Here is a 143379-nt window from a genome sequence, read left to right as displayed (position 1 = left end):
ACTTATTGATCCGGATCAAAGAGACAATAGCTAACAAAGTGGTGTTTTTGTAACTTCAGTGTAGATGACTGTGATTCACTGCAACCTTTTCTTTTGATGTCTATGGGACAGTGCTCTTCCACAGGAAGTTGATTTACACAGCGGCCCCATCTTGTGAAATGGGCTAATTTAGGCCTAATAGTGCTTTAGAATTGAAATATCATGGCATGTCCAATCATTATAGTTTTGGTATCATTAAGGAAAACAGATTAATTACCCTAAAATATATTTTAGTCTATATATTCTAGATGTGATATTATGTGCATTGAGACATCTCCCAACTTCCTCCATACCATTATACCTTAGTTCTGTAATGTATTTTGCATTACATTGAAATGCATTGATTTTCAATGGACAGCTATTAGTTATGGGTCTAAAATAGCTGTGTAAAGTGTATTCAGCTATCTAACCCATATATTTTCTAAAAGCCTATACTCTTTAGATGCGATATAGCAAGAGTTTGGATTTGACCCACCCACTTTTAGTCTTTTGCCTCTATCTAATCCTATATTATATAGGTGAAAAAGTGTATGACGGATACATTTTAGCCTATGTAATTCATGTAAAGCTAAATTATCCATCTAAACTGTATATTTTCTAAAAGCCTATGCCATCTACATATGATATAACATAGATTAAGATATATCACATCATCCCACACACTTGCATACACCTATACCTACACATAGGCATGTATTGTGAATTGTACTGGGTATGGGTATAAAAGCCAGTAAAAAAACAACTAAGCTACCACTTAGAAAAGGTTATCATACCAAAACATATCTCTCAGACATAGAGGATTGTGAAAATCATTGCTAGATTTTGCCACCTTTGGTGATACCAACTTCTGCTCTGGCCCATGGACTAATCGTAGCCTACAGATAAGCGCGAGATCTCACCACTTAAAAAAAAACATACTACCCAGGTAGATGGACTTATTATTATTTTGTGGTTATTTTATCAGAGCTCTGAGGTCATTTTACTTTATATTTTTCTCAACATGTGTTTAAAAGGTTGAAAACTAAGAGAAATACTGATTTTCACAACTAAAAGGACAGAAAAGAGAAACAAGGTCATACTGTTTGATATTTGGTGTTTAAAGGAGAATTCCGGTGTGATATTGACCTAAAGTGTGTTGAAACATGATACCGAGTGTGAACGTATGTCTCATAGCCCATCTCGGCTTGTCCCCTGCACTCCAAAATCTGGCGCTAGTTAGCCGATGCTAACAATGGTGGTGCTCCGGCATCGGCCTAGCCATGCAAATAAATCACTGTTTTACACCATTTATGAGGCTCAATGTATCTCCACACTTCATTGGTAGACTTCCGAGGGTCCTGACATTTAAAACGAGACATTGAGAACTTTGAAAAAGCACTGGTAGTTTACTTACAAGACGATTTATACAGACAGGTCCTTCACGAAGTTTAGCGTTTGCAGCCATCTTGAATTTAGTCACGATTAGTCGAGCGACGAGTAAGAATGAACAGGTATGATAAGGGATCAGATTCCAAAAATAATTCCATGGAAATGCATGGATTCCAGTTGCTGCTACTGGAAGAAACTGGAATCCATGCATTTCCACAGAATTATTTTTGGAATCTGATCCCTTATCATACCTGTTCATTCTTATAATAAATGCCGGCTATATGTTCTGGGTAAACTATTTTGGTACTTTCATTTGTCTACTCTTGTGAAAAGTTCCTTAGAAAGGCAGCACTTCACTCTACATTAAAATAAGTGCCCCTTACACAGACAAATATGGCGTCTCAGGGGGAATCGAACACCTCAGTCCCTCAAAACACACCTTAAAACCTAGGAATCCGTCATCGTAATGGTGTGTTGGGTAGACTCGTGCATGATTTGAAAAAGCTGCAGAAATGATGGCAATGAAATGGTGCTTAAAGACTAGTATGTGAATAGTTGAATGCATGTTCCACATGCACAGTTAGGTTAGCTGACATGGTACCATGTCCATGATTATGGTTTTGCAAAATGCATTGCTGAAATAAACTCTTAAGTCATGACTGAGTATGGTATTTGTTGTCATTATAGTTGAAATTAGACTCAATGTTACAGAAATGTAAAATGTACAGAAATAGGACCTACATGATAGTGTAATGACACTTAATGACATGTTCAGGAAACATATCAGATGGTTCACTGTACTTTACGTCAAAGTAAGTATTCATGACACTGTCAGGAAACTATTTTGGTGTGTAATAGTTGTTTGTGACAGCTTAATGACAAGTCAAAACTGTACCACTGTAGTTGAGGTCAAGAAAAGTATTCATGACCAATTTATAATGGCATCATGACAGCCAATTGTTCAGGCCCATCACTTCACAAACCTAGAAGATAATTGAGGCCAAACACAGTTATATGAACTTGTTCATGTAATAATTAAACAATTATGTCAAGTTGTCATGACAATTCATGACACTGTCAGGAAACTATTTTGATGTGTAATAGTTCTTTGTGACAGCTTAATGACAAGTCAAAACTGTACCACTGTAGTTGAGGTCAAGGAAAGTATTCATGACACAATTATAAGTGTCATGACAGTCAATTGTTCAGGCCCTTCACTTTACAAACCTAGAAGATAAGTCAGGCCAAACACAGTTATATGTCAAGTTGTCATGACAATATAATGCCAAACACCTTGCATTTCTTTCTTGGCTATGTCAAGTCGTCATGACAATATTGTAAATGGGTTACATTTTCTTGGCTAATCCGTCAAATAATGTCATCTTGGATAATGTCAAGTTGTCATAATGATGACACCCTAACAATGTCAACTTGACATTCCAAAAAACGAATTACACATTATGACAACAGTCATAAACATCAATAATGTGTCATTAATGTACATGACATGTGTCATGTCATTCTTATGACGGTTACATGTCACCCTTATGTAGACCCCTTCAAATAAAGTGTTACCAAAGAAAGAAAGAAAACACTGACCAAACGTACAGTTGCGCACCCTTCGCGCACAGTCTCAAGCTAGTCACAGGTCAAAGCAAGCGCTCAGACCTCAGAGATGTTCTAGAATGCCCATATTTCTGGTCTGCTATTTCGGTTAGTGGAGTAGCAGCGCGGTAGAATCTTTGAAATGCAGTGTTGGGAGTAATGCATTAAAAAAGTAATGTAATTAAAGTAATGCATTGCTTTTTGCTGTAATGCAGTAATGTAAGGCATTACCAATACAATTTCAGTAATATTTTACTCGGTACAATTCTCAGTAACTGAAGTTACTTTGCATTTTAATCCAAAATTGAGAAATGCTCAATTGGCACCAGAGAAGATTATCCAAGAATTAAAAAAGTAATCTATGCTGGTCCTGGAATTTAATTGCCTTGTTTAGATGACTGTAGAAAGGAAATTTGAGTTATCTCTGCCATTCATGCAACATATCTAACATGGTTAGACTATACTTCTCATTTCAAGCAGTGAGAATAACTAAAATTTTGCTTTTACAGACAAAGATCGTTGCCATTATTCTCAAACTATTTGCATTAAGTCTACACCACTGTAAGTGGAAGGAAAGGCAACCAGCAATGTGAACCATTTAAAGTCAACATACAATTTTACTATGGCTATATTTTGCTATATTAAATTGTGAGTGACCTTTGGCCTTTGGGGCCTACATTGTCCCATGAGCCATAACTGCAACCATTATTGTTCTTTTGTTAGCCTTAAGCCTAGCTCAGTCATTATGCCATACCACATCACCTCCTGCCGTGTAATGAGCTGCATTGAACACATGAAGATCTATTGAGAACACCAAATCCATATATCCTCATATTTTGGTGAAAGTAATGTAAACGTAGTGTAATGCAATTCAAAGACAGTAATATTGTAATGTAACAAATTACTTTGAGATGACAGTAACAAGTAATAAATAATGCATTACGCTTTTGAAGTAACTTGCCCAACACTGTTGAAATGAAACCACTTGTGCAGGGGATTTATTAAACTAACGTCATCACGAACGTGCCAGCTGCTAAAATCGAGGTGAAACTAAAATCACACAGACAGCATACATCTTATAATACGCAGATATCACGTGAACGGCCGGAATCTAAGCTTTCCAATGATATTAGCGCCAAGTTGCTGTGATAAATGGTTCGCGAGAAAATTAACAATGAACTTATGTAACAACTCTAGCATCGGTAGGCCTACAAAAGGCCACCAAAGTCAACTCCATGGTCAGATTTAGATAAGAGACGAAACCATGGACGAAACAATGGATGAAGACGCAGGTCCATCCCGGGAATGTGCCAACCTGTGGCCCCACCTTGCCAGACTATTTAAATTTTCTGAACAAGTTAATTATAGTTTTCGCTTCAAGTGTTTCAATTACAAAATAGTATTTTGTATTTGAAATACATATTTTAAATACATGTATTAGAAATACTGCCCATCCCTGGCAACATGGTAAAAAGATGAAAATGACTTGATTTTACTTCCAATTCATTTTACATTCTCCAAGGTGTTAACATTAACATTTTTCATAACTCCATGTAGGACGTTTTTGTACATAAATGTAAGCACTGTGGCAGTAGTAATGCAATATTTAGAAAATGTAGGTTACTCTTACTTCTTGATACTCAAGTACTTTTAAAAACAAGTACTTCAGTACTTTTACTTAAGTAGACATCTGACTGTTGTACTTTTACTTGTACTTGAGTAAAATTTAGCAAAGGGTATCTGTACTTTTACTCAAGTAATGAAGCTGTATACTCTGTCCGCCTCTGGTATTTGATATGTTCCAAACAGTAGTGCGGGTTTTGGGAGAGACTGAGGCAGGGCCCTTTCTCTCGCAGCTGGTGCGCGATCATCTTGTTGCGCTTTCAAATGAGTTTGAGCGTTACTTCCCATCCTCCAAAGATCCACGGCAAACCAATGAGTGGGTCCGCAACCCATTTGTCAATATCCCGAATAGTCCTAACTTGTCAGCGCAGGAGGAAGAGCAGTTGATCGAAATTGCAAATGACAGTGGTCGAGTGTGTATAAGGAAACCTCTCTGGCGGGTTTTTGGATCAAAACCAAAGCAGAATATCCCGAGATAGCCGTAAAAGCGCTGAAAACGTTTCCCACCACGTATCTATGCGAGGCCGGGTCTTCGGCAATGACTGCAACTAAGACCAAATTGCGCAATCGACTGGACATTTCAAACACACTGAGGGGTGTCACTGTCTTCCATCACCCCCAGATGGAAGCTTATTATTGCAGGGAAACAAGCAGGGCTCCCACTGATTATATTCGTAATGCACGTTTAGTTCCCATGTTTTTCCCGCTGTTGTTGCAGGTAGTTAGTGTGTGCTTCACCTCACTGAGTGTGTTTCACTAATTCACGGATTGGGATAAATGCAGAGACCAAATTTCCCTCACGGGATCAAAAGAGTATATATACTTATAGGCCTACTTATACTTATTTTGCGAGAGAGACGCTCATGGCTTTCTCCAATGCAACACACAGGCGCTTCGTAGGACGCATTCAAAGTTTTGACTTTCAATCCAAGGGCGACATATCGGATGCTTTCGGGACAATTTGCTTTTGTTTTAAATTATCCAGTAACCTTCATTTAAACGTGAATATGTGCTTGGTAGGCCTAATCAAAAAGACAATAATATGTGACATGCCCTTGCCATCTATTGCACGCTTATTGGCCGTTTTCCCCGTGCGAGTGGGACGCTCATGGCTTTCTCCAATGCGCCCACAGGCGTTTCACATGACTCATTTGGTACGTGTCCATAATCGCGGCAAAGCCCACCGGCGCACATAGCCCATGTTTTGTTCCCATATTTTGTTAAGCATGTTCACACTTATAGATGTAGCTTCAAGTTGTTTAATATTCATAGTTCATATTGTTCAATTTTCACTTCTTCAAGTTCACGTTTTTCACAAGAGATACCTTCACTGTTCATACATAACTGGAGCTAGTTCTTTTCAAGTAATGCATGCACAACACATATGGAACATGGAACTCCCGAAGTTCCCCGAGTTCCCCCCCTCACTTTTCTCTGCTGTGTACAACGGGTGCTTTATTCTGAATTGCAGTGTAATTGCAGTGTCATTATCCTTCACGTGTGGTGCGTGTCTTCTGGGTCCCTCCTTTTCCCCCTTTTTGGAAATCCTGCTCGCTGTGGTAAGCCCCCTGCCCTGCTCCACTCCCTTTGATTACGGGTCACAGGTTAAGCTACGGCGTAACAGTGTGGTTGCCATCATTAACCATCCAGTAGATCTGACCCAGGCGTCTCCTGTATTTACACCTGATGCATTGTTTTTATGGTTGAATCTGTGTTGAATGTATCAATAAATTATGTTAACTAAACTCTTGTCGCTGGCCTAAGAGTGTACGAATCTGTGTTGCCTTGTGGGTACTATAGGGAATATAGTGTAACTGGTCCTAGGGTGTAACCCCCTAGGTGGCGTGGTCGACTCCAAATTTCCTTGCCACGTCACACTCGTATAAGGTGTGCAACACCAGAAAACAGCTCTTTGTGAAAAATGCACAATACAAGTACAGTATGTAAAACATACACATACCTCTGCCTCAGGACAGTAGCAAAAGAGGCAGAGGAGGGGGCTACATGAACACTTAAGGGGTCTTCAGCGTGGGAACCAACCCCTGTCACACCCAAACCACCCCCCTATACAACCTACTGTACCTCAGAGGCGTGGGAAACTACAAAATATGTCCATAGAACTTGTAGAAACGACGGGGAAATTCAGGGAAGCATAATTAACCCTGCTAAATATGCAAATGAGGCAATATATCGTTAATATGGATACATTATTCTTCACAAAGAACAGATAGTTGGTACACACATAGCACACAGTGAGGTGAAGCACACACTAACCCGGAGCAGAGCTGCCTTGCTATCTGCCGGTGCTCAGGGAGCAGTGAGGGGCTAGGTGCCTTGCTCAATAGCCTACACACAGTTTCGTCTGGGTGCTAGAGATACGACTGTTTCAACAAAAGGTACTTGATAAATCAGACCCCGGTCATGTTTCAGAAATTCACAGTGGAAAGTCGGAATTAAATTATGGGAGTTTTCCTGGAGTCGCGGCACACTCCTGTTATCCAGATTGTTTAATATAAAGTGGTAATCTTACCAGGTTTTAAATCAATATTTTTCTAGTCTAGATGTCACAACAATATCAAACGTGTTTTAGTCTTGGCTCATGCAAATGGTGATGTGGATGATATAAAACCAATTCTAAAAACCAATATTCTACAATGGATAGTTCCGGTCCTTGATTATGATTGGCTGAATCACATTCGATGCTATGATTGGCTGAATCGCATTCGATGCAGTTGTAAAATCCAACATAAACATACACATTGACCGCATTTCATACAAAAGTCAGAGTAGCTGTGTCTTGACGTTGCTTGACATTGGCAACCATTCAGATAGAAGAAATATATTTATTGGCGGATAAATGATTATCTCTGAATAAATCGTTAAATTTCTCATTGCTGTGTCTTTGTTTTGACATCTTGCCAGATATATGTAGCAACCATTTTAGAAAGGCAATAAGCCACTCGAGGCTGTAAGTTCCACTGATTTTAGAACAGTAGGCTACTGGAGAGTAGTAGCCTGACGCAGTCATACTCAATTCTAGTCAGAATATGAGTCTGATACTGCTCCATTTGGACGTAATTATGGGGCGTGTTTCAACCCATACAGGGGGGGGGGATGCCTCTGCACTCAATTGCCTCTGCACTCAATTGGCTACGCACTAGAATCTTTGGACCTAACCAATCAGAGCAACGAAATAGCTTACCGTGAGGTGTAGGAAGAAAACACACGAACCATACTTCTTCTCCACAAATGACAAATGACATAGAGTATTTCTGGCACATTTCCTGCTTGGCCAGATGGTGGCGCTATGCTAGACATGTGAATTACACATGTGAATATCATCACAATAATATCCAATATTTTATAAAGTGTCAGATTAATCAGTTAAGGCATTGTCCATTTCTGGCACATTTCCTGCTTGGCCAGGTGGTGGCGCTATGCCAGGCAGGCCCATTGGGTGTCTGGATATCATCATAATCATAATATCTATTAACCTGAGAAGTTTCAGTGTTCTTGTCATTCTTTTTGTTGCCAGTGGGTGGCACTATACCAAATATGGATTATGGGCTTGTGAATATTGTCATTACCATGGTATTCAATAACCTGTGAAATGTAAAACATTTCAAGCCATGCATGGTGAATTAAGACACGTTTATTGTTTATGTGGAAGGGTATTAACCTGTTAACTGAGAAGTTTCAGACCATTCAGACCATAACCTATCAACCTGAGAAGTTTCAGACCATTCATTCAATGAACTGTGATTTATGACACATTTCCTCTTCATGTGGTGAGATATTAAAATCATATCAAATATATAACATATCAAAAATCCCTTCACAATTTAACATCAGCGACATCTTTGCATAATGTTTGCCAAATTTCACATGAATCTGACAAACCGTCTAGGAGCAGTATGTTAAAATTGATCATGTGACATAAGTGTAATTGTCATTCTTTCTGTTGCCAGTTGGTGGCGCTATGCCAAACATGAATTATGGGCATGTAAATATTATCATTAACATGGTCTTCAATGACCTGTGAAATTTAAAACATTTCAAGCCATGCATGGTGAATTATAACACATTTATTGCTTATGTGGAAGGGTATTAAAATGAATAATTTCGCCATTTCGTCAAATTACAACATATCAAAAAAAGGCTTCACAATTTATAATCAGGAACATCTCGGCGTCATGTATACCAACTTTGACATGAATCAGATCAACCGTCTAGGAGGAGTACTTTAAAATTGATCATGTCCACAATGCACAAAATCTCAATTACCTCACTTCCTGTGGGCGTGGCTAATGGCATGTTAATACAAAAGTTGTTTGTTTTTGGGAGTTACATACACCCACCAAATTTGGTGTGTGTATCTAAAACTATATGCCAACCACAAGTCACAGTGACATAAGGGGGCGCTATGGAGTTCCTGAGCAACGCCCGGTGCCAAGCTTTTATCCCTGTCTATTCACTGTATCACTTGATGTGTGTGCCAAATTTCATGCGTTTTCACCCATGGGAAGCACCTCCTTTGGCATCATGATTCATCACATATTTCATCACATATTAGTCTGCACAAAATCCCAAATACCTCACTTCCTTTTGGGCGTGGCTAATGCATTGTACATACGAAAGTTGTTCATCTTGGGGAGATACAAACACCTACCAAATTTGGTGTGTGTAGCTGAAAGTATATGCCCACCACGGGATCAGTCATCTAAGGGGGCGTAAGGGGGCGCTAGCGAGTCTCTGGGCCATGCCCGGGGCCAAGCTTTTTTACCTAGCTGCTTTGTGTGACACCTGATGTGTGTGCCAAATTTCAAGACTTTTCGATTATGTTAACCACCTCAAAATATTTGCCAACCACGGGATCAATCACCTAAGGGGGCGCTAGCGAGTGCCTGGGCCACGCCCGGGGTCACGCTCTTGTACCTAACTGCGTTGCGTGACACCTGACGTGTGTGCCAAATTTCAAGAGTTTTCGACCATGTTAACCACCTCAAAAACAGGAAAGCAAAAAAGTAGAATAACAATAATAATACTCAAATATAGCCGCAAGCGGCAATGGCGGGCCCGAGCACCTGCGGGCCGCAACCCTTGACATGTCGGAATCCAACAAAGAACCGACGTGGTGCATTTGTGAAATGTACATATTTGATGCGTGTGCTATTTGTTTTTGTATTTTATTTTCTGCCACATTTACTCGCTTGGCCAGGTGGGGGCGTAATGCAAGGCAGGCCCATTGGGTGTCATCATAATCATAATATATATTAACCTGAGAAATTTCAGACCATTCATTTTAAGCAAAGAACATTTCTGATACACTTTTTGGTTGGCCAGATGGTGGCGCTATGTTAGGCATGAAAATTACACATGTGAATATCATCACAATAATGATATCCAAAATGTTTGTAAACTTTCAGATCAATCACTTAAGGCATTGTCCATTTCTGGCACATTTACTGCTTGACCAGGTGGTGGCGCTATGCCAGGCAGGCCCATTGGGTGTCTGGATATCATCATAATCATAATATCTATTAACCTGAAAAGTTTCAGACCATTTATTCAAAGCATAGAGCATTTCTGGCACATTTCCTGCTTGGCCAGAAGGTGGCGCTATGCTAGGCCTGTGAATTACGCACGTGAATATCATCACAATAATGATATCCAATATTTTATAAAGTTTCAGATCAATCACTTAAGGCATTGTCCATTTCTGGCACATTTCCTGCTTGGCCAGGTGGTGGCGCTATGCCAGGCAGGCCCATTGGGTGTCTGGATATCATCATAATCATGATATCTATTAACCTGAGAAGTTTCAGACCATTCATTCAATGCACTGTGATTTATGACACATTTCCTGTTTATGTGGTGAGATATTAAAATCATATCAAATATATTACAACATTCCAAAATCCATTCACAATTTAACATCAGCGACATCTTGGCATAATGTTTGCCAAATTTCAAATGAATCTGACAAACCGTCTAGGAGGAGTATGTTCAAATTGATCATGTGACATCAGTATAATTGTCATTCTTTCTGTTGCCAGTTGGTGGCGCTATGCCAAACATGCATTATGGGCATGTGAATATTATCATTAACATGGTCTTCAATGACCTGTGAAATTTAAAACATTTCAAGCCATGCATGGTGAATTATGACACATTTATTGTTTATGTGGAAGGGTATTAAAATTAATAATTTCGCCATTTCGTCAAATTACAACATATCAAAAAAAAAACATCACAATTTATAATCAGGAACATCTCGGCATCATGTATACCAACTTTGACATGAATCGGATCAACCGTCTAGGAGGAGTACGTTAAAATTGATCATGTCCACAACGCACAAAATCTCAATTACCTCACTTCCTGTGGGCGTGGCTAATGGAATGTTAATAGAAAAGTTGTTTGTTTTTGGGAGTTACATACACCCACCAAATTTGGTGTGTGTATCTAAAACTATATGCCAACCACAAGTCACTGTGACGTAAGGGGGCGCTATGGAGTTCCTGGGCAACGCCCGGTGCCAAGCTTTTATCCCTGTCTATTCACTGTACCACTTGATGTGTGTGCTAAATTTCATGCGTTTTCGACTATGTTAACCACCTCAAAATATTTGCCAACCACGAGATCAGTCACCTAAGGAGGCACTAGCGAGTCCCTGGGCCACGCCCGGGGTCAAGCTCTTGTACCTAACTGCGATGCATGACACCTGACGTGTGTGCCAAATTTCAAGAGGTTTCGACCATGTTAACCACCTCAAAAACAGGAAAGCAAAAAAGTGAAATAACAATAATAATAATAATAATAATAATCCTTACAAAAACAATAGGGCCTTGCGCCCTTCGGCCCTAATAATAATAATAATCCTTACAAAAACAATAGGGCCTTGCGCCCTTCGGTGCTCGGGCCCTAATGATAAATATAACCGCAAGCGGTGATTTACGGGGTCCGAGCAAAACGAACATGATGGCATAGCTTTTTAGTTTTACATGTGCTTTGATTGTTTGGGCACAATTGTTCAAAAGAAACGTGATCGGATTTCGGTTATCGAATTTCAGTTACCGGATTTCAGCTATCGGATTGGATCAAATCTTGAAAATGGGTTGTTCAAAGGGAAACAAGGATCCTGAAATTGGATTAGATCACATAATCTATTCTTGGTTTTGATCTGGATAAAACCTTCACTTTGTGTCGTTCAAAACTTTTGAGTTGGATTGGAATAAATTTGATGCATAAAATTAGGATTACCCTGTGCTGTAACATTATAGTGTGCTAACCTCCACAACCCAACAGTATTCTAACAATACTTGATTCTACAGGACTATTTATTTGTTGTGGATAAGATGAAGGGTTTGATAATGGAAGGCAGTGTTTCCCACAGAATTGAATTGTATTTGTGGTGGTGGGTTCTGTGTCGGAGTCAATAAGATAAACAGCGTATAATTATACAGTTATACTTGCCTTGCACTACAAGTCCATATTGACAAGTAGCTGTAATGCTGTAATGTTATAGTGTGCTAACCTCCACAACCCAACAGCATTCTATTCTAGTATGCTAACCTCCACAACCCAACAGTATTTTAACACTAATGCTTCAGGTGGGATTTGAACACTCAACATAAGGATGACCAGTACAAGGCATTATCCCACTAAGCCACTGTCAATCCTACATCTTTGCCAGTCACATTCACATGGTGAAAATGTGTATTGGTAAACACACAAGAAAAACTCCAAGTATACATTTGACAATAAAATGAAGGGCTTTCCTGAAAGAGTACACCTGAAAACTTTTGGATATTCTGGGGCAATTAGACATTTATAGAGAAGAACAGTAATGGATGAAATATAAATGATAGACTTAATGATGAAGGAAAAATAGTAAACAAAGAAGTTCCCCTATATGTCATAGAGTGTGTCGGCATTCTGATTCTTGGCAACTAATGAGTGTGAATGTTAATTGCCTGATGTCATTCAGGTGCTGTTCAATGGTGTCAATCTTAAATAACCAATAGCATGTGCATCTTGAGCTTCAAGCTCTAGCAGGATTCAAACTCTCAACCTAACAAACACCAGCAGTGTGTAATGAGTGTGAATGTTAATTGCCTGATGTCATTCAGGTGCTGTTCAATGGTGTGACTCAGAAGGCTCAATGGTATGGAGTGATGACACGGAGATGGCAGGTTTCGGTGCAACACAAGTTAACTTTATTTGAGTTTCAATTCATCTGTTCTTTTGTTCTTTACTTGTATGTGTGCTGCATCAAAGAGGAAACAAACAGAAAATGGAGTAATCAGTGAAATGGGGTAAATCAGTACAGATCCCAACTCACAAACAAACCAATTGACATTTGAACAATAAACTGAAATCATATGGCTATATAAGGTACAACTAAACAATACTTGACATCCCAAGTCAACCAACATCACCTAATCATCTCTCACATGGGACTCCAACACACCAAACCAACAAACAAAGACCTTAACTTTACACATGATGGCAGAGCTACTCTACAAACTGATAAACATCACAAAAGTCATAGTGAGGGTGATTAAAGTGATGACTTACGTTAACTCAAAGACAAACACAGAGCAGGACACACTGGAGTGCTGGGTTGAGATGAACAAAAGAGCGAACTGAGGGCGAGCAAACAATTTATCCTGGTCTGAGCCCCTGCTCCGGAGCTACAGGGTTTCCCAGCGGGTAAACTTTGGAAAGATTTGCAAAGATTTGGAAAAGATTTTTGAAAGACTACAGTCTCAGACCCTCTCACATCTAAAGACAAGTAGTAGAGTTTTAAGTCACAGACTATGATTTTGCAATGACTAGGGATCTTGCAGGGTCACTATTTACAAGACTGCAACATGATTCCTTTAAATTATTACCAATTGTGCAATAGATAAACAGGAACTGAAAATTATAGCCTACTAAACTCAAAGTCGTATTTTCATGTTTCTGCAGCATTGTTTCATGCGTGACATCCTTAACCGATATAGAGTTGTTCTGTCAAGTGGAAGAGCCGACTAAATATGTATAAGAAATGACAAATATTATAAGAATAACAAATAATTATAGGCTACAGCTTATAATTATACAGTAATACTTGCCTTGCACTACAAGTCCATATTGACAAGTAGCTGTAATGTTATACTCCACAACCCAACAGCATTCTATTGTAGTATGCTAACATCCACAACCCACTAATGCTTCAAGTGGGATTTGAACTCTCAACCTAAGGATCACCAGTACAAGGCATTATCCCACTGAGCCACTGTCAATCCTACATGTTGGCCAGTCACATTCACATGGTGAAAATGTGTATTGGTAAACACACAAGAAAAACTCCAAGCATGGAGGGGCGATTAGACATTTGTAGAGATGAACACTAATAGATTAAATATAAATATGATAGACTTAATGATGAAGGAAAAATAGTAAACAAAGAAGTTCCCCTGAATGTCATAGAGTGTCTCGGCATTCTGATTCTTGGCAACTGATGAGTGTGAATGTTGATTGCCTGATGTCATTCAGGTGCTGTTCAATGGTGTGAATCTTCAATAACCAATAGTATTCGAGCTAGAGCCTAAAGCACTACCGGGGATTTGAACCCTCAACCCTAACAAACACCAGCACTAGGCATTATCCCACTGAGCCACTGACAATCCTACATATTGGGTAGTCACATTCACATGGTGAAAATGTGTGTTGGTAAACACACAAGAAAAACTCCAAGTATATATTTGACAATAAAATGAAGGGCTTTCCTGAAAAAGTACACCTGAAAACTTTTGGATATTCTGGGGCAATTAGACATTTATAGAGAAGAACAGTAATGGATGAAATATAAATATGATAGACTTAATGATGAAGGAAAAATAGTAAACAAAGAAGTTCCCCTATATGTCATAGAGTGTGTCGGCATTCTGATTCTTGGCAACTAATGAGTGTGAATGTTAATTGTCTGATGTCATTCAGGTGCTGTTCAATAGTGTGAATCTTCAATAACCAATAGCATGTGCATCTTGAGCCTAAAGCTCTAGCAGGAATCAACTCTCAACCTAACAAACACCAGCACTAGACATTATCCCACTCTGCCACTGACAATCATACACATTCAGCAGTCACATTCAAATGGTGAAAATGTGTGTTGCTAAACACACAAGAAAAACTCCAAGTATACATTTGACAAAAAAATGAAGGGCTTTCCTGAAAGAGTACACCTGAAAACTTTTGGATATTCTGGGGCAATTAGACATTTATAGAGAAGAACAGTAATGGATGAAATATAAATATGATAGACTTAATGATGAAGGAAAAATAGTAAACAAAGAAGTTCCCCTATGTGGCATAGAGTGTGTCGGCATTCTGATTCTTGGCAACTAATGAGTGTGAATGTTAATTGCCTGATGTCATTCAGGTGCTGTTCAATGGTGTCAATCTTCAATAACCAATAGCATGTGCATCTTGAGCTTCAAGCTCTAGCAGGATTCGAACTCTCAACCTAACAAACACCAGCAGTGTGTAATGAGTGTGAATGTTAATTGCCTGATGTCATTCAGGTGCTGTTCAATGGTGTGACTCAGAAGGCTCAATGGTATGGAGTGATGACACGGAGATGGCAGGTTTCGGTGCAACACAAGTTAACTTTATTTGAGTTTCAATTCATCTGTTCTTTTGTTCTTTACTTGTATGTGTGCTGCATCAAAGAGGAAACAAACAGAAAATGGAGTAATCAGTGAAATGGGGTAAATCAGTACAGATCCCAACTCACAAACAAACCAATTGACATTTGAACAATAAACTGAAATCATATGGCTATATAAGGTACAACTAAACAATACTTGACATCCTAAGTCAACCAACATCACCTAATCATCTCTCACATGGGACTCCAACACACCAAACCAACAAACAAAGACCTTAACTTTACACATGATGGCAGAGCTACTCTACAAACTGATAAACATCACAAAAGTCATAGTGAGGGTGATTAAAGTGATGACTTACGTTAACTTAAAGACGCACACAGAGCAGGACACACTGGAGTGCTGGGTTGAGATGAACAAAAGAGCGAACTGAGGGCGAGCAAACAATTTATCCTGGTCTGAGCCCCTGCTCCGGAGCTACAGGGTTTCCCAGCGGGTAAACTTTGGAAAGATTTGCAAAGATTTGGAAAAGATTTTTGAAAGACTACAGTCTCAGACCCTCTCACATCTAAAGACAAGTAGTAGAGTTTTAAGTCACAGACTATGATTTTGCAATGACTAGGGATCTTGCAGGGTCACTATTTACAAGACTGCAACATGATTCCTTTAAATTATTACCCATTGTGCAATAGATAAACAGGAACTGAAAATTATAGCCTACTAAACTCAAAGTCGTATTTTCATGTTTCTGCAGCATTGTTTCATGCGTGACATCCTTAACCGATATAGAGTTGTTCTGTCAAGTGGAAGAGCCGACTAAATATGTATAAGAAATGACAAATATTATAAGAATAACAAATAATTATAGGCTACAGCTTATAATTATACAGTAATACTTGCCTTGCACTACAAGTCCATATTGACAAGTAGCTGTAATGTTATACTCCACAACCCAACAGCATTCTATTGTAGTATGCTAACATCCACAACCCACTAATGCTTCAAGTGGGATTTGAACTCTCAACCTAAGGATCACCAGTACAAGGCATTATCCCACTGAGCCACTGTCAATCCTACATGTTGGCCAGTCACATTCACATGGTGAAAATGTGTATTGGTAAACACACAAGAAAAACTCCAAGCATGGAGGGGCGATTAGACATTTGTAGAGATGAACACTAATAGATTAAATATAAATATGATAGACTTAATGATGAAGGAAAAATAGTAAACAAAGAAGTTCCCCTGAATGTCATAGAGTGTCTCGGCATTCTGATTCTTGGCAACTGATGAGTGTGAATGTTGATTGCCTGATGTCATTCAGGTGCTGTTCAATGGTGTGAATCTTCAATAACCAATAGTATTCGAGCTAGAGCCTAAAGCACTACCGGGGATTCGAACCCTCAACCTAACAAACACCAGCACTAGGCATTATCCCACTGAGCCACTGACAATCCTACATATTGGGTAGTCACATTCACATGGTGAAAATGTGTGTTGGTAAACACACAAGAAAAACTCCAAGTATATATCTGACAATAAAATGAAGGGCTTTCCTGAAAAAATACACCTGAAAACTTGTGGATATTCTGGGGCAATTAGACATTTATAGAGAAGAACAGTAATGGATGAAATATAAATATGATAGACTTAATGATGAAGGAAAAATAGTAAACAAAGAAGTTCCCCTATATGTCATAGAGTGTGTCGGCATTCTGATTCTTGGCAACTAATGAGTGTGAATGTTAATTGTCTGATGTCATTCAGGTGCTGTTCAATAGTGTGAATCTTCAATAACCAATAGCATGTGCATCTTGAGCCTAAAGCTCTAGCAGGATTCGAACTCTCAACCTAACAAACACCAGCACTAGGCATTATCCCACTCAGCCACTGACAATCATACACATTCAGCAGTCACATTCACATGGTGAAAATGTGTGTTGGTAAACACACAAGAAAAACTCCAAGTATATATCTGACAATAAAATGAAGGGCTTTCCTGAAAAAATACACCTGAAAACTTGTGGATATTCTGGGGCAATTAGACATTTATAGAGAAGAACAGTAATGGATGAAATATAAATATGATAGACTTAATGATGAAGGAAAAATAGTAAACAAAGAAGTTCCCCTATATGTCATAGAGTGTGTCGGCATTCTGATTCTTGGCAACTAATGAGTGTGAATGTTAATTGTCTGATGTCATTCAGGTGCTGTTCAATAGTGTGAATCTTCAATAACCAATAGCATGTGCTTCTTGAGCCTAAAGCTCTAGCAGGATTCAAACTCTCAACCTAACAAACACCAGCACTAGGCATTATCCCACTCAGCCACTGACAATCATACACATTGAGCAGTCACATTCAAATGGTGAAAATGTGTGTTGGCAAACACACAACATCAAGAAAATTCCTAGCATACATTTGACAATAGAATTAAGGGCTTTATAAAAAAGAGTACATATCTGAAAATGTGCACTGTTAATGGTATCCACCTAATGATGGTTGTATGGTTGTTATCCAAGGATATAGGAATATAGGTGATCTAGGAAAAAAGGCCTAAGTGGTCTAACTTTATTGGCCTATATCTCTGAAATGGAACAAAATATCAAAATTCTGAGCGATAACTTTTGTGAGGCTTGGTCTAAACATTGTCTGTGAGAATTTTGGTGAAGATTCGATTATTTTTGGAGAGTGTGAAACTTTTTATAATGTTTGGCTTTTCCATGAAATTGTGGAAAAAGTAAACATTTGTAGACCATAAGACCAGGGCCAAAAAGATGCATCTGAGTTTAGAGATTAATATTCTGAAAGAATTTTGAGTCTAGGTGAATCTGGTAAGGAGAAATAAGCATAATTAACTTTTTTTTCCAATAGCGCCACCTTTGGGTGCAGTACCCCAAATTTTGGGTTATGGGTAGAGGGGGGTACTGGTAACCATACCTGAAAATTTCAAGAGTTTTGGAGTTACGGTATAGGCTGCAGTATGACTTTTACAGAATTTTGGCCAAAAAATGAACGGTACAGAAACAATAGGGTTCCTGCAGCTACGCTGCTCGGACCCCTAATAATCCTTACAAAAACAATAGGGCCTTGCGCCCTTCGGTGCTCGGGCCCTAAATATAGCCGCAAGCGTCAATGGTGGGCCCGAGCACCTACGGGCCGCAACCCATGACATTTCAGAATCCAACAAAGCACCGACGTGGTGCATTTGTAAAATGTACATATTTGATGTGTGTGTTATTTGTTTTTGCATGTTATTTTCTGGCACATTTTCTTGCTTGGCCAGGTGGGGCAATATGCAAGGCAGGCCCATTGTGTGTCATCATAATCATAATATATATTAACCTGAGAAATTTCAGATCATTCATTTTAAGCAAAGAACATTTTTGATACACTTTTTGGCCAGATGGTGGCGCTATATTAGGCATGTGAATTACATATGGGAATATCATCACAATAATGATATCCAATATTTTGTAAAGTTTCAGATCAACCAATAAAGGCATTACCAATTTCTGGCACATTTTCCTGCTTGGCCAGGTGGTGGCGCTATGCCAGGCAGGCCCATAGGGTGTCTGGATATCATCATAATCATAATATCTATTAACCTGAAAAGTTTCAGACCATTTATTCAAAGCATAGAGCATTTCTGGCACATTTCCTGCTTCGCCAGAAGGTGGCGCTATGCTAGGCCTGTGAATTACGCATGTGAATATCATCACAATAATGATATCCAATATTTTATAAAGTTTCAGATCAATCACTTAAGGCATTGTCCATTTCTGGCACATTTCCTGCTTGGCCAGGTGGTGGCGCTATGCCAGGCAGGCCCATTGGGTGTCTGGATATCATCATAATCATGATATCTATTAACCTGAGAAGTTTCAGACCATTCATTCAATGCACTGTGATTTATGACACATTTCCTGTTTATATGGTGAGATATTAAAATCATATCAAATACATTACAAAATTCAAAAATCCATTCACAATTTAACATCAGCGAAATTTCAAATGAATCTGACAAACCGTCTAGGAGGAGTATGTTCAAATTGATCATGTGAAATCAGCATAATTGCCATTCTTTCTGTTGCCAGTTGGTGGCGCTATGCCAAACATGCATTATGGGCATGTGAATATTATCATTAACATGGTCTTTAATGACCTGTGAAATTTAAAACATTTCAAGCCATGCATGGTGAATTATGACACATTTATTGTTTGTGTGGAACGTTATTAAAATGAACAATTTCGCCATTTTGTCAAATTACAACATATCAAAAAAAGGCTTCACAATTTAGAATCAGTAACATCTCGGCGTCATGTATACCAACTTTGACATGAATCGGATCAACCGTCTAGGAGGAGTACGTTAAAATTGATCATGTCCACAACGCACAAATTCTCAATTACCTCACTTCCTGTGGGCGTGGCTTATAGCATGTTAATACAAAAGTTGTTTGTTTTAGGGAGTTACATACACCCCCCAAATTTGGTGTGTGTATCTAAAACTATATGCCAACCACAAGTCACAGTGACATAAGGGGGCGCTATGGAGTTCCTGGGCAACGCCCGGTGCCAAGCTTGTATCCCTGTCTTTTCACTGTATCACTTAATGTGTGTGCCAAATTTCATGCGTTTTCACCCATGGGAAGCACCTCTTTTGGCATCATGATTCATCACATATTTCATCACATATTAGTCTGCGCAAAATCCCAAATACCTCACTTCCTGTTGGGCGTGGCTAATGCATTTTACATACGAAAGTCATTCATCTTGGGGAGATACAGACACCTACCAAATTTGGTGTGTGTAGCTGAAAGTATATGCCCACCACGGGATCAGTCATCTAAGGGGGCGCTAGCGAGTCTCTGGGCCATACCCGGGGCCAAGCTTTTTTACCTAGCTGCTTTGTGTGACACCTGATGTGTGTGCCAAATTTCAAGACTTTTTGATTATGTTAACCACCTCAAAATATTTTCCAACCACGGGATCAGTCACCTAAGGGGGCGCTAGCGAGTCCCTGGGCCACGCCCGGGGTCAAGCTCTTGTACCTAACTGCGATGCGTGACACCTGACGTGTGTGCCAAATTTCAAGAGTTTTCGACCATGTTAACCACCTCAAAAACAGGAAAGCAAAAAAGTAGAATAACAATAATAATACTCGATAATAATAATCCTTACAAAAACAATAGGGCCTTGCGCCCTTCGGTGCTCGGGCCCTAATAATAATCCTTACAAAAACAATAGGGCCTTGCGCCCTTCGGTGCTCGGGCCCTAAATATAACCGCAAGCGGTGATTTACGGGGTCCGAGCAAAACGAACATGAGGTAGCATAGCTTTTTAGTTTTATTATGCTTTGATTGTTTGGGCCCAATTGTTCAAAAGAAACGTGATCGGATTTCGGTTATCGGATTTTAGTTACCGGATTTCGGCTATCGGATTGGATCAAATCTTGAAAATGGCTTGTTCAAAGGGAAACAAGGATCCTGAAATTGGATTAGATCACATAATCTATTCTTGGTTTTGATCTGGATAAAACCTTCACTTTGTGTTGTTCAAAACTTTTGAGTTGGATTGGAATAAATTTGATGCATAAAATTAGGATTACCTTGTGCTGTAACGTTATAGTGTGCTCCACAACCTAATAGTATTCTAACAATACCCTATTCTAGTGTGCTAACCTCCACAACCCAACAGTATTCTAACCATGGAGGTATTATATATAACTGGAGAGAGTGACTAAGTCCCGCCCTCCATACAAATGAATGGCGGAGGCTAGGCTAGTAAATCCGGCCAATTCATAGTCAACGCCATCTTGAACACTGGGGTTCGGATCCAGCGCCAGTCGGCTCTGACCATGCGCCAAGTTACAAAGCTGGAAATGACGCATGGACCAACGTCGATTTTTATTGGATATTCTGTAAAAAGAGAGTCGTCCTCCAGTAACAGGGTGGCGATAATGCACATAAAGTCCTTGCCTCATAACAAGAAGAAGAAAAAGTTGATCGGGAACGCGCATGGAGTCCGAGTGGAGTCGGCATGAAGCGCAACTTAATTTCATTGGATAACACAGCGGCTCTAACTAAAAGCGGTCTGCCTCACTGATCTATTATAGATCAGTGGGTCTGCCTGCTGTCCTGCTGCAAATATGCATTCGAACATGACGTGAAATATCCGTAGTTGAACTATAAATAAACGATTCGGTTTTTAGTGCCAAGTGTAGCGCATTTTTACAGTCTATGATTAGTTTGTTTTTTATTTTATTGTTTGCCATCTCAGCGGGTGCTCTAAACGTATTTTAGCGTTGGCCCATGACCAAATCAAGCCAATAATAGCCAGTAGCCACAATAATGACTGGAGCCAGAGCCCTCAATAGCCACCCTGTTTTGAAAATAATATTAAAGATAGTATTGAAGATAACGCACAGAACGGTCAGCCTGAGCGGACAATTACGTCCCCAACTCATCTAAAATGTGGTGTCTTTACTTTGAGTTGTACACCGCAGATGGTAAAGTAACGGTTAAAGAGAATGTTGTCTGCGGACTCAGCAAAAAACAGTTTACTTACGCATCCACGACATCCAATCTTCGCGCTCACCTGTGGAGTTACCATCCAAATGAGGCAGCGGTGTCAGAGGCACAGTAGACGGCCAGAGCATCGCCAGGCGTCCAACATCGTATGATTGCATACTTTCCGTATATCCTAAATTATGTCCAGGGTCTGCTATTTACTTTAGCTGCAAAGCACAGGTATTTATTTGAGGTAGACTTATTCGAGGCAGACCTTTATTTCTTACATTGTACGTTATTGTGAGACATGCGTTTTGTTTGGAGCGGCATACCAGGCTATCAAACGCAGACGATTTTCGGTTTTGGTATGGGATTTAATTTACTTTTTGACTTTTATTATATAGTTAAATGTTGAGACCGATGGGCATTTAAATCTAGAGGGTATTTGATGATCACTGTAAAGTTTCGTGTAGTGGAAAAAGTGTTGGAATTTCCAGCTGTTTATTGCGAGACAAGGCCTTTCCTTCATTCATTGAACGTGCGCTGTGATCTAATGGAAACCTTATTGCATAGCGAAGTAGTCTAAATTGAGCTTTTTTTTTAATTATGCATGGTTTACTTTTTATTAAATTCGTAGGCTGGAATGCCTCGCAGCAATAATTGTGTAGTAGCCTAGTGCTTTAGCCTCTGGCAAGCTCCAAAGGGGGCGGCAATAGGTTGAGAGCAACGTGTTGGAGACCCATGGTGTAACGAGACAAGGTCTTTATGCCGCTGTTGTGTAATTTATTGTCTTTAATCATGTTTAGGCTATGTTTGTTCGGGACAAACAACAACGAAACAAGATCAATATAATTTAATTTATTTGTTTATTTGTCATATGATGGATAAACAACCATAATATGCGCGTCTTCTCATAGGATCCTCAAGAAATACGCACTGAATAACGTTTGGCTGTAGCCGCCGGATAGGTACCCGCCCACCAACATGTACGCGCATGAGAGCTCGTGCCCAACACGGATTTTCGTGCATGGAGCTGGTTCCAAATGCTCCATGCAGCGCCATATTTGAAAATGGCGTATGCTAACATGCCGAAGCTAATCTGCACGCTCTTGACCCCCTGATTCTAACAGTAGTATTCTAGTGCGCTAATCTCCACAACTCAATAGTATTCTAACAATACTCTATTCTACAGGACTATGCATTTGTCATGAATAAGATGAAGGGTCTGATAATGGAAGGCAGTGTTTCCCACAGAATGGAATTGTATTTGTGGTGGTAGGTGAAGGGGGTGGGGGTGGGTTCTGTGTTGGAGTCACTAAGATGAACAGCCTATAATTATGCAGTTATACTTGCCTTGCACGACAAGTCCTGACAAGTAGCTGTAACGTTATAGTGTGCTAACCTCCACAACCCAACAGTATTCTTAACAGTATTCTATTCTAGTATGCTAACCTCCACAACCCAACTGAAGGAACTGTAGGGGGCGATGTGGGTCGAGGTAGAGTGAGTGTGTGGCGAGCAGGCAGAGCCTCGGCCAGAAGGCTCAATGGTATGGAGTGATGACACGGAGATGGCAGGTTTCGGTGCAACACAAGTGAACTTTATTTGAGTTTCAATTAATCTGTTCTTTTGTTCTTTACTTGTATGTGTGCTGCATCAAAGAGGAAACAAACAGAAAATGGAGTAATCAGTGAAATGGGGTAAATCAGTACAGATCCCAACTCACAAACAAACCAATTGACATTTGAACAATAAACTGAAATCATATGGCTATATAAGGTACAACTAAATACTAAATACTAAATATCCCAAGTCAACCAACATCACCTAATCATGTCTCACATGGGACTCCAACACACCAAACCAACAAACAAAGACCTTAACTTTACACATGATGGCAGAGCTACTCTACAAACTGATAAACATCACAAAAGTCATAGTGAGGGTCATTAAAGTGATGATTTACGTTAACTCAAAGACGCACACAGAGCAGGACACACTGGAGTGCTGGGTTGAGATGAACAAAAGAGTGAACTGAGGGCGAGCAAACAATTTGTCCTGGTCTGAGCCCCTGCTCCGGAGCTACAGGGTTTCCCAGCAGGTAAACTGGGTGTGGTTAGGTGGCAGAGCCAAACAATCCTGCAATTTCTCCACAGCACTTTCACCTCAAGCCCTCCTTACACTGACAGACTTTGGAAAGATTTGCAAAGATTTGGAAAAGATTTTTGAAATACAGTCTCAGACCCTCTCACATCTAAAGACAAGTAGTAGAGTTTTAAGTCACAGACTATGATTTTGCAATGACTAGGGATCTTGCAGGGTCACTATTTACAAGACTGCAACACGATTCCTTTAAATTATTACCCATCGTGCAATAGATAAACTGAACTGGAACTGAAATTATAGCCCACTAAACTCAAAGTCGTATTTTCGTGTTTCTGCAGCATTGTTTCATGCGTGACATCCTTAACCGATACAGAGTTGTTCTGTCAAGTGGAAGAGCCGACTAAATATGTATAAGAAATGACAAATATTATAAGAATAACAAATAATTATAGACTACAGCTGTGTCGGAGTCAATAAGATAAACAGCCTATAATTATACAGTTATACTTGCCTTGCACTACATGTCCATGTACCAAGTAGCTGTAATGTTATAGTGTGTTAACCTCCACAACCCAACAGCATTCTATTGTAGTATGCTAACATCCACAACCCAACAGTATTCTAACACTAATGCTTCAAGGGGGATTTGAACTCTCAACCTAAGGATCATCAGTGGGGTGTACTACGAATCTCGATTAGTGGGTTAGCGAGGTATGTTGCGCTCAAAGCCAGGGTATGCTGTGACACGAACGTGGATTTGTTTTAGTGTCGCTATATCACCATGGCATCTTATGCTGTCAACCAAACCTGGTCGGGAGGAGGTTATGTGCTAAGTTATAGCTCAAATCGTGTAATCTACCGCCCACTGACCAATCAATTGTCTTAAAAACGAAGTTATCTCACGTGTAGGATTCTGTCATATATCTTACAGGTGGAGCTCCGCCTCTACTAACATTTTGGAGCTCGAATGCGCTTTAATAGTGCTGTGCGTGCAAATATCCAACTATGGACGTGCATACCATACAGCAACTGATGACAATTGATTTATTTGATGTTATAGGTTAGACACAAAAAATGACCGCAGTGTAGATTAAGCTATCGCTCATGAATGCGGAAGTAATTGTTTTTAAATAGAGACGGTCTTGTGCGTCTCCACGTTACACGATTGGCCAAAGTCATCCCAACACCGAGAATGAGATCTGAGCTGAAAGCCTAGTTTGACAAATATATCACATAACTGCAATCGTAGTATCACTTAACGTATACCCCTGAGTCAAGGCTTTGTCAAGCCTTGATATGTCTACATAGCCTAGATATGTCTAACGTGCTTCGTAGTATACCCCACTGTACAAGGCATTATCCCACTGAGCCACTGTCAATCCTACATGTTGGCCAGTCACATTCACATGGTGAAAATGTGTATTGGTAAACACACAACAAGAAAAACTCCAAGCATACATTTGACAATAAAATGAAGGGCTTTCCTAAAAGAGTACACCTGAAAACTTTTTTGAAATTCTGGGGCAATTAGACATTTGTAGAGAAGAATACTAATGGATGAAATATAAATATGATAGACTTAATGATAAAGGAAAAATAGTAAACAAATAAGTTCCCCTGAATGTCAGAGTGTCTCGGAATTCTGATTCTTGGCAACTGATGAGTGTGAATGTTGATTGGCTGATGTCATTCAGGTGCTGTTCAATGGTGTGAATCTTAAATGACCAATAGCATGTGCAGCTTGATCCTAAAGTTCTAACGGGGATTCGAACACTCAACCTAAGAAACACCAGTACAAGGCATTATACCACTCAGACTACGTTTACACGAAGCAGGGTATTTTCCTAAACGAATATCTGGCCATCTACGTTTGCAAATAAAACTGCATGTACACGAGACCGTTTTAAAAAAAAATGTGTTTACACGAACCCGTGTACATACATGCTGTCATGAGCACGCCAAACCACAGTGGCAGTCTAATGATAGCCTCAAGCTCACATTAACCAATCAGAACCCTGAAAAGTCGCACGTGAGAACATGTAAATGTAAACATTGGTTGCACATTTGGTGTACTTCTGTTGCATACTGTGACGTTGGCTGCCCAAAACTCCGGTTACCACAGTTTAGAACCAAACGCATAAACGGAGTTTTCCCAAAAAAACACTTTGGCCGGAGTTTTTTTGGATAACCGTTTTACGGGGCGAATTCTCCGTTTGCGTCTAAATGAAAGGCTCAAACGTAGGGAAATGTCTTCGTTTATAAAAATACACATGCTCGTGTAAACGGGGTCTGAGCCACTAACAATCCTACATATCTGGCAGTCACATTCACATGGTTAAAATGTGTGTTGGCAAACACACAACATCAAGAAAATTCCTACATACATACATTTGACAATAGAATTAAGGGCTTTATAAAAAAGAGTACAGATCTGAAAATGTGCACTGTTAATGGTATCCACATAATGATGGTTGTATGGTTGTTCTCCAAGGAAAAAAAATACTCATATAGGAATATAGGTGATATAGGAGAAATGGGCTGAGTGGTCGAACTTTATTGGCCTATATCTCTGAAATGGAACAACATATCCAAATTATTTTGATAACTTTTGTGAGGCTTTGTCTAAACATTGTCTGTGAGAATTTTGGTGAAGATTTGATAATTTTTGAAGCCTGTAAAACTTTTTATGATGTTTGGCTTTTCTCTGAAATTGTGGCAAAAGTAAACATTTTTAGAGCATAAGACCAGAGTGAAAAAGATGCATCTAAATGTAGAGATTAATATGATGAAAGAATTTTGAGTCTAGGTCAATCTGGTAAGGAGAAATAAGCATTTTTGACAAGAGCGCCACCTTTGGGTGCAGTACTCAAATTTTGGGTTATGGGTAGTGGGGGGTACTGGTAACAATAATTGAAAATGTGAAGTTTCTAGGACTTACGGTTTATAGGAATATAGATGATCTAGGAAAAATGGCCTAAGTGGTCTAACTTTATTGGCCTATATCTCTGAAATGGAACAAAATATCAAAATTCTGAGTGATAACTTTTGTGAGGCTTGGTCTAAACATTGTCTGTGAGAATTTTGGTGAAGTTTGATTATTTTTGAAGAGTGTGAAACTTTTTATAATGTTTCGCTTTTCCATGAAATTGTGTCAAAAGTAAAAATTTTTAGACCATAAGACCAGGGCCAAAAATATGCATCTAAGTTTAGAGATTAATATTATGAAAGAATTTTGAGTCTAGGTCAATCTGGTAAGGAGAAATTAGCATAATTAACTTTTTTTTCCAATAGCGCCAACTTTTGGGTGCAGTACCCCAAATTTTGGGTTATGGGTAGAAGGGGGTACTGATAACCATACCTGAAAATGTGAAGAGTTTAGGAGGAGTGTGAGGAGTTACGGTTTAGGCTGCAGTATGACTTTTACAGAATTTTGGCCTCACAATCAGATACCAAGTCCCTATACCAAGTTTGGACTTCATACATTAAAGCATAGCCGAGATGTTAGCCCACTTCCTGTTAGGCGGCATCGTCGCCATGTGTGATTGGCTGTCACGGGCAAATAAACTTGAAATTAAAAAATCTGACAAGTATCGTTTGTGAGGCTCGGTCTGAAGATCATCTCCGCCAAGTTCTGTGAAAATCGGATGAAATTTGTAACCGCTGAAACTTTTCGTAGTGTTTGGACCAAATGCAATATGGCGGAGGTCCAATATGGCGGAAAGTGACGGGATAGGGGTTGATGAACTCGGGATGGTCCAAGGATTCAGACGCTACCTCAATTTTGAAAATCAGACAAAAGAGTCAAGGATCACGCGCATGAACGCATGTCCAGCATTAAACTGGTGGTGGCGCTAGTGTGTTCAATGTATATGCATGAAAATTGGTGTGAGTGATTGGGACAGTGTCCTGACTAATGGTATCGATTTTTGTTATGTTAACTCAAAGCGTCACCTAGATGTTTGTCCACTTCCTGTTTGGCGGCTTCGTCACCATATTTGATTGGCTGTCATGGGCAAATAAAAATGAAATTGAAAAATCTGAGTAGTATCGTTTGTGCGGCTCGGGCAGAAGATCATCTCTATCAAGTTTCGTGAAAATCAGAAGAAATTTGTAACCGCTGAAACTTTTCGTAGAGTTTGGACTAAATCCAATATGGCGGAGGTCCAATATGGCGGAAAGTGACGTAATAGGAGTCATTGAATTCAGGTCGGTCCAGGGATTACAGCAGTGCCTGATTTGTGAAAATCGGACCCACCGTTCAATGGTCACATGCGTGAATGCAATCCAGGTTTGACCCATTGGTGGCGCTAGAGTGTTGGCCATAGAGTTCTGTAAATTGGTGAGAGTGATCATGGGATGGTTCTGAATCAGTGCGCCGAATTTCATAACTTTAGACCCAGCGGTTCTATATTCGGCCAAATTTTGACCCGTTGGTGGCGCTAGACGGCTGGGTTTAGAGATCCGTAAATGAGCGTGAGTGGTCAGTGGAGTGTCCCGAAACTTTCTGCCAAAAAATCTGCACTTTTTAGCCAGGCGTTCTATGGGCTGCCATAGACTCCAATGGCAGAAGTATAATAGGAAAAGCTAGTAACTCAATGGGTGCCTTCGCAGCTTTGCTGCTTGGCCCCCAAATATAGCTGCAAGCAGCAATGCGGGGGCCAAGCAGTACGCTATAGCAGGAATGGCATTGCCATGCCATGAGCAAGCACTCACAGGAAGTTTGATTGCAATTGGATGAAGAATGACTGAGAAATAAGCTCATTTACTTTGTTACAGCGCCCCTAGAGGCCAAATTACACCAATGTCCTTGTGCGTTCTCACAATAAGCTACCATGTCCCTCTACCAAGTTTGGACTTCATACACCAAAGTGTTGCTGAGATATGAGCTGACTTTCTTTATTACAGCACCCCTAGAGGTCAAATGAGACCACTTTCCTTGCATGTCCTCACAATCAGCTAATATATCCATGTATCAAGTTTGGACTTCATACAACTAAGCGTTGCTGAGGTATGAGCCCACTTCTTGTATTACAGCGCCCCCTATAGAGGCCAAATGATGCAAGCAGCAATGCGGGGGCCAAGCAGTACGCTATAGCAGGAATGGCATTGCCATGCCATGAGCAAGCACTCACAGCAAGTTTGATTGCAATTGGATGAAGAATGACTGAGAAATAAGCTCATTTACTTTGTTACAGCGCCCCTAGAGGCCAAATTACACCAATGTCCTTGTACGTTCTCACAATAAGCTACCATGTCCCTCTACCAAGTTTGGACTTCATACACCAAAGTGTTGCTGAGATATGAGCTGACTTTCTTTATTACAGCACCCCTAGAGGTCAAATGAGACCACTTTCCTTGCATGTCCTCACAATCAGCTAATATATCCATGTATCAAGTTTGGACTTCATACAACTAAGCGTTGCTGAGGTATGAGCCCACTTCTTGTATTACAGCGCCCCCTATAGAGGCCAAATGATGCCAATTTCCTACTGTGTCCTCACAATGAGGTACCAAGTCCCTGTACCAAGTTTGGACTTCATACATCAAAGCGTTGCTAAGATAGGAGCTCACTTCCTGTATTGCAGCGCCCCCTATAGATGCCAAATGATTCCAATTTCCTAGTGCGTCATCATAATCAGGTAACAGGTCCTTATACCAAGTTTGGACTTTTTACACCAAAGCGTTGCTGAGATACAAGCTCATTTCCTGTATTACAGCGCCCCCTATAGAGGCCACATGATGCCAATTTTGTAGTGTGTCCTCACAATCAGATACCAAGTCCCTGTACCAAGTGTGGACTTCATACATTAAAGCATAGCTGAGATGTTAGCCCAATTCCTGTAAGGCGGCATCGTCGCCATGTGTGATTGGCTGTCACAGGCAAATAAACTTGAAAGTAAAAAATCTGACAAGTATCGTTTGTGCGGCTCGGTCTGAAGATCATCTCCGCCAAGATCTGTGAAAATCGGATGAAATTTGTAACCACTGAAACTTTTTGTAGTGTTTGGACCAAATCCAATATGGCGGAGGTCCAATATGGCGGAAAGTGACAGGATAGGAGTCGATGAACTCGGGATGGATAGGAGTCGATGAACTCGGGATGGTCCAAGGACACAGACACTACCTCAATTGTGAAATCAGACAAAAGAGTCAAGGATCACGCGCATGAACGCATGTCCAACATTGAACTGGTGGTGGCGCTAGAGTGTTCAATGTATATGCATAAAAATTGCTGTGAGTGATTGGGACCGCGTCGTGACTAATGGTATCGAGTTTTGTTATGTTAACTCAAAGTGCCACGGAGATGTTAGTCCACTTCCTGTTTGGTGGCTTCATCGCCATATTTGATTGGCTGTTACGGGCAAACAAAAATGAAATTGAAAAATCTGACAAATATCGTTTGTGCGGCTCGGGCAGAAGATCATCTCCGCCAAGTTCTGTGAAAATCGGATGAAATTTGTAAACGCTGAAACTTTTCGTAGAGTTTGGACTAAATCCAAAATGGCGGAGGTCCAATATGGCGAAAAGTGACGTAGTAGGGGTCATTGAACTTAGGTCAGTCCAGGGATAGACGGCTGGGTTTAGAGATCCGTAAATGAGTGTGAGTGGTCAGTGGAGTGTCCCGAAACTTTCTGCCAAATTTCAGCACTTTTTAGCCAGGCGTTCTATGGGCTGCCATAGACTCCAATGGCAGAAGTATAATAGGAAAAGCTAGTAACTCAATGGGTGCCTTCGCAGCTTGGCCCCCAATAATAGGAAAAGCTAGTAACTCAATGGTTGCCTCGCAGCTTCGCTGCTTGGCCCCCAATAATAATCTTTCCAAAAACAATAGGGCTTCGCACCTCTCAGTGCGCGAGGCCGGGACCGTTAGTGCTCGGGCCCTAATTATCAGGGATCCCAGTCACCCCAACAACTGCCTCTTCTCTATCCTACGGTCTGGGAAACGTTACCGCTGCCTGAAGTCCAACACGGAGAGAATGCGGAAAAGTTTTTACCCCCAGGCTATCAGGATTCTAAATGAGGATTGTAGCAGGAGCACCAGCATAGCCTAAACACTTTGCACTTTCTTTCTTTATTCTTCTCCCTTTTTTTATATATCCTTTGCACAGTCTTGGAGTCAGTGGAACAAGCATTTCACTGCATTTATAGGCTACCTGTATAATGTATGTGACAAATAAACATTTGATTTGATTTCATTTAATTGGTTCATTCACTCCTTCACTCTCCACCTGAAAGTGTGTGGTGAACATTCTGGCACATAATGGCTGTTGTGCGTCACTCAGATGGGTGCTACACATTGGTGGTGTTTAGTGAGATTCCGCCTCTCCTGTGAATGCAATTTGAGTGTCAAGAAAAGTGCTATAACTGTAATATGTTGTTGTTACATTAACCCTTCTCACCCCACCTCATTTTACTCCTGTTAAATATATATATCGCGCAGGATCAACACAACACAGGTTACACAGATGTGTGTAGGCTATCTGCTAGGTTTTAGTAAAGCATGGTTTAGTGGAATACCTGTTCCATACAGTCTCATGTGCAAGCAGATTCCTTCAAATGCGCTGCTGACTATCAAAATACCGCTGCGCTGTTTGAAGTTGCACTGCTTGCTGTTGAATGACAAATGTCATTTTCATTGGTTTAAAGCAGGGGTTCCCAACCTTTTTCTTTACATGGACCGGACAATAGTTGTCATATTTCTGACGGACCCATGGTAGGGACGTTGGTAGTATTTGGTGAGAGGTGGTGCTGATCATAATACCGGGGTTTGGGGTTTGTTTCCCCTGGGAAAATTTAGAAATTCTGGCTGTTAAATACACCCTTTTAACGCAGTTTGGAAGGGGCAGAACTATTTTAACAGAGCAAGCAGGGCCCGTCTTCTGTCTGACTCAGGTGATGTGAACTTTGGCTACCTGTATAAGGTTATCACTTCACTGCTGCTTGACACTATCCTGTCTATCCTATCCTACTCCACGTTAACAGTGGAGATGTTAGCAAAACTATAGCATTTGGTAAAGGAGATGCAGATTATCTCTCTAATTCATTTCTTTGCGCAACAGCCCACATTATGCGCTCACTCCAGCAAGACGAGTGAAATAAATGTTTTTAAATCTGTCATTACCATAAGCTATTTGCTACGATAAGCTAGGCCTACATATTGTTTTCCATTTTTTTTATGCAGTGAATTAGACTATCCAATCACTATGCTGTTTTCATGAACATTACATGGATGTACTTCATTGTTTTAATATCGTTGCTTCTAGCCTACCCACGAGTGGTTCAGTTTGTCAGTTCCACTTGCGCAGACATACACATTGAATGGGCAATCATAGTCTACCACTACCACTTAAATGTTATGCCTCTATATTTTATGAATTACAAACTATTTATTTATTGATCAGAGAAACATTTAGTTTATTTTTCTTTCAGTCCGGGGTTCCATAACACCATTCAGTTGTGCCGCAAAACAGATAGAAGCACCGGGATAATCTGGCCTAAATTCGTGGCTCAGCGGACTAATCTACTCGTCGAGGAGGCTCATAGTTGATGAAGATATAGACCATATAGATCATAAAAATGAGAAAGCCTATGCAGTTGCTTTGGACCGGGGGTTGGAGACCCCCGTTTAAAGGATGTTAAGCCTAACCCATAACTGATTAAGAAACATAAGACCAACCTTTTTGTGCCGGGCGCCTGACATTTGATAATAAAACCACCCCCCATGTGGGCTGGACAAACCCATACATTTATATAAGCTATTCGCCAGTGACCATGCGTTTTAGATCAATAGGGGCCTAAGAGTGTTATAGCATAGAGGTGTCCAATTTAGTCTGAAAAGGTGGCAACACTACGCATCACCATCTGAATATTTTGTGGATGGGAAAATATTGTCGGCTCACACTAATAAAATCATGAAAGCTTAAACAGATCAGGACTGGAAGATTTAAAAAAGGCTGACTTAGCATATTCAGGTCTATGTTTATTATTGATAGACAGGCGCGTGCGGTCCATATGGGCAGGTGGGGCAGCGAACTATAAGCATCCTCCACAAAAAATAGTTCCTCAGTAAATCATTGCTCCAAATCTATTTTTAATAATGTGATTCACATTAACTATCTATAGTTTCTGTAGGCTTTCCAACAATTTTTGTCTATTGACATCAACTTTTGGATGATGGCGGTGATTCTCGTTGAGTTTAATGTGTCATGCAATGTTGGGGCAGGGCACCTTGACGATCGCATCCATATATTTATCGCATAACCCTGGCGGCTTCAATAAGGATTGCAATCCGCGCTAAAAGACGCCTGTCTAGACGTCCGTTAGTATTAGGCCAGATAGAACACAGAAAATTAGTTTTGGGCTGATGGGCTTCTACTGACCTACAATTTTAATCCACTTGCATTTCTGACTGTGACATGATTTAAGCATACAGCAAAGTCCTGTAAAATATGTAATTTTAATGTAGCCCAAAATGATAGGCTATTAAAAAAAAGTCAGACAAGGCTTTCTGCCCTACCAAAATGTATGATCACCGCACGCTAGGCCTACTGCTGATAGGCCTACCATGAGAACATATTGTGTGATTTATAACTTTCAGTGGCAAGATTAGATTATAAGAAACATGTCTCCATAAACCTAAACCCCCATAAACGTTGGGCTTGGAGCATAGAAGATTTACAGTACCCTCCAGAATTATTGGCCCCTCTGCTAAAGATGACTAAAACCAGTATGAAAATTAATCTGTTGGTGATTTATTGTAATCTCACAATGAAAAAAAAAATAGGAAAAATCCAACCTTGAAGTAATGCAAATTTATTTTGAGAAAAAGGAAAATCTTATAAATATTTTTAATGAAAACATGTTGCTCACAATTATTTCTATTTATTTAAGTTAATCAGAGTGTCTGTGAACTTTCAGAAGTAGTTCATGACTCTTTTTCACTATGGTATGAAAATAAAGTCACACAGAGGCTAAATCCTCTAGTTATTTTTCAACATCGGAAACAGACAAGAGAATACACTAAATTTAAAAAAAAAGTGTGTTGACATTTGTAAATCAGAGAATGTCTATGAAAACTAGGTACTTTGTTTAAAATGCCTATAAAACAATGATTAAAAGGTTCTAATCATCTGGAAGTGTGACAAACATGCTTGGACAAAGACCCATGGTTATCTTGCCCCCACGTACAGTATGGATAATAAACAAATTCCATAAGAACCACTGTTGGAGAGTTACAGACTGTATCATGTTGGGGTCACCAAGCCCCCCCCCCCCCCAACAAAAAAAAAATCTTTAAAAGTGACCTCACTGCTAATAGATTATTTAGAGGGTATGCCAGGTAAAAGCCTGTCCAGTTTTTTAATTACCAGTGTAAACGCCAGGAGATGGTATAGTGACTTTGTCTGGAAGTGTGGTCTATTGTCAGATTAAATGAAAATGATAGAAACACTTTAGGTGTGTTTGGCATACATAGAATAATGGCTATACTAAAAAGAACTCCATGCCTAATGAGAATTATGGTGAAGGGGCTGTGCTATTTTGGGGCTGTTTTTATTCCCAAAGGCCTTGGGAACCTAATTAAGGTGCATGGTATCATGAACACCAAGGAAAACCTGAACATTTTCAAAGGAAATCTGTCAATCTCTGCCAAGACACTAAAAGTTGGTCATGATTGGATCATTCATCAGGTCAATGAACCAGATTTTTTTGCCAATTGGTTCGTTCTGAACAGAAACAGTATTTTAACGTTTCCGGTTTTGAATCCCACCCTAAAATTGACGTTCCCGAACCGGTTAGAACAAAAAAAATATTGTTCCAGAACCGGTTAATAACGTTCCATGTCAGCTGTCGGGAAAAATATACGTATGCTTTCAAAACGACTATTAATGGTCACAATATTGTCTTTTAGACTCTATCCTACAGCAAACAAACACTAGGCCTCTGCTTTATACAAGCTGCACCAGTGTCTTCCTATAGCCTTTAGCCTGAATAGTTTCCTGGTCAAACAAAAAAAGTATATTTTTGGTGGGTACTGTAATATTTGATTCTTGGATGCCTTCCCATTGTCTAAATGCCAAAATGAGGACTATTATGTTTATCCAAATAAATTAAAGCTGTAGCCTTAATGTTAATGCTAGGTTTTTCCAACAAAGTTCGTCACGGCCTAGTAAAAAGAGAAAACAGGTGAAATGAAATCATTGAGATTTGGAGACTTAATAGGCCTTTTGATTGCCTGCTAGTGGCAAGCTCTGTCTGTCTGCACTCCATGCATTCATTGAATGACAGGTGGTGACCCTCACCATTTCACTGAAGACACAAAACTTTCCCAGGAACAAAAAAAGAACCGGTATTAACCGGTTACCACTATTTTAAAAAATTGTTTTTCTTCCGGAACATAAAATAATCATAAAGTTTCTGGTTTCGTTTCTGTTCCTAGCAAAATGGCAAAAGTTTCTGGTTTTCGTTTTATGAACCGGTTCAAAGCCTTGGATCTAAACAAATATGGTTTGTTGAACACAAAATCAAGTTTCGGGCATTGCCAGTTTCGGGCATTCCCCTGATCTAAACTCCATAGGAAAACAGTGGGGTGAGTCAAAGAGGAGAATGCATGAGTGTGGACCTAGGAATCTGGACGATCTGGGGAGATTTTGTAAAGACGAACAGTCTTAAATCCCTTGCTTTGTATTCTCCAACTTCAAGGGGAGTCATAGGAGAATATTACAAGCTGTTTTATTGGCAAAGGAAGGCTTAAGAAGGTATTACAAGCAGGGGTGCCAATAATTGTGAGCGACGTGTTTTTGTTAAAACATTTTTTATTTCTTTATGAGATTTTCCTTTTACTCAAAATAAAATTTGCTTCCCTTCAAGGTTGGATTTTTCCTATTTGATTTTTATTGTGAGATTACAATAAATCACCAACAGATCATTGTTTATACCAGTTTTAGTCAACTTAAGCAGAGGTGCCAATAATTGGAGGGTACAGTAATAACAGCTTTTAAAAGCATAACCAAAACAAAAATATAATAAATCTGCAGGTGTTGGAACTTTTGACATGGCAATTATACAGCACTAATATTTTTTTTCACAATTGTTAATTTATTTAAAAAACAGATCCAAAGGCAACAACCCATAGAATAGAGTAGTCATAAATCACACATCAAATTGGCCTCAGGTCTCTGGCCCAACAACATGGCCTGTTCATCCTTCAATTCTTGTTTAAGCCTTTCCACCTCATTTTTCTCATTCTGTAGCTTTTCACGCTCTGCTTGGATCTCCTCCTTTTCTTTTTGTAGCATTTTGGCCTCTTCCTGGAGTGCACATCTTTCTGTGTGAAGGGCATGTGTTTCTGCCTGGAGCTCACGGCTCTTTTCCAGTAACTCTCTTTGTTGTTCCAGGCATTTTCCCTCTTCACGCTGGACTCGTCTTAAAGCCTCTGTTAGCTCTCGTTCACGCTGCAGTACATGGCTCTCACTCAATCCTGTGGCAATAGAAAGTCAAATTTACAACATTTCACAGAAAAAGCCTCTACATTTAATGGCATATTTCCCATAACTATGAAGCTAAATGTAAATTACTGAGTTTGTAGGCAGCTTCCATAATGGTACTTCATGCAGCTACAGCAAATTTCAAAATGAACCACTAGCAAACTAAAAAGTGCAAATCTTCACCCTATCTAGCAATGTTAAAGTGAAACCAAATCAGGAAGGAGGACCAAGATATTGTTACCCTCGAAATTGTGTGATCATATTAGGGTCTGCAAGCGGATATTTACTTGGTAGACAACTGTTTTTGTATGTTTGTTTTTTGCTCAGGGAAAGCCATTTCAAAAGTATTTACATATAAAGCGAATACAAGCAAAGCAATAAGATGGTCAGGCAAGTTCTTGACATTTGCACCACAATTTCATTCCAGATAACATTATTATACATTTGCACCACAATTTCATTTCAGATTTCATGAGTTTTGACAAATTTTATCTAAACTTCAAGATTTCTTAGCACGTTTGGGTGACGCCAGTTCTGTTGACGTTTGAAGTATTATCAAACAAAAACAGAGAGGTAGCTCGCCCCTCCCTCCTTTTCCCTCCCGTGCAACTGAAAATATATAATGAAACTAATGAACACGCACGCACGTAGGTGATTGGCTGGAACACTGTTTGTTATGTTTCATGGTCCAGACTGGACCAGGCTGTTTTTGTTGCAGTTTTTGGAGCCTGGGGTGTCCATAGGGGGCCGCATTTTTTTTTACAGCCTATTCAGGGACAGGCAGCTAGCGGATGGTGAGGAGTTGTTTGCTCTATGTGATAAATAAGTTTCTATCTTAGTCAAATTCAAGACTCTTTTCCTCAGGTGGCTCCTTGTTAAAATTATGATACTTGGCAAGACGTGACAACTTCCCATGCTCAATGGCAAACACGTGAAGATTCTCCAATGTTTGAGAGATGAAGCAACAATAACTAAGAGATGTGGGACTTGTGAATAGTCAATTCCTGAAACCTCATTATTGTTCTTTGACACAGGCCTAGTTAAATTTTTTAAAATATTTCCAGTATATTTCTAAATAAAATAATTTCTCCCTTCAAAATTCATAAAGCATTTCGCGGAATTGGTCCAAGCCTTGTAGCCTGGAAAAATTCAAACTCATTCACAAAGTGCAAAGTCTGGTGACTCATGATTGGGATTCCTTTCCAACACTTGCAGTGCGACAAGCACCAATTTTGAAATCATTGGTTCAGCCTGGCCAATCACATGGATCAGAGATTCCTAACGTCATTTCCTACTTTGCCTAAACTTTACAATTCATAGATTTTCACCTTAATATAACATTTCCGATGGTAAATGAACTTGTAATAGGTTCCACCTAGCATAGCTATACAGTAATACACAAGTCGCTACCGAGAAAACCAGCAATGCAACTTCCAAAAACGGTGGCCCTTATATTCCTCTTAGGGAGGTCCATATCCCTACCAACTCTTGGCACTACCACACAGCATGAAACTTTGATCGAAGTATCACTTGGGTCTCTACACATGAACTCGAGCATTGAGAACATTCTTTGTCTACACAGAGTTTACTAAAAGAAAGGTTTTGAACAGCTCACTTGGTTTTTCCACTCGCCACCATCTTGCCAGTCAAGGGAGTTATCCAAAACCTCTCTTTTTTAGTAAACTCTGTGGCGCTTCTGACGTAATTATGCTTTTAAACGAAAGTTTGACTCAGGTAAATTCACAAACTCTTTGGCAAGAGTTATGCTTTAATTAAGAAACATAATAACAACCCTTTTGAACCATGAATGGATGAACTTGACTGGCCTGACCTCAATTCTATAGAACACCTTTGGGATGAATTAGAGCTTCTCGTCCAACATCACAAATGCGCTTCTGGAAGAATGGTCAAAAATTCCTATAAACACACTCCTAAGCCTTCCCAGAAGATTTGAAGCTGCTATAGCTGCAAAGGGTGAACCGACGTCATATTAAACCCTATGGATTAAAAATGGGATGGGTCATTTAAGTTCATATGCGAGTCAAGGCAGATAACCCAATACTTTTGGCAATATAGTGTAGCTGGTCATATACAGTATGACTGTATGACTCTGAAATGTGACATTTTTTTTCTTGTGCAAAGTAAACAAAAGCTAAAAAAAACTGTAGCTTTTGACAATTTTTCATTTAAAAAAACGAAAATTTCATTGAAAAAAACTAATTAATTCTGGCCGCTCGCACAAGTTTTCTGCAAGTAGGCTACAAATACTTTTGAGACTGTTCTGGCACTTCCTGTTGAAAGGCCAATGGCGATGCTCAGGTTTGGCTAGCCAATCAGGAGTCTAAGTTCACTAACTAATTACAGATTCAGGAGGTTGCACACCCCACCCCACGTGGGTTGAAGAGGATCGATTGTCAAGAACTCGAGGATGCACACGGGAGAAACACTGGCAAAACAATGGCAAACAATATAGCCTGCATGGGATTAATTCAACACAGATAGATGGAATATTTGCTTTCAGTCTTGTGATCTATCTATAAATGACGTTAATTAAAATTAGGCTACTTCCTTCTGTGAATAACTGTCCCCTATTCTAAGCAGATTCATGAGTCACAGTGAACCCAATGTAGGCTAAAAGAAGATAAGCACCGGTGTATGTCTAGAGCCCGTCTGTCCTTTTACGTTAGCTAAATGCTAGTTCGAAAAGCATAGTTAGCTAATTATAAGGTAAATGGCAAAGTGGTTAGGCTATGCTTGCGAGTGGCCAGCTATTGGGAGAGAAAAGACCATAGGCCTACGTTTGCTCCGGAAAACATTAATTGTGCTGTGGATTGTCATGACAGAAAAGTCACAGTATGTTAAGCCTAGGTGACTAGCCTATGGCGTTTACTTTTTGATAATTAGGTTATTTTGCTAATCGCTACCAAGGTCCACATTACATGACACTGGCCTGCTATTGCGAGAAAAAAGGACATAATTTCGCCCGGAAACCATTCAATATGATGTGGATGGTCATTATACGTTTGAGATGCAAGAGCAAGCTAAGTTAACAGATCAATGGACTAAAGATAAGAGAGAAGTTTCAGTCATCATGACAGCATCACAGATTCTCTTTAGACCATCATGGAGTTTACGTGCACAGCGCAAGCACAACACACCACCAACACAACCCACGTTGGTACACACTCCTGACTCTGTAATTGGATAGTGAACTTAGATTCCTGATTGGCTAGCCAAACCTGAGCATCGCCATTGCCCTTTTAACAGGAAGTGCCAGAACAGTCTCAAAAGTATTTGTACTTCCAGAAAATTTACTTGTGTGAGCGGCAGAGATTCGTAATGGCAGAATAGCTTCGTAATTGAAAGACAGCAACTGTGGAAGGTTTAGTACCTTTACTTTGTTAAATCACAAATCAGTTTTACAGTTACAAATCCTGATACACACACACACAATACATGAGACACTTCTCATCCCTAAGGTGATGCAAAAGTCTGTGCACCTGCAGAAAAGATTTGTAACTGTAGGACAGCTTTTTGTGCATAGAATATTGATTTGTAATTGTAGAATATATTTGTAATTTGTAAAATATTTTTGGCTGTAGGATGATTTGTAGCTGTAAAACCGATCCGTACCCGTAGAATAGATTTGTAAGTGTAGGGCATATATGTAATATTGACAATTGCTTGTACAGATCATTTTTACAGTTACAAATAATTTGTACAGTTTCAAAACGTGATACACACGTACAAAACATTTGAGTCTGGTATATTCTTCCATAATAAACCAACCTACAATATTTCTCTGCATCTCTTTTGGTTTATAAAATAGTGATATAAAAACGTTCCATCTCTGCCCATTAGGGTGGTCCTTATTTTAAAAGGTTGTACTTTCTGAAGTCTGACCCCCTAAGTGTATTTCTTTTTCATAGAAAAGTAACCAGAAAAAGTTTCATGTAAATCAAATCAATTAAAATTTAGAGATAGTTCAAAGAGGTTGAAATTTCTTATTCATCGCATTTTTACCATTAAATTATGGCTAGCTGCTGATTCTTCTATCAAGTCTCATGAAGCCAGGTAATTTCTGAATGTTGCCTGGTTATAATAGTACTTTAGTGTTTAAACTTTCACTAACGTTTGTCTCATACCATACAGCAAATAGGGGCAGCCGTCGCCTATTGGTTAGGGCTTCGGGCTTGGAACCGAAGGATTGCCGGTTTGATCCCAGTAGGAAAAATGTGGGCGGGGGATATGGTTGAGCACCACTCTCCCATGCCCATATCCACGGCTGAAGTGCCCCTTGATCAAGGCACCTAACCCCTCACTGCTGCCCGAGCGCCGCTGTAGCAAGGCAGCTCACTGCTCCGGGCTAGTGTGTGCTCGATTTGTGTTCACCAATTCACGGATGGGATAAATGCAGAGACCATTCCAATTACTCCACAAGTATACTTGGCCTATAAATCTGATTTACATTTACAAAACTGTTAAACACATTGCTGAGCACATTGAACATTATTACACGGCTCTTCATAATGCTGAAGAATGCTCCATTCACTTGGTCTGCTAATTCACCCTTCGCTAAGCCACACCCGAAAACCGCCACAGGCCAATCGTGGCTTAGCAACCAGTCACTAGGCACGGGAGGTCTGACAAGCTTTTCGAGTTTTGCCATGTTAACCTGTGGAGACTGAAAGCCTGTGGGTCATGAAGGGCACTTATTTGGATGTGTGGTGCCCTAACCCACGTAAAGACACAGTGAAATAACATGTTACACTATAGAAACATGATATAATTGGGAACACATATTGTTCTAACTGTAAAAAATGGCATATTGCATGATATTTCCATAACCACGAGATACACGCTTCACGATAACGGCAAGAAGTTGTTAACAGACGTTCACCAAGATGTATAGCCCATCAGCAATCTATTTAAAATAACACCTATTTAAAGTACCATTCATGATATGTCAAATATTGAAGTTGTGTGAAGTACATAGCTTAAATGGTATGTTTCTTTCGTCCCCCACGCCTGTTCCATTCATTCTGGCCAGGAGAGTCGAATGAAACAAAACGCACATTCGACTTTTGCTTAAATAACTCATGAACGGTTTTGTTCAGAGATGAAATTCCAACTGCATTTGACAGAGGACAGATGTAGGTTGCTAGTGATAAAATATTAGCTTTCAGTGTGGTACGATGTCTTTGTAAATTACATTTCATTGAAAAGTCCCGGTTCTCCCCCTATGTAATAGACGTGCAGGGTGCTAAAGCTTGTCAGACATAGCAACAGTAACTAAGGAGGGCGGGACTTAGCGAAGGGTGAATTCTCAATAACAGACCGTTGCTAAGTATAACAGACAGTATTTCACGTCTTTCATATTACTACGCAAGGACTGGAACTTCATTTAAAAGTGAAAGTGGACGGTTGATCAGCTCTGTTCTAAAGAATGTTTGATTCAAGTTCAGCGTGTGCTGTTGCGAACTATTTGTTTCTCAGCAAAAGTCACGATGAAACGGTAACAAATAGGCTATAGCCTAGGCTGTGTAGGCTAAAGAGTCATATCGTGGGGAGTTTATTGTTTCGGTTTGGCAAGTAGCCGTGTAATAAGCGGGATAATGTATAGAACGCCGGCCATTATTGGGGAAATAAGTCCCTTCAGGGCGGAACAAGACCCCTCCGCTGCGCGTCGGGGTCCGGTTCACCCTGTCGGGACTTATTTTCCCAATAATGACCGGCGTTCTATACATTATCCCTTACGTATTGCACACTGACTCAGACAACTGTTCAGTGGTCATTCCTGTGTGAGATGGCATCAAAGAGAAGAAAGTTGTATTTGATAACCAACCACTCAAGATAATATTACAGGAGCAAAGCTACCTTCTAAACAGCAGGTCCTTAGCTACTTCCTCCATTGTCATTTGCAGCAGAAGGAGACAGTTAGGTTAGCTGCTACTAGAACAGTGGAGGAATTCTGGGATAGGGCTAGAATTCCTCTGTGCCACAAGAAAGATATAATAAAGAAGGTTGAAAAACAGTTCACAGAATGGACGGCTTTGAAAAAGAACGGCAAAAGAGCAAAGCAGAAGAAAGAAAACATGTTACTTCAGACTGTCATTTTTGATGTTGCCCATGAAAATGCCATTGACTTTTATTAACTAATTTTAAGTCAATTCAGCTACCTCTAAATATTCTCCAAAACTCATAAAACTTTGCAAATAATGTTTTTTCAACAAATATAACATTCAGGGGGTCAGAGCATAATAAAATCAGGTATTATTTTTTTCTATCAAAATAAGGACCACCTTAAGGCCCATGTTAATTCAATGTACAATACAAAACAATTCCAAACAAACCTGGGCAAGAGTTGCTACTGTAGCAGGTTGATTGCAGGTGCTGTTCTACAACAAGTTGGCAATTAGGACTGTTGACAGCTGAGCTTGGTGCATTTGTGTGGTTGCTTCGCTGTATATCTGTGTGCGCCTTGCGTCCACCAGTTTGTTTGAGAGAGTGCACCTCCAGCTGGGAAAAATGAGAGGGATGTTTCTTCTGAAGATGACGCAGAAGGTTGCTAGTGCTGCTATGATGTTGAATCTTCTTCTTACATAACAAGCATAAGGCTCTCTTCTCGTCATCTACCTTCCGGTAGTGCACCCACACTGCACTACATTTTCTGGAAGGTGCAGCCGCTGTAACTCCTTCAGCATCAGCTTTGCTACTGTTCTGATCACTGCTAGGCCCCTGTCCAGCTGCAGCACGTAAAATACCCTGGATTGCCCCATGAACTTCCATGTCTTCTATACCATTCTCTTGTGGAGGCTTCTCTGGACTTCCCAGCATCACAGCTTCTGAGCAAAAGATATAAGACACATAAAGATACTTGATACGTAATAAAGAACAATCACCCTGACCAAAATACAAGCATCAATTTTCAGAGTGAACACATTTGAAAAAGATTAAGCCCTCCACATACAGGAATAGACATGTAGCGGTTTAGTCACAAAAACAGAATTTTAACCCACTGGCAGGAAAAACGCCGTTCTGGTTAGTAGCATGCATCTCTATACACTGTATAAACTGGCTTATGCATTGCCAATGCCACTATAAACGCATGGTTGACTTGTTATATTGAACAAAACCTCAGTCTACCAACGATATCTGTGCAACTTGAGTGGTTTCAATTTATTTTGCTCAGACGCGCACACACACTGAATGAACGCCAATACAACTACCACTTTATTGAATGCCTCTATGTTTGATGACGCCAAATTAGCAAGTATTTCCTGATTGGGGAAAAGTTTGCTTTGTTTTTTTTCTATCGGCCCGCGATTCCATGAACCATTATGCCTATCAGAGAAGTGACAAAAGCACCGGACATAGCCAAGAGGAGGGGGGCAAAAACCTAATTCTTGCCTGCTTTAGCTGCGCGGTTCATCGTCCTCGGACTGTTTAGGCCTACCTACCCAGCTTGTCAGGGTGTAGCGTTATCAGATGTGCACTCAGGCTGCTCGCTGCTACATATTCTGCAGATTACAACATAGTTAGGCTAATTATAGTGGATGGAATCCACTATCTTAAAATCTCCTGGCTTCTTATTATTATTATTAGAGTGCATGAAAATGCAATCTACTGTTATCCGATTTCTTCTTATTACAGTGCATGAAAATGCACTGTACTGTTCTTCCTAGGCTTCTTATTCTTCTTATTATAGTGCATGAAAATGCACTATACTGTTCTTTCTAGGCTTCTTATTACAGTGCATGAAAATGCACTGTACTGTTCTTCCTAGGCTTCTTCTTCTTATTATTATTACAGTGCATGAAAATGCACTGTACTGTTCTTCCTAGGCTTCTTATTACAGTGCATGAAAATGCACTGTACTGTTATTCCAAGGCATTTTATTATTATTATTACAGTGCATGAAAATGCACTGTACTGTTATTCCAAGGCATTTTATTATTATTATTACAGTGCATGAAAATGCACTGTACTGTTATTCCAAGGCTTTTTATTACAGTGCATGAAAATGCACTGTACTGTTCTTCCTAGGCATTTTCTTCTTATTCTTCTTTATTTTTTATTTTTTTATTTTTAAAGCGCATTTAAACATGCACAGAGTGCAACCCAAAGCGCTCCACAAACAAGACACATAACAAGACAAAAGATGCCGGATGGAGCGGCGTAGTAGCCAGCGTGCCCATGACATCAAGACATGACAAATACATTTAAAAAATAACAAATACAAAAAATGCTGGACGGAGCGGCGTAGTCGCCAGCGTACCCGTGACACCAAGACATACAAGACAGACAACAAAACAAATAAACAAATAAAAAGTAAAACAAATTATATATTTAAAAAGTGGGAAAAGTGATGTTAAAATTAGTCCAATTTCCAAACCAGCTGAAAAATGTCCAAGGGCAATGATGATCCGTGAAAACTGCGCACAGAGCTGTGTCTTCACATGCAACGGCAACAAAGTTCTTTAGCAACTGACCAACCCGGTGAATTCACTGGCAGTCTGGAGATAACGTTAGGCCTTGTAGACTGCAGTCTGGAGATCACTGGAAGCACAGTCTGAAGTAGTGGGCGATCGTGTAGATGGACTTTTAACAGCGATTTTGTTGCTCCGTGAGATTGTAGCTCTTCACCGTTAACGTTAGTCTGCAGTTGGCATGGCAGCTCGCAGGTCAGCAACAGCTCGGCGGCCACGGCAGATCTTTCGCAGAGTAGCCTACTGTAGGTCCACCTGTCCCGAGAGATCCCCTCGACCAGACAGTGAAGTGCACCGCTCACGGATGGATGGAAGGATGTCAGGCCCAGTTAGTCTGCAGTAATGCACTGTACTGTTATTCCAAGGCATTTTATTATTATTATTACAGTGCATGAAATCTCCTGTTTCATAGACAAGCTGGGTAGGTAGGCCTAAACAGTCCGAGGACGATGGACCGCGCAGCTAGAGGAAACGCAGTTAATGCAGCTTCAACCGTTTAACGTAGAAACTTCATTCAAACTATGTTACGTAGGTCTTACTTAGGACATGTGGGCTATGTATTTTTCATCTTTGTAACTTTTATACTTTTTAAACTATTAATTAAAAACTACTCAAAATTTTCCCATAGACTTAACATGGGCTGATGACATCACAATAGAGCCGTTAAGCAATTAGAATCCTATGGCAGGTGTTCAAGGCCACCTGTTTCAACTGCCATTCTCAGGCTTTAAGCATACAAACGGGCCCTATTTAAGACTACACATCCTTTTCAACTGCTTCCTCTGCCAAAAACTGTTTCAAAATAAGAGTCCTCACTACAATATTTCACTGTTAAACAATTTAACCCTTTAAACTACTGAACTTTTAAACTGTTCAGCCATTGTAACTGTTACTTGTCATCAACTATGACTCCTATCCACTGTAGTTAGTTAGCCTGGTTAGCATAGTCAGCATTGCTAGCATTGTTAGCATTTTTAACAAAACTGCTAAAAATGATTAGCTAAGTTAGCTAAGTAACATAGTTAGCATGCTAGCTAGCATTTTTAACAAAACTGCTAAAAATAATTAGCTAAGTTAGCTAAGTAACATGGTTAAGATAGTTAGCATGCTAACATGTTAGTTAGCATTTTTAGCAAAACTACTAAAAATGATTAGCTAAGTTAGCTAAGTAATATGGTTAGCATAGTTAGCATGTTAGCATGCTAGTAAGAATAGTTAACATAACTACTAAAAATGAAAACATTAGCTAAGTTAACTAAGTTAAGTAACTTGGTTAACATTATTAGAGTGCATGAAAATGTACTCTACTATTATCCGAATTATTCTTATTAGAGTGCATGAAAATGCACTCTACTGTTATCCGAATTATTCTTAATATTATTAATTACAGTGCATGAAAATGCACTCTATTGTTATCCGATTTATTATAGTGCATGAAAATGCACTATATTGTTCTTCCAAGTCTTCTTATTAGAGTGCATGAAAATGCACTCTACTGTTCTTCCTAGGCTTCTTCTTCTTCTTATTACAGTGCATGAAAATGCACTGTACTGTTCTTCCTAGGCTTCTTATTACAGTGCATGAAAATGCACTGTACTGTTCTTCCTAGGCTTCTTATTCTTATTCTTCTTCTAACGCGTTTAATGCAGCTTCAACCGTTTAACGTAGAAACTTCATTCAAACTATGTTACGTAGGTCTTACTTATGACATGGGTGCTATGTATTTTTCATTTTTGTAACTTTTATACTTTTTAAACTATTAATTAAAAACTATCAAAATTTCCCTATTGACTTAACATTGCCCTTTATGACATCACAGCAATTAGAATCCTATGGCAGGTGTTCGGTCCACCTGGACCAACTGCCATTCTCAGGCTTTAAGCATACAAACTGGCCCTATTAAGACTACAAATCCTGTTCAACTGCTTCCTGTGCCAAAAACTGTTTCAAAATAAAAGTCCTCACTACAATATTTCACTGTTAAACAATTTAACCCTTTAAACTACTGAACTTTTTAACTGTTCAGCCATTGTAACTGTTACTTGTCATCAACTATGACTCCTACTCACTGTAGCTAGTTAGCTAAGTTAGCTAAGTAACTTGTTTAACATAGTTAGCATGCTAGCATGTAAGCATGCTAGTTAGCATGCTAGTTAGCATTTTTAGCAAAACTGCTAAAAACGATTAGCTAAGTTAGCTAAGTCACATGGTTAGCATAGTTAGCATGCTAGCATGTTAGCATGCTAGTTAGCATTTTTAGCAAAACTGCTAAAAATGATTAGCTAAGTTAGCTAAGTCACATGGTTAGCATAGTTAGCATGCTAGCATGTTAGCATGCTAGTTAGCATTTTTAGCAAAACTGCTAAAAATGATTAGCTAAGTTAGCTAAGTCACATGGTTAGCATAGTTAGCATGCTAGCATGTTAACATGCTAGTTAGCATGCTAGTTAGCATTTTTAGCAAAACTCCTAAAAACAATTAGCTAAGTTAGCTAAGTCACATGGTTAGCATAGTTAGCATGCTAGCATGTTAGCATGCTAGTTAGCATTTTTAGCAAAACTGCTAAAAATGATTAGCTAAGTTAGCTAAGTCACGTGGTTAGCATAGTTAGCATGCTAACATGTTAACATACTAGTTAGCATTTTTAGCAAAACTGCTAAAAATGATTAGCTAAGTCACATGGTTAGCATAGTTAACATGCTAACATGCTAGTTAGCATAACTACTAAAAATGAAAACATTAGCTAAGTTAAGTAACTTGGTTAACATTATTATCTTTGATAACATAGTTAGCATAACTGCTAGCAAACATTAGAGCCATTCCAACTGTCAGTTATCGTCAATTATCTACCTAAATAATTTAACCATTTAAATTATCCACCTATTTACCCGTTCAATCATTCCAACAATATTAAACCTTATCTACCAAGCAAATCATTTAACTATATAAACTATCCACCTATTTAACTGTTCAGTCATTTCAACTATATTAAACCTCATTTACCTAGTTCAGTCATTCCAACTACATTAAACCTCATCTACCTAGCAAATAATTTAACCAGATGAACTCATCATATTTTTGCATTTTCATGCACTGTATTTCCTTCAGGAAATGCTTTTCTAGTTCTTATTATTCCTCTTCTTCTAACGCAGTTAATGCAGCTTCAACCGTTTAACGTAGAAACTTCATTCAAACATTGACGCGTAGGTCTTAATTAGGACATGTGGGCTTTGTATTTTTCAACTTTGTAACTTTTATACTTTTTAAACTATTAATTAAAAACTATCAAAATTTTCCCATTGACTTAACATTGCCCTTTATGACATCACAGCAATTAGAATCTTATGGCAGGTGTTCAGGCCAGCTGGCCCAACTGCCATTCTCAGGCTTTAAGCATACAAACTGGCCCTATTAAGACTACACATCCTGTTCAACTGCTTCCTCTGCCAAAAACTGTTTCAAAATAAAAGTCCTCACTACAATATTTCACTGTTAAACAATTTAACCCTTTAAACTACTGAACTTTTTAACTGTTCAGCCATTGTAACTGTTACTTGTCATCAACTATGACTCCTACCCACTGTAGCTAGTTAGCATGGTTAGCATAGTTAGCATGCTAACATGTTAGCATGCTAGCATGTTAGCATGCTAGTTAGCATTTTTTACAAAACTGCTAAAAATGATTAGCTAAGTTAGCTAAGTCACATGGTTAGCATAGTTAGCATGCTAACATGTTAGCATGCTAGTTAGCATTTTTTACAAAACTGCTAAAAATGATTAGCTAAGTTAGCTAAGTCACATGGTTAGCATAGTTAGCATGCTAGCATGTTATCATGCTAGTTAGCATTTTTTACAAAACTGCTAAAAATGATTAGCTAAGTTAGCTAAGTCATATGGTTAGCATAGTTAGCATGCTAACATGTTAGCATGCTAGTTAGCATTTTTTACAAAACTGCTAAAAATGATTAGCTAAGTTAGCTAAGTCACATGGTTAGCATAGTTAGCATGCTAGCATGTTAGCATGCTAGTTAGCATTTTTTACAAAACTGCTAAAAATGATTAGCTAAGTTAGCTAAGTCACATGGTTAGCATAGTTAGCATGCTAGCATGTTAGCATGCTAGTTAGCATTTTTTACAAAACTGCTAAAAATGATTAGCTAGATTAGCTAAGTCACATGGTTAACATAGTTAGCATGTTAGCATTGCTAACTACTAAAAATGCATTAGCTAAGTTAACTAAGTTAAGTATTGTCCACCTATTTAACCGTTCAATCATTCCAACTATATTAAACCTTATCTTCCAAGCAAATCATTTAACCATATAAACTATCCACCTATTTAACTGTTCAGTCACTCCAACTATATTAAACCTCATCTACCTAGCAACCAATATAGTTTGTTTTTACTCTGTATGATATTTTACATCATATTTTTTGCATTTTCATGCACTGTATTTCCTTCAGGAAATGCTTTTCTAGTTATTATTATTCTTCTTCTTCTAACGCAGTTAATGCAGCTTCAACCGTTTAACGTAGAAACTTCATTCAAACTGCGTTGCGTAGGTCTTACTTATGACATGTGGGCTTTGTATTTTTCATCTTTGTAACTTTTATACTTTAAAAACTGCTCAAAATTTCCCCATAGACTTAACATGGGCTGATGACATCACAATGGACTAATTAACTTGATTTGCACCTGGTATCATCTTCCAGCTGCTCATCTAGGCCCCATCAAAGAATCAGTTCAACTGATTGCACCTGTATCAACTGCTTTCTACTGAACTAGACCAACTCTTTCTGTGTCTCTACATTCTACAAGGATATAAGACACATTTCATCCAACTTTCTATCCATTCATCCTCTTCAAACCATTCACTCATCCACCCATTAAACTATCCATCAACATCCATTAAACAATCTGCCTATCAACATCCATTCAACTTTCTGTCTATCAACATCCATTACACTATCTACATTTAACTTTTAAACTATATACTCTGTCTCAGGCTTTAAGCATACAATATGGCTCTATTAAGACTGCCGTTGAGCAATTAGAATCCTATGGCAGGTGTTCGGGCCAGCTGCATCAACTGCCAGTCTCAGGCTTTAAGCATACAAACTGGCCCTATTAAGACTACACATCCTGTTCAACTGCTTCCTCTGCCAAAAACTGTTTCAAAATAAAAGTCCTCACTACAATATTTCACTGTTAAACAATTTAACCCTTTAAACTACTGAACTTTTTAACTGTTCAGCCATTGTAACTGTTACTTGTCATCAACTATGACTCCTACCCACTGTAGCTAGTTAGCTAAGTTAGCTAAGTAACTTGGTTAGCATAGTTAGCATGCTAGCATGTTAGCATGCTAGTTAGCATTTTTTGTAAAACTGCTAAAAATGATTAGCTAAGTTAGCTAAGTCACATGGTTAGCATAGTTAGCATGCTAGCATGTTAGCATGCTAGTTAGCATTTTTAACAAAACTGCTAAAAATTATTAGCTAAGTTAGCTAAGTCACATGGTTAGCATAGTTAGCATGCTAGCATGCTAGTTAGCATAGTTAGCATAACTACTAAAAATGATTAGCTAAGTTAGCTAAGTCACGTGGTTAGCATAATTAACATGTTAGTTAGCATAGTTAGCATTACTAATAAAAATGATTAGCTAGGTTAGCTAAGTCATATGGTTAGCATAGTTAACATTTTAACATTGCTAGCATGCTAGTTAGCATAGTAACTTGGTTAGCATTATTATCTTTGTTAACATAGTTAGCATAACTGCTAGCAAACATTGGAGCCATTCCAACTGTTAGTTATCGTCAACTATCTGCCTAAATAATTTAACCATTTCAATTATCAACCTATTTAACTGTTCAGTCATTTCAACTATATTAAACCTTATCTATCAAGCAAATCATTTAGCCATATGAACTCATCATATTTTTGCATTTTCATGCACTATATTTCCTTCAGGAAATGCTTTTCTAGTTGTTATTCTTCTTCTAACGCACTTAATGCAGCTTCAACCGTTTAACGTAGAAACTTCATTCAAACTATGTTACGTAGGTCTTACTTAGGACAAGAGTGCTATGTATTTTTCATCTTTGTAACTTTTATACTTTTTAAACTATTAACTAAAAACTAATCAAAATTTCCCCATTGACTTAACACTATGATTATGACATCACAATATGGCCGTTAAGCAATTAGAATCCTATGGCAGGTGTTCGGGCCACCTGCATCAACTGCCAGTCTCAGGCTTTAAGCATACAAACTGGCCCTATTAAGACTACACATCCTGTCCAACTGCTTCCTCTGCCAAAAACTGTTTCAAAATAAAAGTCCTCACTACAATATTTCACTGTTAAACAATTTAACCCCTTAAACTACTGAACTTTTTAACTGTTCAGCCATTGTTACTGTTACTTGTCATCAACTATGACTCCTACCCACTGTAGCTAGTTAGCATGGTTACCATAGTTAGCATGTTAGCATTGCTAACATTGTTAGCATTTTTAACAAAACTGCTAAAAATGATTAGCTAAGTAACATGGTTAACATTGTTAGCATGTTAACATGCTAGTTAGCATTTTTAGCAAAACTGCTAAAAATGATTAGCTAAGTTAACTAAGTAACATGGTTAGCATAGTTAGCATGCTAACATGTTAATTAGCATAGTTAGCATAACTACTAAAAATGATTAGCTAAGTTAGCTAAGTCACATGGTTAGCATAGTTAGCATGCTAGTTAGCATAATTAGCATAACTATTAAAAATGATTAGTGAAGTTAGCTAAGTCACATGGTTAACATAATTAGCTTGTTAGCATGCTAATTAACATAACTAATAAAAATGATTAGCTAGGTTAGCTAAGTCATATGGTTAGCATAGTTAACATTTTAACATTGTTAGCATGCTAGTTAGCATAGTAACTTGGTTAACATTATTATCTTTGTTAACATAGTTAACATAACTGCTAGCAAACATTGGAGCCATTCCAACTGTTAGTTATCGTCAACTATCTGCCTAAATAATTTAACCATTTCAATTATCAACCTATTTAACTGTTCAGTCATTCTAACTATATTAAACCTTATCTACCAAGCACATAATTTAACCATATGAACTCATCATATTTTTGCATTTTCATGCACTATATTTCCTTCAGGAAATGCTTTTCTAGTTATTATAGCCATTTTTTCTTTTTACCTTTTCAAGAATTAATGCGACTCTAACCGCTTAACGTACAGACATGTTGAAATAACCGTTTTGTAGGTCTGGAGTTGGACAACAGAGTAACTTTTTCAGATTTTCTTAAAAGTTTATACTTTTTGAGAAATAGGGGATTAAAAATGGTAAAAAGCTCATTTTTCCCCCATAGACTTGAATGGCTGTGATGTCATAATGGCCTAAAGCCAGCTGCGCTCGTTAAGCTCCCAGAGCAGTTCCCGGGCTAATTAGAACACTGACACAGGTGTCACCTGTGAAATCAACTCTCAGCTTCTAATGCATACAATCTGGTGCTCCCTAAAACTACACATCCTGTTTAAGTGTTTCCCGTGTGTCAAAATAAAAGTCATAGCCATATCTCATGCTTTGCGCATTATATCTCCAGAACGGTTTGACGCATGTGCTTCAAATTTGGTACAAGTGTTTGTATGGACTCAAAGATGAAGTGAGTTGATGTTGGAGGTCAAAGGTCAAAGGTCAAGTCAATGAACACTCTGAGTGCGATATCTCAAGAATGCCTTGACATACATGCCTGAAATTTGGTATGAGTATTAATATGGATTCAAAGATAAAGTGAATTGATGTTGGAGGTCAAAGGTCAAATGTCAAGGTCAAAAACACCTTGAGTGTTATATCTCAAGAACGCCTTGACACACAAGGTCTTTTGGTATGAGGGTTTGTATGAACTCAAAGATTAAGTGATTTAACTTTTTTTTTCAAGGAATTTCCCCACCAACATTAAGCCAGCAGCTTTCCATCCACTATTGTAATTCCTCTGGCATTACATTCTAGTTGTTATTGTTCCGTTTTCTGATGGAAATCCAAAAACGTTCCACACATCGCTGAAATGATCAGGAGTGGTGATCTCCGTGGGTGCATCGCTTCTGCCATATTTAGATTGTGCATTAGACGTGACAAGCATTTCTTTTTCACATATTCGCTAAAGTTAGCCAACACATAAAAAAACTCCCCAAAACAACACATTCGAATAGTAATTTCCAAATTAGAATAGTATTGATTTTTAAATATTTGATTTATATTTGACTTTAGAAATTTGTTCCAACAGCCCTACTATCAACATCTATTCAACTTTCTGTCTATTAACACCCATTACACTATCTACACTCAACTTTTAAACTATATACTATATACAGTATACTATACAGATCCTCTTCAACTATTTACTCTGCCCACAACTATTTCAAAATAAATGTCCTCACTACAATAATTTACTATTAAATAATTTAACTATTTAAACTACTCTACTATTTAACTGTCAGTTGTCATCAACTATGACTCCCGCCAACTGTTTCCAAAAAAAAGTTTGTTTTGCATTTTATGTTAAAATATGTTTTTGCATTTTCATGCACTGGTAATTTCCTCGAAATTAAATTTTCTAGTTTTAGATAAATATACACTTGAGTCACAAAATTTGACTTCCCCCCTCATCCACGGATATAAAAATGCAAAAGATAGATAGATAGATAGATAGATAATAGATGATAGATAGATAGATAGATAGATAGATAGATACTTTATTGATCCCTAGGGTAAATTCAAGAAGTTTGCTGTCGCTGGAGCGTTGTAATATGTCTGTATCCATAGGATAGAATAAAAACACTCATCAAAGTGTGTAAAAAATCCAAACACAAAGACACAGAGCTACTTGATGTGCTGCCACTTTCGTCGGCGCCGGAACCGGAACATGAAGAAAAAAACACTGTGTGAAGGGCCAGCGAGGGGAGAAAACGTGTTTCCTACATTAGACTACTATGCTGTGATAACCCTGATAGGATGGTACCCTGTCCCAGTGCATTTAGATGTCAAATGCATGCATTTCTAATATTAGAAATGTCTTAATGGCAGTACCAGTGTATTTAAAATGCTCCAACAGTATCTAATAGTTTCTATATGGATGTGTTTGCTACGTTTTGCAACTTTGAAAAAGTCTGTTATGACACAACTCTAGCCAAAGTGATCTAGGCTAACATTAGTATTTTCTAGTTGTCAGGTTTAGTGTTGGTTTAGATTAAATAAAATGGCAAAAAATGCAACAGTGATGAGCCTAGACACCAAAAACGACTTGTTTGAGTCTGCCGCTGGTCGGCGGTTGCGTAAAATGAAAAGTGAGTTAAATGAAGCTAACGAAACATAGGCTTTTAGACAAGGCAAAGTGTGAGCTTGTAGCTGTCTGCATTCCATATATTTCCAATGGCTATATGACCAATGGCTAGGCTACACTGGACATGCAACTTCTGTTTCCAGAGCGTATGCTTTCTCTGTCTATGATGATTTGCAGATTAGGAAATATTTCTTAAATTAATGTTAATTTCATCAAATAAGGAGGCATAGGCCACAATAGGGGGTAGTGATGTGAGTGCTCATTTAATGTGTGCGCGTGTACGTGCAAGTGAAACTGAACCACTGGAGATAACATTATTTAAAACAACGAATGAAGCGGATTTTTGCTGTCCAAGAAGAGACTGGCTAGTCCAATAAAAACAAAAATTGGGGCAGCCATGGCCTCCTGGTTAGGGCTTCGGGCTTGTAACTGAAGGGTTGCCGGTTTGATCCCCGACCAGTAGGAAAAATGTGGGCAGGGGAAGTGGTTGAGCACTGCTCTCCCATGCCCACATCCACGGCTGAAGTGCCCTTGAGCAAGGCACCCTAACCCCTCACTGCTCCCCGAGCGCCGCTGTAGCAGGCAGCTAACTGCGTCGGGATTAGTGTGTGCTTCACCTCACTGTGTGTTCACTGTGTGCTGAGTGTGTCACTAATTCACAGATTAGGAGACCAAATTTCCCTCACGGGATCAAAAGAGTATATATACTTACTATACTTATACTTAAAATGGAAATAACAGGTCTTGGAATTGAAACCTGCTTATATGACACAATTATATTCCCTTTGCAAAAATATTTTATTGAGGCAGGCTTCAAAAGTTTATTTTGAATTTGAGCTTCGAGCCTACAGTTGTCATTAGCCTAATCTATGTCTTACATTCACCTACAAAATAGATATTATAGCGGAGGCCTATCATGCATTAATAGCCCAGTGATACAGACATGGGCTTCACAGGCTAAATTAGGCTGTTGTTAGTTAACCGTTTAATGGGCATAAGTCACAACTTACTGTAACAGAGGTAAATATCACAGAAAATAGCCTATTCACATAAATTAACCATAGGCCCCAGTATTTATAAGCTGTGCTCCAGAAAAATCTCACATTCAACTTTAAAAAAACAAAGGGGCCAGTGCATTCATATAGGTTCGGGGGTTCCATGTTCCATATGTGTTGTGTATGCATAACTTGAAAAGAACTAGCTCCAGTTATGTAGGAACAGTGAAGGTAACGATCTCTTGTGAAAAACGTGAACTTGAAGAAGTGAAAATTGAACAATATGAACTATGAATATTGAACAACTTGAAGCTACATCTATAAGTGTGAACATGCTTAACAAATTATGGGAACAAAACATGGGCTATGTGCGCCACGGTGGGCTTTGCCGCGATTATGGACACGTACCAAATGAGTCATGTAAAACGCCTGTGGGCGCATTGGAGAAAGCCATGAGCGTCCCTCTCGCACGATAAAGGTGTTGAAAACGGCCAATAAACTCTAAGCAGGCAATAGATGGCATGGGCATGTCACATATTATTGTCTTTTTGATTAGGCCTACCAAGCACATATTCACGTTTAAATGAAGGTGGATAATTTAAAACAAAAGCAAATTGTCCTGAAAGCATCCGATATGTCGCTCTTGGATTGAAAGTCAAAACTTTGAATGCGTCTTATGAAGCATTGGAGAAAGCCATATATGCTCTTTTGATCCCGTGAGGGAAATTTGGTCTCTGCATTTATCCCAATCCGTGAATTAGTGAAACACACTCAGCACATAGTGAGGTGAAGCACACACTACCTGCAACAACAGCGGGAAAAAGATGGGGACTAAACGTGCATTATGAATATAATCAGTGGGAGCCCTGTGCTTGTTTCCCTGCAACAAGAAGCTTCCATCTGGGGTGATAGAAGACAGTGACACCCTCAGTGTGTTTGAAATGTCCAGTCGATTGCGCAATTTGGTCTTAGTTGCAGTCATTGCCGAAAACCCGGCCTCGCATAGATACGTGGTGGGAAACGTTTTCAGCGCTTTTACGGCTATCTCGGGATATTCTGCTTTGGTTTTGATCCAAAAACCCGCCAGAGAGGTTTCCTTATACACACTCTTAAGACCACCGTCATTTGCAATTTCGATCAACTGCTCTTCCTCCTGCGCTGACAAGTTAGGACTATTCGGGATATTGACATGGGTTGCGGACCCACTCATTGGTTTGCCAAAACCCCCACTACTGTTTGGAACATATCAAATACACCCCGGTCCACTCGTCGTCCCCACATATCAAGCTTAACTTTAAATGCAGCGACTTTATCTGCCAGTTTAAAGACAGTCGTCATTCTCCCCTGGAGTGACAGGTTTAGGTCATTAAGCAACCCGAATATGTCACACAGGTAATCCTCATCACTAAAATGTGCAGCTAACGGTGACTTTTTTCTGTAAGAAATCTCTGCAGCGGCTCTCGCAACTCTGGCCAGTGACCTGCTAAAGATGCTTGTTTTTTGTTGTTCATTCTAGCAGTTTAGCTAACTTCGTGTGACACTACCGTTCGCCAAAAACTGATCAAGTGAAGTGAGCTGACCTGAGGCTGCGCAGCGCTGAAGGCAATTACTGTATGTAAAAGTGTTGAAGGCAGGACAGACAGACATAAGAAAATAGACCTTGCATAATGCAAACATGCGTGCAATCAAACAACTGCATATAGGCCTATGCCATGTAAAAACGTGACATTATTGCATATTAAATTTAGTTTAGTTTGCATGCATTTTTTTTTAAAACTCATGTCGTAGGCTACGGCCCGGTTAGGAATGTCCTGCGGCCCGGTACCGGGCCGCGGCCCGCTGGTTGGGGACCGCTGATATAGTTGGATAATAGTGAGGACTTTTTCCATGAGAAAACATTTCCAGACTGTTTCAACATTTTCATTCAAATAGTAATTGATAATTCCATACATACGTACAAGTACTCTGAATAGCAATCTTTCCATCTCTGCTCATGTAGGGTATGTTGGGTATAGGGTTGCAAAGGGGCGGAACATTTCCAGTAAATTTCCAGAAACTTACTGGAAACTTTCCATGGGAAGTTAAGATGGGGAATTTTGGAAATATTCCAAATTGGAAACTTTCATGGAATAAAAGGAAATTATGGGAATTAACTGGGATTTTTTAGTAATTCCTACTGTTTCAGACATTAACATTTTGTTTCGTAATAAGCAATATGATTTCTTTGTTCGTATTTTCGCTTAGCATACAAAGATAGCTAAAATGCTAGCGGGAATCCCATTCTCTGTCTATGGTTTACTAGCGTGCTAAGATAGCAACACTGAAACCACTGAACTGCCCAAGATACACCACACCACTCAACAACAAAATCCAATTGGTTGGAACATTGACTGACAATCAGTTTGGTGGTAAAACAAATAGAAATATAATGACACAACATACCACCCCAACCAAACCTTATAGATTATGTAAATTATATATAAATTGTCAAGCTTAATCAGACAGATTAATCGTCCCATTACAGTTCATGCAAAATGACGTACACCCATTTGAATGAGGACAAAAGTGACGACAAGCCCATAACTGGGCAACTCTGTTTGCAAACTTCCCCCAGTTTCACACCAGTTATTCCCACATGAGATGACATTTTCACTGGGAATTTATTTTCCCCATGCACATGAATGCATCATAGGTTTCCTTTATGTCTAGTAGCCTATGCTGATTGCTGTGTGCATGTGATTGACGTATGTGCAGGGTAGAAATTTGACTGAAATTGCATTAAATCAGGTTGTTTTAACTAATATTATGCTGCAAGATGGGGGTTTTGTCCACTACATTTAAGTTCTCTGTTAGACTAACTTGCCATATTAAAAATTCCCAGTTTATTCCCGTTAATTTCCGTATATTCCCGTTAATTCCCATGGAAAGTTTCCACCTTTGAAAATTCCTGGAATTTTGCAACCCTAGTTGGGTACAATATGAAACACTTCCAAACAAACCTGCATTTAGTTGGTGATTAGGTCTGCGGACAGCTGAGTTGACAGATGTTTCTGTTTGGTTGCTTTGATGTGCTTCTGTGTGACAGTTCACAATCAAATCTGTGGATGCCTGAGGTGTATTCATGTGGTAGATCTTTTGTCCACCAGCATGTTGGAGAGTGTTCATTTCTAGCTGGGAAAAATGACATGGATGTTTCTTCCGTAGATGACGTAGTAAGTTACTGGTGCTGCTCTGATGTTGAATCTTCTCTTTACACAGCATGCACAAGGCTTTCTTCTCATCATCTACCTTCTGGTAGTGCATCCACACTGCACTCCGCTTTCTGGAATGTGTGGTCACTATAACTTCGTCAGCATTGCCCAACTCACTTTTCTGATCACTGCTAGGCCCCTGTCCAGCTGAAGCACATAAAATGCCCTCTATCACACCATGCACTTCCATGTCTTCTATACCATTCTCTTGTGGAGCCCTCTCTGGTTCTCCCAGCATCACAGCTACTGAGAAAAAGACATAGAAAAGGACAAGTTAAGATACTTGCTGTATAATTAAAAACAATCACTCTGACCCAAAAAGAAGCAGTAGTTTTCAGAGTAAAAAGATTTCCCAGCAATGGCCCCAAATAGTCAAATCAATGTCATTACGGTATGGACTTTATATTTCTGGTTTACTATTTGAGTCATTCCGTGTCAAATCAGACAAAATCATGGAAAATGGTTGCAGCACTGACTGATTTTCCTCAAAGTTTCTCTACACAATGTTTAGGTTCCATAACAAAAACATGTAAAATATTTTTGTTCAGTTCTATTGTTTTCATAGTATTTTTGCCCTTGATTGTTTACACTCTCTAAAAGGCCTTATCTTAGAGGCCATGTTTAGACATTGTATTATTCCTAACTTGACCAGCCTTTATAGAATGGAAGACAAATGTTCTCTGTACGATTCAATCATTAAAAGTTTGTACCACAGTCTCATTGGTTTTATAGAAGTCCCTAGTTTCAGAAAAAAACTCCTTTATTGTGACACACCTGCCATCAATCAGTATTTTCTCTAGAACTAATCGGTAACACTTTATTTGAAGGGGTCTACACAAGGGTGACATGTAACCGTCATAAGAATGTCATGACACATGTCATGCACACTAATGACATAGTATTGATGTTTATGACTGTTGTCATTAAGTGTCATTCGGTTTTTGGAATGTCAAGTTGACATTGTTTGGGCGTCATCATTATAACAACTTGACATTAGGCAAGATGACATTATTTGAGGGTGTCTGTCATGACAACTTGACATTAGCCAAGAAAATGTAAACCGTTGTCATGACAACTTGACATTAGCCAAGAAAGAAATGCAAAATTGACATATAACTTGGCCTGACTCATCTTCTAGGTTTGTGAAGTGGTGGGCCGGAATAATTGATTGACATGACACCATTATAATTGTGTCATGAATACTTTCCTTGGCATGATATTGTCATGACAACTTGACATATAACTGTGTTTGGCCTGACTTATCTTCTAGGTTTATGAAGTGATGAGCCTGAACAATTGGCTGTCATGACACCATTATAAATTAGATATACTCAACATATTGAAGGTGCATTGCAGATGTAGTCCGCTTTGGACAAAGGCGTCTGCTAAATCAATAACCATCCATAACCATAACCATGTAACCCACTCGAAAATAGCCTACTAATAGGATTACATTATTCTAGTTTAATATCTAATTTCTTGATTACTTTTAGTTATGTTTTCCCTGCACACCGTATTTGTCCAGTAGGTGGCAGTGGTGGCGCTGCATAGAGGGGAAACTGCTACACTGATTCTTAGAGAACAAGACAGAAATCGCAAACAGCAGAAGGACAGCAGAACGATACTATTAGTGAGATTTAGATTTTCCACACTGAGAAGAAAAGTTAAAAATAACATTGAAGAGCTAGTTAAAAGGGGTTTTCCCACCAAACCTACTTCTAAGGAAGGAATAACAGCAAAGGGTCGAAATTACGACAAGGAGTTTACTTACTTGTATGAGTTTTCTCCAGTGAGTGTTTTACACGTGTTCGTCATATATGTTAGTAGCAGACATGGCGTGATAGATGTGTTTAATGAGTTAAGCACGTAAAAGTTTTATTTTGCTGTAACTCAGTTGTTTAATGAATTGTGTGGAAATGTATTGATGGTACTGCATAAGCTAAAAACCAATCAGAGTTGAACATGAGTTTAATGATTTGAATTGCTATTTCATGCTATGTTGAAGCCATGTTAACAACGTGATATGCTAGTGCTGAAGTTTCATGTAGGCTGTAGTGAATGTATAGATTAAAAATAAGAATAAGCTACTACAGTTCATGAATATGAGTTATATTTCCAGATCTGCTAAAATGTATCGAGAGAGTAATTAAATTGAATTGTTGCCCTGCTATGCAGGTTGTTTTTTTGTTTGGATGCATGATTTGAGAGAGTGTTCCATTGAACTGCTTCTACTCAATATTTCTTCATTTCATCGTAGCCTACAGATAAGCGCGAGATCTCACCACTTAAAAAAAAACATACTACCCAGGTAGATGGACTTATTATTATTTTGGGGTTATTTTATCAGAGCTCTGAGGTCATTTTACTATATATTTTTCTCAACGTGTTTAAAAGGTTGAAAACTAAGAGAAATACTGATTTTCACGGAATCGAACCCCTCAGTCCCTCAAAACACACCTTAAAATAATTGAATGGTACTACTGGTTAGGAATCTGTCATCGTAATGGTGTGTTGGGTAAACTCGTGCATGATTTGAAAAAGCTGCAGAAATGATGGCAATGAAATGGTGCTTAAAGACTAGTATGTGAATAGTTGAATGCATGTTCCACATGCACAGTTAGGTTAGCTGGCATGGTAACATGTAGGGCTGGGACAACGCGTCGACGTAATCGATGACGTCGACGCAAAAAATACGTCGACGCAAAATATGAGCGTCGATTTGTCAAGCATAACGTGTGCTGTGTTGCTAAATATTTTTAATTTTACACCTTCAGTGTTTTCCATACGTTCCATACGTTGACTAATCTGTGGCTGGGCACCACGAAATTAAAAACCGGCCACCACACATTGATAGAACACATTGCTCTATGTTGTAGCCTTTCCTCGCCCCGCCCGCTCTCTCTCGTAACGAGCCCGCTGCTCCTCTCCGTGTGCATTTAACAAAATATTCACGATTGTTGTTGCCACATAAAAGCACTGCATAGAACAGTGGGCTAAATTGCTATTAAATCCGCTTAGCATCGTGACCATGCTGTGCAAATTTGTTCAAAACTGCTGCATTAAAAGTTAAAGTAAACTCTAAACTCTGCTAAGATCTTATCACAACATAGTACATTGAGGAGACTAAACTAAGTTAAGTTACAGTATGCAATCAAGCAGTATCTCAAAGCTAACGTTAGAATACTGTTTGGATGTCAAGTTTAGCATGCTTACTTGCAGTTGCTTGTATCATGCAGGGCTCATTTTATTGACTTGGAATGTTTGCAAAATCCCGATGTAAATGGAAAAGTGTTTTCCAAGAGTGCTTGTCCAAAGGAGAAGTATAGGCCCTACGAACCGTTATTTGAACTGACTACGTTATGAATTGCATCCACACATCAGCAGCCTTTTAACTGTGTTAATGTTAATTGCAAGGATTCCCACACGAACGTCTTAAAATGACAGGCACTCAATTGACATACACTACTGAACTTTATTGAATGCTACCTCTGACTAAGAATGCATTACTTTGCACTTGTATAGGCGTAGTCTTATTTTGGAATCTTAAGAGCAATAAACAAATATTGCAATGTTAAAAAATTCATGTTTTTTCATTCAGATATGTAAATAAACATGTATAAGTTGCTATTATAGTGAATTAATGGGGAGATAATCGATAATCGAATCGAAATCGAATCGGACTGAAAAAATGAATCGTTAGATTAATCGATGCATCGAAAAAATAATCGCTAGATTAATCGTTTAAAAAATAATCGTTTATCCCAGCCCTAGTAACATGTCTATGTATTATGGTTTTGCAAATGCATTGCTGAAATAAACTCTTAGGTCATGACTGAGTATGGTATTTGTTGTCATTATAGTTGAAATTAGACTCAAGGTTCCAGAAATGTAAAATGTACAGAAATAGGACCTACATGATAGTGTAATGACACTTAATGACATGTTCAGGAAACATCTCAGATGGTTCACTGTACTTTAGGTCAAAGGTAAGTATTCATGACACTGTCAGGAAACTATTTTGGTGTGTAATAGTTATTTGTGACAGCTTAATGACAAGTCAAAACTGTACCACTGTAGTTGAGGTCAAGAAAAGTATTCATGACCCAATTTATAATGGCGTCATGACGGCCAATTGTTCAGGCCAGTGGCGCAAAAAGTGGGTATGCGCCATATGTGGCGCAGCACCATGGGGGCGCCAAAGCGATGGTAAAAAAAATAAAATAATATATTTGGTATTTTCTATATTTAGCTACTGCTGTTCATTTCTAAATCAGGCGCCTATATCTCATAAGATTCCATCATAGAATTTTGACATAGAAGAGGGAGTGGGGGCGCGTCAGCGCTGAGCGAGCAGATAGGCCTACGAGTAGTGAGTTGCCGTCTATGGAAAAAGATGGATACAGCAAAAAAAAAGCTGTTGGCGGCTAAAAATAGAAAAAGAAAGAGGAAAAAGGAGATGGCATGTCAAGGGATGCAACAGCAGTTAAATAAGTGGACGGTGAAAGGCAACAGGTAGGATTTAAAGTGATGGTCTGTGCTTGGAGGCTTGCAAATACGAATGTTAACAGACTAACTAGCTTTTGTTAAGCATAATGCCGATTGAAACATAGCCTATTCCATTCAGATAGCTAGGTGGCTACCATGCTCATACTGCACTTTTAATGGCCAACTGCAAACAGAAATGTCACCCTAGCAGCAACTCATTACATGTTTCCATATCTTAACAATGAGGCTCCTTGTAATAACTTAATATTGTGTTGTCAATGTGGTGCAAACAAACAAGGCTAGAGTAGGCCTATCAGCCTGTGAACAACAGCTGGCAAAAGGACGTTATGAGAACCGTTTAGACTCTCTTAAAGTGACAATGCATCATTTATCAATACTTATCAAGTATAACATCAAGCTCAACACCAAATTGACAGCATTTCTTTAAAAAACATATTTAATACACACTAATGCACAGTAATAGTGTAAATGATTGGCCTTTTGTTTTGCTTTAGTTGTTTGTGGGGTTTTTTTTTTTTGGGGGGGGGGGGGGGCGCCAATATTGTTGTTGCATACCCCTCAAAAAATGGGTAGCTGCGCCCCTGGTTCAGGCCCATCACTTTACAAACCTAGAAGATAAGTCAGGCCAAACACAGTTATATGATCTTGTTCATGTAATAATTAAACAATTATGTCAAGTTGTCATGACAATTCATGACACTGTCAGGAAACTATTTTGGTGTGTAATAGTTCTTTGTGACAGCTTAATGACCAGTCAAAACTGTACCACTGTAGTTGAGGTCAAGGAAAGTATTCATGACACAATTATAATGGTGTCATGACAGTTAATTGTTCAGGCCCTTCACATTACAAACCTAGAAGATAAGTCAGGCCAAACACAGTTATATGTCAAGTTGTCATGACAATATCATGCCAAACACCTTGCATTCTTGGCTATGTGAAGTCGTCATGACAATATTGTAAATGGGTTACATTTTCTTGGCTAATGTCAAGTTGTCATGACAAAGACCCGTCAAATAAGTTCATCTTGGCTAATGTCAAGTTGTCATAATGATGACACCCAAACAATGTCAACTTGACATTCCAAAAACCGAATGACACATTATGACAACAGTCATAAACATCAATAATGTGTCATTAATGTACATGACATGTGTCATGTCATTCTTATGATGGTTACATGTCACCCTTATGTAGACCCCTTCAAATAAAATAATCCTTTGCTAATGTTGTCCCAAAATGTGAAGTCTCCAAAATAAAAGGCCATGACAATCATAAGGATAAAACAAGGTGTGTTTGTATATTTGTGTCATTTTCATTCAACTGAAATGGTATGTGGGGTAGCTAGTAGGACCATAAAAATTTTGTGTTTCACCTTATTTATTGTACATGTTTATTTTGGTGTTCCCAAAACACCTGTAACTACATGCATTTACTCTGTGAATGGGACTTGGTACAATATTGGTACTTTACACATTAACTCATTGAATGCCAAGCTGTTTTCAGAAGCTTTGTCCTAGAGTGCCAGCAATCTAGACCATTGTTGATGATTTTTGTACAGCCACAGCATATTCTGTGTTATAGCTATGAACACATACAATGGCTCGTTTGAAAGGTGAGACTTTAAGCACTCAGTGGGTGCAAACCGTGTATTTCTACACGCCTCTGTTCCTGAGAAATCCCAAGCTAAACAGTGGCTAGTTTTCATCAAAATCGCTGTTTTTTTTTTTCTAGAAATGGAGATATAACGTCTTTCATGAAATATGAAGTGTTGCCTATAAAGTTTCCGGGAAGTGACCTGGCGAGACTGCTACCTAGTGATAGACCCACGAAAATGGCCGGGTTTTGAGCTGACGTGCATGCGTCACTGATTCGACCCAAAGCGGCAACTGAGTTATGATAAAATGTCCAGATAAAATTTCCAGATTGTGCGTTTTCATGAGTTATGAGTTCATGATATTTCATTTCCATTCATCACAGAGTTTCCAAAATCACATAAAAGGTGTGTTAGAGTGTCTAGTTTCGTAATTAAAAAAAAAAGCTAAAAACGTAATATTACGTTTTTGGCACTCAACGCATGCATGGGAAGGAAAAACGTAATATTACGTTTTTGGCACTCAATGAGTTAAATATCCATATACTTAGCTATATTACACCTGTCCTACACCTGTTTTATTTCGTACGCATATTTCATAAATGAGGGCCAATGTGAATTTGCAGCTTGTTAAACCTACATTTGCAGGCAGATGAAATTACCGTAAAACTCCAAATAATAGCCCAGGCTTTTATTTTCCCAAACTATACCGGCTAGTATTAGAGATTGGAGTCTATATGAGACAGGCCTTTAATTCCCTTCACACAAAACTTTTCCTCTGCAAAGATTGAAAATATTATCAAATTAATTATTGCAAACACACTGAACGCTTACCCATATGACTAAGCTATCTGATGACAATTACGGATCATCATTCATTTAGTGTTGAGATGTTGTTCATTGAGTGAAATAAGATCCAAATGGCAGGGATAGCCAGATGAAAAACGTTTAATCAAACGTAATTTACAAAGAGATTGTATTACACTAACACCTCATATTTTTTCACTAGCAACCTATATCTGTCCTCTGTCAAATACAGTTGCATTTTCAGCCCTGACCAAAACCGTTCAGGAATTATTTATGCAAAAGTGGAACATGCATAATGATTCATTCTCCCTCCTTTATGGCACAAATGAAACAGCATGAGAGAGCATGAACCATATCGTTTCTATCATTTTATTTGGCAAATTTGACAACAGTCAGCTTACATTTCAAATCATTGCCTACTTCTTTTTCTTTATCGCCATGGTGGTACGCATTTAGAATAAAGAATAACGTTCATTAACCATTTTGTTGCCAGCATAAAAACAAGCTTAAAGGACAATTCCGGCGCAAAATGAACCTAGGGGTTAATAACACATGTGTACCGAGTTCGACCGTTCGCTGGGATTTGTTTTCATGCTAGTCGAATGTGACCAGTTTTATTGCAAACCGCTTATTAGCGGTTAACGCTAGCCTTCGGGGCACACGTACAGTAGAAATAAATCACTATTTCTATACCACTAACAAGGCTCAAAATAGCACCACACTTACACAGTAGCATAATGAGGGTCTCTACATGTAAACCGAAGCATTGAGAACTTTGTAAGTGTACAGGCAGTTTATTAAAAAGAAACACATTACCGTTCACGTCTGGTTCACATATACAGGCAGGCGATGTGAACTAAAATCAAACGTAATTTGCTCAATATAGGCCTATCAGAAATAATAGCTCCGATGTAACATAACTTGTGTAGTGTAGGCTACTTACTTAGTGGATCCATGTCCCTCTGGTAGCCTATGGATCGCCGCCGCCTGTGTGTGGTATTGACTACAGCTTCTAGCTCTCTCTCTCATAGCCCTTTCACGGAGCTCCCGCAGCTCTTCGTTGGTATTCCGACTCGAAAAGATAAGGACGTCCAATAAGGGTTCATCCTTGATGTCTTCAAATTCGTTCAAATAACCTGCCATCTCTTATGTCTCCTGTTGCGTTCAGTGCTTCTCTTTTGCACAGTCCTTCTGCAACAACGTTTCACCCGAGATTCACTTCACATCCCAGTTGTAACCAAGGCGCCTGCCTGTATGTGAACCAGACGTCAACGGTAATGTGTTTCTTTTTAATAAACTGCCTGTACACTTACAAAGTTCTCAATGCTTCGGTTTACATGTAGAGACCCTCATTATGCTACTGTGTAAGTGTGGGGCTATTTTGAGCCTTGTTAATGGTATAGAAATAGCGATTTCTTTCTCTGTACGTGTGCCCCGAAGGCTAGCGTTAACGCTAATAAGCGGTTTGCAATAAAACTGGTCACATTCGACTAGCATGAAAACAAATCCCAGCGAACGGTCGAACTCGGTACACATGTGTTATTAACCCCTAGGTTCATTTTGCGCCGGAATTGTCCTTTAACATCTGCCTCTCAAATTTCGCAAATTTCGCAAAAGGGATTAATGATGTCGAAGTCGGACATATATAGGCATAGTTCATATTGAAAAAAGTTACACCATTTGGAACTCTAGCTTTTCCCCACCGCAGTCTTTTAATGCCATCTAATCATAAAGTCAGCGTGCGCAGTCTGCACCATACTGGCTTAAACAGACAATCTGACGGGTTTTAGAAGATGAAATACAACTCGAAACTAAAAAACAGACCAGGCCTCTATTTGATACCGGCCTTTAACCCAAACCTGTAGCCACACCAGGCGTTTAAAAGATACAGGCGTCTATTTGGGACTGGGCTATTATTTGAAGTTTTACGGTAAGCCAACACAAATTAAACTTACTGATAGAAGCGCACATCCAGGGCCGGAGTCGGGCCACTTTTCAGCCCGGGAGTTTCAGGCCCAAGACCGGCCCACGTTTTCCATAGTGGTGGAAATTGGATAAATGAAGCAACATTTCAGCTCTTACTATCCTGTAGTTTTTATTAGTACCATGGTTCAACAAATGTGTAAAGGTTATATTAATTCACTTCAACTGAGAAGTTAACAAAAAATATTCCACTATTCCACAAGCTAACAAAAACAGAAAGAAAGAAAGACAGAAAGAAAGAAAGCCTTAGAAATGTAGCCTATCCCACGCTTCCACAAAGAGGCATGAAAGTATGTTTAGGCTACATGTTTTTTGCATGGGTAAGCTATATTGTTGTTTGGTGATTTAGCCTACTCCTTTACTACATCCTCTTCTAAGCAAACAAGGCATATAGGTTCATCATGTAGCATAAATATTTTGCTCTTTCTTACATTAAATAACTAATTTATCCTCTCTACTTGTCCCTGTAGTCATGGCCTCCTCATCACTAATTTTGGGCTCATCATTTTCAGTGGTCGACTGGTTGATCTGCTGCTCAGAGGCTACAATTTTTACCGCATAGGCCTACACAGATCAAACTTCAGTTTTGTTATTAATATTTGCATACTGCAAAGTCTATGAATCGGATACAAAAGGCTAATATTTTTAGAAATGTAATATGTTGCTTGCAAATAGCTTGACAACGCTACAAACGTCCAATATTAGCCCAATAACTGCTAATTATCATTGCCTATAGGCTATCTCTCTTTACCAGTTGCCACTTTTGTCTGTAGGCCTAATCTAGAAGCTTGGCACATTTAGCAGCATCTACCTGGCCGTTTCAGTCCCTCCTGGCCTCTTTCTACCATCCATCCTTCCTGACGCTTATGGCTACTGTAGGGCCGGCCCAGCTATCCGTATCTGAGAAAACTTTTTGGAAAAGACGAGCTATATGGACCCAACCAACTCTTTTTGGGAGGGGAGAACTCCCTCACACGGTAGGCTACAACCCATGCAGAGGCAACGGTGCCATGCACAGAATGCGGAACGTGTAGCCTACTTTAAGAGAAGTTAGACTAACGTGACAAATGTCAATATTTTTTTCCTCGACCGGCCCAAAAGTGAAGCGGCCCACCGGGAATTCTCCCGATTCTCCCGATTACCCACCCCGGGCCTGCGCACATCCCTCAGGTGTATTTGTGGTTCTAGCAACCAGGCATTTCAAGAGTCTGTAACTGCTGTCATTATCAGAAACTTTCCTTTGACGCTATCTGAGCTATTAGTAAAGGGGACAGACCGGGTTGTTGGATATAGTATAGTATGATCAGTATAGTCTGACCATTTAAATCAAATGCATACCCTAATCATGTCAATGGTGCAGGAAAGCAAACTAGTCATAGCCATTTTTTAGTTTTTAAATCAAGGGGTGACATAGGTTACATGATCCCAACACTGCATTATCATGGACTACAGACTCCAACAGCCAAATAGTTTTCATAGCCTACACAACACTCAGTGAGTAGGCTAATAATTGGATTTAGGTCATTGCTAAATCATCTGCTAAAAAGTATTGCCATAGTCCAATGTTTCCTCTACACTGATATTGGCATGGCGGCCTGCCACGGCAAAATGAATGCCGCCATGGTATCAGAATCAGGACAGACACACAATGTGGTTGCCTTTTAATCCTGCCGACGTATCCTCCCCCGCTGGCTGCCGCATGCATTGCAATTGAACAATAAATAACAATGAAAGTTACAATTAATTTGTGGTTTTTATTCGAATGGAGTGTGTGAAGTCTGTTTAAAACGACTCGGCTAGTTATCTTCTAATCAAGCAAGCAAGCTGGCATTAACGTTAACTGTTAAGCAACAAACTCGTAGTCTAGCTGCTACGTCTAGAGAGGACGTTAAGTTTAACTCTAGCTAGTTTGATAATATTGGTATTACGTCAAGTAAGTTCATAACTTGATTAAGCGATAACCGATAATTCAGTAGGTAAGTTATATTACCTTAGCTAGACCTCGGGAATGTTTCTAGGGTTGTGTGCAGTGGTGGCGGTAGTAAGCCTTCACACTCAAATTGTCAGCCACCTTTCATAGCTGGCCTGACGAGGGAAATGGCCTTCTATGGCAAATAGTCACTGGCTGAAAGTTCAAAACCTTCGTTTTGAACTACGTTTGAATGAGTGGTAGGTTGTGGCGTAAAATTACTTGATTGTAGGCTTATCTGTTAGTTTGTTGTTCAGTTGAACATATTTATCTAACAACTGTCTCTTTTTTTCCCCCTTCTATTTCTGTTAGGTGCTGCTTCACTCTACAACTGGAGGATCAGGCTGACTGCAACTGCTATGGATGGCAGGAAAGCACAGCACACGTGAATTTCTAGATGAAGAGTGAATAAATGCACTTGCTTAACAAGTTTTCAATGGTTATTTATGCAAGCTTGTGTAGTCTAAACCAGACAAATACCTAGGCCTAGCCAAATTTATCCTGGCTGTAGATAAAGCAGGATATGAATTTCACAATATTTTGCCAGATTAGGCTAATAGTGGTTTACTGAGGTTTAATATCAATTGAAATACCATTGAAATCCCGTTGATCTTTAGTTTGGTTGTAATTTCAACATTGTTTCAATATTCATTTTAGTGGAAATACCATTGAAATCCCATTGATCTGTAGATAGAATTTCAATGTTGCTTCAATATTAATGAAGGGTGCAAAAGTGATGCAGAATCAATGTTGCAGTGCAACGCTGATTCAATGATTTTAACGTTGACAAAGTGTTGATTTTAACAGATTCAATGACTAATTGTTATCTAGGTGCAGAATGAGCAGTCATCAACACCAACTGAAAGCCCCATTTTGCAGGTAGCCTTTTGCATTACATACAATTAGGCTTTCTCTGCACGGCAAAAACTGCTTATCTAACAAAATCTAACCAAGTGTTATTAATCTTATATCAAGATAAAAAAAACTAGTTGGTATTGTTTTTAGTATAAAGACACTCACCTAGCACTTTCTTATGAACTCATTTGACTTAAAAGTGCTGTCGCGTGTGTTTGAGCTCCGAGTCGCCTCTTCTTGGAGGAATAGCGCATGTTTGAATCTGCAAGCATGTTCACTAATGAACATTTCTTGACGAAGCTGGCCTATCTTAGCGATATATTTGATATATCTTAGCGATACATTTGAATTAAATGTCCAGTTACAAGGCAAAGACAAGCACCTACCTCACCTAGCAGATAAGATTAGCCTACTGCATTCACCAAAAAAACTTGAGTATGGGACAGGCGCCTGTACTCGTTCGATCGCGACAGTATTATGCCTTTGAGATTTCTGAGCGAAATCGCTGAAACGTCTGATTGGGAGACACTCTTGTGATCCCATGTATTAAACAGTAGGCCTACATCACATCCCTGCAAAGTTTATTTAAAAAATATTTCCCAACCAGCAGTGCTCAGTATGACTGGATTATGGATCCATTTAATGCAGCATGTTGGTATTTCATTGAATATATTGTACAATGCTGTAAACTGTTATGTTGCTGGAAAACAGAAATATGTGTGTTATGTATTTATTTATTATTATTATATCTGCAGCACCAGCTGATTTTAACTCTGTTGAAGAGGATATATTTAGAACTTGTCATTATTTCAATACATTTGACAATTTTAAGCTCGACCTACTACTTTCTTAGAGCGATGAGGGACAGGCATGGGTCTCGAGAATGCCCCCTTGATCAAAGTGGGGAATGAAAGAAAAAGTTTGAGAACCACTGATCTAGTTTGTTAACTACCACAGTCACGAGTTGGGTCGCGATAGTCTGTCATTTTTAAAAAGTGGGTCCCCAGAAAAAAAGTTTGAGAAACACTGCTCTACAGACTGATATTTTAAGTTTACAGGGTTGCAGTTGCATTTCTGTAATCTGACTCTCGACAGATGAATTTTAGTTCCGCCTAGCTCTGCCTAAAATTCATCTGGCGAGAGTCCGGTTAACATTTCTGTTCATTTGAGATCAATGTGTCATTGTCAACAACACAGTTCTTGGGGAACTGTCTTGTAGGCTACTGTTTTAGTATGACATTTACATGTTTATGAAAATATTAGGCTACTAATAAATGTGCCATATTTGAAACTAGATGTACCGCATAGCGGTACAAAATATGAGCCATTCAGTCCTGTACATACGTTCCGCGAAAATAAATCACACTAATCAATTTGTCTCCATCTTTTACTCTATCCCCCACTCTTGAAACTTTTGTGTATGCTTGTTTGGCATGGCTGTGTGTGTGTGTGTGTGCGGCTGCACAGAAAGAAGCCTACTGGCGCTGCAAAGGTGAATAGATTGTAGAATAGCCAAAAAAGTTGTAGCATTGTTATAAAACCTTTAAAATCTCTAAACAATCACAGGTAGGGCAGTTCATCACAGTTCATCCATTGCAACTGGATTGATGAAAGGTCACTTACACCTGTATAGGCTACATTGTATTTGGGAAAAGCAGAAGGCATCAGCATAATGTTATATTTTTATTTATTTATTTATTAATAAACAAAAACATCTTGTCAGTTCCATGCAGTTTTCAACAGCTATAGTTTTCTACAAATGCAATCATTTGGCCTCCATCACTCAACCAATGCTAACGGTAACATTATTGTACCTAGGTCCTTATTGATATCATAAGATTAACGTACCTGCCAAGCATGTTATTTCGGCTTCAAGAAGAAATGGGAATTACATTTCATGTGAAAATCGTCCTATCCTTATTAGACGTTCTCTGCGGTAAACTACAGTCCTTGTAGGAAGCGTCCATTGTTTTTCCAACCCACTTTTATCTTCCAACAAAATTACGTCTAACTGCAACGATGCGCCATCTAGTGGACAAACGACTACGTATCGGCAATCCTGGAAATGCAGCCATGATGATGATTGATGAATATTTGGCTTTCCTTTAATCCTACTGAATTTGTAATTATGTATCAGCCGTTCTAATTGCCGCTAGATAGTATGTGCGTGCCTGTGTGTGTGTGCATGTGTATATGTGTGCACCGCCATCTACAGGCCAATGAGTGTACAGTTTTTAGACCCCCCCATGGATGAAATTCTACGAAACTTGGCATACGCCCAGAGAATGCCAGGTTAATCATACACATAACATTTGGTGCAGTTCTGAACATCTTAACTAAAGATAGGGACGATTAAAGCAGAATGATATTGCATTTTCATTTTTTACCGAGGGGGTGCAAATCACAAATGAATGATTATGGGCCAGGTTGATGTGGGCCCTTGAGACCAACATACCATAAAAAAATTCTTCATCCTCAGTGCCACGGTTCAGGTAGTTATTTAGGAAAAACTGCATTTTTTGGGGGGCCCAGCGTGGTGGGGGAGTGGCCCCCGGGGACCAAACGAAATTTTTCCGTAAAAGTCTAGTGGGGCTACATACTCACCAAATTTCATGTGCCCCGGTGTTTCGAGTATCGTTGACCAAAATTTCAAGAAGGTAAATGACGAAAAAAAAACTAAAAAAAAAACTTTGACAATCCCTATATGACCGCTTCGCTAGCGGCGGTCATAATAATTTAAATATTTTTCACAAGTGAATGTCTATTTGTAAAATGATAGAGGGTTGAATGGCCTAAATGTAATGTCCTGTAGGCCTATCGACAGCAAGTACACAATCATGATAACAGGTTAATTGTAGTAGGCTAGCCTGTTACAGAAGAGACTTTTCAATTAAATTAGAGGTGTATAGGCATATCAGTATCGTCATCCGGCCAAAATGAGCTTGTATCGGCATATCGGCTATAATTCAACATGCCTCCGAAGCCCCTTGTACACCAGTGCAGCTCTAGGTCTGACGCCCATGGGACAGTGTCCCCATTTTATGTTTACCAAGATTAAAACATTACGTTTTGGGTCATTCCACCGAATCGGTGCCTTTTGCGTCCCACAACATATAATCAGTTCTAAAGTTGCTTTAACAACAAATAAATGTGTAATTTAAAAAACTTAATGTTACTATAGATCATATGCATCAATATAAGACCAAGTAAACCCAATAAAATACAAGTTAAAATGATTAAAATCACATAAATATATGCTATGGGTAAGGATTTTGGTTGATTTTGGCCTGTCCCACGCTATGTTTTTTCTTTTTCAACAGCACTTCTCAGTTGTAAAATGTTGGTAAAATGATACAATTTTCACAGTTTTATATTGTCTTAAGTGAAATCTCATTGTTAAGCAATGATTTTGACATAAATAGATATGTTTTCTTAGAAAATATAAGTAATTTATAATTGTCCCTTAATTTTATCTCAGTCCTGTTACTTTCACCAAAACCCCCTATAAAATAATGGTACAAACTAGAAGTGACATAATTTCAAGGAAGTGACATCATTTAGAAGAAGCAGATTCCACAGTGTAAGAAAGGGTAACTTTCTCTCTTCTTAAATGTCCTATTTTTCATGTTTTATCAGGGTTGTTTCGAGAGGGGCAAGCATACAACATCAGTCCTGTTACCATTTTTTAAAGTGTATATATAAACAATTATTTAGCAATACTGATATTACTAATATCTAGAAGTAATAACCTTTCAGATTACATACCATGTGCCTTCCTAACCTTGACCTGTTAGCTAGAAATGAGCAATTTAGCATGAAATCATCAGTCCTGTTACCATCAGTCCTGTTACTATCCTACAATATTCTATGTAATAAGTGAATGGTAAAAAAAAAAATGCATAGCTTGAGATGGCCCAACACAATTTCTTGTCATGTTAAGATGTGTTAATTAAATGGGCATTGAAAAAAATCAGTTTAAAACAATTATATTTTTCACATTTTTAAAGTTGAAAAGGCACCGATTTCATGGAATGACCCTTTTGTAGGTATTTACGCTTCTCAATTAAAAATGTCCCCGGATTTTGTGTTAGAAATCTGGTCAATTACGTTAGTGGCAGCACTACCATGGACGCACCTACAGTCCGTGCAATGTCCCTTAGACGTCCGAGGGACGTAAAAGGAACCATACAGGAACGTTATTTTGTTTGCTGGGTAATCATGGATAAACAGTATCACGATCATAAGAGCATATTTTTTGGCAAGTTAACTCATTTAAAACAAACATTTAACTCTCGCAACAACCAGTGAGTTATGTCAGTAGGTTCCGTATAGTTACGGGTCGCTTAACTCAAGTCAACCAGACACATTTTCGCAAACCAACAAATCAGTTTTAATTCTTACCCTCAACCAACCCGTTGGAAATTTTGTTTTTTGTATTCCTTGCAGTTTTCGCCGTCAGTCCTGTTACGATGCTCTCAAAGTTGAAATCTGAGAACTCGCCAGGGTGCTCTGATCGTAAATGTCGAAGCATGTTTGTGGTTTTTCCAAAATGATGGATAGTCCTCATGCAAATCAAACATACTACTTGCTTATCATCCTCCTCTTTAAAAAAAGACCACACAATACTTCGCTTCCTTGTCGCCATTTTGTTTTTTCTTCTTCTTTTATTTTACTTTTGGCGTTTGGCATAACTTGGTGTGTTACCGCCACCAACTGTTAGGGGTGAGTAGGGGGATTGCAGTAAAACCTAAATCTGCTGGAGCAGCCAAACAAAACCAAAATAATGGTAGGCCTATTTGAAAAGAGATCCAGATCTCAGATACAAAAACATAATTTCACAATCAGAACACACACTATCACACACAAATGACTACAAATATGTAGGCCTAAAAATAACTTCAAATGGAAAATTCAATGTTGCAGTGAATGATCTGAGACAGGGCACACAGGGCTTTCTATGCCATAAAACAGCAGATCCCTGTAGAAATCCCAATCCAATCTGGTTGAAAATCTTTGAATCAATGGTAGCAATTGCCCTTTATGGTAGTGATGTGTGAGGCCCACTTACAAACCAAGATTTCAACAAATGGGAAAAGCACCCTATTGAGACCCTCCATACAGAGTTTTACAAAATCATCTTAAAAGTACACAGATGTACCACAAACAATGCATGCAGAGCTGAACTCGGCCAATGTTCTTTAATTCTAAAAATACAGGAGATGAACAGATGAACAAAGAAAAATGTCCTCTCACTAAGCTGGTCCTGAGTTTGATCTCGTCAGACCCTAACACCCCAGTGACACTGCAGCATCTGAATCTCAAAGCAACTGAAATTAGGATAAACCAAATTACAAAAACTATTAAACAAAATCACATAATCCTACCTGACACACATTCAAGACAAAAATCTGATAACCACACTGACAAAGTACAGACTCAGTGAACACAGCTGGCCATAGAAGTGGGAAGGCACAGACAAACATGGCTGCCGAAAGACACTATAGACTGTGCCACCACTGTGACCTAAACACAGTAGAAACAGAGATACACTTCCTAACACAGTGTGCGAAATATGTACACATTAGGAGAAACTATTTTGAAAAGATGGCAAATGTCCTCCCTGAATTCCTGCAAGCGAGCGCAAACTATGAGAATACAGAACATCAAAGATAAACACTGAGGTCAAGTTCCTCATTCAGGCCTGGATATTTAGTAGCCTGCAAGCGATATATCCAGAAAGCTTCCTGTTGATTTAGCTGCCTTTGTCTATTGCCTTTTCTTAAGGATAGAGGAATGTGGTCAATCCCACAGGCCTGTAAGGTGGAAGGGTTGCTGTTGTGATGTTCCATATAGTGTCTTGCCATGGGATAGTTGATGTTTCCTGTGCCAATTGCGTATTTATGTTCAGCCAGTCTGTCCAGTAAACGCCGCTTTGTTCTTCCTACATAAAAGACTTCACACATAGGACATTCCAATCTATAAATGACAAAGGTAGTTTGACAGTTTATGAAATGGTTAATAGTGAATTCCTTTTGGGCGCCAACATCAAGAAAAGTTTTGGTTTGTCTTACCACAATGGTTACAGCGATGGCATTTGTAAGAACCTCTGGGCCTAGGCCCCAACCATGTTTGTTTGACCTCTGGTTTAAGATAACTGTGAACCAGTCTATCTTGTAGGGTGGGACATCTTCTAAAACGAATGAGAGGTGGTTCAGGGAAGACCTGACTTAGTACCTCTCACTCTCAATAATACCCCAGTTTTTTTGTGATTTGCTTTATCTGTTCAGCCTCTGTACTGTATGTTGTAACAAATACAGGCCTCTCCTTTGATTGTTTTGGTGTATTCTTTTGTAGTAGTGATGACCTGTCTACATGTTTGGCTCTGGTGTAAGCTTTTTGGAGAGTAGAACTTCTATATCCCCTTTCCTTTCCTGCTGAGGTGAAATTTACATTACCTAAATATGAACATACGCAGACACAGACACAAACACACACATGCCCACACAAACATGCAGACACACACACACACGCACACACTGTTCTCCATTGCCATAGTTCATAATTGTAGCCTACAACTAGAAAATGCAATTCCAGGGAATTACCATTGCATGTAAATGCAAAAAGCTGCTGCGTATAACATTATATTACTTACAGTATGATTATTCAGATTACACAGTCTTACAGTATTCTTGAAAACCACTTACTTGGTTAGATGTTAGCTTAGAGTATATGACAGTCAGTAAAAATAAATGGTCAATTCAATATTGATCAACATTCTTTGTTTTAATACAGCAGAATGATACTCAGTATACACTAATGAACACTTACCAATGTAAGCTTGAAGTAAAATCACAGTTGTGTTTATATATACTTGATAATGCCAATCATATTATCCTAAGACAGATCTATATATCAGTGGTAACTCTGAACTGGCAGCAATAGCTAGAGGCCTCAGTTAATGGTATTAGGTCAAATTTGATGGTGGTATATACACTGAAGAATAAAAGAGTCAGCCCTTCAGATGATCAGTTTTAGACAGAACTTAGGTTAGAATCTTATTTTTCACACAGCACAGCTCAGGTCTAAAAAGAGAGGTCTAACAGCACAGCTATGTTCCACAGATGTTACAGCACAGGTATGATTCAAAGGTATGAATGGTTGACAAATATGATTTCACAGGTATACATGTTCCATATAGTTAGTGAGTATAGTACTCACACAACAATAAAGTTCTCAGAATGTCTCAGTGTAGATCTCAGATAAGTCTCAGTATGGTTAAATGGTATGTGCACAGATATGTTGAGATATGGTCACATGTTTGTAAGAATGTATGTTAGTAGGTATGTTGCTAGCAACATTGTCAGAGATGTATGGTTGACAGGTGTGCACACAGACAGGCACACACGTAATGTCATACACGGTCATCACCACTGGTCTGGTCTGGTCTGGAACCTAAAAGGCAAAAGCAAACAAGTTTAACAGTTATACCAAAACAAGGAATGTCTGCAATTGTACAATTGTTCAATACAACTAAGGTATTTAAGTGAAGTTGTTACATTACATTAGGCTGACAGATTATAACCTAACGACTAACATGGTAAACAGTTTAAGCTTTTTAAATAATTCTCTCAACAATTCTAGGACAATTAAAAAAATGTAGAGTAGGCCTACAATACAATTGTTGCACCATCAAGCTACTGGTAGTTAAATACTAGCCTATAATATTAAATTGCAAACAAAGCAGAATTCTGTGTTTTATTGTTTTCAGTTTTAGTATAGGTGATAGCTAATCATATTTTTTAAAATATAAAACGTAAACAGCTTAGAAAACTTTGCAGGCAAAGGGTCTGTTGTTGCTGTTGATAATCATATGAGTAAGGACAGATCATTCTGATACTAAGTATCTTGATAACCAACTGCTATAACTTAAACAGCTTGCTAGGTCTGTCAGCCACATTTTTTCCTACAGATTACAATGTACTACAACTGAAAAGTTTGATTCACGTGCCAGGCTACACTTTAATTTATAGACCAGAACAATGCAGAAATGAGTAGGCCAAGTAAACATTGTAGCCTGTGTTTAAACATTATAAATTAGCTCAACTTCTGTTGTGTGTTTTAACAAGACTTTAGTTGTATTGTCCATTTCCTAACAGTAGCCTATTCATGGCTTTCATAAGGTCCCTTTCCACAGGAGTATTAATAAAGCACCAATGCATTCATAATCTAGGTGCTTGATTGTATACACCTGTGGAAAGGGACCTGATGAAACCCATCAATAGACGAACTATAGTATACCGTGATAAGTGTTTACTTAGGCTAGCTTCTACGTAAGAATCAGGAGCGTAGAATGACACGTAGCCTATTTGATACACAAACAAGCGGTGTACAACGTTAAACATTTGTTAAAATAAAAACAGGAGCATATGTTTGTTAACTTTAACTAAAATGTGAACGGTAACGTTATGAACATAAACAAGTAGCTAACTTGGGTTGGTTTCATCAGGACCCTTCACACAGCCTAGCCCTAGGCTATAATCAAGCACCATGCAATCTGCATTCATAATCTATTCTAGGTGCTTGATTCTATACACCTGTGGAAAGTGACCTGATGTTGAATAGAACCAGAGCCTAGTATCTGTAGGCCTAACGTTACTTCTCTGGTTTACGTTAGCGTTCCATTTGATGTATTTGACCCAAATGCTTTGGCAATACTGTACAACCTTATAGTCATGCTAAAAAAGCTCCTTTTGAATTTAAATTTGACTTTGATTAAACCAGAGAAGGTTATGGGTTACATAGACAGTAAAAGAAAGAAAAAGAAGGGTTACAGCAGAGACGGTTGATAAAGCGAGACGATTCACAGAAGGGTTCTTCCTGTTCCCCTATGACGTAGGGTTCACTAGCGCCACGCCTTTTTAGGAGACTAGCGAGAGATTCTTTACACTGTGGCCCTATGGAAGAAATCATTTTTTCTCGGATTATGCCCCAGCCCTTAATTATACAGCTCGAGATTGGGCATTTTAATGCATTTTCTGTAATTCACATGTGTTCCTTACATTCTGACATCGACATGGCGTTTTTCAGATGAACAGTTAATGAGAAAAACGACTTTGTTTGCCACTTGTCTGTCTGTTTCTGTAACCCACTGGCACGCGATCTACTAAGTAGCCGAAGGTTCTCTGGAATAAGTTACCGTTGCTTACCACTTCGATGTTGATCACTCAATCGCGAAAATGGATTGCGTTCAAATAGGCTGTATAGCAGACGGCCATACACATAAACTAGGGCAGTGGTTTCTCAACCTTTTTTCAGTGATGTACCCCCCTGTGAAATATTTTTTCAGCCAAGTAGCCTTCCCCCTAACCAGCGCAAAGCATTTTTGGTTGAGAAAAAAAAGATTTAAAACAGAGCACTGTGCCATCAGTGTCTAATTTATTAAACTTTGGAACTAATAAACACATACAAAATTCAAACATTTGGATAGTAATCCATGAAATACACCACTTATTTTTTCATTGACATAAGGCTTAAAATATGATGAACACTGGCATTTCTCTTTCAGATACCATATTATTGAACTAGTAGAAGAAAGAGGTAGCTTGTTAATATAAGGAGTGCCGACTTGTCCATCCGATCCAAACAAGTAAACCTGAGGAAAGGAGGGTATAAAGTGTGTGAGGCTAACTTTGAATGGTATGGTTTTATTTGAAATTCACATTTTCAACAAATCCCACAATTTAACACCTGCATACATAGCCACATTCTGCAGTCTACCCACAAGGAAAAGAATAGCACAACTGCCCTAAACCCCCTCCATCAACTGCCAGTAGATGTGTCCTGCATTGAGTGGTAGTTATGCATTTACAAAACTAAATACTGTTATTGTCTTTGAATTAACTAACATCCTGAATGGAGTGTAGGAAAGCAGGATCTCTTCGTTTGGTTGGATGAAGGTTGAAGTCATATGGCCAGCATTTACAGCACCTAAAACAGAGACAACACCACGCAAAGTAAAAAAAACAAAAAAAACATAATGAATTACAATTATGTTCTTATGTTCTTGAAATTAAGTTACTACACCTGCACATTGCTTTGCTTAATATGATCCTTCATACTATAAATGCTGTGATAACACAATAGGACTGAAGACTATGATACAGCTGGAGAGGCTGCCAAGTTAGGCAAATACTACGACTGACTTCTTTGAGGCCATGAACAGGCTTTTTGATGTCTTAAATTCACGGTATAAATGTCCATTCAAATCCCCTACTCCAGTTTTAGCATCAGTCAAATTGTGATTACAGCACTTGATTACAAACACAAACACTTACTTCTCAGGCGCATCTCTGACCCCAATCCATGGCGTCGTCCTATAGGACCACAAAGCAGACATCAGATCCACCATCTTACGGAGAGCCTTCAGTGGATTGAGTCTTGGACCTTCAGGTTGCTAGAGAACAATACATATAGTGCAGCAATCATTCTCAGTGTGTTAACTAATGTTGAATAATAGATCTTTTTTTCCATACAGAGGGAAGTTTAAATCTAGTTACAGAGTTTCATAGTGACAGGCTGTTGGTCGAAACATGTTGGCCAATGCAGCCAAAAAGGCTTTTCCTTTGGAGTGCCTTTTGTAGAATTAGTTTCAACTTTATTTTGGTAGTGTTTCATGAAGTCTTCAGGTCTGATTGTTAGTAGCCTATATGAAATTATATTTGATATGTTTAACTTTGAAAGTCTGTAACTTGTATAGGGCAATTCCACGCAAAACTGTCACATCCATAATGCCAACTAAATACCATGGCATTGTGTTGGTGTTATGGATGTTACAGTTTTGCGTGGAATTGCCCTATACATTTGAATGGCCACAAGAGCGGACAGTTACAGAACACAGTACATAGCATTGACTTATCCTCTGAATAACACAGGTTCAAGTTCATTCCTCCCTGTCATCGCGGGTTCATCCTCACCATCCATAGCGTCCTGCTCGTCCAACAACTGGGGAGAGAATTAGCAAACATGACGTTCATTTTAGTGCTGCTTGATAAGGGTGTGCAAGACCATCCGAGAAAAACTACTCACAACTGATGTAACGTTATTCAACACAATCGTTGAGCGCCACCCTGACTACACATTTGCCATCAGAGACAAACTTAATACAAAAATATGTAATGTGCAGGATCGGGGCAGAGATCAGTAGAGAAAATCGTCGCGTCATCAAGGACAGACAGAGAATATGGCGTAAAACTAAATGTTTCACTAGCTGCTACGCTAGGCGGATAATAAAATTCAGTGCACCAACAACTGTGTACATACGGTAACTACTCATTTTTTACTAGCAACTAAACACATTTCAAAACTGCTAAATCAATGTCGCTTGCAGTAGATCTGATCCACAAGCTATAGTGATGCCGATTTAGGTAGAGCAAATATCAGGTTCGTAAATTATCTTTGTAGCCTAACTACCAAATTAATCTGGTAGCTAGTGCCTCAGCTAGCTCTGCTATCGGTATCAGATGGTTAGCTAGCTAACGTCAACTAACGTTACTCCTCAATGAGCTAATAATAATAATGTTATTACCTAAACTCCGCAGACATTTTACTACATAGATAACTCGTTACACTGACACAGACTAATCACAAATACCTTGCCACATTTCAAACTGCCACTTACCTGGAAATCAGACCGCATCTTGCCACGACGATGTACCAAATTCAGTCACCCAGGCCAGCTCCAGTTGGTCACAGCAAGAGAGAGGCGCGAAAATGAAAAATATTTGACGTTTTCATCAACGAGGTAGCGTCAGCGCATTCTGACCACGCCTTTTTAGGAGGCAGGAACTGTGTACAATTCCATTCCATTGTAGAAGCCTGTGCTGCTTTATCTTTGTATATTAAGGATCTTTGGTTACAGACATACGGAACGCTGCTGGGTGAAGTTTCGCTGCCAGATCTCGCGAGTTTTATTTCAATTTTCGGGCGGGAGTTCCGCGCATAGACAGTTCCGCCTCTGCCATCTATTTACGTTGGCTTGCTACGGACGTAAGGTGCATTTGGATATCTCTTAAATTAACATTAACTTACTCAGAATGGATTCCTTGGAGGACGTCTCCGCTCGTTTAATTCTGAGAAATGTCCTACAAACAGAGAAGGCCAAGTCTCCAGTAAAAGAAAGGTAACGTTAAGGTTAACATAGCAGAACTGTGTTAACAGTTACGTTAAGACCAACTAGAAGCTAGAAGCTAACTGCTCAATTGTAGGAAAACGTTACTTGTCTAGAACGCTGCTTGGGATGTAAATAACATTAGCAGCTAGCAGCTAAAGGAATGTCTTCACTATATTGCAGGGTGACACGCTTACAGTCCCAGCCCGCTACACAACGCCGAATGTCAAGAATTAAAACGGGGCGGAAGACATCTGGCGCCCGGAGCCCTCTGGTTGCACTACAGCAGAAACTAAAGCAACGAGTACGGGAGGTATGATCATACCCAAACATTCTATCGTAACACCCCCAATTATCACCACTTTTGTTCAGAAATTTTAAAACAACGATGTTTTTAACACTTCAAAATAACATTTGCTAAATGAACCTTACATTTTTCACTAGCCACATGTGTGTAGATTTGAATAAAATCTGGTTTGGTTCTTAACGGGAGTATTTACTGCCTGAAATATCCGATTTTGTTTAACGTTACCACGCTCGGAGTTATAGTGCTGGCCTGATGGGTTGACTATTTACACCGTTTCAACGGCACATGAACGGTTAGACCGAGAATTCTCGTCATGAAATTAAAATTCCACTGGAGCTCCAAGCGGTTGTGTACACGCAGCCTTACAACACTGTCATTTTGGTACATAGCTAATTTAGATAGGTGTGGGTGGTTGCGTTTCTTTAGGAGTCCGCCGTCTTGGTTTGTACAGAAATGGATATGGATATTAAGTGATTATACACGCAAGACGGCGGAAATACGGGACCGTAGTGATGGGACATTCGACACTGAGGAACCGAAGCTTGTATCACTCCCGTGAAGCAATTATTCCACACAGTGTGTTGGAGTTTGTATCAAATTGGCATAAGCACGTGACTGGTGACGTCCGAAGCTTCAAACGTCATTGAAGGGTTTTGCTGGATTCAAAAGTTAGCTGCTGCCCTGATACCCAACAGGTAGCCTAGAAATCTACCATAGAAATCTAGACGCACCCTAGCGGTGGCAAATTAATTTGCTCAGCCTATACGTCTAGTATCAAACCATAGGGATTTCTATTGGCTGACGCCGTGGATGTCATCCAATCACAGCGCTCTATTTTGTTAGAGTCTTAAGGCGGGCTTAACAGGATAACGACAGTCCTGTGACTGTGAACAACAAGCAAGGTGGCTATGGCTAACAAAGAGCTGTTGTTTGAATCAGCGTTGGCGTCAACTTTGGAGGAGTTGGACTTGTGCTTTTCTTTGAAAGTTGAGCAACACAATGCACTTAAGTCCTTCCTTTCGAAGAAGGATGTATTTGCCGACCGGATACGGATATGGTCGTAGCGCTGGCCTATTGACCGCCGTCATGCTCTCCGGCAAAAGATTCTTTGGACGCCGCTATTTATGGATTTCCGGCTCCCATTGACTTACATTGAACACATGTAAACAAAACGTCAATTATGTGCTCAAACTAACGCCGCTGACTTATGAAAACCACCATTTCACTTTGATACGAAACTACATAATTGTACAACATTTATACAACAAAAATCACAGAATTTGGATCAAGTAATGTGGGGATATCTTATGCAAAGTGTCAACCCCTAACAATGTGCCCATTGCCCAAATTTATGGTCGACTAATGTCGAATGTCAGAGTAATGACATTGAAAAAGGTACCTTAATGATACACTTTAATTTATAAAGGTACGAAGTATAAAAAGAAAAACACAATTTATCCGATGGATTACCCAAATAATTTGTAACAAAGTACAAACATTTATTCGAGGGCACATCTATTCCCAGAACTATAATGGGTGTTAAATATTCCACAACCACTAGATGGCAGCATGACACAGCACATAAAGTACACCTATGTGTCGCTGCGACCTGAAGGATGGTGTGGTTAATATCCACTTCTCCTGCACTTCGGGTCTAATAGCGGGTGAATTGTATGACCACCAGATGACGCCATTTCACTGCACCTCGGGCCTAATAGCTGCTGTAACTTCGTTTAAAGGAATTATCCGGAGTAAAATGCACTTTAGATCGATTTCCGGATGATTGGGGGTACATACGTTGAGTTGACATCAAAATTATGTCATTCGGATGTGTTTTGAGAAAGTTCGATTGTACCGTTTTCAGTCACAACTCGTAGCCTGGAAGTGAGCGGGGCATTTCAATTGCGCCGCTACAAAACGCTATTTGTATACCTCTTCTACAGTTCCAAACAACATAACACTTACGTGGTAGTGAGTAGAGGGTCCCTAAAGCCAAACCGAAGTATCCCGAGGTCTTTATGTGGTCGAATAGAGAGTCCAGAATGAATTTCATCAAGCCAGTACCTTTCCGGGAATGTTGCCATCTTTGCTGCCACCTTGAGGGGAAAGTCCGTAGGAGTCTTATTGCTGTGTAACACGCTCTGGAAATTCACAATTTCGTCGCCGTTTTAAAAAAAAAAAATAGTCTAGTCCATACAACTTCATTTCAATTTCGAAATTTTTTTTTTTTTTTTTTTAAAACGCCGACGAAATTGTGAATTTCCAGAGCGTGTTACAACACACTCAGCAATAAGACTCCTACGGACTTTCCGTAGGAGTGGCGGCAAAGATGGCAACATTTCTGTAAAGGTACTGGCTTGATGAAATTCATTCTGGACTCTCTATTCGACCACATAAAGACCTCGGGATACTTCAGTTTGGCTTTAGGGACCCTCTACTCACTACCACGTAAGTGTTATGTTGTTTGGAACTGTAGAAGAGGTACAAAAATAGCGTTTTGTAGCGGCGCAATTGAAATGCCCCGCTCACTTCCAGGCTACGAGTTGTGACTGAAAACGGTACAATCGAACTAAAGTGCATTTTACTCCGGATAATTCCTTTAAAGAATAAGCCTCGAGGAGCCGACGGTTACACTTGTTTTAGGGGCGTTGTTAGCCACGCTGCGCAAGCCTGGTAGGCTACAGGAGAAGCCCATAGTCTACAGTCGCGTGTGTTTGTTGTGATTTATTCCATGTATTAACAAAATAATAATGTAACATTAAAGAAATAGCCTACATAGATAAAAAAAATAAATAAATAATAATTACACCAAAAAAGTAAAGAAGCTTTATCATTGATATATAAGCTTACTGAAAATCAAATAGGCCTAGCCTACAATTGTGTTCCACAGACAATATGTCCTACAGATAATAACAACAGTAAGAACATAGGCTAACCTAAGTCATGACGACACGAGGGCTTAAGTCTCATGTTGGCCTATGACTACGTAGCCTAGGCTACCAAGCTGCGACAGTGAAATAGCTCCAATATTAATTGTGTCGCCAATAAATATATGCTAACATGAATCTCATCAGTCACCTATAGATAAGGGTTAGGCTATAACATATGTAGGCTATAATGTAAAAATAGGGTCATATCATATAATGTTGACTTATTAAGATGGGGGAGAGAGCTGGACATATTACACTGAACTAACTGTTCATTGTTGAAAATCAATCAAAAGTTTGTAGTTGATCCGGATGTCATTGGTCGCAAGGACTGTTAATGGGTGTATCCACAATTGGGACCTTGTTACAAGTTGGTCTTTCAGCTGCTAATGCAATCAGTGGCCGTCAGAAAACATGTTAGACAACTGAGGAATGAGATGCCACACATAAAATGTACAGTCAAACAGAACCCACAAACATCAATGGGAATCAACCAAACACTGCAGGGAACCATGTTATTGTCAATCAGCACTCTGCCTCGCTAAATCAGACCCTGCTTATGTTTGTGCAGAGCAGAACAGATATTTGTAGATATGATGCAGGACCTGTTAAGAGAGATTGCCAGCTCAGTCTCCCTCATATTAGTCCCTACGGTGAACGATGTAATAGCATAGTGCTGCTGCTTCTGATGTGCAAGACAAGACAGGGTATATATTCATAATGTGACAGGCAGCATGTATTTATCATTATGTTACAACCTCTGCACAACTACTATTGATGTTAGAAAAACAAAACAATACATCTTCAAATGTTCATTGCTTATTACATGTGTTATAAAAACAAAATCCTTGTCTGCTTTCTGTGTTTTTGCATGCACCTGTCTACAGGGGTGTAAAGACATATTTGTTCACCATGCACTTAGGCTGTTCTGAGTCATTGTTTGTATGTTATAGTATTTGTTGATTTCCATTTATTGCCCATTGATATTGCATTCACATTATTGTTTATTATTGCTATTCTTCTTATTAATGTAGTGTCACCAACATTTAAAATAATATCAACTGACATTGTTATTCATAGCCATATTTATTCTGCTCTTATAAGGTAATACAGTGCACATATTTATATTTAATTTATACTACTCTAAACCACCTTCTGAAAATCAACTGTATAGTACTGTTTCACTGCACCATATTTCTTGACCTGTCTCACCACCTGCCTATACTGTAGGCTACTTACACCACCTTACTTACAACACTTTGAAGAGCCAAAAACAAAGCTCAGCACACCTGTTCTGTGCATCAGCAAAGTTGGAGGGTTAATTTATGAACCATCACTTCTAGCTGAAACATCACTTCTAGTAGGCTACATGTGACGTGTAGGCTAGAATAGAAGTCTTTATTGTCCACTACTGGGGAAATTCATCGGCAACACTTTATTTTAATGTGTCGCTGTTACAGTGTACCTACATGTACCTAATTAGGTACAGTGGTACAACCTGTGTAATAACATGTACTATCAGGTACTGTACTATCATTGTACTTGCATTATGTATTTGTGGGTACCTACATAGGCTATAGTTGTTACATTGTAATACTGAGTGCTTTTACCAAACTTTGCCAATTTGCCTACATTTTCATCAGAGGCAAAGAGCTGACCCGAGACCTGCTGGATGGGGTAAATCTGGTCATGATAGATTTGATATACAAACCATTCTTAGCTCCAGTCAAGGCCTCATTGTCTTCAGTGTACATGTAACAGCTGTGCTGCTACAACCTTGTTACTCTTTGATACAGTGGAATAAACCTATTAAGTGTACCAGTTAATTACTTACATGCACATATGACATGTATGTTGTGTCTTTGATGTCTTGGAACAGGTCTACTAATTCACATGTACTGTGTGGTGTAACAGCAGTCACGTTTCAACACATCAATTACAGGATGCATGACATCATTGACAGGATGTATATAATATGTACATGTATATGTACAAGTACTTAACTGGTACACTTTATTTGAATGGGTTCATTCCACTGTATCAAAAGAGTAATAAATAACACAGTTGATACATGTACTACAGTATGTAGGGTAATGGCAGACATGTTCCAAGACACCAATGACACAACATGTAATGTAATTGTAAGTGGGCAATTCCACGGACAATTGACTTTTTGTCACATCCATAACGCCAGTGAAATGCCTTGGCATTTGTATGATGTGAATGTTACTATTCATTTTTTGTGCATTTTTCTCATGTACATTCTTCAGCCAGAAATAGCAAATGCTCAAATTTCATGTAATCATTCACATCATACCATACCATCACATTTTACTGGCGTTATGGATGTTAGAAAAAACGTAATTTTCCATGGAATTGCCCAAGTACTTAGTACTTATGCCACTGTATCAAAGAGCAATAAGTGTGTACCAACACAGTTGATGTAGTGAATAAGTAGACCTGTTCCAAGACATCGAAGACACAACATACATGTCATATGTACATGTAAGTAATTAACTGGTACACTTAATAGGTTTATTCCACTGTATCAAAGAGTAACAAGGTTGTAGCAGCACAGCTGTTACAAGGATACAAGGATACAAGGAAGTTTATTGTCACATATAGTTACTGGAAGTAAGAAATGGGGGGGGGGGGGTGCAGTAGTAGAAGAGGGGTTTAGTAGATTAAGTGGCAAGGGCTGCATAAGAAAGGAGCACCCAAGAGCAAAAAAACATGTACACTGAAGACAATGAGGCCTTGACTGGAGCTAAGAATGGCTTGTATATCAAATCTATCATGACCAGATTTACCCCATCCAGCAGGTCTCAGGTCAGCTCTTTGCCTCTGATGAAAATGTAGGCCAATTGGCAATATTTTTGTAAAAGCACTCAGTATTACAATGTAACAACTAAGCTTATATGTAGGTACCCACAAATACATAATGCAAGTACAATGATAGTACCTGATAGTATATGTTGTTACACAGGTTATACCACCGTACCTAATTAGGTAGGTACACTGTGACACATTAAAATAAAGTGTTACCTATATATTGTGTGTGTGTGTGTGTGTGTGTGTGTGTGTGTGTGTGTGTGTGTGTGTGTGTGTGTGTGTGTGTGTGTGTGTGTGTGTGTGTGTGTGTGTGTGTGTGTGTGTGTGTGTGTGTGTGTGTGTGTGTGTGTGTGTGTGTGTGTGTGTGTGTGTGTGTGTGTGTGTGTGTGTGTGTGTGTGTGTGTGCGCACATTATATATATATATATATATATATATACAGAGATATATGTAAACACACTTGTCACGCTACATTTATATGTGTATGTATATATGTGTATGTATATATATATTTATATATATATATATATATATATATATATATATATATATATACACACACACACACAGAGAGAGGGCAATACACAAGTTTTTGCTGTATGTAAACACACTTGTCATGCTACATTTATATGTGTATGTATGTAATGTGTGTGTGTGTGTGTGTATGTGTATACATACATACATACATACATACATACATACACACACACACACACACACATATTAGGGCTGTAACGATTTACGATTCGAAACCGAAATCGCGACATTCATATCCACGATACTGTGTCGCGGTGTGAAAAGGCAGAATCGCGACACACCCTTTCTAGTGTTTCACGCAGTGCTTTGCAGCTTATGCGGCCGCAAAAGCAACCCACAACTCCCGCTTTACTTATCGGTAGCCTACGTTGTCCAAAAACAAATAAATAATAATTTCATACCTCCTTGCTTTCTTTGTAGACTATGTGTGCAACTTTACCAAACAGTATAGAAGTAAACCCCCTCTCCTTGCCCCGCTCTCTCTCATGCTCCCTCCCTCTCACTCTCCCTCCCTCTCCTGCTCCCTCCCTCTCCTGCTCAATGAACACGCGCGACTTAAATAAAACATTCACAATCGCGAAAGCAAGGACGCATAGACGACTAGCTAAATTACTATTAAATCCGCTTAGCATCATTAGCATGCTGCACATATTTGTTTAAAACTCTTGCATTGAAGTTGACTGATCATCTCAATACCAACGTTTCCCAAAAGGGCCTGTCCCAAGGAGAACAAGTAGGCTATTACCTTGAAACTTAAACACACATGGGGAAACTGAACAGTCCAATCAGTAGACTATGATAGGCTAAACTATATGCTACTTTGTTTACAATATTTCCAGGCTTCAACCAGACAGCTGAATTAAAGAGGTAGAGTTGTAATAAAAAATAGTAGCCCTAGGCTATAGGCTAATCTGCATAAAGTGTGCTGTCATAAATATCAGTCATTCAGAAAAATATTTTAATATCAGGATATAAAATAATATATATATTATATTGTAATCCTCTGGTGTTCTAAGGGAGGCTATTAAAATGTTATTTAATAAAATGTCTTATTAGAAACATCGAGATTCGTATCGAACCGTGGGTCAAAAATCGTGATACAAACCGAATCGTGAGGTTGGTGTATCGTTACAGCCCTAATATATATTTATAATATATGCACACACACACACACACACACACACACACACATTACATACATACACATAAATGTAGCGTGACAAGTGTGTGTTTACATGCAGCACTAACTTCAGTTCAGACCGACAACCTGTTCTGTATTGCTCTCTCACTACATACACACACACATACAGTATATCCATGCATACATATGTATTGCATTACTAGCCTATTCTAATTTGGTTTGTTCTATTGACATGGAATGAATGAACAGGCACACGTGACTGGAGTAGGTCTACTTCACAATTCAGATTTTCAGATGGTGCGTTATGTTGTGGCTGACAACGGCCCTAAAATCTCGAGTGTCTAAGTTTATTGTTGGTTCCTGGTTGCTGTAGTGCAATGATGTCATCTGCTGGCCGTGCCGCGCAATAGCGCCACAACATATGTAATTTCACTGGACATTACGGTAAAAATCTTGTTTTTCCTTACTAATATTTGTGTCATCCAGCAAACATATTGCTTAATTCTTTTGACATTTCGTTCCTTTATAAATTGTAATGTAATATAAAGGTACGTTTTTGAATGTCATTACTCTGACATGTGAGGGATAACGGCCACCGACGTGACCTGTTATAGGTGACTCATGGACAAGGGGAAATGCCATTAACTCGGCGTCACGCAGCGGCAATTTTCTTAATATCGATATTTCTCCACATTACTTAATCCAAATTCTGTAATTTTTGCTGGATAAATGTTGTACAAAAATGTAGTTTCGTATCAAAGTGGAAGGGTTTTTGTCATAAGTCAGCGGCGTTAGTTTGAGCACATAATTGACGTTTTGTTTACATGTGTTCAATGTAAGTCAATGGGCGCCGGCGTCCAAAGAATCTTTTGCCGGATAGCATGACGGCGGTGGCCTATTGCATGCCTAGGCAGTTTGAAAGACAATTCTCTGCCCGCCCCTTGGATTAAGCGAGGTGAATGGTTCGATTCCAGACTATACATTTCAATGATATAGGATGGCCCGCCAGGCTAACCCAACAGGAGCAACACTGTTGTATTCTCTGTAGCCTACTGCTGTAATTTAACAAAACCTGTGTTACGTGTCTTAGTTACTCAGCAATCGTTGTTGCTAAAGAACTTTTCAAAGTTTTGACGTTAACGGTGAAGAGCTGCAATCTCACGGAGCAACAAACGGTCGCTGTTAAATCCACCGAATTGCGGATCTACACGATCGCCCAGTACTTTAGACTGTGCTTCCAGTCATCTCCAGACTGCAGTCTACAAGGCCTAGCTTCTAACGTTAACGTTATCTCCAGACTGCCAGTGAATTCACCGGGTTGGTCAGTTGCTAAAGAACTTTGTTGGCATTGCATCGGTTGTGAAGACACAGCTCTGTGCGCAGTTTTCACGGATCATCATTGCCCTTGGACATTTTCAGCTGGTTTGGAAATTGGACTAATTTTAACATCTCTTTTCCCCCTTTTTAAATATATTTTCTTTTTTTTTATTTGTTTATTTGTTTTGTTGTCTGTTTTGTATGTCTTGGTGTCACGGGTACGCTGGCGACTACGGCGCTCCGTCCGGCATTTTTTTTGTATTTGTTATTTTTTAAATGTATTTGTCATGTCTTGATGTCATGGGTACGCTGGCTACTACGCCGCTCCATCCGGCATCTTTTGTCTTGTTGTTATGTGTCTTGTTTGTGGAGCGCTTTGGGTTGCACTATGTGCATGTTAAATGCGCTTTAAAAATAAATCTGACTTGACTTGACATTGTCTCATGAGGAAGCTTCTCCAACACCCATATTGCACACTGCCCTCTCCCCACATACACAGCACACTATCCCATCTCCCTTGTCATCCCCCCCCCCAACACACACACCAAGACCCCTGGCAGGGTTAGCCCCTTGAGCCGTGGATCTGCCCAAGGTTTCTTCCTTGGTAAGGGAGTTTTTCCTTGCCCCTGTTGCTCTTGTGTGCTCCTTGTTGCTCTTATGTGCTCCCCCAATCCCAATCCTCCCCCACGTTTCTTATGCAGCCATGCCACTTAATCTACCCCCCCCCCCCCCAGTTCATGTCTATAACATGCATTACTTGCTACCTGGATAATTTCAGCGAATATTCTTAAGGTGAGGTTAATGATAAGATCATTAAACTTCGCTGTGTTCGGTGGGTTGCTAACTAACGACAATACCTACTAGCCAGCCAGCTAGTTACAGCTGTTGAACAATCTCAATTAGGGGTTTGCACGGCGTGTCATCAGATCTGGACATCGCCATATTGGAGATACTCGCCTCATTAGAAAGCATTAGGCACTGAAGTAAATCCCTAACATCGTCAAGGAAAATGGTTAATTATTGCCGTGTTTTAGGTTGTACCAATAGGTCAGACTGATAAAAACATCTGGTGTAGGTATCGACTTCCAAAAGTTATTAAAAAACCAGGGAGAAGGGACAATAATGCCAGAAGTTATCAGAGGAAGGGGGGCGCTTGTGGTTGAACTTGGTACTTCGTCTTCCTCACCCAACTCCTATGGATCTGCGCTGCAATAATCCGTAATTTCTCGAAATATCGCGCCTTTTCTTGTGGTCCAAGTCCTGCCCTATATGCCTTTGCATCTTAGACGCATTTTGATGAGCTTTTCTGTTGTTTAGACACGGCTACAATCACGTAAGATATCCAAAGTGCATAATACTCCATTGTACTTCATTCACTGAGTATCGCCAATATGGCTGCGCGTGCTGGGTTACCATAGTTACCGGCCAGAACGTGACGTCAGTGCAAACCCCTAATAGAATTTAACTTAACTAAGGTTATTATAGGTAATTAAGGTATTCTGTGCAACACCCTTAAATAAACCCCTTACCTAAGGAGAAATTAAGCCTTAAGGGTCATACTTCATGGGGAAAACTTATGGTGTTTTGTGTTTACCCTCACTATGCCTCAGTGGCACCATGCGTGCGTGTGAAAAAAGTCCCGTCTGAAACACTGTCGCGCGGTGCAGCGTTCCAAACGTTGTGTAATCAAATACACCGGTATGGCGGTATATTAAAAATTCATATCATAACGAAAATATACACCGGTATACGGTGTGAACCGGTATATCGCCCAGCACTAATTGAAATCATCAAATTAATAATAGAAAAAAAGTTTAGGCTATTTCCAGCGAATGCGAGGTAGAAGTGTTTATCCGACGAAATGGCAAGAATCTTATGTCTATCATCTGTAATTAATAACAACAAAAAACAGTAGTGGCAGAGTGTAGCAGTGGCTAGCTATAGGGTCAGAGACCGTGGCAGAATTATTGGTCAGTCTGCAATTAGGTTCGCATAACTGGGTTTGATGCATTTGAACCATTACAACACAACTGCATTAATTTAAAAAAACATTAAATCAATCATGTCCAAGTAGGCTACCACGCATCGCGCACTCGAGGTGGAATAAACAAAGTTGATCCAGGCCACATCGCCACAACATTACGATTTCTGGATCATATCCCTATATTTGCACACAAGTGTGACAACAATAATGCGAATGCTTACTCGAGGAAAGTCAAAGTATCCTATGCAGTCAATCGGGAAATGGCTTATATTCGCGCTTATTAGTCAGCCTATCTATTCTATCTATATGTGTAGGCTATAGGTGTCACATTCCCTTTTAATTCGTATCCTCTAATAAGACTACAGTTGTCATTATAGATAGGTTGTTGCATAACTTAGTAGAATTTGAGCATGATGCATGTCCATTTATATAGAAACATAGGCCTACTTTCGAAGTGTTATCATTTTTAATAACCCACAATATACTGTGCAAATAAAGGCCTAGACTCGCAATCAACTAATGTTGTTGCGCTGCATTGCCTCCAAGTGTCGCCAACTGACGATACACATTGGAAATGTGCGTACGCCAGACATGAAGTTTGCGTGGAGGACCGCACATTCTCACGTTCAAGTCAGTCTTCGTACATCCGGACGTGAGCGTGAGAAGTGGCGTACGCAGCATTTTTGTGGATACGCAAGCTTTGTACATGAGGCCCCAGGTACGCCATGTTTTTGGAGGTGCAAACAAACGCTGCATTGCCATTGAGATTACATAGTAAGGAGCTGGCTCAAGGGTTATAAATGTATTGTGTCGTGTTTAGTTGTATAATGAAAGCACAGCTTTTATAGCCATCTATGCGTCTTCCCTTCTGGCTCTTTGGCTATGAATTTGGTAACTAAAGCGGACTATTTGACGTCTTTAGAACACTAAACAGGTGGAGGTGTCAAATGTTGAGTTTCTCCAGTCTAGATTTTTAATAGACGTTAATCATTCCTATGATGTATTGCTATTGTCTATCCAAAGTAAAATACCTGTTTCGAAGTTAACTAATGGTCAAATCAACCAAAACTCTGATTGTTTGCACCTCCAAGTGGTGTGTGACGTTAGCCTAGAAATCTAGACGCACCCTAGCGGCGGCAAATTAATTTGCTCAGCTTGTACGTCTAGTATCGAACCATAGGAATTTCTATTGGCTTAACACCGTGGATGACGGCCAATCACAGCGCTCTATTTCGTTAGTCTTAAGGCGGGCTTAACAGGATAACGACATCCTGCGACGGTGAACAACAAGGAAGGTGGCTATGGCAAACGAAGAGCGGTTGTTTGAATCGGCGTTGGCGTCAACTTTGGAGGAGTTGGACTTGTGCTTTTCTTTGAAAGTAGATCAACACAATGCACTTAAGTCATTCCTTTCGAAGAAGGATGTATTTGCCGTTTTGCCGACCGGATACGGATATGGTCGTAGCGCTGGCCTATTGCATGCCTAGGCAGTTTGAAAGACAATTCTCTGCCCGCCCCTTGGATTAAGCGAGGTGAATGATTCGATGCCAGACTATACATGTCAATGATATAGGATGGCCCGCCAGGCTAGTGTGACGTTGGTCTGTGACGCGAGTTTGTGTGAGTGGAACATATATTTTTTCGAGATTAAAGGCTAAAGTTGTGCCCTACACTCTAAGTAAATTGAGTAGAATAGGGGCAATTTTTTTAATTAATAGCCATCACTATGAAACTTCTCCAGTTAGTGACATAAAAAAAATGTATTCCACGCTTGAGATTGTATGTTTAAAATATGCAAATTGGGCATTCATTCATGTAGATTGATCTTATTATCAGCCTATGATCGCTAAACATTGATTTTTTTTTAATGTTGCAATCGGTTGAATCCGTTCAGCTGCGCTTGTGGTTCAGCTGTGGGCACGCAGCGGCAGGGACGGGCGATGATGAGCGCTGTTTAGCCTAATGAAGTGACCGCTTAGTTAATTCCACGCAAAGCACAGCGTTCGCTTTCTGCGCATAGAAAAACTCGGTATTAGCTCTTTCTTTGTACATCCAGCCTTTGCTAGCTCCTTCAAACTTTGCAAACTCAGATGGGTGATGTTGTTTCAGGTGCGGCCCGCGAGTGCATTTGACCGGCATAAATTCGGCATGTCAGACTTACAGGCCAGTCGCCGATCATGGCCGATGACGTGTAAATCGGCCAATTCCAGTCACCAGCCGGTGCATCTCTAATTGATGTCGATTACATGTCTATCGCAATATATATGGCTATTGTTTTATCGCCCAGCCCTATCTCTACACTTGTATGGCACTTATCTTGTCATCTTGTTTTGTAGTGAGCGCACAATAGATAGGGCGATTGTAGGGAAAGGGATATGGCTTCTCTCCATTTGAGCCCATTTCCCCTCTAGATCCATGCTTTCACTTCTTTGCTTTGACATGGATGATTTTGGGACAATTAAAAGTCCGTTTCAGTGGAGTGAGGTGATGTGAGGTGATCCTGGGTAAAGATCAGTATCGCAGGTATTTCCAGATATTACCAGGGTGCGTCAGCAATAACATACGCTATTCTCCCTGTTGTAAGTATGTGTCAAATGAGTTTGAAACTGTTATTTTAAGGTAAAAACAACATGGTGTTTAACTATAGTCATTTATAGCAAGAAAACATTTAGGGATAATCTTAAAGATGAGCCTTTTTGAGAATCCTTAGTGACAAATGGTGATTCAATAACATTTTCTATAGACTGCAATACAGGAACATGTTTTTTTCACTTAGGGTGCATCATGTTCCCCACCACCTACCAGCAAGCAGAACAAGGAATCGGCCAAAAAGCCTCCTCAGCCACTTCTAGAATATCAGCTTGCTACACCTCGTGTCTTATTGAGGCGCATCATACAAACACGTGAGAGTCATGAAAAGTAACAATAGTACAGTGATCAAGTTCTCTTTGCTTAAATACTGTATGTATGCTAATGATTTGTATGAATGTGTAAGACAGAAGCAGAAGCACCCATGGTGTTAAATCAGCCAGATGCAAAGGGTGTGAACCCTGTGATGTCACACACTCCCTGCACAGAGGAAGTGAGGCCGCTTTCCTCAGAGTCCAATCTGTATTATGACTGTCAGAGGTAAGTCAATAATGATTGATTGAGTTACCAACTATTCGGGACCTTTACAGCCCAAGAAGTCCAGTATTCTGTGATCGTAGCGGTCTAGGTGGGTTGTATGGGGCTAGGAGATCTTTAATACACTGCTCAAAAAAATTAAAGGAACACTTTGAAAACACATCAGATACATCATGCTGGATATCTATGCTGATATGGACTGGTTAATGTGTTACGAAATTAAAGGAGGGTGTTGGATGGACCAAAACATAATGTCCGAGAGGTGTTCTATTGCATTTAAGTCAGGGAAGTGTGGGGGACAGTCAATGGTATGAATTAATTTATCGTCCAGGAATTGCCTGCACAATCTTGCCACATGTGGCCATCGTTGTGCACCATGAGAAACCCAAGGCCCACTGCACCAGTACAGGGTCAGAATATTTCATCACGATACCTAAGAGCAGTGAGGATGCCGTTGTCCTGCCCACAGAGGTCTGTGCATCCCTCCAAGGGTATGCCTCCCCAGACCATCACTGAGCCACCACCAATCCGGTCATGCTGAATGATGTTGCAGGCAGCATCATGTTCTCCACGACATCTCCAGACCCTTTCATGTCTGCCACATGTGCTCAGGGTGAACCTGCTCTCATCTGTGAAAAGCACAGGGTGCTAGTGGCAGACCTGCCAATTTTGTATTCTATGGCAAATGTCAAATGAGCTCCACGGTGCAGGGCAGTGGGCACAGGTCCCTCTAGAGGCCATCGGGCCCTCAGGCCACCTTCATGAAGTCTGTTTCTGACAGTGTGGCCAGAGACATTTACACCAGTGACCTGCTGGAGGTCATTCTGTAGGGCTCTAGCAGGGCTCCTACTGTTCCTCCTTGCATAAAGGAGCAGATACTGGTCCTGCTACTAGGTTAAGGACCTTCTACCACCCTCCTCTGCTCTCCTAGAGCAACTGCCTGTCTCCTGGAATCTCTTCCATGCTCTTGAGACTACGCTGGGAGACACAGCAATCTTTCTGCCAATGGAACATATTGGTGTGCCATTCTGGAGGAGTTGGACTACCTGTGCAACCTCTGTAGGCTCCAGATACTGGCTTATGCTACTAGTAGTAACACTGACACTATCCAAATGCAACACTAGTGAAAAACCAGTCAAGAAGGATAAAGATGAAAAAATTACCAGTTGCCACCACCTGTAAAACCATTCCTGTTTTGGGGGTCATCTCATAGTTGGCCCTCTAGTACACCTGTAGTAAATTTCGTTGACATCAAAGCAGGTGAACCTGATTCACAACCACCTCTGTTGCATAACTGGCCAGATCAATATCCCACAAGTGTCACTGACTTGATTCTATACTCCTATGACCAAGTGTTCCCTTTATTTTTTTGAGCAGTGTATATTCAGGTGCCCGGTCATTTATGGCTTTGTATGTTAGAAGTAGTATTTTGAAGTCAATGTGACTTTTAACAGGTAGCCAGTGACCAAGAAACGACTAGATTTTGGGATTGCTCCTCCCAAAACGCTTAACTCCCTCTATCGTGTGTAAATGACAGACTTAAGTGAAGGGGAGAATTAGCGCAGAGTGAAATGTGCGTAGTTACGTGGTTTTTTTTTTACTTACGCACATGGGAGAATTCCCCCCGTAACTCAAGAGCGCGCACACATACACACATAGAATCACACACTCTAACTCTAGCACACACACACACACACATACATGTACACACACACACACACACACACACACACAGAGCGGTACACCCATGCACACACACACACACACACACACAAGCACCATTACACCATACCTCCCTGCCCGCCCCATACTCACACACCATTTAATCCAATTTCACGTGGTATGACACAACTATCTTCACTTTGTCATATAGTCTATGGGTGTTATTTGGACTGTGAGGCTCTCTGTAAAACCTTTTCTTACAGGTGAATGTTGAATTGCATTGACATTGATTTTAAGCTTCTACTTAACAGAGATCCAGAGGTCCAGTCTGAGCTGGATTTGTCAAACATTACCTTGGAGCTGATGCAGCCTATCCCAAAGGGGTTGAGCCGCAAGAGAGCCCCGACCTCCATCAGTGTGTCTGCTTTTGAGAGACAGCTTGAGCATCTGACAGGTAGAAACAAAGCATCACATATAGACCTTGTCAGTGACTGTGTAATCAGGTTTAATTAGGTGTGATCGTGGCACAAAATTCATGTGTGTGTGTGTGTGTGGTGGGGGGGGGGGGGGGATCCTAACCGTCCCAGCCCTAGAAGGGAAAAAAAAAAGAAAATTCCCTGGCTTCCTGGTCCGGTAGCATCAAATCAAAGAGGGTAGGGAGCACAATGACGACAATGCTTACCACTGACATTGCATAAAATAAAATTACACTTCTGTGGTAGTGTGGTTAGGGTTTCTACTAGGCCTGCACGATAAATTGTTATAAAATCTCTATTCACCCCTGCACGCGGTTTAATTTTTAAATGACTTCGATTCTCATTTAATTTACGAGCCGACTGCATCACAAACGCTATTACTTTCTTCTGTGAGTTTTTAAGCGCTCCCAGGCGCTGCAATGCTTTCCCTTCTAGGTTCTCACAAAGTTCAGGGCTTAACCCTTAGCTAATGACAGCGCCTTTTAGTCACGTGTTTCACTGGTGGAGTGAGCGCGGTAGCCTAGTTCGGAAAGCCTTCGAGGCTACAGCATCGTCGAACTAGTGTGACAAGAAATAAAAAAAATTGATGTTGATAACCCAGATAGCCTACTAGCAGTGTTGGGGGTAACGAGTTACAAAGTTACGCGCTACAGTAACGAAGGTAACAAACTCACAAGCAAACTACAGCTGGCACGGTGTAGCCTAGACAACTTTGATGCATTCAAGTAAAGTTAGTATAGCCTACTTATCATTGTCAATCGTATTGTCAATTGCAAACGCTAATTCAAACGTCTGTCTACCGAACTACCTGTGGCTAAATTTACGTAGGACGTAGAGAAAGCACCCGTTTGATAAAATGAGCCAATGGTGGAGAAATAACTCTTTTGATCCCGTGAGGGGAAATTTGGTCTCTGCATTTATCCCAATCCGTGAATTAGTGAAACACACTCCGCACACAGTGAACACACAGTGAGGTGAAGCACACACTAATCCCGGCGCAGTGAGCTGCCTGCAACAACAGCGGCACTCGGGGAGCAGTGAGGGGTTAGGTGCCTTGCTCAAGGGCACTTCAGCCGTGCCTACTGGTCGGGGTTCGAACCGGCAACCCTCTGGTTACAAGTCCGAAGTGATAACCAGTAGGCCACGGCTGCCCCTAAGAAATAATCTGTAGCCTAGGGTAGGCTACTGCAAAAAACATTGGGTTTCCTCTAGATTTTTTATTTTTTTTAACAGTGGCGGCAGGTCAGTTTTTGCGATATTGACAAACATGCGTAGCAATGCAGTAAAAAGTTGAGAATCATTATGAGTGCATACACCTAGGCACACTGTGGCTAACACGCAAACACGGGTCAAGTCAGGTCAGATCAGTTCGTGTCACAGATATGGAGTGCAGAAAGGTCATTTTTCATGACTAAATAAAAAATGGCATTTATTTCCGTAAATCACACACCACATATTTCTGTAAATTGCTCAGCCCCAGAGTATCCCTCTGCACATTGCGCGATTCAGGACAGTCTGCCCTACACACACGTGAAATGCATGTAGAGCTATGAGCTTGCTGTGGTGAGATACATGTCAAAATATAAGAATTTTTATAATACGCTTTTTATATTTTAATTATTTAAAAATCTAAATAAAATCAATGCTAGTACTAATACATGAAATGATGGCAGATCTGGATAGCCTAGACTGCTGAAAAAAATAATATATAATATGTGTGTGTGTGGCAATACTTACAATGACCAGAATAAATCCTTATGAATAAAGGTAGTGAAAATGCCCTAAAAACAGCTTAGGGTTCTAAGGGTTAAGGGTATTTGAATGTTTATTGTGGTAATATGGTGGCAACATGGGGTGTAAGCTAACTGGCTAATTTGTTTTTGTGTGATGGGCTGTGCCTAGGTTGATGGTGGTTGGCTAGGGTTTTTACGGTTCAGTCCACATCAATGGGACGGACCAACCTAGCCAACCAAGACCATGCCTAGGCTGGTAAAGAGTATTTGGGGTATTGGATATTTCAATATGGTGGCAGCATGGAGGGGAGTGTCTCCAGGATGCTGGTTTCACTGTTAAGCCTTCATGAGGTGTCGTGGGCCTAACTTAACGAAACATCGGTAAATGAGGGTGCCCACTTGATAACCCCAATGACATGCATACTATATACTGCTGTTGGATGGGCCATTTGTCTTGTGGTTTTTTTTTGTTGGCAGATTTGTGGGTAGCGTGCTTTTTAAAGTTAATTTGAGTAGGGACTTCTGAATGTGTTTTTACCTTGGATTTTGGCACAAGGGATACATCTAATCCTGTCTATTAATGTAATAATAATGTGTGCAATAAACATTATACAGTACCCTCCAGAATTATTGGCACCCCAATTGACCCACCCCAATTGACTAAAATCTGATATAAAAAATAATCTGTTGGTGATTTATTGTAATCTCACAATGAAAACAAATAGGAAAAATCCAACCTTGAAGGGAAGCAAATTTGTTTTGAGAAAAAGGAAAATATCATAAAGATATAAATATTTTTAACAAAAAACATGTTGCTCATAATTATTGGCACCCCTGCTTATAATGTCATATTTGTTTTGATCTGGACGTTTGTTGTGGTTCATTGACCTGGGGCTTGTACTACGAAGCGGGGTTACTGGCTTATCTGGGTAACTTCGAGAGTAACTTGATCACGTGTGGCGTAACTTCCCGATTAACCCGTACTACGAAAGGTGGATAGGTTTTAACCAAGGTATGCTGCCATGGCAATTTACGCTGCATCTCAAACCTGCTCCGACCAGGTTATGTTCTTGGTTAACCCAAGGTTTCCGTTAACCACGATATTCTCTATGAAGATATAGATTATCAGCCGAGGGAATTCGTTATCTTTGTCAGATGATCTAGGAAGACGTCTCATAGCAATGCCCGTACGTGGACATTCATGTATTCCATCGGTGATGCAAGAATACTGTATGTCCGAAAATAAATCGGACATAGGCCTACAGTATGCTGAACATCTGAGCAAGAATAGCCTAAAATAAATCGGACATAGCCTACAGTAGGCCTAATAAATAAAATCACCATTTTAACAAACTTGTTGAATTGAATGTCATATTACTGTACCCTGCACATAAAGGCTACACATTTCCTCAGCACCAGAATCCGACCGAATGCCTCCCTCAACCCCCTCCATAATCAGCCTTCCACTATTATTTGCGATGGCCAACTCCTCTGCTACTGTAAAACACTGGTGCCTTTCCTCCTACAGTAGTGTTCAAAGACACCTTTTTCTTGTTAGCTGTAAAACAGAGGCCAAGTGAAGGCTATAAGCTAGGCCTACATGTTTTCATAATTAAGAAATATTAATGCAAGCTATAACTATATAAACCTACTATTCTGAATAATGTTTTTGTGTTTCATTTTCACCTGCTGCCATGTGCGTTTGGCAATGGTGTTGCATCTGAAATGTTCACAGGATTAGGCATACACTAAATCAGTCAATGGGGGCTACTTAAACATTCAATTATCCTATTAGGCTACTGTAATCTATATGCCCACTCCTAAATTGTGTTGCATCTGTAGGCATTTCTATGAACTCAAAATAGGCAATTTAATTATTTCAACTCATTTCATACATTCCGCAAGCTATTAATCCTCCGTAACACATATTTGTAGAACATGTGGAAATAAAACTTTACTTTTAGGCATTTACTGACATGATGTGTTGCCCTGTTGCTACCCCTTGACCTTCCAACGAAACAGATGTCTTCAAATCAGCGTTTTCCTTGCTTGAAGGCTGATGTTAACCTATTTAAGTTTAACGGCGTGATTGTCGTGAGAGCACGATTCATTGGCGCTTACATGTTCGGCCTTATGTCTACGTGCGCACCTGAGGCTACTCAGCTACAAGAGAAAGAATTTCCCCTGTTTGTATGTTCACTCCAAGTTGGCCTACCATAACTTACCAACTCTGCACTGTAGACCCTAACTGGCTATTTATATTTTCTGTGAAATAAGCAAATGTATTTGTTCAACTTTATGAAGCAGAATTACGCATAGGCTACTTGGAACATAATACATTTGACAAAGGACAGATGTATGTTGCTAGTGACAAAATATTAACTTTCAGTGTTTTACGATGTCCGTCATGGGGAAGTGTTTTTCCCCATGCATTTATTCTAGGTTACTGTCAGTGACTGCCGTGAGAGAAGCGGGTTCTGTGTTTCGTTCATGTCAGTGACTGACGCGAGAGAAGCGGGGTCTGTGTTGTGTTGTGTTGCGTTCATTTATTTTCATTGGGCATGCCGTGCCGTCCACAGCTCTTCAGTTCTGACAAAGCCAAAATTACTCCTTTTGAAACAATGAGTGTAGGAAGCGCGTTTGTATGGTTATATTGCTTGACGGGGGGATCCCAAGCAGCTTTCAGCCATAAGGATACTTTGAGAACATTTCAATTCACCCGACACTAATATTCAAAATGTTGAAAACTATTTCGGCATAGCCTATAAAGCAGTTTAATTAAATGGAATGTTAGTTGTAAACAAACGAGCTACTTGGTGATGCTTGGCCTCACAGATGCGCTCGTGCCTTAGATGGCAGGAAAAATCTTCACGATAGGCCTATTAACTAACCACCCGATTCACGTTGGCTGGGGGGAAGGGGGGCCATCAGACATTTGTGCACAGTTAATCGGCCCTGCCCCCAACAAATCACACCTTCCCACCTCTGACATCTTAAAAGAAGTCAAGAGGACTCCTTACTCACAGACCTATTCACAAACCTGCGGCATTTTGCCGTGTTTTGAAATCCTATGCAGTTACAGGAGCTTCCAATCGTGAGGATGCAATTTTGCATTGTAGGCATAGCTAACATGCAATAACGCCACCAACAACAACCAAAACTAGGCTAATCATTGTCAACATGTAAATTAAATGTAACATTATTGTGAATCAAATTAAAATGTTCTCTTTTGCAAACGTAGGCATAGTAACAGAATAATTTAATAATGTTACAAAGATACTACATCAATCCGTATGTTTCATTAGGCTACTAGGCTATTTGTTTTGCCTTGATTCATTTAGGCTAGGCCTTTTTATTCAGGGGCCGTATTCACAAAGAATTTTAAGGCTTAAAGTAGCTCCTAACTGGCGAATTTAGGAGCAACTCCTAAAAATAATGGGCGTGCCACTCCTAATTTTTTCACAAAAAGTAATTCACGAAGCATTTTAGACCTAAAAGTAGCACCTAAGTCTGGGACAGCTTATGTCGAGAGGACTCCTAACTCACTAAGACCTATTCATAAACAGCTTTTTTGAGGCATTTTACGTTGCGATGTTTTGAAATGTGTAGCCTATGCGCAACAGGAGCTTCCAATCGCGAGGGAACAATTTTGCATTCATAAAAGGGTTGCAATAACACCACCAACAACAACCAAAACTACTCATTGTTAACATGTAAATGAAATGTAACGTTTCATTGTGAATCAAATTAAAATGGTCTCCTCTTTGCAAACGTAGCCTAGGCATATGGTGACAGATTAATTTAATAATGTTGCAAAGGTAGGCTACTGCATCAATACATAGGCCTATGTTTCATTAGGCTACTAGGCTATTTGTTTTGCCTTACTCTTTATTCATTTAGGCTAGGCCTTTTTATTCAGTTATTAATCATCTTCCGTCCACGCATTCTCCGACTCATCATCGGAAGAGAGGTGTTTGGAATTCCCGCGTTACAATAGTCAGCCAATCAAGGTGGTCACTTCAGTCAAGCTCGTGCATGAGTAATGACGTCATCCATAGCAACGAAGACTCACTCCTAGTTTAGGAGTTGTCTGAAAGGCTTTGTGAATAACTTTTAAGAGAAAACTCCAAGCTAAAATCTTTAAGTGCGATTTAGGAGTAGCCTACTCCTAGTAGTAAGATAAAAGCCTTTGTGAATAGCCTACGGCCCCAGTTATTCATCATCTTCCGTCCTTGTGTAGCGCACGCATTCTGAGACCTGTCCTGTCACTCATCATCGTAAGGGAGGTGTTTGGAATCATGCCCGCGTTGGTCACGCTTGCCCATTTACCCAAATTAATGGTCGAATATTACTGATGATCATTGTTATTTAAGAACATGCAGTGTGCGTAGGGTACCAAAAACATCTTGCTTGTAAAAAAGCATCATAACGCACATTCTAGCGTGTCTGTTATTTACTGTAGGCTGCGCAAACCACAGGCCTTTAGCCTATTTTGGGCAAGCCTGCATTCATTCATTCATTCATTCATTCATTCAACCTTTATTTATTCTCGGAGGGTCATTGAGGGAAGCCCTCATTTTCAATGAAGCCGAGATTACAGAAGCGAAGCAAAGCGCTTCTGCGCGAGATTACAGAAGCGAAGACAACATTCGAGGCCTTCTGTTGAAGAATTTTATATAAAGCCTGCGCTAACAGTAATCCTCTTGCCCCTGATAGGCCTACCACAGCTGTGGATAGTGTGGAATGTTATTGTAATAACACAATCCAATGTGTGTCTCAATTGTCCCCCGCTGACCACCTCACACATTTCTCTAGATTTTGCAACGAACTTACATGACACAATGCCATAAAATATGCCAGTTTTAGGACACAGATTAACAGTAACAAGTGTAATGAGCTATTCATTGTCGAAGGTGCATGGTTAAGTGAAATTCTTACTTTGGAAAACAAACATTTGCCGATATCATCGCCGATCATCAGAATATTGCAACAGATTCTGTGTGTTCTGGACTGCAGGTAACTTGTTAAGCCAGTGGTTCTCAAACTTTTATTTCATTCCCCACTTTGATCAAGAGGCATGACTGATGATAGTAGAGATGTTATCCCGAGGCTTTTGCAAGTCAGCATCTTCGAGGGTAGTCTATTAAAAATATAAGTTTTCGATGTCCCAAACGGAGAGCCATACTTTATTGTTTTTAACGATCTCTATGCTACTCACAAAAATGTAGGCATGGGGACATGATGAAGTAGGCTATCCAACTGTCGTGTGTTAAATTATTGTGATTACGAGCCAGTGGTTTTCAAACATTATGCGTGACTCGGACATCTAACTAAATGCAACAGGCTCATATCGTCCTCGCATTCGCAAAATGAGGACCAGTGTTTTGTCAAATTGCAAATAGCTATTCGTTTTAACAAATTTTTATGATAGTATGAAGTGCTTTTTGTATAGGCTACTATCTTAATCTTGGAATATGGGGAGGGAAGTGGCGCGTCTGCAGTCAGCCAAATATAAATGTAATTCTGCGACATAAAGCAGATGTCATTTTTATTTTTCTGTACAATAAACAAATACATGTCAAGCAGGCAATTGACTACATTGCAGTCAAGAAGTAGGGCAAATTAAGACACTGTTTTGATTTGCGTAGTTGCGTTACCCCCAACACTGACAATAGACAGCAAATTCAGATATTTTTTCGTTTTGTGGAGCGGCACCGGTAGGCTATCAAAAGCAGATTTCGATTTTCGCTACCACCGTGTAGTCAAGCCTTAAGCCATACCCAAGAAGCCTTAATCGAGGTTATGTTGAATTACGATTTATTTTGTTATTGAATTCGTAGGCTGGGATTCCTCTCGTTAACAATTACCACTGACAGAGCGATGTAGCCTGGCGGGCCATCCTATATCATTGACATGTATAGTCTGGCATCGAATCATTCACCTCGCTTAATCCAAGGGGCGGGCAGAGAATTGTCTTTCAAACTGCCTAGGCATGCAATAGGCCAGCGCTACGACCATATCCGTATCCGGTCGGCAAAACGGCAAATACATCCTTCTTCGAAAGGAATGACTTAAGTGCATTGTGTTGATCTACTTTCAAAGAAAAGCACAAGTCCAACTCCTCCAAAGTTGACGCCAACGCCGATTCAAACAACCGCTCTTCGTTTGCCATAGCCACCTTCCTTGTTGTTCACCGTCGCAGGATGTCGTTATCCTGTTAAGCCCGCCTTAAGACTCTCTAACGAAATAGAGCGCTGTGATTGGCCGTCATCCACGGTGTTAAGCCAATAGAAATTCCTATGGTTCGATACTAGACGTACAAGCTGAGCAAATTAATTTGCCGCCGCTAGGGTGCGTCTAGATTTCTAGGCTAAGAGCGATGTACAGTGGCTGAAAGTGGTACTAAAGCTTCACGCAGCTTCACGCCTTGTAATGCGCGACTGAAGTGGCCATTTGAAAGCGATGCCCACTGTATATCACCACATTGGCCCCAGCCCTTCATCAGACATGAAACAAGTGGGGAGACACACCTCCATATACATCCATGAAATGTTCCTTAAATGGTAAAATTAAGTTTTGGTAATCTGTTTTATGTGATTATTTAGTGATGGGTCTTGGTCAATTGTAACTCCTAGATTTTTAACACTTGTGGATGAGGATAGTGGAAGATCACTAAATGTAGCCTGTGATGAGGATAGGATATCCCTCATCTTTTTAGGACCTAAAACCATGACTTCTGTTTTATCGAAGTTCAAAAGCAAGTTTGGCTAATGGAGTTAATTAATCAGGTTTTATAGAAAGGTAGTTGTGTATCGTTGCATAAGAATGAAATTGAATGCCATGTTTCCTAATTTCAGAGACTAGGTGAAGCATATAAAGAGAAAATAGCCCTAGTACTGAGCCTTGAGGCACCCCATATTTTACCATAGTCTGGGTAGATGGTTTATTGTCTGTGGTTAGAAAAGTATGATCTAAACCAAGCGAGTGCCGAGTCTTTAATGCCTATCAAATGTTCAAGCCTGTGAAGTAGTATGTCATGGTCTATGGTGTCAAAGGCAGCACTGAGGTCCAGGAGGACCAATATTGATATATGTCCATTATTGGCAGCAATGAGGAGGTCATTAAAAACGTTAACTAAGGCTGATTCAGTACTGTGGTGAGCTCTGAAACCAGACTGATATAATTCTTGGATTTTATTCATATGGACACTATTTTTTCTAGTATTTTTGACATAAAAGGGAGATTAGTTATAACAAAACCTGTATCTGTAGGAAGAAAATTATCAAGTAGTATCAAAAATCAAAAGTATCAAAATACTTTACTTAATATACTTAAATCAAAAGTATCAAAAATCATGTTTGTATCGAAAGATTCAACCAGATCTACGCAGCGCTGCAAGATAAAATGCGCCTGCTGACTTGAGCATTGTCAGCGACATGCTCCCTGCTCTTTTAGCATTCACTGTAAGCCCATTCAGTGATAATGCAAATAAACGGTACCAATTAACGTAATTTTGCCTTCAATGAAAAGTTGTTACTTTAAATAGACCCTAGGTGGTTTTTACTCCGGAATTACACTTTAAGACGGCACCGGTTTCTTAATCAAAGTCTGCTATACAATTCAAATCTTAAAAATTTTCTTATTACTTATTTCCAGTGTTGTAATGTAACAGAGTACAAATACTTCGTTACTGTACTTAAGTAGAAATTTCAGGTATCTGTACTTTACTTCGCTATTTAAATTTATGTCAACTTCCACTTTTACTCCACTACATTTCCTAGATAAAATGTATACTTTTACTCCGTTATATTTCCACTAAGCATCTTCGTTGCTCGTTACTAAAACATAAAATTAGAAGAAATGTGTGCGACTGCAATAGGTTTGGCGAATCACTGCTCCTAGATTGCATTACGCACGCTCCGCACTCTATTTCAGCGCTTGTTTGTTGCTAAAGAAGGAGGACACACAACTGAAACCGCCATGGAAGCACGAGCACATACTGGAGGACCTCCCGTTATCATAGACGACTACCCCGACGATAGTGGTGAACTCGGTGAACAGGGTAGTGGTGAAGATAACGTCATACACCCATGGCCGTATTTGCAAGAAATGTTTCTATACATTGCCAGCTTTCTGTGAAGCTGAACACTCCGCTACCTGCCTCAGCGGCCTGTGAAAGGCTATTTAGCATAGCAGGACTTGTCTTCAGTCCAAGAAGAGTAGCCTAAGACTGAATCAGGACCGGGGTGGGTAATCGGGAATCGGGAGAATTCCCCGTGGGCCGCTTCACTTTTGGGCCGGTCGAGGAAACAAATATTGACATTTGTCACGTTAGTCTATCTTTTCTTAAAGTAGGACACGTTCCGCATTCTGTGCATGACACCAATGCAATGCCTCTGCATGGGTTGTAGCCTATGTAAGGGAGTTCTCCCCTCCCAAAAAGAGTTGGTTGGGTCCATATAGCCCGTCTTTTCCAAAAAGTTTTCTCAGATACGGATAGCCGAGCCGGCCCTACAGTAGACACAAGCGTCAGGAGGATAGATGGTAGAAAGAGGCCAGGAGAGACTGAGCAGCAGATCAACCAATCGACCACTGAAAATGATGAGGCCGAAATTAGTGATGAGGAGGCCATGACTACAGGGACAAGTAAAGAGGATAAATTAAAGTTATTTAATGTAAGAAAGAGCAGTTACCCTACATGATAAACCTATATGCCTTGTTTGCTCAGAAGAGGGTGTAGTAAAGGAGTAGGCTAAATCACCAAACAACAATATAGCCTACCCGTGCAAAAAACATTAGTTCAATATGCCTCTTTGTGGAAGTGGGATAGGCTACATTTCAAAGGCTTTCTTTCTTTCTTTCTTTCTTTCTTTCTGTTTTTGTTAACTTGTGGAATAGTGGAATGTTTTTTGTTAACTTCTCAGTTGAAGTGAATTATTATATAACCTTTACACATTTGTTGAACCATGGTACTAATACAAACTACAGGATAGTAAGAGCTGAAATGTTGCTTCATTTATCCAATTTCCACCACTATGGAAAACGTGGGCCGGTCTTGGGCCTGAAACTCCCGGGCACTGAATTCTGGCAACTTTGAAAACCAGCTTCTTTTGAAGATGAACAGACACCTTTTCAGTTTCAACTAATGACTGGCATATTAGTAGCTGCTGGACATAAGTGGCCTGTGTGTGTGTGTGTGTGTGTGCCTGAAAAGTCCTAGAAAAGAATGTGATTTTTATTTGATGAGTGAGATTAAGAAGATATGGGAACCCTGAATATGCTTTATGCTTTACTATAAGAAAGCCAAAATAAAGTTCACAATAAAAGTTTAAAATAAAACCGCTTGCTTTTTACTTTTTACTTTTACTTCAAATACTTAAGTACATTAAATATCAGAAAATTACTTTTGATACTTAAGTACAGTATATATCAGATACTTTAAGACTTTTACTTAAGTAATATTCTAAAGGGTAACTTTCACTTCTATCTAAGTCTTTTTCTAGTACGATACTTGTACTTTTACTCAAGTATTGCTTTCTAGTACTTTATACAACACTGCTTATTTTATGGCCCGTTTGTTTGCAGAAGGAGTAGCAGAACCTGATGTACTGGAGGATTTCTCTTCAAACAGGTGATCCCTTTCATAAAATTAGGAGTCCAGTGTTTCCCACAGATCTGAATTATACTTGTGGTGGTAGCCGTCAATGCTAGACATGTCTCTCTTGTAAATGAGATGCCTGAAACTGTGCTGCTCTATTTTTGAGCCACGGTTTGGTTTATTCCTGGGATTTCTGATGGGAGTGGTTAGGTGGTAAGTAAATAATGGGGGGGGGGGGGGGTTCTTGGCCTAAATTTATCATTTTCATGCTTAGTTTCTCATAAAATGGCACTAGTGTTGTCATGATACCATAATTATCTGGAAAAGAAAGGATGCAGATCTCCAGGTGTATTGGGTAATTTCTGTTGAATTTGGTGCACTTTTGTTGTGTTCATCATCAAAAAGTGCTTACATGTTTATTACAATGCATGAAAATGAAGTCGTCGTCTTCTACCAAAATTTCTGCGTCTAATTGAGCTTCAACTGTTTAATGCAGAAACTACTTTTTGAGATTAACATAAATCAAGCTTATTTTTTTCCATAGACTTTGCATGGGCACTATGATGTCATAAAGGGCTAATTAAACTGATTTGCACCTGTACCAACTGTCAGCTGCTTAACTACCCCCCCTCAAAGAGCCTGTTAAACTAATTGCACCTGTATCAACTGCTTTCTAGTTACTAGACCAACTCTCATTTTTACAGTGCATCAAAATAGTTGGATAGTTTAAATAGTTAAATTATTTAATAGTAAAATATTGTAGTGAGGACTTTTATTTTGAAACAGTTGTAGGCAGAGGAAACAATTGAACAGGATCTGTAGTCTTAAGAGAGCCAGATTGAATGCTTAAAGCCTGAGACAGTAAATAGTTTAAAAGTTGAATGGATGTTGATAGACAAAGTTTAATGGATGTTGATAGGCAGATTGTTTAATGGATGTTAATAGATAGTTTAAAGGGTGGACGAGTGAATTGTTTGAAGAGGATGGATAGAAAGTTGGATAGAATGTGCCTTATATCCTTGTAGAATGGAGAGACACAGAGAGAGAGTTGGCCTAGTTGAGTAGAAAGCAGTTGATACAGGTGCAATCAGTTTAATTGGCTTTTTGAGAGGGCCTAGTTGAGCAGCTGGCAGTTTATATAGGTGCAAATCAGTTTAATTAGCCCTTTTTTGGGGGAAGCCGTGGCCTACTGGTTAGCGATTCGGACTTGTAACCGGAGGGTTGTTCGAACCCCGAACAGTAGGCACGGCTTTAGTGCCCTTGAGCAAGGCACCTAACCCCTCACTGCTCCCTGAGTGCCGCTGTTGTTGTTGCAGGCACCTAAAAATATGCATAGTTTTGGCATAACAAGGGGAATGTGAGTGTATTTTCAGTGTTCCATGTTTTGTAGTGTTCACCTTTTTTCCTCTGTTTTAGTTCACTCAGTCTTACTCTAAATACACCAAGCCTTCACGTGACCGCTCAAAGAGGGCACCTGCAGCGAAAACCAGTCAGTCGGGAACTAGTTACTGAGGAGGTGTTTGATAAAGCTGTCCACATCCGTTTGCAAGAATGTCCTGGTAGGTCAAACATCTTATGCTTTGGTATAATTAAGAAAATGTATTTTATACAGTAAATATGTAAGATTTGTGTTTTAGCTATTTAACGTTTTTCCGAGTATAAGTCGCTCCGGAGTATAAGTACCGTATTTTCTGGACTATAAGCACTTTTTTCATAGTTTGGCTGTTGACTTATAGGCAGGTGCGACTTATATATGAAAAAATATATAATTGAACATGTTATTAAATGTTAATTCATATTAACTGGCATGAACCCTACGTGAAACATTACCGTCTACAGCCGCGAGAGAGCGCTCTCAAATGCACAAGTTCTGTGCACTTTCAATCAGAGATTAGTGCTTGCGCTATGCCTGAAACACACGTGCATACCTAAATCCTCAAATTATGTCCGGGATTCTATTTATAGCCGGGCCTCAGATTCGGACAAATAAAGGGCAGTAATAATTTTGTTTCAATATAACTCATAAAAGAGCTCTTCTTAATATTTTATATTGTTGGTTGGTTTAATATTGTTGCCAATGAAAAGTCTTGAAAATTGTCCTACACCATAAGTCTCCAACAGTTGCTCTCAAGCTACCAGTCGCATGCCGCCCTCTTCTGAGCTTGCCAAAGGCTGAAGCAGTAACCTACATTTAAACATAATTGTTGCTGCCAGGCATCAGCCTACGAATTTTATAAAAAAGTAAATCATGCATAATTAAAAAAATAACTAAATTTAGGCTATCGTAGACCTCTTTGGCTATACGGAATAAGGTTTCCATTGCAGCACAGCACACGTTCCATGAATGAATGAAAGCGGATGCCTTATCTCGCAATTAGCGGATGGAAATCCCGACACTCTTTCATGCAAAACTTAATAGTGAACCATCAAAAATGTTGTTTTATTTGATGTATGTAGTATTTGATTGCTGTTTTGCTACTAATTATCTTTCACGTAATGAATACGCACACTAGAAAGTTAAAGTAGGCCTACTATGTGCTCCGTGTCTGTAGCTGTCTTCACGTCCGCAATCGATTATAACGTTCCTCAAATGGAGAACACATCCATGTTCTATCGCGTTAGAGGCTGTCATGCTTCTGCAAAATTCCTGACTGTTCCTGATCGCTAAACGTTTGTTTTCCTTTCCTGTCGATAGCGGTTGATGTAGAAACACCTAGGCTATAATTTGACTTCAGCAGTGACCAATCCTGCTGAGAGAGAGAGAGGGGCACCCGCAAAGTGGTCCTGCGCGCGTTGAAGTCAGAGTTGGTCCGTCCAGTCAATAGTCCCGCATTCAGGCTGCTCCATTATTAGATTAACATTATCAGACAGCGCTGTAAAATATGTGGGAATTTCTTGCATTATGATGGCTAGAGTTGCGGGACTTTTATTATTATGCTCAATACTTAATAACTTATGCGCAGTACCCGCAATCCCACGCTGAAATGTAGGCCCTGGTTTTAAATGTGCATCTTTTTATTATCTTGCTTTCTCGGAGGTGGCCAGCCGAGCATTTGTTCTGCTGCCAGCTTGTGCCAATATATAGTTCAAAATGATTGATTGCATTGCATGTGTCCAATTACATAGTCTGTCTGTTCTTGGTTTTGGATTTTGTGAAATAAATATCTAAATATCACCTGTTTGCTGCAGCTTCGGTCTGCATGTGCGCATCTTTTTCTCTCTGATGAGCACTAATCTGCTGCTGGCTTGTCTCTCCACATCGCCCAAAATGCTTGATTGCATTCTCCACATTTTTAGCTAAATTTTCATGTACCACATCAGCATTTTTGTTCAGTGGAACTTTTGTAAATTGAGAGAGAAATGATGAGGGAGAAAAAGGATGCAAAATTTACTGTCGGGCCTATAGGCCTATGGCCTGGCTTGCTTCGTTCACGGCCCGAAGCAATTTACAAAAGTAAATTTTGCATCCTTTTTCTCTCTCATGAGCATTTAATCAGCTGTCAGCTTGTGGATCCATCGGCCAAAATGCTTGATTGCATTGCATTTTCCACATTTTAGCAAAATTTTGGTGTACCATTTTCTTTCAGTGAATCTTTTGCTTTACAATTACCTTCTGGCCCTCCTCTTGGCTGCCTTCACTCCTTCGTCCTCATTAAAACAAAAATTTGACCTCAATAGTCCAGTTGCATAGTCTCTGTTTTTGGTTTTGGATTTTGTGAAATCCATTTCTAAATAAATGCGATTTATAGTCCAGTGCGACTAATATGTTTTTTTCCTGTTCATGACGCATTTTTTCACTAATACGTCTTCTACTCCGGTGCGACTTATAGTCCGGAAAATACGCTATATATTCAAACATACTACTGTTCTATACGCATGAACAAAACAGAATACTGAATCAAACAAAAAGTAATCATGCGAAGTTCAGATACCACTTACATTGTTTTGTAAGTTTAATGCAAATTTGTATCAGTGGGCCAAACAATTACATTTTAAAGTAAGGGTAAGGGTACTTTAACCATTTGTACTTCAGAGTATGTGTCCTTGAAAGCATACAACTGCAAAGTTTAGCAGTTAGGATGACAGAAGTAATGTGCTCAATGCACGTCACAATTCCGTATTCGCTTAAACCCGCAGATCAACTTCCTGGTTATGCTGCTTACACTGTAGCCGTCTTCAAGACCTGCTTTGTGTCACTGTAAACAATGTAGACCCACTTATGAAAATGTTGTGTGCCACTCCCTCCAGTAACGGGAAAGGGATTTAAAATGTACATTGCCAACTACATTGACAATTATTAGGATAAAAAGCTAAGGTTAACGTGTTACATCTTAACCAAGCAACTAACGCCCACGGATCTCGATGTCCCCTTTACACTTGCTTATACCTTTTCTCATTCCTCTTTGGGCTTTCTATCTTTGCTTCCCTCTGGTTACCTTCCTTCTGATATACCTATTCCCTGACCTCTTACACCTTTGTCTTTATTTATTTTCCAACATTATCCTTCTCACCTTTCCCCATTCTCATATCTTGTACTTTCTCTGTCTTGTAGAGCCATCTGGGATACTTGCAAGCAAAATGGAAAGAGACTCTTCCTGGCAAGGATTTACTCTTGGCATGAGTGATGTCACTGTTCCTGACTTAACTACTGATATCATAATGAACAAAACTGCACTTTACACCCAATCCCTCTCCCGACCAGCCACAGTTGACTGTGTGGAAGAGTTACAGACAAATCCCTCTGAGAAAGAAGAGTTGGAATATATGAAACATACTACAATTACAGAAGTGGGCAGTACATATCCTGATGAGATGGTTCCTGAGACCCAAGAGGAGGAGGAATTTGTGTCTGGGACGACATCTGAGATTACACATATGGATGACCCGGATCATGTGAAGGTAGAGGCTATGTCCGAATGCAAGGTCCAGGATAGCGGGCAGGAGGCTGAGAAACAGCAGTTGGACAAGTCAACTGCCAACTCGAGTGGTGTGATCCCTGAATCTCTGAGTCTGGTGGTTGAGGAGTTACAAGCTAAGATTGTGGAGTGCTATGATGGAACAACTCTGACACCGGCCATTGAGTCAGAAGAAATTGAGAATGGATCTGAGGTAGTACAAATGGCTAGGGGTTTGCCTGATGATAAGGAGATGGACACCCTACAGTACCCAGAGCAAGTTGTCCACAATAGTGCGTACTTTTCTGAACATGGGGCCACGTCTGAAGTATCTACAAAAACAAGGGAAAGCGGTTGCATGTTTAATGTTGGAGCAGAAAAGGGTAAGTCATATGATTTATGCTCTCTGAGGTTTCACCACATATATTTTATTTGTACCTGCTCAGCTTCTTTGTAGGAAGAGGAAATCATAGCGTTAGTGCTTATCCACAGGTTTTATTTATTAATGGTTAAACATCCCTTAATACAAGAAGTGCTTATGACATACAGTGAGGGAAATGAGCCTCAGTCATCAGTACATCAATATACAAAAAAAGCTGCCATCAAAACATGCATTCCTGGAACATCATCCAAGTGCTCTGGGCCCCGGATAGCGCAGTAGGTGTAAATTGAGAGAGAGTAGCTTCTTTCACTTGAGGAAAGCAATGGCAGAGATGGTTTCTTTTATTCAGATCTATGCTCCAAGTAAGTAGGGGACAGAAAATAGTTCTTAGGAGGAGGACCTAAAGGGCCCACTATACGTGCCGGTGTGACATCATAATTACCATGATTCCATTTATAAAGGGGAAAGATGTCCAGGGTTGTGAATACTTTTTTATAGGCATTGTAACATGGACCAGACTTTATCCAGGGTTTTTGGTTGGGATATTTCAGTTTCATAGTTGCCTCATTAGCATAGTAAATTGCAGTTATTTAAATTTGCCTGTTACGATCAACACTGCGTCCGGGTGTACAAGTGTACAGTCTACAATGTGTTGGAAGGGGAACCCATGGGGAATACATGCTGAGAGATCACTGGATGTCATCAGCATAGCATTGAAATTCAGTTTAATCCAATTAAATTCAAAACACTTTTTGTAAACTATAGAAAGGAAAGAACATGTCTACGAATTGTTAATGGTAAATAAATAATTATTGGTAGATAAATAACTTTACATGCTTTTTGGCCTTTTCATAGCATTGGGAATGTATTGTTGTTGTCTAATAGCAATGTTTCTGTATTGCGTTAATGAGGTATTTCCTTTCATAGATTATGTGCAATTGAAATGTGAAACTGGAAGGCAATCAGATCATGTTTTGGATCCTGACTCTGCTCTGCCTTCTATGCTGTCTGAGAGGACTAATGAGGAGTTAGAAGAGGAGAATGATTGCCAAGGTTAGATGCATTCCACACAGCGATTTGTGCTGATTGCCATTCATTTAATTTACAATGTGTCTAATATACAGGAAATTATGGCAGTGTTTTATGCATGTGCATTGACTGTTATTGCAATACTTTATTGGGACATCAAAAACATCACCATTACCTAGGGTTGCAAAGGGGCAGAACATTTCTGGTAAATTTTGGGAAACTTTCCATGGGAAGTAAAGATGGGGAATTTTGGAAATATTCCAAATTGGAAAGTTTCATGGAATTAAAAGAAATTATGGGATTTATTTGGAGTTTTCAGCAATTAACTGGTAATTTTGGGTAATTCATACAGACTGTTTCATAAACTAACATTAACATTTTGTTTCATAATAAGCAATATGATTTGTTTGTTCGTATTTTCGCTTAGCATACAAAACTAGCTAGCATGCTAACAGGAATCCCATTCTCTGCCTATGGTTTACTAGCATGTTAAACTAGCAACTCTGAAACCACTGAACTGCCCAAGATACACGACACCACTCAACAACAAAATCCGATTGGTTGGAACATTGACTGACTATCACTTTGTCCAGTTAGAATCTCAGAAAATGGTAAAACAAATAAAAAAAATATATACAAAATAATGACACAACATAATACCCCAAACCTCATAGATTATAATTATTTATTAAGTTGTTAAGCTTAATCAGCGAGGCAATATGAGCATATGGTTATTAATCGTCCCGTTAGAGCTTATGCAAAATGGCGTACACCCATTTAAAATGAGAGAAAATGACAAGCTCATAACTGGGCAACTCTGTTCGCAAACTTCCCTCAGTTTCACACCAGTTATTCCCACATGAGGTGACTTTTTCACTGGGAATTGTTTTTCCCATGCACATAACGCACCATAGGTTTCCATTATGTCTAGTAGCCTATGTTGATCGCTGTGTGCATGTGATTGACGTAGGGTAGAAAGTTCCCTGTTAGTCTATAACTTGCCATATTAAAAATGCCCAGTTTATTCCTATTTATTCACGTTAATTCCCATATATTCCCGTTAATTCCCATGGAAAGTTTCCAACTTTGAAAATTCCCGGAATAACACTGGTATAACAGTTATTATTGCATGACATGTTAAAAATAGTTATGCATAAATACATTTCTGTGAAATAACTAAAGCATTTTGTGAAACACTGAACTAAAAACTATGTTTCTAAATGTGTGTAGAGTTGGCTCAACAAACACCTGTTTTTGTGAGACAGAGGAAGGAGGAGCCAACTATTGCCCTGTCCCCTCCAGTTGTTAACAGCGGGAATCCCAGGTAAATTGATCAAGTGGGATCACTGAAGACTTGAGGTGTAAACTTGCCAGTTTCTGGAAAGGGCCAGTGATGTCCCATCTCCCTGAATGTTTTCATGTACATTTTTTGTTACTAGGTCAGCACTATGCAATTTTTGGTCTTAAACTAGCAAACCAGATACAGAAAATCATGGAAATACTACTCACAGCCTTATTTGCACTACCAATATAGTAGTAGTATAGTATTGTATATATACTCTTTTGACCCCGTGAGGGAAATTTGGTCTCTGCATTTATCCCAATCCGTTAATTAGTGAAACACACTCGGCCCACAGTGAACACACAGTGAGGTGAAGCACACACTAATCCCGGCGCAGTGAGCTGCCTGCAACAACAGCGGCGCTCGGGGAGCAGTGAGGGGTTAGGTGCCTTGCTCAAGGGCATTTCAGCCGTGCCTACTGGTCGGGGTTCGAACCGGCAACCGGTTACAAGTCCAAAGCGCTAACCAGTAGGCCACGGCTGCCCCTAATTTGCTAACTGGTGTATTTTGCCAATATAGTCAGCTATGTTGTCATTTTTGCAGTGTGTTCGGTACGGAACGCAGAACTGCATAGTGGATATTTTGGATGGCTGTTAGAAACTACACATTTCAGTCCTACACATGACTATATATACTGCTCAAAAAAAATTAAGGGAACACTGCAATCATACACTGGATCGGTACTCTGTCACTGTTTGGTTCTGAGCACAAGTAAAACTTTTGAGGCGAGTGTTTTATTTTGCAAGAACTGTCAGACATTCTGTGAAATGTAGTTTGAGAATGGAGATTTCAAAATGTGTGTTTTAACAATTCTGGAAAACCTAAGGGTTCCCTTAATTTTTTTGAGTAGTATAGTATATACCATCAAAATGAATTTGAAGACGTTACTAAATTGGCCTGTCCCATTTTGTTGCTTTAATGACCAATTGTTCATGACGTTCATGACTTAACTTTACATAAATACTGTTTTTGCTTGTCAGACCAGTTGCTGGTAAATCCCAACCTCATCAAAAAAGAAGACCTGCTGTTGATCGAATCCTCAGAAGAGCTATCCTTCCTAAAACCTATGTTCTGACCATGTTCAGACACTTTGCAAAGACCAAGGTCTCCAGTGATGTCTATCCTGTTGTCAATGACATGTGAGTCATTTTATTAATTATATTTTTTGTTTACATTAGGGGTGGGCGATATATATCATCTGCGATAATATCGTGATTGTTGCTTTAACGATGTGCAAATTTACATTGTCGAGTATTTAAATTACTTATGGGGAAAAAACACTCAATCACGTATTGAAACCCCATACATTCACTAAATCCATGAGGTGTATGCAAGAGAAGCCCCTGGCTGCAGCAGAGCAAGTGTCGCATGATCGCTAGTGGGTCCTAGGGATGTTAACCGGTAGCCGTTTAACCGGTGGTTGACCGAATCAACGTTGACCAGTTAAAATTTTCTGCCGCCGGTTAAAAAAACAAAAAAAACCACTATTTTTAAAGCTCCCGAATGCCAGCCAGCGTCTGTTATTACACTGCGCTCACACGTGTTATTGGTGTTTTGTATTGTATGGGGCGATATGATCACTCAATATCTAAAAATGATAAATGTGAGCATGAGCCGTCCCATGGCGGAATTTATTAAGCGCAACCACAGCACAGAGCCATGGCTCTGCCGCAGCAGAGCTCACATAGCCATTCCGAAAACAGTTTATACCGGTTACTATAGTGACTATTTGTACGCCTTACATGACAGGTCCCGTCTGCGCAGCTAAAAAAAAATCGCCGCTATTAACCTAAATAAGGCTTATGTGAAGCATGTTACCCATTATGTAAACAGTTAGAACATATAGGCCTAAAAACTTTTATTGTTATAAAAAAAATGAAACTACACAAGAAGTTAAGTGTTGCGTGTAGCCTATTGCAATTGTGACAAACTTCACTGCTTGTTAGTGGCTGCGTGTTGACTATGGCATGATGATAATTGTAACAATGTAATGGCAAACGAAGACACGAAAAACTAACTTAGCATATGCCTACTTGTTGTGTTTTATTATTCATCTGTACTTAAATGGCATGACGACAGGAAATTATTGCAAAGAATTTTGTGCAGCACGCTACAGAGGCTGTTGGCAATCGGTACATGTTTTTATGAAGACGTTGGTTAATATACTTTCCTTTATTATACGGCTCTTCACAATGCTAGTAGAACGCTCCATTGACTTGAATGGGATTTCCCAAAGTTCTAGCGGTAAATAAATTCATGTAATTACCGCTGCAAACATATAATTACCGCTGTCAATGGCAACGGGTTTTGTGCTTCTGATACGTTTTTCATATCACTACGCAAGGACTGGAACTTCATTCAAACGTGAAAGCAGACGGTTGATCAGCTGTGTTCTAAAGAATGTTTGATTCAAGTTCAGCAGTGTGTGTTGTTGCGAACTATTTGTTTCTCAGTAAATGCCACGATGAACGGTAACAAATAGGCTAGGTGATGTAGGCTAAAGTCATATCGTGGGGAGTTTATTATTTCGTTTTGGCAAGTAGCCGTATAATAAGCGGGATAATGTATAGAACGCCGGTCATTACTGTGAAAATAAGTCCCTTCAGGGCGGAACAAGACCCCTCCGCTGCACGTCGGGGTCCGGTTCGCCCTGTCGGGACTTATTTTCCCAGTAATGACCGGCGTTCTATACATCATCCCTTACATAACACCACGAAATGTAGCCTTCTCTGTTTGTGACTTTGTAACGTGAGCTTTTTATAGCCCGAACTCGGTGCCGCGTTGCATGGAAGGTCAACGTTGTGTAATGTGTGCCTGTGCGTGGGTGCGCAGGGAAAGCAATTATTTTTCTCCCCAAAACAAAACCCTTATTCCTCCACAAGTAGTGGACAATTATTGGGGAAAATGTATAATACAAAGGGCACGAACTAACATTGTGTGACGGGAGCCTAACCATTCTAAAATGGGGGGGATAACTTGTTTCACGGGCAGAGAAAGATGCGCGACAGGACACGGGTATCATAAATGGCAGTTATAGAATTTTCGGTGACCGATTTTAACCGGTAAATGAGGCTCAGTGGCCGGTTAAGATTTTTTTTAAATTTCGCCATCCCTAGTGGGTCCACGTTGTCACACGCATGCCTATAATGTTTATTTTGTGCAGCGAGACATACTTGGGATTTTGTGCGCGTACTTCTGTTCAAGTAGCATAGATGAGTTAAAGCAGTGGTCCCCAAACGACGGCCCGCGGGCTACGACATCGTCAAACTATAACCTCCGTAATTTCCCCCATTCATTCTCTATTCGCCTTATTCACCTCGAACGTTCCACCGAGCCTGAGGGGTACACTTACCACTTTCTCACAACGCGAATTCTCACACTGCCGTGTTCCCCAATGCACTTCATCACACAGGAAAACATCAAACAGAGGACAAACGTTTCACTGTTTCCCCAAAGATCAGGGACTACGTCGACAATGTAAACATCAGAAGGGATCCTGGTCGTAATTTTAAGGTAAGTTTTATTATATGTCTGGTGCTGTAAGGCTGAGCAGTCTCCATAACTAGCTTGTATCGCTAGCAGCTAGCTAGAACTTGCACGTTTTAATAGATAGATTAAGGCAGAGAGACAGGTTGTTGAAATATACAGCCTAGTCCAAAGTTAGTAGTATGTTATTAAAATCTACCACCACAGATTCACTAGTATAAGCATATTCTGAGTGACCTTGTTAGCTTCTAGTCACAAGCTAACCTAGGGAACACGTCACATAATTTTTCCTAGCTAGGTGGATGTACAGGAGTCACATTGAGTCTGATCAATAAAATTATACATGTAAAAATGCTTATATGATTACATTTTATTTGCTGATGCAGATAAACACATACACGAGTGTGCTCGGAGCATTTCCTCCCAGACTGCCTTATGAAAAGCAAGACTGATATTACCAAGTTGAAACCGGGAGCTGTGCCAACTGTGTTTGCATGGGGTTCTGTCAGACCAGAGAGGAGTGTTGTTTAGATGAATTAAGATACTAGTTTGTAATGCATTTATTAACTGTGTAGTGACAGTATTTCTCTGTTGATGATTTCCAGTAATGTTTCCACGGATCTCGATGATCGACATGGTGTAATTGGTTACATGAATTGAGCATGAATATCCTTGTAAAAGACCTAATGTGTCCATCAATATGTTTCTCTTACACTTCCAGTGAAGACACCCTCTCACTTCAAGATCAACTTGGGGAAGCCCGCAAGACCATCGGTGATCAAGAACTTTTCATTTTAGAGCTTCAACAAAAACAGTTTTTGGTTTCAAATTTTCAAGGTGACGATAAACAGATTTCATTTTATACAGGGTTCCCAGATTATGATACATTTAAAGCTGTGTTTATGGCCCATAAACCTACTGCAGAAAATATGGTGGGATCATTATTGTTCATCTTTATGAATCTATACAAAACCTTTACCATCATTATTGTTCATCTTCACTAATCTATACAAATACTTTACCATCATTATTGTTCATCTTACGAATCTACAAAACCTTAACCACCATTATTGTTCATCTTTATTAATCTATACACATACTTTACCATCAGTATTGTTCATCTTTATGAATCTATACAAAACCTTAAAGGGGTGGTTCAGGATTTTGGACATAGGACCTCATTTCCAAGTAAGCAAGTGTGATATTTATCTGTGGAGACCGTTTTCAACACGTTTCATCCAGTCCTTCTAATTGCTGAGTTCGCAGGTGCTAGGCTAGCGCAAGTCAACGGTATGTGCTAGCCTTCCACTAAAAACAGTCTTACCCACTCCAAAGTACACCCGAGGCAAATAAATTATAACGCCAGACTATCGATGTAAATGTCTGTTTTGATAGTGTTATTTCTAACGTTATTCTATCCTTGCATTTCAACGATCGCATTACATTTTGAGGGACTAGTTTCTTAGCAGCGGCGGAATTATACTTGCTCTGGTTAGTAGTACTGCGCCGAAAAGTAAACAGTAAAGCGCACTCCAATGGGGATACCTAGTAGTAGCCTTGGTAATATCAGTCCGCCGCTGAGATGCAAAATGACTACTACCAACTTCAGGGATCAAAGTATAACTATTGCAACGCGATGCGAGGGTAGTTGTATTTCTCACACTATTCTATCAACAGAGACATTTACATCGATTGTCTGGAATTTGCCTCGGGTGTACTTTGGAGTGGGTAAGACTGTCTTTAGTGGCAGGCTAGCACATACCGCTGACTTGCGCTAGCCTAGCACCTGCGAACTCTGCAATTAGAAGGACTGGATGAAACGTGTTGAAAACGGTCTCCACTGATCAATATCACACTTGCTTACTTGGAAATGAGGTCTTATGTCCAATCCTGAACCACCCCTTTAACCACCATTATTGTTCATCTTTATGAATACAAAACCTTAATCAATATTATTGTTCATCTTTACAAATCTATACAATATGCGAACTTGTATTGTTACCATAGCACATTATCATGGTCAGTGTATCACAGGATCAGTACCTGTCAGACCTTATAATCACTTCTCATGCTCTTTACTTTTACATACCTGTGAGTGATTTGATTGTTTACGTGTGTATGTATGTATAAGATTCTGGATGTCTATCTATCTAAAGAATAAAGTACAATTGTATTACACATGGATGATGTCCTTCATAACTTTATAATTTAATATACCGGAACCAGAACATCAGAGAACATAAAAAAAAAAAACATTGATAGGCACACTGGTCTAAGTTTGTAAAGGTAACTTTGTACATATAAGTTGGTATGGGGAATAATGTAAAAAGGCCTGCCTGTATACTGTAAGCATGGAAAAGGAACCAGAACATCAGAAAACAGGTCGTTCAAAAAACATTGATAGGCACACTGGTCTAGGTTTGTAAAGGTAATTTTGTACATAGAAGTTGGTATGGGGAATAATGTAAAAAGGCCTGCCTGTATACTGTAAGCATGGAAAAGGAACCAGAACATCAGAAAACAGGCCGTTCAAAAAACATTGATAGGCACACTGGTCTAGGTTTGTAAGTAACCCTGTACATAGAAGTAGTTGCACTGCGTCTCCCTTATCAATGGCTGCTCAAGTGACAGTTCCACCTGAAAAGATAATCAAACTTTAGATACTTGACACTTCAGAGTTGCTATTAACAAATATATACATACACACACACACACACGCACATACACTGAGTGTGCAGTGAATTAGGTACATCCGGCATTGAAATGATCTGCCATGAAAATATTACAGCTACATGATGGTAGTGGTAGGTTGTTTACAGATGTGATACTTGCGAACACAACTTGAAAGATACCTAATATCTTGGACACTCATTGTACAAAAAAGTCTGGGTTGTGGAAAAGCTCATATTAAGATTGAACAGTATGGATTTCATCCTATGTCAATTTTAAACAGACAAGTGATTTGTAAACTAATTACATTTTGAAGAACCTTCCTCAACCCTGGATACACTGCTCCAAGAACTGAGTATAACTCTTATCTTAACATGATTGTTAATACTTACCTTACCTTATCACTTACCTAATAGTTATACTGTCATTCATTGTCAACAAGCAATAGCAACATGCACCTAGCCCTGTCTGGCTTTGCTAATTTGAAACAAGATATTTGAGTAGATATCAATGAGGCTTATGTGATATTACATCAACTACAGATAACATGTTAATAAGATAAAATAGACATGTTATTTTCAGTCAGACAGGGAAAGGTACATTGTTGATATAAACTCATAATGAACATTTAGCAAGCTGGTTTAACTGCTATGCGAACTGAGCAGTTTGTCCACTTAGCACTATGATAACCTGATAGCTATGTTGTAAGGTGCTTCATTTTTTTGCACCGAGGGAAAATACATAGCCCTCACAAATATGTGTGATGGGCTCCTATTAACTGTCGATTAAAGACATGTTAAGTGTTAAATAAAATCTAACATAGTACAGACAGTCAACATATCACAGCTAAGCTTACTACCCCTAGCTGCTCCAAGCTAGCAGAAATTGAGGCAAATTTGCGTCCATTCTTACCTTCAATGTCGTGGATAAAACCTTCGATACAGTTACTGTATCCCTTAATTAACACAACCCGGGGGTTGTTGCAGTCGGTACTGGCCCTCTGCTCCACATTTTGTATCGTTAATTCGGGCAGACAGGAAAGATTGATGGTCCATTCTGGAGTTTCCATTGCTGGTGCTGCTGAATCGTATGTGTCCGAGTCAAACTTCCGGGTTTGTGTACCCCTCAACGGCGTTTGAATTTTCAAAATGGCCGCCAGGTGAATAAGGCGAATGGCGAGTCTTAACAGTACACATGTAATACTCTTTTTGTCCACTGGTGGTTGTTTTGGCGCTATTTCGCGTTTGCCATCGAAAACGGAATGAAATGTAGGCCTACCTGCAAACAATGTAAGATGCCTATGCTGACTGCATCAGTGCTCAAAGTATTCTAAAAGTTTATCAATTAATTGTTAATAACTAACTAACTTCTATTCAAGTCATATTTTTGGGACTTTTTGGGATAATTATTTCTATTTTTTATTCACTTATTCAAATGTTCATACAAATTCACAAAGTTCTCATCGGGTGAAGGAAAATGCTCATTTCAGATTTTTTTGCCAGCACTTCATAAAACTCTCATAGTTTGAGAACTTTAAATTATTTGTAGGATATTGCTTGTTCACAACTTGAGCTGTGTAGGCAAAGACACAGAGTTCAGAGTTCACACATTTTGAATAAAATATACTTTTGGGACTCCCTGCTAATACTTTTAGGAGTGCTTAAGTCTTTTTATTAGTATTGTTTCATTTGAGCTACATTTTACACTGATATGGCATGATGGCAATATAAACACAGCTAACAAGGGTATTAGATTGCAGTAGCCTATGATTAAATGTAATGGAATATTCAACTAGGTAGACTGCTGTTATTCACAGTTCTAAGCTATTTATGGTTACTGATATACTCCGAGTCTCTGGCCCTCTCTTAGAGCCAGGCATAGTGAGCTGGCCCTCGGAAGAAAAAGTTTGGGGACCACTGAGTTAAAGTCACGTTTTTCCTACACGGTATTATATGTAAACATTAGGCTAGCCTTTGAGTATTTTAATAGTCAGTTGTAAACAAAGGACTCTTCTCATGTAACCCTTTTGTAAATGGACTGAAGTTCGCTCTAAATATCTACATTTATCGATTATGCTAACCGTTAGCATCTCTATGGGATGATTTCTCATATACATTTGCCATAAGGCCTATTCATCTTCTCTTATGTAGCTGGCTAGACCATGTCATTGCCACACACACAAGTGGGGGCAGAATTGGAAATGTGTCATAAACTCACAATGCATTGGTTGATCTGGTTAAAAAATCACAGGTTAGGTTATTGGTTATTATTATATTGATGCTATTCATAAATAATGAACTGTAAAGTAACTCCAGACTTTTACAGTTTTTTAAAAGGATATTGACTAATTATCGTTATCGTCAAAATCACAAAAAATATTGAGATTATTTTTTGTCCATATCGCCCACCCTCCATCTGGTCCTGTGACTTAAAGCAACACCAAAGAACTTTTCATCTGTCGCACGCACTATTTGTTTATCCAGCACCGGCTTTGCAAATAACAATGTCCACAGACAAGGTAGAATAAGTTGCATGATTTTATGAAAGTACGATGTATTGCGACATCAGATGCAAGTGAAATTTGTAGTTTCTCATGTCTCATTCCATCGAACTACAGATCCGCTACCCGATGCAGCAAACTTACATAGTGCGGTAATAGCCGATAGAGGGCCGCGAAGCGAATGCAGAAAGTGCCGTTCACCCTGTTACGAGTTGATGAACCACTGAAACGATTTTGGAAACATTATTTTAAGGTACAAAAAACTCTTTGGTGTTGCTTTAATGCCCATATATAATGTAGTAAGTAATTGTAACCATTTGATACTATAGCTCTAGCCTGGCTAGCGCCACCACTTCTCAATGAGACGTGGTCTGGGAACCAAACGTTAATTTTCTCGTATTTGAAAAAAATGCCCAGATCCGTTTATTGGGTGCCACGGATGTCTATCAAACGCGTCTGTGCATAGCTCATCATTGTCTTGCTTTCCCCCCTGTTCTGTGATTGGTTCCCTATCTGAGGCAAAAATTAGGGCGGTAGTTTCCAGGCTGCCTTAGCAGCGTGAATCAAATCGCGCGCAAGGCAGCATGGGAACACCCAGGCTACTACAGCTCAGGAAAAAATTAAGAGACTACTGCACATGTTTTCTGAGGTCATCCTACAGTTGCTGAGTGACATTAGAATGAGCTGTATGTAGTAACAGACGAGACTTTTCCATTGAGGAAGGGGATTTTCAGCTAGAAAGATCCCCATTGACACATGTTTCTGAACTTCCTGTTTTACGACTTCCAGGAGTGCAACCAGCAGCGACGGTACACTGAAATTGGTGGATTAAGCTTTACCAAATAGTTTTTTTTTTTTCATTTTTTTCATAATTACAAATTACTGCATGTCTCACAATTATATACATCCAGTAAAAACACTCCGAACCCACAGCGGCTTGTGAATAACATGGGGGTAAATTCATTAATTACACTGAAGTGGTTCTTATAAGTTATGGTTTGTATGTTTATTTTATTTGTTTATGTTAATATTGCAATGTTGATATTGCATTGACATTATTGTTATTATTGCTATTGTCCTTAATGTAGTCTTATCAACTTAAAACGGTTTACTGTTAAAGTCGCTTCGGACGAAACTGTCTTCTAAATTCCATAACCATAATAAATGGCAGTCAGAAGTTCTGGGTTTAGCGCTTAGATCAATGAACCGCTGACTCTGCTGCTCAGTATCCAATCAGAAATCTGGAGGAACGGTTCCATGTCAGAAGTTATAATTCTACAGGAAAGATGAGTATTTTGGATCAAACAAATGACCTATTAATTTCAGTTGCTTGGTTAATAAAGAAAATAATGATAATATTTGTAGCAAAAGAACAAAGTGAAAGTCTCCTTCACTAACTCTGCTTTGGCAGCAATCAGACGGGCTCTGCAGCAGCTTCTTCTCTTTTCCTCTCTCATTGAGTAGCCACTCGCTCTATGCACTTAAAGGAGCCACACCAATTTAGTTAATGGTGAATTAAGTACAGATGGCATTCACGTTTTAAGCATTCAATAGCCTAATGAAAGCTTGATTAGTCAGTTAAAATGTTCTAATAAAGGAGCAGCAGGCCTACAGAATATTCCAAATAGGCTAGTTTCCTTTTACAGTGTCAGAAATGTCACTTCTGCAACATATGAGTTTTAAACCATGTTAAATTTACGATTTTTCAGTTTGACCTGCCGATAACAATTTTAGCCGATTCCGATTTAATTTTTTCTAACCACTTTATAGCACACACAAAGACTTATTCTGTATCTTTTCTTTAATTTTAAGATAGAAAATTAATCCATTTTTCAATAATGGAATGGCTGAACAGGTGAACAGACAGATTCTTCTTCAAGTCGAACTTCAGCTGCAGTATCAAACTACAATGCAGTGTGGGACATTCACACACTACTAAATGCACTGTGTTATGGAACAACCATTTTCTTGTTCTCACATCCAATATCCAACTAAAAATACAAAAACAATTTTCATGATGCATTTGAACTTGCTGCCATGGAACATGTTTTCCATATGCATTGATGCAAACACAGAGGAGGTACTCCATATGTAGCCTATGCGGTGAAAAACTTCTGCCTGTTAACCCTTAGAACCCGATTGACGCAAAGTGCGTCAAAAAACACACCATTTCTTCTCTGTTACATTGCTCCGGAACGGTTCATCGCAGCGAGATGAAACCTTTATTGCACGACAGAGCAGAAGTGGGGCTTTCCAACGAGACTACACACTTGTCTGTACGATCAAGTATAAAAATTAAAAAAAATCATGAAATTAAATCAAATTGCATCATATTTACAGTCTATACTTCTCTGCATTCACCTGCACACACATTACTCTAGTTTGAATTACTCGCGAACCCGTGATCGCATCGATATGGCAAGCATATCAGATGAAAGAGGGGGCACAGGGCTATCCATTGGTACCATGTTTATCTATCCTTCTGGCTTATAAAACCAGACGAAGTGACTGCAAAATAATAACGTCATGTACACAAACCAACGCTGCACACTCATTACTCTCGTTTGAATTACTCGCGTACCCATGATCGCATAGATATGCCACGCATGTCAGATGAAAGAGGAGACTCCGAGCTATCATTTGATACCAAGTACATTGTGGTCAAAAATATCCAGGCAACACTCAGGTGTGAGGAACCACTGCAGGTTTATTCACGATACCGGGAGCAGGTCACTAGCAACATCATGTTCCAGTAACACTACTCAAAGTTCTCTAGGGCGAAGCCCCATCTTATACATGTTAATTACATTGGTAATACAAATCACATGAGTACAATGGTCTTTTCCAAAAATCCTCATACATGCAGAAATACAACAATACATATACACTTCTTGGACATAGCATGTGATCCATGCACCATACGCAAGTCATGTGGCTACTCCAAGTAAGTAGATAGTAATATATACATCCTTCAGCATTCTCTTGCCATAGTCTAGTTCCTGTCGGGATATTCCTAATATTACTGCCTCAGGCAGAATACCCTTAACTCGTGAGAAAGGGGGTCGCATGACCTTTATTAGAAAATCATGACATGTAGAGAGCAAATGACAGACAAAGCAAAGTTGATGCACAGTATTGAATGTATAGAAAGCATATACAGAATATAAAAAAATGTTAGTAATCCAAAATTTCTCCTTCAACATCCTTCTGGGTTATAAAACAGACGAAGTGACAGCAAAATAATAACTTCATATAGCTGGACTTACCCCACGTTTTTGTCTGTTCTTGTGGCAAAGCATGTTTATAATCCAATGCTATCATGTGTTTCTCTATGGCAAAGCATGTTCATATTCCGGTTTTGAGATCCTAGCAAATTCCTGCATGGCATCCAATTCAAGGCTCACATTGCATCCCAATTTGTTCAACAAATAAACACCTTTTTTGCCTTTACTTTGTTCATGGCAATGCAGTAAAGAGTTGAGAATTATTATGACTGCATACACACAGGCACGCAGGCTAACACGCAACCTCGGGTCAAGTCAGATCAGTTCGTGTCACAGATATGGAGCGCAGAAAGGTCATTTTTCATCACTAAATAAAAAATGGCATTTATTTCCGTAAATCACACAGCAAATATTTCTGTAAATTGCTCAGCCCCAGAGTATCCCTCCAACATGGCAATTATATTGCCCGATTCAGGACAGTCTGCCCTACACACACATGAAATGCATGTAGAGCTGTGAGCTTGCTGTGGTGAGATACATGTCGAAATATAAGAATTTTTATAATACACTTTTTATATTTTAATTCTTTAAAAATCTAAATAAAATCAATGCTAGTATTAATACATGAAATGATGGCAGATCTGAATAGCCTAAACTCTCCTGAAAAAAACAATATATAATATATGTGTGTGTCACTTACAATGACCAGAATAAATCCTTATGAATAAAGGTAGTGAAAATGCCCTAAAAACAGCTTAGGGTTCTAAGGGTTAAAAGCAGGTGTGGATAGAAAAATTATTAGCGCTTTAGTATTAGCGTATTAGCACTTTCTTTGTACATCCAGCCCTGAGTGTTGGTCTTTGCTAGCTTTTTCAGACTTTGCAAACTCAGCTGGGAGATGTTGTTTCAAGTGCAGCGCACGAGTGCATTTGACCATAATAAAACCAGCATCTCTCAGACTGACCGGCCGGTCGCCGGTCATGACCGATCATGTGTAAATCGGCCAATTCCGGTTACCAGTCGATCAATCGGTGCACCTCTATTAAATTCTAAAGTATCTACTGTAGCTAGTGACAAGAAGTTTTAGGGAGAAAAAGAGAACAAACTCTGTAACCTACCTGATTCCACAGTCACAGGCCTATAGTTTAGCCTATTATTGCCATTTTTTAATCCATGAAATGTAAAAATATCTAATTTCCTATTGACAACAGACCCCAGTATCATTAGACATTTTGAAGTATTGAAAATAATCAAATTGTTGACTTGAAAGAATCAATCGTGTTACTCTCTTTTTTCACCACATGTATTAGCATCCCTGCAAGTAACTATGCTATTTACAGACAAAATAAGTTAATATGACAGGGTGGTAAGTTAAACCAGGGGACGCAAAAAAAATCATAAGATATTTACCAAACAACATGATTTTATTCTTAATAAATATGTGTAATGTCATCAGGAAAATACATTTAATTCTGAAAATAACAGAAGTTTGATAAGAATATAACATTTACATGGTGATATTTTAGTCAACCCGGACACATAGAAATGGTCATGTACTTGTGAAAAATGGTTAAAAATAGTGTGATACTCTTTAAGAATAATTTGTTCTTGTACATCATGTTAACAAAAGCCCTTGCATTATTAGCTTTAGGCTTTAGAAACACACTTTGGCTCTAGTTTGTGCCTTATGCATCTTATCAAATGACACCTGTTTCATATAATGTCCCTAATGCATTCAAGCCACTTTCCCTTTTTAATTGTTGTATGTGAGCTTTTGTAAAAAAAAAAATCTTGAATTTGAAGAACCAATCCAACACTGTTTTCATTAAATTCAACTAATTTGTCTTCTCAGTCCTCATACTGTTCAGTCTGGCTGGTCTGTAAATGTGAAACAGAAAGAGGCTTGGACTGAGGCATACATTATTTTGTATCAATCATTTGTTCAGGAGCATGGAAGGCTTACTTTGGAAGGGTTTAATTGCACTGTTCCCCCCCCCCCCCGTTTTTTTCCCCCTTTTCAAATGATACTCTCTCCTTTGAACTACAGACTATTTTAAACGGCTACATTTGTGTAACATGGCTTTTCTCATGATGAGTTTCCTTTGACTTTTGGGTACTTTTAGCACAACAAAATGAAAAGTATGTTCAGAATATCACAGAAAATATTGTTGTATTTGTTTTAAGTCTGCAGAGGTATTTTGGACGTGTGGCTGAGGACTTGGAGGCTTTTGCAAGCCATGCTAAGAGGAAAACTATTGAAAAGGACGATGTGGAGCTCCTGATGAGAAGGTCAGTGTAGGCCATGGTCCAGGTGCATCCACCAGATGCCCTCCACCCCCATCGAAACAATATTTTTTTGAAAGGTCTGGAAATGTAGTCTGACAAGCCAGACCCACATCAAGACGTTGGGTCTGTGAACACACCATTGGCAGGGCTCAATCCAAGGGGTGGGATAAACGGTCTTTCAAATTCCCTCTGCATGCAATAGGATGGCACTACAACCAATCTTTCTTTTTTAGGAATGACTTCAGTGGCGTTCTTTGTTCTCTTTTCTCAAAGTAAAGAAAAGCTTAACTCCAAGTCTTTAAGAGTCGCGTAGAAAGCTGATTTGAAAGACCGCTGTTCACCAGCAGCAGCCATCTTCTTTGATTTCAAGTAGCAGGGAATTCAGACTGAACCGTCGCAACTATGTGTTAAGCCCGCCCACCGACTCTATACACGATGTGATTGACCAGAGTTTGGTTTTTCCAGCTTGCAAGCCAACGGAGATTTGCTAGACGACCCTGGCTGCAAATGACATTTTCTGCCGCTAGGTTGTGTCTAGATTTCCAGGCTACTGGAAATGCTGAATATTATTTTAAAATTTAACCTGTTCTGAATAGGGGTGACTTTCGGTTTTGTAATCTAAAAAGTCTAAGCCAATTATGTTCCTAAACATCTGAAGCATGTTACAGCCACAATACATATTTCAGGTTTGAACTATTTCTTGGAGTATTAGTATTAGGGTGGTTGTAAGTTGAATATCGATGAAAATTACTATGCAATCTCAAACTTCAAAGGTGGAATTGAGGATGTAGCCAATGTTATGTCTGGCAGGTATCCCAAGAGGGAAAACCCCAACAAGAACACACACACACACGTTGATGTGTAGCGAGTCAACATGATCTCCTCGGCAGAAACCAGTTAAGACACATCAATCGAACGTTTGCTGCTTCTCCGATACTACAGATGTGGAAATATTATGTGGTTAATTCATCCACGTTAGTTTGCGTCTGACAAGTAGTTACTAGCTGTAATCTGTAGCTACTAGTTGTGATTACTAGCTGTAAAGGTAAGTGGGGATCTCCTGAGATATTCCACTCGTGATGACTTGGAATCAGAAATTAATTAGTTTGACAGGACCTAACGTGTGTGTGTGTGTGTGTGTGGGGACCCAAAAATTAAACAAGGCCCCTCATCTTTCCTTTGCATCAAGTTAGTGTGTTTTTATTGTTGATGAGGAGATCCTACGGAGCCCCTAAGGGGACTTGAGTAAAAATAAATCTAAAGTTTAGTTTCATGAGCTCACGTGAAAGTTTCATGTGAAAAGGTTTTGCGTGCGCACACGAAACTTTCATGTGCTCACGTGAAACTTTCATGTGCGCACATGAAAGTTTCACGTGAGCACATGTAACTTAACTTTAGATTTTTTTTTTTGCTCATGTCCCCTTCGGTTCAGACGTGAGAAGAAAAAAATACATTGAGAACTGTAAACTGTGGGAACAGCAATCGAGTAAATTTGGGTGTTCTTCCTCAGGATTAATCTCAACAAATAGCATTGTTAAGCTTATCAACTGATTTAGCCTACTAAATGACACTAGTAAAAGGCTACACAACCTAGGCTTAGGCTATAATTGGCAAATGTTTCATCTGGAAATAACTTGGTCTTTTTTTGCTATCCAGTTAGCTACATCAAGTCTGCTTGTCATTCATGTAATGCTCACCAGAAATAAACACTTATCCCACACTTACTCTTTTTGAATCAAAGAAGAGACAGGATGTCTTTGATTTATTTGGTTTTTCAACATTTTTCTTATGAAATAGAAAAACAAAGCCTAATGAATTGCATCCACATATCCTAATGTACAAGTAATTTCCACTAGTGGCCTAAATAACATGGACGGTGGCACAGAAATCTACAAGTCCTCAGAGAAAATTAGCGTAGACTACAACACTTAAAGTGAAAGGCACCCAATTAGATTTACCACTGATACAACGTCATAATGACATTAATAAAGTGCATGGTTCAAAAAGCATTATGAAACGCCTATCCAAATATTCAAATTACGCACAAAAGTAATTATGCAGATCATAAAATACTATTAATAATCAAAAATATATAGACTCCAAGTAATATGAGTTCCAAAATCTATTATATACATTTATTATACGGCTCTTCACAATGCTAGTAGAATGCTCCATTGACTTGAATGGGATTTCCCAACGTTCTACGGAAAAACAAATTCATGTAATTACCTCTGCAAACATATAATTACCGCTGTCAATGGCAACGGGTTTTGTGCTGCTGATCATTTCTCTCTGCTGATCATATCACGCTGGCGCGTCGGGGTCCGGTTCGCCCTGTCGGGACTTATTTTCCCCATAATGACCGGCGTTCTATACATTATCCCTTACATAGTTTAAAGCAAAATTATTCATACCCCTGGCAAATATTAATATTTAATGTTGACCAATATCAACATGCTGGTCATCCAGCACTAAAAATTGAATGTTTGATATAGGCACCAAAAGGTTAAGCTTGTTTGTGATTCTATACTGTGTGAAGTGTTTTCATCGATTGGATGTGTTCATTATGGGGTTTTTTTCTTCACAGGCAGGGATTTATGATTGACTGTTCCCAGGTGAAGGTTCTAATTGAGAAGTTCCTCCCTCTGGAATATCGGAAACTTCTTGTTCCAATAGCAACCAGTGGTAACAAAGTTATCCCAAAAGAACGATACTAAAGATTCCAGTTCCCTTTTCTGTTTGTTTAATGTTAACCCTTTGTTGAAATTTGTTTAATGTATACATTTTTATAAAAGCTCTTAATAAAAGACTTATACCACATAAAGAACAAAATGTTCTTTTTTTTATCCTGAATGTTACATATTACTTGTACTCATTTAGCAGATGGTGGTAACTTGAGATGTTATGTACACTGTAAAACCTTATACTAGGGTCTACTCAATTTTATTGATGCAACACTTACATTTTTGACTCCGACACTGAATATATTGTTTGCCCAATATCAATTTGAACACACGCATAAATCCTTCTTTATAGTAACATGCTGATTCCCTAGTCTAGTACAACACCCAACTGACACTAATTACATTAATAATAGTAGCAGGTTCAAACACAGCTGGCTCCACCGAAAGCTTTTCATGCACAGCCCCAAAAAGGCCTTTGTTTTTGAGACGCCTCTACCCCGAGCCTTTCGAAAGCGAGCACACAGAAAGCCTTTCATGCACAGCCCCAAAAAGGCCTTTGTTTTTGAGATGCCTCCACCCCGAGGTAAAACAAAGCACAACTATTTTTCTTAAACATGTCTAGTTTATTAAATGGATTTCAAATTCTGCAAAAAGGACTATTTGCATTACATTTGGCTGAGGCATTTTTAACCAAAGTGACTAACAACATGGTTAACAGTTTAAGCTTTTTAAAGCAATTTTCTCAACAATTCTAGGACAATTTAAAAAATAAGAATAAGTGCATCAGTGAGTGCTGTTTTTTTTAAACAATCGAGAATCAGTTCTAGTCAGGTGGTAAGGTGGATCAGCAAGACTAGTTGTAAGTAGTGCATGGATGGTGGATGGCCCCAGGGGCCTCATTTATAAAAGTGTTGCGTAGAAACCATCCTTCATTTGATCTTAGATAATTTCTGAAATGATCGTACGTGTGATTCAGAGAAAACAAACGTAGGCTACGCACAAAAAAACGTGTGTACGCCACCCTTATAATGTGCCCATTTTAAATCACAAGTTAACGTCAACTTGTGCGCAGCCGGATGGTTTTAGGTCTCCGCCTTGTAAACACCCCCTCATCAATATCATTAGCATATGTTTTAATGAAATCAATGGCCTAAAACCTGTAGCCTATGTAAAATTATTAGGGCTGTCAATCGATTTAAAAAAATGTATCTAATTAATTACACACTCTGTGATTAATTAATCTAAATTAATCGCATATATAATTTTTGCTGTGAAAGTATTTTAAATATTTAAATTCAAATGATTCATTGAATAATCAGCATTAGTGACATTAAAGTTCAAAGACTCTTTTATTATTATTTTCACTGTTCAAATAATTGCCATAATAATCTATGATATGACCTAATATGCTGAGGAAATTAATTAAAAAGTGCTTCGGGAAGTTTTTTTTCCACATACAAAGCATTTCAGGCCACAGATATAACCTAGGGGTCAACACTTATTTCTTTGCATTGATGTGTGAGTTGATGAACTCCGGTGATATGCAAATTCCTTGCTGCAGACATTGCAGAGGACTTTATTTTCAACACTTAATTTTTTATCAATACCATCAGGCCGTTTTTTAAAAGTAAATGTTCCAATCAATGATCCAGGCAGCACGTTTTCTTCTCTCTCCATTTTACAGTCTAATTTTTACTGACTAGAACGGCTCGGGGTCAAAGGTCATACGGAATCCATTAATCTGCACAAATTTTTTTAATCAGTTATTTTTTCTCAAATGAATTAATCGAAATTAATCAGTTATTTTGACAGCCCTAAAAATTATATATTGAAAACATTGTATAGGCCTAGCCTATGCCATGTGATGTTACAGTTTTTCTCAGTCGCTTTGGTGCTTTTTTCAGATCAGAATGAAAATTCTCATAACTATTAGTTCAACCTCCACAACATTTAGTCATTTGTGCACATCATAGTAGCAATTTTGTCCTTCCTCTGAACAAATTGCAAATGCTTTTGGACATGTATCAGTTGCTTTCATACAATTCTCTGCTGTTTTTTAACATTATCATTTGCTTATGTCATGTCAGTCAAAATGAACTATACTTATGGATGCTGAATAGTCGTTCCCAATAAAACTAATAGTATTCATTTCATTGCTTGAGTCATTACATACAAAATTGTTGAACTAGTTATCAAATTCTGTCACAATGCTGTAGAATTACAAAGAGCATACAGTAAAGATGTACGTATTCAGTGTCTTGTACTCACTTACTCCTCTAACTACAGCAATGTGTAACTTTACTGTAGTTTTCAAATGGCTGTACAAGTACTGTATAGTGCTGTCTTGAGCATGTTCAAGTAGTGTCACTGAGTTCTGACCTTTTTTTTTGCATTGGAAAACACTGAGAGAACGGTCATGAAAACATGACAAAGCCATTTGACTATCTTGTTCATAAACGATGGTGTCAAGACTTCTCATTTTGATGACACTGACAGTTTCATTGACATGAATACCTGCTTTTGAGGAATGGACTATCCATTTTGAGCAAGTGACATGCTTTTGCAGGTCATCCACTAGGTTTCGCAGTTTGCACTAATTATTTTGAGAAATGCACTAACTGCTGTGCAAATGTTAATAGTGATGTGAGAAAAGCACCAAAGCCACTGAGAAAAACTGTAACTAGCCTATATGCGTCAGTTCGAATAGCTTAACTAATTATGTTTTTTTCCAGCAAAACTTTCTGGAAAGAGATTGTATGCTAGCCTCGTGAGACCATCCTGATCTCGCGAGCTTCAGGGTTTCACTCGCAGATCAGTCTGGATACTTTACGTTAAAGAAAATTTGGAGCAGTTCACCAAACGAACGTCCAACCAGCGTTGGCTTTGAGGCGGGTTGAGGTGTGACTCAACGAACAACATGACGGCATCCACAGAGATGAGCATAGCTATCGCGCAAGTTTTATTCAAATTAGAAAGTATTCCTGGGTAAACTGTGAAGCTATGAGTCTCAGCCATGCAGCTGGGAGGAATGAACGACACAGACATCCTCCACGGCTGATTCCAGTTCATAATGGAGGAATATACTATCTTCAGAAGTGTAGGGCCTACCGTGAAAACTTGATGGGAATTGTCGTTGATTAGGTTCATAAATGGTAAGTTAAAACATCTTAAAGTTTGTCACGTTACCTAACTTAATTGTATGTTAAACGGCATTAGAAAAATACTTTGTTCATCTAATTGGTTGATTTGGCCCGTCGATAACCAACAATGGTGGTGATAGACAGGTGGTTTATCCAATCAGCTAACCAGTATGTCCGCCCCTTCCCAAAAGTTCTTCAATGAAAAGTTCCCAGATGGATATGCGGAGCAAATCCATCTGGCGGAGTCAGGTTAATTGTATGCATCCATGTCCATTGTCCTCTGCTCGCTTTCATTCCTTTTGCCTGCTGTAATGTGAATAATCAACATTTAGTATGTTTAGTATGTTTAGGCCTACTTTGTAGAAAAAAATTGGGTAGGCCTACCTTATGAAGGAAAGACCTCTAGGGCTACAGCATAATCCTGTACGTTATGGTACAGTAGGCTACTGTACGTTTCCAATATGACCCAGGGTAATATGCTGATTTAGTCTACAAAACAGGACTAAAGCGTGATATGTCATGTAGTGACGTGTCGCCAGGACACCGACCGTATAGACCTCTCCAGAATATATCCCGCCTCCTAACATCCGTATCCATCCAACTTCCGGGCGTGGATTGTCTATGGGAAATAACATGGCGTTTTGAAAGATCGATCGTACCTGTCAAACTCTGTAGGTGACAAAGTAGAAAAAGCTGCTGGGCAGATTGGCCTACACACTTCTGCCATCTAGTTTCCACTGGATTTTTTGATTTTCGGTGCCGTTTGAGTAGTATAGTCTATAGTATACTACTTAAACGGCAACGACAATCAAAAAATCCAGTGGAAACTATATGGCAGAAGTGTGTAGGCCAATCTGCCCACCAGCTTTTTCAACTTCGCTACCTACAGATGTTTTACCGGTATGATATTTCGAAACGCCATGTTATTCCCCATAGACAATCCACGCCCGGAAGTTGGATGGATACGGAAGTTACGGAGGCGGGACTTATTCTGGAGAGGTCTATGGACCACAGAGCGGTAGCACAAAACCAATACGTCTTACAAGGCGAAAACGCAGAAAGGCTAGATTCAGCGCTAGCTATCAAGGTAATCTCTCTGATCTAGAAAATATGATTAGACAAATTAGGAAAGAAACTGACCAGGAATTGAATCGTAATGTTAAACCAATTACTTTGCAACCTACTCTTGAATTAAGATCACCTGAAAGCGTGGAAGTGAATGAATGTGTTGAAGCAGATGTTGAACAATGTGCAGGATTATTAAACCAGATTACCCTGACCTCAGAAATACTTGATGATTATTGAATATGAATAAAAGAATGGAAAATGAACCATAACTGCAAACAATGACCTCATAATAAATAATAAAGTGCGATGAATGAAATGTATCATTACAAGTATTTTAGTAGCATGACTTTGTAAAGTCTAGGGAGTTATGTATGTAAAAGAATTGTATGTCTCAAAACTGTGAAATGAGTAAAGTGCCTTAAACTGTTCAAATGAATGTATTCAGATTGCATTGTGTGAAGAGTTAATGCCATAAGTGTTTGTAACCTGTAAGAATGTAACCGATCTCTCTTGATGACTGTAAAAGTGTATGTTGCTAAATGTAATGTGTCACATGGTTATAATTGCCATTGAATGTAAACTGTTTGTGTAACCTCTGGAAACTATCTGTAAACCTGAATGTAATGTATCATCTCCAAAATGTAACCCGGAGAAGGATGTGAATGCGTGTCATTTTAAATTGTTGGGTAAGATCAGTGGCTTCTAGAATGTATTAGCTATTGTGAGAATATTCCCAGCTATATTCCCAAACTGCCGTGAGAATATTCCCAGCTATATTCCCAGCTAACGTGAGAATATTCCCAGCCCTCGTGGGAACTTCTAGAAGTTTCTAAACTGTCGTGGGAAAATAGGATTGATTTGTCTCAGGAATGTGTGGGGGAGGTCAGGTCCACCTAGTATAAATAAGGGCTGAACTAGACAATCGGGGCTGCTTCTTCTTTTTTCCTTCCTTCAACTCGCTGGGTTTTTGCTTTATGATGTCGCGTGTGGTTGTTAGAATTCGTCCTCCGGAATTCGTTGAGAAGCAAAGTGTTGGACGTCGTGCCAGGCTGAGTCGCGGACCGAAACTCCGTGGAACCTGTTGCAGATATCAGACCTGCTACTCCGACAGGGAGTGACTACAGAATGACAATCAGCTGACTTTTTCCCTTTTTGAGGACTTTTTTCCGTATATTCTCTTCTTCTCCATTTGTGGATTTACCATTTTTATTGTAATCTCTTCTCCATTTGTGGATTTACTATTTACCTATTTTTGTGGATTTACTCTTTTTACAACATTGTAACCTGCAAGTGGATATTACGCCGCATTTTGTTATCATCACCAAAATGCTGAAAAGTAAAGAACTTATTTAACCTTGGCATCTAATTCTTCAAGCAGTATTTTTTGTCCTTTCTTGGTTTTCCTACGAATTCCAGCAGGAGGGTAAGATAACGTGTCTCTTCTGTGGTTATTCATCTGTCTTTTCTAAGACTTAGGTCAGCGTGACTTTATACTGAACTCCTCTCTTTAAAAACCTAAGCAAGAAGTAGCCTATAACCTGTGTCTCTAGATAAATTCTAGGGTCAAACATCTTCGCACGTTAGCCAACTGTTCGAGACCTAGGCGTAGTCGCTCCTTATTTCATAAACATCTCAATAAATCCACCACGGAAGCCTGATCAACTTCCAAGGGGGATATTTAAAAATAGGAGCTTTAGGTTATCTGCGCCGCAGAGGGAAGTCGTGCGACTGCACTCGACAGTAGGTCCCTGCCATCTGCCATAACCTCTAGGGAGGTATAGTAGGTTTTAACCGCTTAGGCCTGGGGTTACGTCTGAGAAACGGCTGACGTTGACTAGGTTCTGGGGGTTACCTGCAGGGGGCAACACATGGTGCCGACGCAACCCGGGAGGACCTTTAGATAATAATATTAGATGTTGAGAACGCAACTCTAATTATCAGTCTAATTTTGGCGTCGGAGAAGTGTTAAACCGTCGCATTCGGTGTGTTCTGATAGACGCATAACGCAGGGCTGCCAACTTTTCAAAAAACCTTGGAGTGAGATTTGGTGGGGCCAACCAAAATTTTGCTGCATACATTTTTGTTTGGCTCATTCAGCATTATACCGTACAGTAAAAAAAACGTACATCAGTGGTTCTCAGGTGTAGGGACCAGGCATGGACGGATTATGTGCTATCGGGCCCCTGGGCCCAGATGTATTAAGGGCTCCCCACTAATTGTCGCATATGTGGAAGGGGGGTTTGGGGGTACTCCCCCAGAAATTTTTGAATTTGTTTAATGTGATTTCCTGTATTCTGGTGCATTTTGGGGATGGGCAATACTAAATTCAATCAGATTCATAGCCTACATCCTGATGTGTTGATATTGAGGCAATGATTCCATGCAAAGGCTTGGGCTTCAGGGCCCCCTGACACCTTGGGCCCCTGGGTCTGGGCCCGGAAGGCCCATGCAGTAATCCATCCCTGGGACCAGGGTCCCACATGAACATTGGTATGAAAGGGATCTAGCCTACTTGAGGCATTGTGAAAGTGGATGGGACATTTCAGCGGGGGGTATGGGGGTCCTCCCCCAGAATTTTTTTTTTGGACTAGATGCAATTTCCTCAATTCTGGTACATTTTAACAGGTTATTTACATACTTCTATATAACAAAATAAAGCCAGCCTACGAAATTAATAAAAAGTAAATCATGCATAATTTAAAAATAACTCAATAGGCTACTTGGCTACGCAATAAGGTTTCCATTACAGCACCGCGGACGTTCAATGAACGCATGAAAGCGGATGGTTTGTTTAAAATCCCGACACTCTTTCAACTACATGGAACGCAACAGTGATCATCAAATACCTTCCCAGATTTCAGTGCCCATCAGTCCCAACATTTAACAATATAATCAAACAGTCCAAAAGTAAATTAAATATCAAACTAAACCGAAAATGTCATGCTTTTGAAGGCCTACCAGTATGCCGCTCCAAGAAATGCATGTCTCAAAATAAAACTCGCATAAGAAATAAAGGGCTGTCTCGAATACAATCCTGCCCCTAAAGGCCTGTACTTTGTCTTAAGACCCCGGCCATAATTTGAGGATTTACAGTATCTAAGTAGACAAACTGGCTTCAGATATCCAACAGAGTGAATAGAGATTGTGCAGTCTTAGCTGTGGTTAGTAACGTGATGCTGTTAATGGGGAGTTTTACATAGCCTAGCGTAAACCTATAGGTTATTATTTATTTGGCGTACCTATAAGGCTTTTTACCTTATCAAAAGTGATCTCTTCAACACTGCGGGGGATTTGGCACTTGTCACTGTGTGTGTGTGACAGAAGCAGAATGGGAGAATGCGTGTAACAAAAAAAAAAAAAAGTTTATGAGCGATTTACGCGCAAATGGGAGAATCCAATGAAAATGACAATGAAGCACTAAACAGATGCTGAAAACAGCACTGGTATTTCGCACGGCAAAAGTGTGTGTGTGTGTGGGGGGGGGGGGGGGGTCCAAACTAACAATTTTAAAAAGCTATTTTGCACTTCAGAATTATAACCATGCACACACAGGTGGAATAGTTATGGTGATATTGCAATAAGTTCACAACATATGCTACATTTCACAGTTCAGAAATGTTCAAAAATGTGTGTACATTTCAGCACTCCATGAAATTATGCAGAAGTGGTCACCTGTGTTATTCAGCTAGTTTATTTAAGATAATATATTGGTCATTGTAATGGCCATAGCCTACATGCTATTCCTTTTTCAGGATGTACCCATATCTGCATGATGTGAATGTTTGCATATGGCTTATGTCAGGCTTTATATCAATATTTGTGTCTCGTTATTTTCTTCATATTTTTGCATTAATGTCACAAGGAAGCATGCCAATATATATTCATTTATCTGTAATGGGATTGGCTGGAACCTGACAATATAAGAACCATGATAGTGGGATAATCTATGGCTGAGCAATTTACAAAAATGTATGTAGGCCTACTGACAAATAGTTTACATTAGAATACATTATAATTTCGCCCCAATGAGGCTATGTAGAAATGTGTTGCAATTTCAAAACCGGATTACTCAGGGACCACTTATTGCACAGAGGCATGCTTTATATCCTCGTATTCGGTAGGTTTGCTGTTTATTGTGAAATAGGGTTTTCCAGGGTTAGTGAAATATTAAACCGAGAGTAATGGGTAAATGCAAATATGATTAGCCTAAATTGCACGTCGGTTCAATGTTAATTCTCCCGCGAACCATTTATCACAGCAACTTGTCGCCAATATCATTGGAAAGCTTAGATTCCGCACGTTCACGTGATGTGTGATATCATGTATAGGTTTAGTTTAGTTGAACCTCATCTGCCAGGTATTTGACCTACCAGGTTGACACTTCAGCGTGAAAAATACTCAATAATACTCAAAGCATACCTGAAGCCGGGGAAATGCGGGGGGGATGCGCCTGGGATGGCTTCTGAAGTAGCATCGCAAATGAGAGAAAATTTAGAAAATTCCACAGACAGGGGGTGCTCTTGAACCCTCTCACCGTCTCTGAAAGCATAACCGTGGCTCAACAGGTAGCCTAGATCTATAGATAGGCTAAACTCATTTTTCAGGCATCTGACCGACCGGGTTGACACTTCAGCTAGCGTGAGAAATCGGGGGTGTGGCGTGTGAGCGTGTGA

At 39.4% G+C, this 143379-nt stretch overlaps 2 protein-coding genes and 1 long non-coding RNA gene across 11 annotated transcripts; 1 reads left to right on the top strand and 2 right to left on the bottom strand.

Annotated features, from left to right (window-relative positions):
* Nucleotides 1–35988: 35988 nt before the first annotated feature.
* On the bottom strand, nt 35989–74834 carry LOC143126026 (uncharacterized). Of its 3 annotated transcripts, none has more exons than XM_076287945.1 (4): nt 74597–74834; nt 58230–58727; nt 42752–43243; nt 35989–36391 (listed from the first exon to the last, which is right to left on the bottom strand). In XM_076287945.1, the coding sequence occupies exons 1-4, from the start codon at nt 74760–74762 to the stop codon at nt 36057–36059; spliced, it is 1491 nt and encodes a 496-aa protein (XP_076144060.1). In that variant the 5' UTR covers nt 74763–74834; the 3' UTR covers nt 35989–36056. The 3 variants fall into 3 exon arrangements, with proteins under 3 accessions (XP_076144060.1, XP_076144062.1, XP_076144061.1); XM_076287947.1 differs by having other exon boundaries at nt 42752–43240; XM_076287946.1 differs by having other exon boundaries at nt 58230–58724.
* Nucleotides 74835–79879: 5045 nt separating this feature from the next.
* LOC143126025 (uncharacterized) lies at nt 79880–82099 on the bottom strand. 6 transcript variants are annotated; one of them, XR_012987351.1, is made up of 4 exons: nt 81873–82099; nt 81169–81196; nt 80530–80648; nt 79880–80182 (listed from the first exon to the last, which is right to left on the bottom strand). It is a non-coding gene; the product is annotated as an uncharacterized LOC143126025 (long non-coding RNA). The 6 variants fall into 6 exon arrangements; XR_012987352.1 differs by lacking the exon at nt 81873–82099 and adding an exon at nt 81281–81477; XR_012987349.1 differs by having other exon boundaries at nt 80530–81196.
* Nucleotides 82100–82225: 126 nt separating this feature from the next.
* cenpt (centromere protein T) lies at nt 82226–134642 on the top strand. Of its 2 annotated transcripts, XM_076288250.1 has the most exons (13): nt 82226–82373; nt 82545–82674; nt 96182–96308; nt 96405–96534; nt 98505–98647; nt 109988–110033; nt 111417–111559; nt 114553–115278; nt 116205–116330; nt 117537–117630; nt 118629–118787; nt 131713–131817; nt 134402–134642. In XM_076288250.1, exons 1-13 carry the CDS (start codon nt 82288–82290, stop codon nt 134529–134531), a joined length of 2145 nt encoding a protein of 714 aa, XP_076144365.1. In that variant the 5' UTR covers nt 82226–82287; the 3' UTR covers nt 134532–134642. The 2 variants fall into 2 exon arrangements, with proteins under 2 accessions (XP_076144365.1, XP_076144366.1); XM_076288251.1 differs by lacking the exon at nt 131713–131817.
* Nucleotides 134643–143379: the final 8737 nt, after the last annotated feature.

The sequence above is a fragment of the Alosa pseudoharengus genome, unplaced genomic scaffold (genome assembly GCF_046254945.1).
Source record: "Alosa pseudoharengus isolate Yale_2024_CS ecotype anadromous, Long Island Sound unplaced genomic scaffold, YU_APseudo_1.1 YU_APseudo_1.1_scf_16, whole genome shotgun sequence".
Lineage (NCBI taxonomy): Eukaryota > Metazoa > Chordata > Actinopteri > Clupeiformes > Clupeidae > Alosa > Alosa pseudoharengus.
The sequence above is the reverse complement of the archived record's forward strand: the minus strand, read 5'-3'. Positions and strand labels throughout refer to the sequence as shown.

Bases quoted from the DNA above. Each gene is read 5' to 3' on its own strand.
- LOC143126026 (XM_076287945.1), bottom strand. From the start codon at position 74,762: ATGAGGACTATCCATCATTTTGGAAAAACCACAAACATGCTTCGACAT. The intron at 58,728-74,596 runs GTAAGAATTAAA...TCTTTTTCTCAG, and splicing joins TTCCAACGGGTTGGTTGAGG to TAGCTGTGATGCTGGGAGAA. The intron at 43,244-58,229 runs GTTTGTTTGGAA...TCTTTTGCTCAG, and splicing joins TAATCACCAACTAAATGCAG to AAGCTGTGATGCTGGGAAGT.
- cenpt (XM_076288250.1), top strand. From the start codon at position 82,288: ATGGATTCCTTGGAGGACGTCTCCGCTCGTTTAATTCTGAGAAATGTC. The intron at 82,374-82,544 runs GTAACGTTAAGG...ACTATATTGCAG, and splicing joins AAGTCTCCAGTAAAAGAAAG to GGTGACACGCTTACAGTCCC. The intron at 117,631-118,628 runs GTAAATTGATCA...TTTGCTTGTCAG, and splicing joins GTTAACAGCGGGAATCCCAG to ACCAGTTGCTGGTAAATCCC.